The sequence below is a fragment of the Pituophis catenifer genome, unplaced genomic scaffold (genome assembly GCF_029215685.1).
Source record: "Pituophis catenifer annectens isolate HBS135680 unplaced genomic scaffold, rPitCat1.0.hap2 SCAF_5, whole genome shotgun sequence".
NCBI lineage: Eukaryota > Metazoa > Chordata > Lepidosauria > Squamata > Colubridae > Pituophis > Pituophis catenifer.
In genome coordinates this window covers 86,388,015-86,532,193 of record NW_027256885.1, presented here as the reverse complement: position 1 = coordinate 86,532,193, position 144,179 = coordinate 86,388,015, and the positions used below count along the sequence as shown (strand labels likewise).

Here is a 144,179-nt window from a genome sequence, read left to right as displayed (position 1 = left end):
GTCGGCGGTGGGGGTAGGCAGGCATGGCGGCTGCCACAAAGCCACGGCAGACCGGGACACAAGATCGTGCAGGAGAGAAGAAGAAGAAAGAGCAAGTATCTCGAAGCCGGGTGAGTGACACCAACCCAGGCAAATCAACATGATTATTTGGATTTTTGAAAAAAATAAGACCCCAAACTTTAAATAGCGGCTACAGATCTGTGGGGCTTGAAGATCAAAAAGGAAAAAAAAATGGAAATAAAGACCCAAGACAGACTTTGTTTTAGTAAATTTGGCTTGGAAGAATTGGCTTTTAACAACTTAGAAAAGTGACTCTTCTTTTATTTGGAGCGGATTGGAGAAATGTATCTCTGGGAGTTTACACCTTTGAAAGTTAACGAAGCTAATGAAGAAAGACAGACGGATGGCTATATAATTGCCATGGAGTCTGCGGTGACTAAGCAGGAGAGTGGATTGAAGAGATTTCCCTTTCTGTTTGGAAAAGAAACTTTTTAAATGGCTTTTTACCCTGGATTACTTTGAAATTAACATTAGATCTATGGAATTTGGAGATCCCTATTCTGTCCTGGATGATTTCAAGAAGAAAGAAGGAATATTTTGGACATTTGACAATGGAAATTAACAAGCTTAGCAAAAAAAAATTAGGTGTGGCGTAGGAATAAAAGGCAGGAAGTTGATGTATCACACATGGAACAGACATTATAAAGCATTAAAGGGACATACAGAATTTTTTAATTTGAACAGATGAACTTTGAAATGGAACATTTATGGACAGATAGAGAAAGGAAGAAAAGGAAGAAATAAAGTAGATAAATTTAAATGTAACTAAACTGAAATGTAAAGTTTAAAAGCCTAAAGGTATATATGATCAGGAGGGTTTTTGGAGTAACAAAAATGGAAAATAAGAGATGGCAACTAAAATAGAGGATGATATATAGGTGGTTAAAAACAATAAAGAAGAGTACATATTAATGTGAGACAACTTTAAGAAAATTTATTGCTTGATGTAATATGTTTTAATTTTAATTTGCAAACAAATGCTAGATTGGTGATTACGTTTGACTAAGGTTTTATTGTACAAACTATAAGATACACAGATTTTAGCAACAAATTGTGATTTAATTTAAAATATGCTGGAAATGATGATTATTATGAAATATATTGAGAATTAATTTGAAAGAGCATGCTGGGAAACTGACATAAAATAGATAATCATATTGTAAGGGAAAGTTAAGAGGGATGGATACCAACTAGATAAGAGTTTGAGACTCAGAGGAAATACGTTGGAAACTAGTTAAAATGCTGGAAATCAGCCAAACAATTACAGGAGAGTTGCCCTGGAGGGGACTATGCTGGAAATCAGCAAATAAAATGATGGAAATCAGCCAAGCAAATAGGAGGAGAGTTTAGGAGATTATGCTGGAAACCAGCCAAATATAATATGCTGGAAATCAGCCAATAATGGTGGTAGGCTTGGAGGAGACTATACTGGAAATTAGCCAAAAATAGTTGGTGCTCTGGAGGAGACTATGCTGGGAATCAGCCAAACATAATATGCTGGAAAACAGCCAAACAATAGAGGGAGGTATGGAAGAAAATATGCTGGAAATTAGTTTAAATAAAACATGTTTTTGTGATAAACCTGTGTAACATGAAAAGTGTAAAAGATGATAAGTGGGATAAAATCAAAGATAAATTGATAAAGTTTAAGATATTAAGATTCGAGGAAAAGGGTCAAGAGATTAAGAATTAGATAGAACTTTGTTTTATAAAGTGTAATAAAAATGGAGTTGTATTGAATTTGAAATTAAGATTTGTGGTGATAAAATTGTAAGGTAAATAATTAGAATAAGAGGTTAGAATATTGTTAAAAATTATTTTGACACTGATGGTAAAAGATACAAGGTGAAGAAGAACAAGATATAATCAGGATTGATATATAGATATAAAAATGAGCAAAAGTTAATTTGAAATTAAAATTGTATTGATATAATGGATTTGTTTAGATGAAGATGCTAGACTTTATGTTAAAATTTGTTCTTTTATGTTTTGAATTTCTATCCATAAAAGATGTAATGGGAATAGTACCAGAAAGGTATGATAAAGGGAATATATATTTAATATTACATGTTTTGACAGCAGCAAGAACTGTATTTGCACAGCACTGGAAAAATGAAGAAACACCTACAGAAGATGTAATTAAAAAAATACTTGACTGTGCAGAAATGGACAGTTTGACATTAAAGAGAAAAGAAAAAGAAGATACATAATATTTTCAAACATGGGACTTGTTTTATCAATGGTTGGATAATAGAGGTAGAAATTAGGAACTGGAAAAGTACTATTATGTAAGCAAATTGATCCAGACAATACACTGTTCACAAAGCACTTATGTATGTAAAGAGAAAATGTATAAATAAACTGTTAAAAAAAACAGTTCATCAAAGTAAGCCAAAGGTTTCAGGGTGTAATCATCCTCCAGGTTTTATTAGTTATCTGTCTGCAGGATGATTTATACACAAAAGAGCTTTTGGAGAGAGAATGGATATTGCCTTTTCTCAATCCAGGATGTTTCAGATTTCAATTCCTGGGAATCTCAACTTCTCTAGGAATCGTGGGAGTTGAAGGCAACTGGCATATGCCAGGTTTGGGGGCGGCAGGGTGTGTGTGTGTAGGGAGACAGATTATGAAGTGCTGCAGCCCAATCCTATCATCTCCAATCTCTACAACATTTTCCTGCAGAGCATTTATAATCATGGTTTGCCTGTCTCTGGGAATGTATCTCGGGTGCATATAGTAACATTGTGTCCTTTCCACTGAGTCATAGGGAACCTGAGGGGTAGTTGAAGCCAAAGGATATTCAGGTCAACCAGAGCAAATTTCATTGGCACACTAGTAGACTTGTATCACTGGGTACATGTGGCTGTGTGCATGGTTGCTCAATTATGTTGTTTGAGGAGGTAGTCCTACAGGTAGTCCTTGATTTACGACCACAACTGAGCCCAAAATTTCTGTTGTTAAGTGAATCACTGCAGTTGGTAAATTAGTAATCCAGTTGTTAAGTGAATCTGGCTTCCCCATTGACTTTGCTTGTCAGAAGGTTGCAAAAGATGATCACATGACCCCGGGACTGTCATAAATATGAGTCAGTTGCCAAGCATCTGAATTTTGATCACATGATCATGGATATATTACAAAGATTGTAACTGTGAAAAATGGTCATAAGTCTCTAATTGTTAAAGTGGTGTTGTAACTTTGATTAGTCACTAAATGAACTGTTGTAAATCAAGGACTACCTGTAGTAATCTTGGAAAATGAAATCTAGATAGCTGGAGTTTCAGTTTCGGAAGGATGGAACCACATTCTGAAATGTTACAGTCTTGTCCTATCATCCCCAACTCCCACCTCACATTTCTGCAGAGAGTTATAAGGTGAAGAGTAAAGGCAGCGCTATACAGGTAGTCCTCGACTTACAACAGTTCATTTAGTGACTGTTCGAAGTTACAACAAAGTTACAATGAAAAAAAGTGACTTAAGGAACATTTTTCACACTTACAATCATTGCAGCATCTCCATGGACATGTGTTCAAAATTTACACACTTGGCAACTGACTCATATTTATGACATTTTTTTTATCCTGTGGTCATGTGATCACCTTTTGTGACCTTCTGATAAGCAAAGGGGGAAGCCAGATTCAGTTAATCACTGTGTTACTAACTTAACAACTGCAGTGATTCACTTAACAACTGTGTCAAGAAAAGTCGTAAAATGGGGCAAAACTCACTTAACAAATGTCTCACTTAACAACAGAAAATCCAGGTTCAATTGTGGTCGTAAATCGAGGACCACCTTTACTGGGTAAGGAAGGGTAATGTGTGCTAATAAAAAAACTGAAAAAAAAATACTTCCACAACCTGCTTGAAATCTAATTATTGGAAGGCGCTCCCATGTGACACCTCTCCTGCGCGAGCTGCACTGGCTCCCGGTGGTCTTCCGGGTGCGCTTCAAGGTGTTGGTGACCACCTTTAAAGCGCTCCATGGCTTAGGGCCGGGGTACTTACGAGACCGCCTACTGCCACCAATAGCCTCCCACCGGCCAGTACGCTCGCACAGAGTGGGCCTCCTCAGGGTGCCGTCCGCCAGACAATGTCGGCTGGCGACCCCCAGGGGGAGAGCCTTCTCTGTGACGGCGCCCACCCTCTGGAATAACCTTCCCCCGGAGTTACGTATAATAACAGACCTCCGGATTTTTCGTCGGGCCCTGAAAACTTATTTATTTCAACTAGCTGGGCTGGCTTGAGCTAAATTTTAAATTGGTTTTAAATTGGGTTGTTTTAATTTACGGCCAGAATATTTAATTATTTTAATACTGTTTTTTAAATTTTGTATGCTTTGTTTTTACTTAGGCTGTGCACCGCCCTGAGTCCTATTTGGAGAAGGGCGGTATAGAAATTTAAACAAATAAATAAATAAATAAATAAATAAATATCCATTCTGCACTGTCTTAGAATAAACAAGAACAGAGACATATTAACGTACATTCAAATTGAGGTTTTATGTAGATTATCGAATTACTTTACAAAACGTTTCTGGGAGTGCCAAATAATGATGTTACCTACATGGAGCATAAAGTTATATTAATGCATTGTTTAAAAATATTTTAATTTGTATTCAGCTCTGATTATTGCTTAATAAATTGGTAGGCAAATTCATTTACCATCACTAGCTTTTGGTGGGCTGTCAAGAATTTGTGATCATCTATTCATGATCAGGCTGGCATAGGAATGACTTGCTTGTAATATTCTCTGGCTCCTAATAGTCTGTGGTCTCTGAGCTTGGTTGTTTTCTCGCACACATTTCAGTACCCAACTAGGTAACATCATCAGTGCTGTGCATCTGGAAAATGTCAGCTAGAGAGAAATTGCAAGGCAGATTTGAGCATAATCCTGGAACTCTGTTGCTGTGCATCTGGAAAATGTCAGGTAGAGAGAAACCACACAGTTCAACCCTGAGCTGCAAATACTGTATCTATCTATCTATCTATCTATCTATCTATCTATCTATCTATCTATCCATCCATCCTGTATCTATCATACATCATATATCGTCTATCTCTATCTCTCTCTCTATCTCTCTCTCTATCTATCTATCTATTCATCCATCCTCTATCTATCTATCTATTCATCCATCCATCCTGTATCTATCTATATATCCATCCAGTATCTATCTATGATCTATCTATCTATCTATCTATCTATCTATCTATCTATCCATCTATCCATCTATCCTGTATCTATCTATCTATCTATCTATCTATCTATCTATCTATCTATCAATTCATCCATCCATCCTGCATCTATCTATCAATCCATCCAGTATCTATCTATGATCCATCCATCAATCAATCAATCAAATCAATCTATCTATCTATCTATCCATCCTGTATCTATCTATCATACATCATACATCGTCTATCTCTATCTATCTATCTATCGTCCTATCTATCTATCTATCCATCCATCCATCCTCTATCTATCTATCTATTCATCCATCCTGTATCTATCTATATATCCATCCAGTATCTATCTATGATCTATGATCTATGATCCATCCATCAATCAATCAATCTATCTATCCTTCCATCCTCTATCATCTATCTATCTACCTATCTATCTATCTATCATCTATCGTCCTATCTATCTATCGTCCTATCTATCTATCTATCCTGTATCTATCTATCATCTACCATCTATCATCTATCTCTATCTATCTATCTATCTATCTATCTATCTATCTATCTATCTATCATCTTTCTGTCCATCCAATATCTATCTATGATCTATGATCCATCCATCAATGAATCAATCTATCTATACTTCCATCCTCTATCTATCTATCTATTCATCCATCCATCCTGTATCTATCTATCTATCCATCCAGTATCTATCTATGATCTATCTATCTATCTATCTATCTATCTATCTATCTATCTATCTATCTATCCATCCTGTATCTATCTTTCATACTTCATATATCGTCTATCTCTATCTATCTATCTATCTATCTATCTATCTATCTATCCATCCATCTATCTATTCATCCATCCATCTGTATCTATCTATCTATCCATCCAGTATCTATCTATGATCTATGATCCATCCATCCATCCATCAATCTATCTGTCCATCCTCTATCTATCATCTATCTATCTATCTATCTATCTATCTATCTATCTATCTATCTATCTATCTATCTATCTTTCTGTCCATCCAATATCTATCTATGATCTATGATCCATCCATCCATCCATCCTCTATCTATCATCTATCTATCGTCCTATCTATCTATCTATCTATCTATCTATCTATCTATCTATCTATTCATCCATCCATCCTGTATCTATCTATCTATCCATCCAGTATCTATCTATGATCTATCTATCTATCTATCTATCTATCTATCTATCTATCTATCTATCTATCCATCCTGTATCTATCTTTCATACTTCATATATCGTCTATCTCTATCTATCTATCTATCTATCTATCTATCTATCTATCTATCCATCCATCTATCTATTCATCCATCCATCTGTATCTATCTATCTATCCATCCAGTATCTATCTATGATCTATGATCCATCCATCCATCCATCAATCTATCTGTCCATCCTCTATCTATCATCTATCTATCTATCTATCTATCTATCTATCTATCTATCTTTCTGTCCATCCAATATCTATCTATGATCTATGATCCATCCATCCATCCATCCTCTATCTATCATCTATCTATCGTCCTATCTATCTATCTATCTATCTATCTATCTATCTATCTATCTATTCATCCATCCATCCTGTATCTATCTATCTATCCATCCAGTATCTATCTATGATCCATCCATCCATCTATCTATCTATCTATCTATCTATCCATCTATCCATCCTGTATCTATCTATCATATATCATATATCGTCTATCTATCTATCTATCTATCTATCTATCGATCGATCGATCGATCGATCTATTCATCCATCCATCCTGTATCTATCTATCTATCTATCTATCTATCTATCCATCCAGTATCTATCTATGATTTTTTTTTATTTATTTTACTTTACTTCAGATTTATATACCGCCCTTCTCCCTAGGGACTCAGGGCGGTGTACAGCCAAGTAAAAACACATAAACACATAATACATAATACATAGATTAAGAACAGATTAAAAGTAAATATCTCAATTTGGCCCAAAATTTAAAAAGACAAACGAATTTAAAATCATTTAAAAGGATTTGTTAGGCCAGCCCGGCTTGTTGAAAAAGGAAAGTTTTAAGGGAATGGCGGAAGGCACGAAGGTCTTGGATTCTCCTTATCTCTGGGGGCAGTTGATTCCAGAGGGTGGGAGCCCCCACAGAGAAGGCCCTCCCCCTGGGGGTCACCAGCCTGCATTGCTTGGCTGATGGCACCCCGAGGAGGCCCTCTCTGTGGGAGCGCACGGGTCGATGGGAGGTTGTCGGTGGCAGAAGGCGGTCTCGAAGATAACTAGGTCCTATGCCATGGAGCGCTTTAAAGGTGGTAACCAACACCTTGAAGCGCACCCGGAAGACCACTGGGAGCCAGTGCAGCTCACACAGGAGCGGTGTTATGCGGGAGCGCCATGCAGCTCCTGTAATTACCCGCGTGGCCGCATTCTGGACCAGTTGGAGCCTCCAGGTGCTCCTCAAGGGGAGCCCCATGTAGAGAGCGTTGCAGTAGTCCAGGCGAGAGGTGACGAGGGCATGAGTGACTGTGCACACGGAATCCCGATCAAGAAAGGGGCGCAACTGGCGAATCAGGCGAACCTGACAAAAGGTCCCCCTGGCAACAGCCGTCAGATGTTCCTCCAAGGACAGCTGTGTATCCAGGAGGACACCCAGATTGTGCGCCCTCTCCACGGGGGCCAAAGACTCGCCCCCGACTTCCGGCGGTGATGTCAGCGTGTTAGGGACAAAAGGAACGGACCTCCGTTCTCCAAGTCCCTAATATCTCCGATTTAGGAGCCGATTTAGGCACTATTGACCTCGGAGAGGTCAATAGAAAAAAGGGGAAACTCCGAGGACCTCGGGGAGGACAGCAATCCCCCCGAAGGTTCAGGAAATCCCCCTTAATCCTGATCGGGGAAAAACCAGCCACCCCGGCTGGCCAGAAACGTTGACAGCTGACTAAGAGGGAAGCGAAAATCAAATAAAGAAGACTTCGGTGGAAAGATCGGGAAGAAAAAGAGCTCAAAAGGTATATTTACAATCCATAACGTGAGAATCGAAGGCGGAAGAAGATAAAACTCCAACTAAGAAGCGAACCTTCGCTAGACAAGCGGCGACTGAGAAATAAGTGGAGACGGGTTCCATCTTGACAGTGACAGCACACAAATTAACAACCGGCGAAAGCAGAGGAAATCCAGGGGAAACCCAGGAGGAGAAAGTGATCCCAGAGAAACTTGGATTTTGAATATTTTGCTACAGAGGAGAGACTGAAGGAGAGAAGGGATAAATTTGATAGACTTTGCCCTTTGTGGAGGTGATAACGAGGCAATTAACAAGCAGCCGATACCAGAAGAGAGAGCGGCAGAAAAACTTCGTTTAAAGTGGAACCTAGTGACTTTTGGAGCTAAATCAAACCAACCTAAGTGGAATATTTTTCTTTGGACTTTTGGACTTTGGATATTTGGAGATTTGGACGAAATTTGGACGAAATTTGGACAGCACTTAGACATTGGGACTTGGATTATTTTATTTTTTATTTTTTTTTCTCTTTGTTGAAAGGTGGACACTCTGGAGTCTTGGAGTTTTGGTGGACACTGGACACTCAATCTAAAAGTATTGGGACATTAGACTCTGGACAATAAATAAGAAGGATACAATTTTGAAGGAAAAAAAAAAGAAGAGAGTGATCTAGAAGAAGAAGAATCAATTGTAAAGTATAATTAATTGTATTAAAAGCTGATAACAAATTAGTGATTAAGAAGCATAAAAAGCATTAATATTAAATGTACTGTTTTTGAAATCTCATATATAACCTTATATACTACATATATAACTGTTAACTTAATTTCATATTTACTTTAAATATATATTTATACTTATCTTAGTGCTATATTTTATCTTGGTAGTTAAATATCATATTGTTTTGTATGTTTAGTTTTGAAAAATTATATTAGACAGATTAATTGAATCTAGGATTGAAATTAAGGGTAATTGATTTGATAAATAGTAATTAATAATAAATTTAAATAAGATAGTAAGTAATTAATTATAAGGATAGCTAACTGATGAATTGCTGAAGTACTAGACTTTTCCCTCACTCCCTCCCTTTATATTTCACCCCCATGTTTAGAGAGTAATATAGGCCAAATAGCCATCATGAATTGAAGAACTCTGTAAAATATTGAAAAGTGAAAAATAGAACTTATAGATAAATTTATATATAGATAGTGATAGTGTGACAAGGAAACTCATCTTAGTTGTTTATCTTCCTGGGATTACCGGGATTACTGAAAGTCACCAACCAAACATAAATACCAAAAGAAATATAACAGCCCAAATAGTAATCAGTATATGAAATTCTGGGAGAAGATAATAAAAGAAATACAAATGGCAACTACAAGTTCAACAAGAGCCTTGGTACTACAGTGGTTTAAAGCACCCTGTTATTAACACAGCTGCCTGCAATTTACTGCTGGTTCGAATCTCTCCAAGGCTCAAGGTTGACTCAGCCTTCCATCCTTTCTAAGGTAGGTTAAATGAGGACCCAGTTTGTGGGGGCAATAAGCTGACTTTGTATAAATATACAAAAGTATGAAGGCTATTGCTTAACGCACTGTAAGCCGCCCTGAGTCTCCGGAGAAGGGCGGCATATAAATCAAAAATTAAAAAAAACAAACAAAAAAAAAAAACAATTACTAAGTTAAGTAAGAAAATACCATCAAACCAGATGATACTCATGGCCTCCCCAGCACAACAAAAAACAGTTGAAACTACGGAAAAAGATAAAGCAACTCCCACCCTTAGTATGCAAAACATTCATTCCGTATTAACGATGATCCAGGAAGGAATGAATAAAATGCAAGAGACCATGGCCCACAACCATGAGGAGACAAGGAAAAATCACGAGGAACTTAGGACGGATGTGGGAGAGATAAAGGATAATATTAGGAACATGGATGAGAAGATAGAAAAGATACAACACAAAATAGAGGAAAACGAACAGAGGATTTCTAAGGTGGAGGAGAGAATAGAACATACGAATAAGAGAATGGAGAAGATGGAATATAACCAAGCAGCCACAAATAAGGACCTAGAGGACACGTTATCATATCTTGAGATGGAGAAGGCATCCTTCTACTTAAGGTTTCAGAACGTAGAAGAGCAAAAGGAGGAGGACCTAGGAGAAATCATGACTGAGATACTTTCAGAAGTGACCCAGAGGGACAAGGAAGAGATACGAAGTGGAATAGATGAAATCTATAGAGTTCACACGAACTACGCCCGGAGAAATAAGTTACCAAAAGAAATACACATTAGATTTACAAAAAAATCCTTAAAAGAAGAGATATACAGGAAGATGAGAGAGGATACAGCTATGTATAAGGGAAAAGAAATTTTAACCCTCAAACAGATACCAAAAAGGACAAGGGACCAAAGAAGGAACTACAACTTTCTAACAGCACAGTTGAATAAATTTAAAATAAAGTTCCGCTGGCTAATACCGGAGGGTCTACTAATCTCCTGGGAAGACAAAAAATACAGAATTGATAACGTAGGAAAAGCACAGGATTTCTTCGACCAACACTTCGTGCTGGAGGAGGAGCAGGAGAGCAGAAAAGAAGAGGAATTTAAGAGGCAAGAGGAACAGCGGACAGAGAAAGAAGAAAGAGACCAAGAAGAGGGGAGAAGATTGGAAAGAGAAAGAATGGAGAGAGAGGGAGCGAGGGAAAAGACGCAAATGATTTCTAGAAACACAAAAAGACTGCAAACAACGGATAGATAAATAAAGAGAGATGGAAAGAGAGCTAAAATTTATTTCAATCAATATAAACGGACTTAATTCACCAGCTAAAAGAAAACAGACATTTACAAAACTTCAAAAGCTAGAAATAGATATCATAACACTCCAAGAGGTACATATCAAAAGACAGCATCAAAAACTATTGGACAACCAAAGATTAGGAAGACTATATGCAGCTCTAGGAGACCAAAAAAAGAGAGGAGTCGTAATATATGTAAAGAAATACCTAAAAACAAAACAAATATATGCAGACACAGAAGGACGTTTCTTAATAATAGAAATACAAACAGGATCCAAAACAATATTATTAATATCCATATATGCACCCAACGGAAACCAAAATGACTTTTTTAAAAAGCTACATAATATAATTAAAGACCTGGAATACGAAACTATCTGCATGGTAGGAGATTTCAATGCAATCATGGACATAGAAAAAGACTATCGGAGTAATAAACAAAGTAAAACCAGAAAGAAAACTCTACCGGAACCTTTCAAAGACATGATCAACGAACTACACCTACATGACGTATGGAGAGAGGCAAACATGCAAACAAAACAGTATACATATTATTCAAACCCACACCAGTCATGGTCTAGGATCGACATGGCCTGGATGACTTTAGACCTCAGAGAGGAGGTAAAAAATATCGAAATAGCAGTGAACACCTGGGCAGACCATAACCCCATTAAAATAGTATGGAAAGGACATCGAAAGCAAAGGAGGTAGATGATGGATACGGGAATAATAAAAGATAAGGAATATATACAGATGATTGAGAAAGAGGTTAAAATGTTCCTACAAATAAACACTAAAGAACAGACATCGCTTCAAAACCTTTGGGACACAATTAAAGCATACATAAGAGGTCTTACAATTGCGTATATGGCAAAAAAAAATAAAGAGAAACAACAGTCAAGGAATAAGTTGTTAGAACAACTTAGAATATACGAATTAGAATTGCAGAAGGAGCCCCATAACAAAACAATAAAAGAAAAATTAAACCTTACTAAACATAAAATCAATCTGATTACCCAGACAGAAATTGCACAGAAAATCAAATTAGCAAAACAGAAACATTTTGAGCATGCAAACAAAACGGGGCGCTGGTTAGCGTATAAATTGAAAAAAGAAAAAGAAAGGAGAACAATATTTCAATTGCAGGACGAAACAGGACAAATATACCATACCAACCTAGACAAAAAACGTATAGTCAAAGATTTTTTTCAAAGTCTCTACAAGAAAGAAGAGATTCGGGATGAAGACATTAAGGAATACCTATGTAGAACAAACATCACAAAATTAGAGGAGTCCCATAGAGAAGCATTAAATAGACCAATTACGATGTCTGAGCTGGTGGAAGCAAGGAAAAAGCAAAAAAACAACAAGGTCCCAGGCCCGGATGGAATACCAACGGAGTTTTATAAAAACTGTCAAAATGCAATCGATGAACTGTTACTCCAAGTCCTCAATGATGCATTATTAGAAGCAGAAATTCCCAAATCCTGGACTGAAACCATTATTACACTTATCCCTAAAGAAGACACAGACCCCACACAAGTTAAAAATTATAGGCCGATCTCATTGCTTAATGTAGATTATAAACTCTTCATGTTGGTTATAACGCAAAGACTGAAAATAATTATTTATAAATACATACATACAGATCAGAACGGTTTTGTTCCAAGAAGACAGATCAAAAACAACATAAGAACAATTATCAACGTCCTGGAATATTACGAGAAAAGAGTTGATAAACAAGTAGCCTTAATCTTCTTAGACGCACAAAAGGCTTTTGACAATCTAAATTGGAATTTCCTCATATTGCAACTAGAAACTATGGACTTTGGTGCTAAATTTTTACATATGATTAGAAAAGTATACTCCCTCCAAACGGCCAAAATTATGATTAATGGAGATATGACTGAAAATCTGGATATACAAAAGGGTGTGAGACAGGGCTGCCCTTTATCCCCACTACTGTTTATAATTTCATTGGAAATATTACTAAATGAAGTCAGGAAAGATGCGGAAATAAAAGGTTTGAGAACACGGAAAGAAGAGTACAAATTGCAAGCCTTCGCTGACGACGTGGTATTTATAATGGAGCAACCGGAAATAACAGGAACCAAACTTCTAGCGAAGATAGAGGAATATGGAAGAGTCGCAGGGCTTAAAATTAACAAACAAAAAACTAAAGTATTAACAAAGAATTTGACAAAGGTACAGGAGACAAAACTAGAAGACAAATTAGGAATACAAATTGTAAAGAGAATAAAGTATCTAGGAATCTGGCTTACTGCTAAAGCAATAACAATTAGAGAAGACAATTATAACAAATTAATGAAACAAATTAGAAAAGACCTGGAAACGTGGAACAAATTACAACTGTCATTTCTAGGGAAAATTGCATCCATAAAAATGAATATACTGCCTAGATTACTCTACCTTTTTCAAGTAACCCCAATCTGGCCAGGAAAGAACTTTTTTAAGGACCTTAATAAAATAATAACAAAATTTATCTGGAATGGGAAAAGGGCCAGAATCAAAATAAAGTGTATGCAAGATATTCGGGAAAAAGGAGGTTTAGGCCTACTGGACTGGGAGTTATATTATAAAGCAGCGTCGCTAAACTGGATAAGGGACTGGATAGACCTTAAGAATAAAAGAATGCTATCACTAGAGGGCTTTGAATTACAACGCGGATGGCACGCCTTTTTGTGGGAGGGAAAGGACAAGCACCACGGATATTTCCAGCAACATATTATCAGAGAATCATTGTACAAATCATGGCAAGAGATTAGAAAACATTATACCAAGATTCCACGATGGCTATCGACAATGGAAGCACTAATATATCCCAATGCCATGGATATAGAGAAAATGAGGACTTATAAAGAACTACTGAACAGTGAAGGAGAATTACAAACAAGACAAGAATTACAAAATCAGGGTATAGACATTGATTGGTGGCCATACATGCAAATAGAATCAAGATACAAAACTGATCGGGCACAATTCGGATTCCAAAATGAACCAAATGAATTGGATAAAATATTACGAAGTACAGATGAGAAAATGATTACCAAAATTTATAAGTACCTACTAAAATACAAATTAGAAGAGGAGGTTGTCAAAGAGAATATGATAATATGGGCCAAAAATATAGGATATACTATTGAATTGGATAAGTGGGAGAATTTGTGGAAGATAAATTATAAGATGACATTGTCTATACCCTACAAGGAAAACCTTTACAAAATGTTCTACCGATGGCACCTCCCACCGGCGCGCCTAGCCAAGATGTTCCCAAATACATCTCCGATGTGCTGGAAATGTAAATCACAGAAAGGGACATATTATCATCTCTGGTGGCTATGCCGAAGGGCAAAACAATACTGGCAACAAACTAAAACAATGATTGAAGAAATCACGAAACAAAAACTGGAAATGAGGCCGGAAACCTTTTTATTGGGAATAATCACAGCACAATATACCAAAGAAATAAAATATCTGATCATCCATATCCTCACAGCAGCACGTATACTCTTTGCCCAACATTGGAAATCTGAACAGTTACCCACAGAAGACAAAATAATAGCTAAAATTACAGAATGTGCAGAATTGGATAAGCTCACAAAAGAAATACAAGAGAAAGATGATACTGATTACTATTTAGTATGGCAAAGATGGTACAGCTGGCTGGAGGCAAAAATAGGAATATAAAGATGATTTTCGACTATTCAATAGAAATGCATAGAAGTAAATAAGGAGTCAACTATATATGTACATATATAACCAAGTAAATAGGTGACTGTAGATATTGATACAAATAGAAATATGAAAAATAACCCACCGCTGTAGTATCTTCTAAGAGTCAGTCATTGGACTGAATTGATGTGTGTTCGTTTTGTATGTTGTTTCAATGTATTTATGTTGGTTTTGTTTTTTCTTTTTATTATTAATAAAAATTATAAAAAAAAAAAAAAAAGACTCGCCCCCGATAGTCAGCAATGGAGTCAGCTGACTATATCGGGATGCCGGGAACCACAGCCACTCGGTCTTGGAAGGGTTGAGCTTGAGCCTGTTCCCCCCCATCCAGATCCGTACAGCCTCCAGGCACTGGGCCATCACTTCAAGGGCATCACTGGGGTGGCCTGGGGTGGAAATGTACAGCTGGGTGTCATCAGCGTACTGGTGGTATCTCACCCCAAAGCCACGGATGATCTCGCCCAGCGGCTTCACATAAATGTTGAACAGAAGGGGCGAGAGGACCGACCCTTGCGGCGCTCCACAGATGAGAGGCCTCGAGGTCGACCTCTGCCCCCCTGTCAACACAAACTGCGACCGGTCGGAGAGAAAGGAGGAGAACCACCATAACACGGTGCCCCCCATCCCCAACTCTTCCAGCCGGTGCAGCATGATACCATGGTCGATGGTATCAAAAGCCGCTGAGAGATCTAATAGGACCAGAACAGAGGAGCAACCCCTGTCCCGAGCCCTCCAGAGATCATCAACCAACGCGACCAATGCCGTTTCCATGCTGTGCCCAGGCCTGAAACCCGACTGGAACGGATCTAGATAGGACGTTTCCTCCAGGAATTGTGGAAACTGTCGTGCGACCACACTCTCAACAACCTTCACCACGAAGCGAAGGTTGGAGACAGGACGGTAGTTAGCCAATACTGCCGGGTCCAGGGAGGGCTTCTTGAGGAGACGCCTCACCACCGCCTCTTTCAAGGCAGCGGGGAGGTGACCCTCACTCAACGAAGCGTTGATAATTCCCTGGAGCCAGCCTCGTGTGACCTCCCAGGAAGCCAGTACTAACCAGGAGGGACACGGGTCCAGTAAACATGTGGTCACATTAAGTCTCCCCAAAATCCTGTCCACGTCATCCAGAGTCACAGAGTCAAACTCTTCCCAGATAACATTCTCAAGACTATTCCTCGCCATCCTGCCCGGATCTACCCAGTCAGAGTCCAAATCCCGCCGGATCTGAGCGATTTTGTCATACAGATATCATCCGAAATCCTCAGCCCTGCCCTCCAAGGGGTCCTCCCGCACTCCCGGTTGAAGCAGGGAGCGGGTCACTCTGAACAGGGCCGCCGGATGATTCTCTGATGATGCAATAAGAGCAGAAAAGTAATTAGACTTCGCCGCTTTTATCGCCACTAGGTAGGTCTTAATATGCGACCTTACCAGTGTTCGATCAGATTCGGTGAGACTGGCCCTCCAACCGCTTTTCAGGCGTCTTTTCCGGCGCTTCATCTCCCTCAGCTCCTCAGTGAACCAAGGAGCCGCGAGGGATCGACACCGGGTCAGAGGCCGCAAAGGCACGACTCGATCTAAGGCTCCGCTAGCGCCCGATCCCAGGCCGCCACCAGGTCCCCAACCGAGTCATGTGCTACAACCTCAGGAAATGGCCTGTCAGGAATAAATGCCTTGCCTCTGATCCAGAGCTAGAGGCAGGGGGGCTGGACAAGCCAGCTCCCAAGGTCCACCCTAACCCAATAACCCCTCCTTACCTTAGCCACGCCCAAGGGGTACTTAAGGGTCAGCCATGCGGTCCTGCTTCAGTTCCAGACTTGTACCTGTAATGATAAGATGCTTAATTAATAAACAGTATCTGATTTAATGAATACCTGCTTATGGAGTTATTGGGCATGATCCTTGAACACATTTAACAATATGGTAGCAGAGGATGGTTTGACAGCCCAATCCTAATACTCCACAACATGCAAAGGACCACGACAGACAGGGTGAATACCAGGGCATTCACCAAGAAGATGGCAGGACGGCCTGCCCAACCCGAAACCACGCAAGGAGAGGCACCCGAGGCGAGCGGCCTACTCCACCACCCATGCACCCCAGCCAGAAGAGACGAGGGGTGGAAGAAACACGAGACCTCAAAAGGAGAAAAACACGACCTAAAAGTAAAACTTCTGGAGCTGATAGATTCGTCACAAAGCAACACCGACCTCATCGCGGAACTCCGAAGCCTGGTCAAAGGCTGCAAACCAGCGAGTGAGGAAGATGAAGACGAATCCGACTACAGAGACGAAGATGCGGTAAGGGGGGACTTCCCCCACCAGAAACCCACCGAAAAGGCCGAAGGAGACTTCGCGCCCTTTTTACGGCGGCCATCTTGGGAGGCGACGTCATCAAAAATGGCCGACCACCCACCAATAGATTCCCGAGATTTAAATCTCATGGCGGGAATCGGGGCCTACCCAAAAGTATCCGACCAAAACTACTACAAAAAACAAGAAAGCCCAAAGCCAAAACCTACAGGCCCGCCTACCGAGCCCGAGGTCAACCAAGCCATCAAACTAATCACCGCGGCCCTAGGGGAGAAGATGAAATTACCGAACACGCACCCCGGTGCTAGGCCAAAACGCAAAGGGGACCCTAGCGCGAAGAGGGCCGACACCGGCACCCACCCTGGGGAACTGACCGCTACCGCATGGGCCCAGGGCCACCCAGAGCTCCCAAGGAGCCTCCCCATAAAAACGGGACACTGAAGGCGATGGGACTACTCACCGGACAGACGACCGGGACCAAATCCATGGCCCACGGGGCCATCCGCAGGCAGGGGATGTCCATCGGCGGGCAGGGGACTCGGCCCGACACCCGGAGGCGACACCCACACAAGGCCGGGCCATCCGGGACCATTCGCGGCCCCAACGGGACTTCCGACCTCCACCGACGATCCTCACCGCTTCCCGAGGCTCCAGACGACGATCCGCGACGATCCCGAGCAAGCGAGGCCGACCAAGAAGGAACCGAAGGCCCATCCGGAAGGTTGGGGCCTTCACCCGAGAGCTGCGGGGACGAGCTCCTCACTCCACGGCGGCTGGGCAGAAATGAACCTCACGCATGCGCAATACATCCCTGTAAGAGAAACGGAACAAGACATAGAGCTACACCGATGCAAGCACATAGAGACAAGTCAGTTCAGACTTGACACAGTCGTTCCTCTGCCTTATTGTGAGTACCCTTACGTGAGGAACCATGGACAGCGACATAATGTAAGTAATTTAACTTACAATTCAGGGACCCAAGTGACTTTCCCAAACTAAGACTAGATGGGGAGAATTTCCTGGACTGGAACCAGCAACTCCAGGTCACCCTGCTAAAGGAAGATCTATTATCCCTAGTCATAGACCCCCCAGAAAAACCCTGGACTTTTGAATTAGACTGCATCCACCATAAAGCATACTGTATTGTCATTGCCAGCATTACCCCCAGTATTTACCCCAGCATTAACCACCACTTGACTGCTCTGGAGGTAATACAGAGGATGCACAAACTATTTTACTGCCAAAGCGTAGCAAGCACCACCAGGTTATCCAGGGAATTCTACGCCACCAAACTTAAAGCAGGGACCCCAATGAGCGAACATTTATTGTCTCTAAATACCACCAGAGCTCAGCTGACACAAAGGAGGGAGGTCATAAGTGAGAGGACTATGATAAGCATCATTGTAAATTCCTTAGACCCCAGTTGGGACACATTTATCACGCAGATAGACAACCTAGGGTCAGGGAAACTCTCACTGGAATTACTAACAAGTAAACTAATAGCTGAAGACAGCATCAGGAAAGACCGCTTACTAAGCCGCAGGGAGCAAAGACCCAGCAGAAAGGCTGAGCCACAGAGTAGGAGCTACAGTAATGCAGAGTGCTACATATGCGGGTCAAGAAATCATTACAAAAGGGACTGTCCTAGAAACACAGGGGACAGGGATAGGTCACATAGAAGGGACAGACCAGAACAAAGGGCAAGGCACACTAGCGGACGCTCACCAGAGGACAGACACAGGCGTAGGGATTCCCCTAGCCCCAGGGACAGGAGAAACCACAGGGACAGCTCCAGGGAGAGCCAGACTGGATCACTGTATGGCATAGGAGATCAAGAGCGACACGTAGGCCAGGACAGGGAGGAAGGCACATGGCTGCTGGACTCAGGGGCCACAAACCATACCACTTATGACCGTAACTCGCTAACCTCATTTACAGAAGAGAGTTTTATAATAAAAGTGGCTAACCAGAACAATGTGCAAGTAACAGGTAAAGGTAATGCATACGGGCCAGGGGTAGGAGTAGTACAAGGAGTACTATTAGTGCCAAATACACCCTATAACATCCTTGCCACTCTAAAACTAAGCAAGGACAACAATGTCGAGGTGACATTCAAGGAAGGAAAGGCGCAGGTAACTAGAGGGGGCAAAAGAATAGGGAAAGTAGTAATCAGTGGGGAACTGCCATTCTTCCAACCAGTCAGGGACAAGCAGCCAGAGGTAAACAATCACCAGAAGGTCAAACCCGACAACCCAGACTACACAAGTGGGGAAGTAGAGGGGGTTAGTCACGCACACACCACTGATGATACAAGTGAGCAGGGGACTCCCAGGGAAGGAAAGCCAGCGATAGGGAAGCCAATGCATGACAACTGTGCCCACCTGCTACACAGAAGACTAGGACACATTAGCTTCCCTGTGGTGCAGAAAATGATGGAATGCTCTGAAGGTGTAAAAATAAAGGATTGTGAGAACTATCTCGAGTGTTCTATTTGTAAGAGCTCAAAATTAAAAACAAAACCAAGGCCCCAAAAGTCAGTGCGCACAACTAATTCAATCTTCCAACTCATACATATGGACCTAGTGGGACCACTAAGACCCTCCATCAAATATAGGAAGAGGTACTTCCTGACCATAGTGGATGATTTCAGCCGCTATGGCTTCGTATACACGCTAAAACACAAGAGCGAAGTATTCCAAAAATTTAAGGAATTCTATGCAAGGGTGGAGACACAACATGATACCAAGATCAGGCAAATAATGACAGACCGGGGGTCTGAATTTTTGTCAAGTGACTTCTCGCAATGGCTAAAGACACGCGGGATAGTCCACTACACGACTTCTCCATTTTCCGCCTTTCAAAATGGCGTTGCAGAACGAAAAAATGGAACACTGCAGACCATGATGAGGTGCGCACTAGAGGATGCCGGCCTAGGGCAGCATTTCTGGTCAGAAGCACTCATTTATTCGAACTACACTTTGAACAGGTTATGGACCAGCGTACTAAACAAAACTCCATACGAGTTAATGTACCAAAGGAAACCACAGGTGTCACACTTACACATATTCGGGGTCACAGCAGATGTGCACATCCCCAAACAATTGAGACATAAGGGAGACAGGGTATCCAGAAGACTGAGGTTCATGGGGTATGAACCAGGAACGAAGGGATATAGATTCATAGACAGTAATAACAATTTTGTGATATCACGAACAGCTGTTTTTCACGAAAACGCCAACTGGTCCAAGATACACCTCAACGAGGTGTCCCTTAGCAAGGATGGACCAGGGGATGACCAAAGGGGGATAAAGCACCAAACAGGAAAGGGTACAGAGCAGGAAAAGAGCAAACCCAAGAGACAGGAAATACCAGTGAAGGGGTGGAAGGAAAACCACCCATGCATCAAAGTGGACTCACTCACCGAGAGAGAAGCTAGGTACATGCATGACACAGAGACACCCCCCGACAGGCCAATCAGGGCAAACAGGGGCAAAAAACCGGAAAGGTTAGGGGACTACGTGTTATCCCTCCACACTAACCAACTAACCCCCAACACATATGAGGACGTACTGAAGTTACCAGATGAGGAAAGAGAAAAATGGGAACAAGCCATGGAGAGGGAAATGGACAGCCTGAGGGAACTAAACGTATACACTCCCTCTAAAGTCCCAATAGGAAAGACGACCATAGGCACCAGGTGGGTCTACAAAATTAAAACACTAGAGGGAAACAAAGCACTCTACAAGGCTAGGCTGGTGGCACAGGGGTTCGCCCAAAAATACCCTGATGATTACACGGAAACGTACTCCCCCACAGTCAGGGCTGAAAGCGTAAAATGTCCGTTGGTTATTGCATCACTACTTGGGTTAGAAGTACATCAATTTGACGTGCAAACCGCTTATCTGCACACCGAGCTCGATAAAGAGATATACGTGAGAGCGCCACCTAGCCAAAACACCAGGAAGGGAGAAACCTGGATCCTAAACCGGAGCTTGTATGGACTCAAACAGTCAGGGAAACATTGGTACGAATGCCTATCCAAGACATTGAAGTCCATGGGATTCTCAGCCACCTCGGCCGACAACTGCTTCTTCACCAAGAAGTCAGACAGTTCCCTCGAGTATGTTTTGATATACGTGGACGATATATTGTATATCGGTGGCCAGTCTAGCAAATGTAATGACTTCGCCAGTGAACTAGGAAAACATTTTACACTGAAAATATTGGGTAAGGTAGATAAATACTTGGGAGTGCAAATTACAAAAACTGGCAGAGGTTTCCAACTGTCACAGAAGGACAAAATTTTGGAACTAATACATAAGTGCAACATGACAAACGCCAAGGGGTGTGAAACACCAATGCAACCAGACTTTTTGAAGGACATGTATAATGAGGCTGAAGCGTTCAAGGACAACACATTATACAGATCCACCATAGGCTCCCTATTATACATTGCGAACTGGACTAGGCCAGACATCGCCCTGCCAGTTAACTTGCTATCACGACATGTAGGTAAACCCACTGTGTACCACTGGGAAGCCATCAAAAGGGTACTGAGGTACCTAAAGCAGAGCTCCGATGCTTGCCTATCACTAGAACCCGAGAACACCACAACACCCACACTCACATGCTATGCAGACGCTGACTGGGCTGGGGATGTGAAATGCAGAAAGAGTACCTCAGGTTACGTATTCTTTCTAAACAACAGCCCAGTACATTGGTACACAGGCAAACAGGATCTGGTAGCCACATCCACAACAGAGGCCAAATATATTTGTTTGTCCAAGGCCGCCAACAACCTGGTCTGGTTTGATGACCTGCTCGCAGACATATGGGCCGAACCGAACTATCCTATCATCATGCACGAGGACAATAAAGCCGCTATGGAAATATCTAAGGCTGAAGCTGTGGGTCAAAGGTCGAGGCATATCGACATAAAATACAAACACGTTAGACAGTTCGCAAGCATAGGATTTATAAGAGTTATACATTGTGACACAGAAGAACAAACAGCGGACATTCTAACCAAACCATTGCAAAATAAACAGCACACGTATTTAACATCAAAATTAGATGTCCTCCTGAAAAGGGCACCTCAGGTATGCACCACACAAGAACACCTCGGCCAGGCATTTAGAGGGGGTTTTGTCAGGAATAAATGCCTTGCCTCTGATTCAGAGCTAGAGGCAGGGGGGCTGGACAAGCCAGCTCCCAAGGTCCACCCTAACCCAATAACCCCTCCTTACCTTAGCCACGCCCAAGGGGTACTTAAGGGTCAGCCATGCGGTCCTGCTTCAGTTCCAGACTTGTACCTGTAATGATAAGATGCTTAATTAATAAACAGTATCTGATTTAATGAATACCTGCTTATGGAGTTATTGGGCACGATCCTTGAACACATTTAACATGGCCCAAGCTCCATCTGGAATCTATCAGAATCCATCAGGCGCCTGGGGCGGACCCATCTTGTAGGCTCCGCCTCCCTGCGGCGGGGTGTAGCTGTTCAAAGATCTAGGCCAGCGGTTCTCAACCTGGGGGTCGCGACCCCTTTGGGGGTCGAACGGCCATTTCCCAGGGGTCGCCAAAGCCCTCTCTCGCCCCCCCCCCCCGCCTTCACTCACCCTCTGCCTCTGCTGGATCGCCCGGTCGCCGTTCGCTTACCCCGCCCACTCCCAATCTATTGCTGCTCCGGAGTCCCAGCTGATGGCTAGAGGGAAAAAAACTTTAAATTCTTGCCGCGGGGCTTCAAAGAGCTAGCTGCAAAGAGGTAAATTCCTGGAGCAAGTTTTTTTCCCCCTAGCTATACTGGAAAGAGAAAGAGAAAGCAGGGTCTTAGCTGCAACGTGACAAAATGAGGCAGAGAGGTTTCTTTTTCTTTTTCCTCACCAAAAAAGGTAGGTACAAAACTGCAAACAATGGGAAATTTAGGGCAAGAGGAGGTTCAAGATTTTAAAACACAAAAGAAAAAAAGCTCTATTTAACTAGGGAATTGTAATAATTGAGATACTATTAATTGTATATTGTGTTGAAAGCAGAAATGGTTAAGTTGTGGTTTGGAGGAATATATGGGGGAAATTATTTGGTTTATTATTATTGGTAAATATAATTAATTGATTTGTAAGAAATTGGATTGCATGGAAATAACTGGAATATTCATGTTCATATTGATAAATATACAAAAAAGATAGTTATATAACTAATTGATTTATATTAAAATGTTGAATTTGTATTAAACAACTGTATTACATAATTAACCAATGTGAGGATGGATATAAAAATAGATGACAATGCAAAGGGGTATAATATAGAATAGAAGGGAAAAATTGAATTTGATTAAGATTAGAGATGAGGATGAAGGGTAATATTGGTTTTTTTAAAAAATAGTTGAGGAATAAATATGGTAAAAAGGAAATATAGAAATTGTAAATTTAATTGAAATGACTAAATACTGTGTTGGAAGAAATATCCTTCTGGGTTCTGCTCCAAGTGGGGAAAAAGACACTGGAAACATGGAGACTGTTTGGAAAGATGTTTTAATAGTGGACAGGATCACATGGCTTGATGGGGCCCATTGTGTTAGTTTCTGTCGCTATTGTGTTGCAAATGTCCTTTGACAAAGGATTGACTTTCTGCCTCTGGCCCATTAACAAAGGGTGGGGGGCAGGAAGGTGGGAGCTGCTTTGTCTGTAAAATATGCTTCTCCATTTCTCATCCAGGGAAATATAATATTCTGCCTTTTTAATATTTCCCAAAATATTTCATTCTTCTAGGAAAGGGGTGGCTGCTAACCTCCTACAACTGTTTAAATTTGTGGACCGGCCAAATACTCTGTTCAAAGAAAATATGTTGTATGTTTGTATGTGTGTTTCTAATTATTGCTATTTATTGCTATTTGTTCTCTTTTATTCTTTAAAGTTTAACAATTCATTCTTTATCTTAATATCTTTATATTTGTTTGGGGTTGGCTTTCTTCCCTTTCATCTTTTTTATTGTACAGCAATCTTTCTCCTCAAACCTACCACCTTTGTCTTTTCTTTCTTACTTACTTTCTCTTCCCCCCCTCTTCTTCTTCTCCCTACTTCCTCTTTCTCCTTCTCCTCCTCTCTTCCTCCCTCTCTTACCTTCACTCCTATTCTAATTTCCCTTCCCTTCCTTCATCCCTCTCTATTGCTGTATCCTTTTATACATATGGACTACTCAGAGGGCTGAAAAAGTTATTTTTGACTGGTCCTCGCACTTTTGACCAGTCCTCAAACTTACGACTGTCCTCACATTTTACGTTTTTGCCCTATCTTGTCACCATGGTGAAGAGAAGCAGTTGTGAAATGAGTGACATGGTTGTTAAGAATGCTACAATGGGCATAAATGATGACCAGTCATAACTGCGAAGACCGGTCAAAAGTGCGAGGACCTATCAGAAATCACATTTTTCAGCCCTCTGGGTAGTCCTTTTGTGCACAGGGACTACTCAGAGGGCTGAAAAAGTTATTTTTGACTGGTCCTCGCACTTTTGACCAGTCCTCGAATTTACGACTGTCCTCACATTTTACGTTTTTTGCCCTATCTTATACCATGTTGAAGAGAAGCAGTTGTGAAATGAGTGACATGGTTGTTAAGAATGCTGCACAGGCATAAATGTGAGGATGGTCATAAGTGTGAGGACCAGTCAAAAGTGCGAGGACCTGTCAGAAATGACTTTTTTTCAGCCCTCTGAGTAGTCCCTATACACATAGCCATGGCCACCCGGTCACATGACCAGCTAGCCACGCCCACTCGGTCACATGACCTCCAAGCCACCCCTGGTTGGGGGTCACCACAACATGAGGAACTGTATTAAAGGGTCGCGGCATTAGGAAGGTTGAGAACCACTGATCTAGGCGAAGGAGTGAGTGGTCAGACCATGACAAGGGTTCCATGTCTATATCCCCTATAACAAGGCCACTCAACCACTGGCCAGAGACAAAAATCAAGTCCAGAGTGTGACCCCCCCTGTGGGTGGGGCCATGAACTAACTGGGTCAGGTCCATGGCCATCATGGAAGCCATGAACTCCCGAGCCAACTCAGACGTTTCACCAACGGACGGCAAGTTGAAATCACCCATGACCATAAGCCTGGGTGTATCAACTGCCACCGTGGCTATCACGTCGAGGAGCTCAGGCAGGGCCGTTGCCATGCGGCAGGGAGCCAGGTACGTGAGCAACAGGCCCATCTGAGCCCCATGACCCCATCTCACAAAGAGGGTTTCACATCCGGCAATCTGTGGCACAGTGGTCTCCCTCGGACCAAGACCTTCTTTAATAATAACCGCCACCCCCCCCGCCCCTCCCCTGGGCCCTCGGCTGATGAAGCGCTCTGAAGCCCAGTGGGCACATCTCAACCAGGGGGACCCCTCCCTCCGGGCCCAACCAAGTCTCATTAATAGCTGCCAGGTCCGCTCCCCCCTCCTGTATAAGATCATGGATGAGGGGGGCCTTATTAACCACGGACCTGGCATTGCATAACATCAGCCGGAGGCCCAGGTCCTGAGTATCTAAGCCACCTAGTATCTGAGTGGAGTCTTGGGGACCGGGGCGCGCAATTGCTCTCAAACAGCGAGTGCGCGCCCCCAGCACATGATGTGGCCCCCTACTCCCGCCATATCTGCCCCTCCCATTCACCATGCTGATGGTAAATTCCTCCTTCGGATAGCCCACCAACCCTTCCCCAATCCCTCGACCTGCACCCTCCAAACCATTCCACTGTGCCGGGCTCAGCTCCGACCTTGGTGGGTTACCCCCCTCAACCCCATTGGTCTTCCTCCCGGTTCCCCTTAAAAAATCATTAAAAACCCTAATTAAAAAACCCCTCAATCCCCGCTTTAAAACATGCCACCTCTCGGGACTCCAAAGCCCGTCCTTAAGGTAGGCCTTCGATAGGGTGGAAGGCCATCGCCGCGAGATCCATCTATCTATCTATCTATCTATCTATCTATCTATCTATCTATCTATCTATCCATCCTGTATCTATCATCTATCATCTATCTCTATCTATCTATCTATCTATCTATCTATCTATCTATCTATCCATCCATCCAGTATCTATCTATGATCTATGATCCATCAATCAATCTATCTATCTATCTATCTATCCTGTATCTATCATCTACCATCTATCATATCTATCTATCTATCTATCTATCTATCTATCTATCTTTCTGTCCATCCAATATCTATCTATGATCTATGATCCATCCATCAATGAATCAATCTATCTATACTTCCATCCTCTATCTATCTATCTATTCATCCATCCATCCTGTATCTATCTATCTATCCATCCAGTATCTATCTATGATCCGTCTATCTATCTATCTATCTATCTATCTATCTATCTATCTATCTATCCATCCTGTTCACATACTTTTTCTTGCAACTTGCTTAACGCATTGTAAGCCGCCCTGAGTCTCCGGAGAAGGGCGGCATATAAATCAAAATTAAAAAATAAATAAATAAATTAAAAAAAAACTGTATTCTATCAGTCCCAAAAGTCTGTCAATTGGATAAATGTGCTCATAAAAACCACTACATTGCTCAAACATGTTTCCTTCTTTATCTTGCACTGTATGGACAGTGAAAGCATGTTCTCCATCTTCCCTACAGCCGGATTTCTACTGTGCATGGTTAAGATGGCAGACCACAAGGCGGAAAGCATCATGGCACAATGAATGTTACTGGCATTCTTCCTTATGTTGCAAATATAGGTAGTCCTTGGCTTACCACCACAACTGGGACCTGAAATTCTGTTGCTAAGCAAAGCAGTTGATAAGTGAGTTGCGCCCGATTAAAGAGCCTTGGTGCTGCAGCGGACTAAAGTGCTGTTAAGTAGCACTTAGCTGCCAGCTGCCTGCAATTACTGTGAGTTCAATTCTCACCAGGCTCAAGGTTGACTCAGCCTTCCATCCTTCCAAGGTAGGTAAAATGAGGACCTGGATTGTGGGGGCAATAAGATGACTTTGTATAAAAAAGAACACCGCTTGGGGGGGGGGGGGCGAAAGCCTACTAAGCAGGTATATACAAAAGTAAGAAGGCTATTGCTTAACGCATTGTAAGCCACCCTGAGTCTCCGGAGAAGGGCGGCATATTAATCAAACCAATAAATAAATAAATAGATTGTATAACTTTTTTTTTTTTTTTGCCATACTTGTTAAGCAAAATACTACATTTCAGTGAATCATGCTGTTGTTAAGCAAAGCCTGCTTTCCTCACTGATTTTGCTTGTCAGAAACCACCTGGGAAGGTCTTAAGTGGCTATCATAGGACCCCCGGATGCTGCAACCATCGTAAACACATGCTGGTTGCCAAACATCCAAATTTTGATCACATGATGTGGGGATGCTGCAATGGTCATAAGTGCGAAGACTGGTCGTAAGTCACTTTTTTCAGTGCCATTTTAACTCTGAACATCACCAAATGAATGGTTGTAATTCAAGGACTACCTGTAGTAAATTCAGCCAGTTTAAAAGCTTATTTTAGGACTGAGGATCTTTTACCAGCTTTGGAAGGACATGAAACTCTTGTATTAAAGAGGTCATTTTCCTTTTGGATAAGAGATTGGATGTTGAGGGCATTTTGACCCCATCATAGCAGTAGTACAAAATTCAAAGCCTTTATTGTCATTGTACATCATGTATACAATGAAATTGGTTACAAAATAGGAGACAGGATACAGAACTAAAATAACTGCACAACACAATGGTAAAAAATATGATTTGTTTGGTGGGGAAATATTCAAATGTCTTTGGTGGGAAAAAACCTTGGCATGTTTCCAGACTTCTGGCACAAATTCACTAACTTAGCACAGATCCCATTATGGTGACCTTTTTTTTTCTGCATATAGGAAAGTGAATTCTTAGCCAAAAATGATCCAACACATAAGAGCAAATTTTCAAGCTGGGAGGACAAGCAGGTATAACCACCTTGAGACACCTTTGCAAGCAAATGCACAGAAGTTCTTAGGCCAGGACATTCAGAGGCCCATCCTCTATATGTGTTTCACTTGGAGAGTGGAATATTACATTAATTTCCAGTCTAACTGGTACAGCCCTGGAATTTCTGAATGGTCTCCTGTCCAGATTTGACACTGCTTAACAAAAGAAAAATTAGTCCAGAATAACAGAATAATAGAGTTGGAAGGGACCTTGGAGGTCTTCTAGTCCAACCCTCTACTGTGATTTGAGAGCTGTTTAAATATATATCCAAATTTTCTAGCAAGAGGCTTAGCTTAACCTATATACAGTATATGAGGGCTATAATGAGGGTCAGGTAGGTGGCCTTTGTAGGGATACCAGCTATCCAGAAGACTTCCAGCCTTGCAAAGTTGGAGATGTACTACTCCAATATGTAGATGATGTATTAGTAACTGGGCAAATGAAGGAAACGTGTTGGGACAATATCAACCAACTGCTTCATCTGTTAATGGACAAGGGATATCGTGCCTCAAGGCAGAGAGCCCAGTTGGTGAAGCCCCAGGTTAAATACCTAGGTTACACTATAAGCCAAGGACAGAGAGTGATAGGGAAGCTGTCTGTCTGATTGGAGAACCAACAAATAGGAGAGAATTGCGGGGATTTTTGGGAGCAGCAGGCTATTGTAGAATATGGATCCCAAATTTTGCTCTGTTAGCCAAACCACTCTATGAATCTACAAAGCGGGGAGAAAAGGAACCCTTTGTTTGGGACCTGGAACAACGACGGGAGTTTGAAACCTTAAAGTCAAAATTATCTCAGGCTCCTATCATGGGACTTCCCAACCTAGAGAAGCCTTTTAATTTATATGTTGACTCAAAGAATAATACAGCACTTGGGGTACTGACTCAAGAAAAGGGAAGTTGGCAACAGCCTGTGGCTTACCTGTCAAAGCAACTTGATGGAGTAGCGAAAGGCTGGCCACATTGCCTAAAAGCCCTGGCCGCAACTGCTCTTTTGATGGAGGAAGCTAATAAATTAACTTTTGGGCAGCCAACTACCATTTACACTAGCCATGCAATTCAAGGAGCCTTAGAGACAAAGGGACATTTATGGCTGACAAACCCCAGAATTTACAAATATCAAGCTCTCCTCACTCAGAACCCACAAGTGACCCTGAAACAAACAAATGCCCTCAATCCAGCCACTCTCTTGCCAGCACCGGGTCCTGAAATTGAACACAACTGTATGCAGGTCATTGAGAGCCAGTTCTCATGTAGGCCTGACCTAACTGACATTCCGCTGAAAGCAGCAGACCATAATTTGTTTACTGATGGGTCAAGTTTCATCTCAGTAGGGGAACGCTATGCGGGTTATGCAGTAGTCTCACTTGACCAAGTCATAGAAAGTGGACCACTCACAAAGGGCACTAGTGCCCAAGTAGCAGAATTATGGGCTTTGATCTGGGCACTTGAAAGGACAAAGAATGAAAGTGTAAACATTTGGACTGATTCTAAATATGCTTTCCTCACTTTACATGCCCATGCTGCCGTTTATAAGGAGAGAGGGCTCTTAACAGCCTCAGGAAAAGAAATTAAACATCCCTTTCTAATCAAGAGACTCATAGCCGCTGTCAAAATGCCAAAGACAGTAGCGGTGATGCATTACCACTAGCACTTTGGTCTGTGCGATGTACTCCATGTAAAGGAATTCAATTATCTCCTTTTGAAATGATGTTTGGGAGGCCACCAGTTATAAGTACTAACTTGAAAAATCACATAGGGGACCTATGTCAATTAGGGGCCTCATGGGTGAATCAGATGGTGGGAGAATTAAATAAGCAAATACAAGAAATCCAACAATACTGTGTGTCCCTTAGCCCACCGTTTTTGACCACCTCTAGTCATAATATTCAGGTGGGAGACAGAGTATGGGTAAAACACTGGAAAGGAGAAAATTTAAAGCCTAGATGGAAGGGCCCGTATACCGTGGTCATGTGTTCTCCACTTGCAGTAAAAGTGTTGGAATCCAAGTCTTGGATTCACTGGACACGAGTTAAGCCAGCTGCTGAGGAGTATTGAGAGGCAGACCAGGACCAGGCCCGACCTCTAGTGGTACATTTGAGGAAGCGCCCCCTATAACTGTCCTACCGGCAACGGACAGGCTACATACGGGGCAGAAGAGGCCTTACTGGTGTCACACCGGAAGCTGACTCTCCACGTACGGCCGAAGATTTGGAGGAGGAAGACAATGTTCCATTGTTAGATGTAAAATATATAAGGAAACCTGACCACCTGTCAGGAAATGAGAAGTCAAATATATATAGCTATAACTACACTATCTCTTGTTTTAGTGAGCATGCTTGCCCTTATTGTGATTTGCTGTATTGGATATTCATTCTGCTGGAATCGCTTTCTCCCCAGAAAGACAGGTGCTGAGCCTAAAATCATTGACTGTGACAGAGAGCAGTACGAAACTCCTGTAGATACTTATGTTTGAGGAAGCCTGGGAGTGGGCTCTCTGTGGTGCTGCACTAGCTCTAGGACTGTGGATATTGTATTTAACAAATAAGGGGTGGTTCTGTGGGATACCTAAGACTGATATTGCCTTTTCCCAAGTCACATATAACCCTAACCTTCTTCCTGACGTGGTGATTTTGTAGATTAAAGGAATTGTGATTGGATAGGTTCTGTGTAGGGGACAATTATGAGTTTTTTGTGGCTTTGGCTATTATTGGCAAAGGGCCTAATGAGTGATAACATCCTGAACAGTAGTTCCCAATGTTGTGAGAATGCCCGAGTGACCCCCCCCCCTTGCCCTTGAGGAAGGATCCGGGGAAGTTGAGAACCCCAAAGAACAGGGCAGGATCAGGTCACAAGGTGTGGACACTTTGGGACAGGTCCACTCTCGCCAATGACGTATCATCAATAGGTGGGGTCGGTACCCTGGACCTAAGCCAACCCCAAGACCTAAGGACAAGCATCTGACAATCCCGGTAAAGAGTGGGGTAGAACAAAGGGAGAACAGGCCCCTGCAACAATTGAGAAAAGGGAACTACATGTTAAGAATACTGGAATTGGGTCAAAGCCTAGTTAATCAGTCTGACCCTGCCCTAGGTCAAAAATGCTGGTTGTGTTTGTCAGCTGGTCCTTCATCTTACAATGCTGTTCCAGTTGAGCCAGATCTTTGGGTCAGGACCAGGGCCACAATAGTCCTTGAGAAAGATATTAGATGGAGAACCAAAGCGGCAGTAGCCAAGTTGCAAGGAGACTTTTATAACGCATTCAAAAGGCTGGGGATGAGCCGCCTCCCCATTATTGGCCCTATAACCGTTGGTGTGGAAATCCTAGGGTCACCCACCTTGTGTGTAAAGCGACATCAGGAACCAGGTATTCCTGTAGGATCCTTAATGGGAGAACAATGTCCATCAGAAATACACCCTGACCCTAGAGTGATGCTTATGGATGTAAAACTAACTAGTGGTATTTCTCCTTCTGCCCACCATTTATTTCAACAGAAGGTCACTTTCACATTACCACCACGTCTCCAGTAAAAAATGGGGAGGATGGAATATGTCCCAGGAAAAGTGCCCGAGGCCATTTCAGCCACCCCGATTTCCAATCTGGCTCTCCCTTAGGTCCAGCACAGGCTTATGTGTCCTATTTCCCCCTGGAAATGCAAGCTCCCGTTATCTTTTTGAAGGTCCAATCCTCAGAGATAAGCAAAAGGACCCTACACTAGAAGTCCCATTGCAGCCGCTGACTGGCATGCTAGTGGCAGGGACTTTGGGGGTCTGGACTAATGAGAAGAACCAACGAGCCCATGCCTTTTCCATGAACATAGGTGTGTGTGTAGGGAAAACTGGAGTTTTCTTCTTATGTGGGAAAAATGCGTATTTGTGTTTACCTACAAACTGGACTGGAACATGCACTCTGGTACATCTTTTCCCCAAAATAGGTATTGTCAGTGGAGAGCACACTATCCCTGTCCCCCTCATGGGACATGTTCAAAAAGGGTGCCACTCTTAGTCCCACTATTAGTAATCCTGGGGATAGGGACAGCAGTCGGAACAGGTGTAGGAGGAATGACACACTCCATAATACAATTTAGGCAATTGTCAGAGGAGTTCCAAGAAAGCCTGAACCAAATTGCAGGGACCTTGGTTAAGGTCCAAGACCAAATAGATTCTTTGGCTGCAGTGGTCTTACAAAATCGGCGTGCCATAGACCTTTTAACAGCTGAGAAAGGTGGTCTGTGTGTATTCCTGGGAGAAGATAAATCAGGTGTGGTCAGAGAGATTGCCAAGGATTTGCAAGACCGGGCTGTCCAACTTGCATTGCGTGTCTGAGTCAGAGTGGGAAGAAGAACGCTGCAAACAGATTCCAATTGCTGTAATCTTTTATTCCACCCGAACAGCTCCGCTAACAACAAGTGACATTGATGCAGAAATACACAAAGTCGGCATTGGGAGCAGCTGCCTCCCAACGCCTCTTTTAAAGATCGCGCCCGCTCTTGTTAACACGCCCTTCCGGGTATGACATTCACAACACATGCGTGAGCCGCATCCTCCTCCTTCTCAGCGGCGGGCGGAGGGCCTCAGGAACACAAAGCCTGTCCCGACCTCAGCGTGACCGACCGCCTGCAATTACACTACTCACCCCCACCACCAGTGTAAACGTGAGATCCCACCCAATAACCCAACGAACCCCCACAAGCCGCTTGCTGCTGAAGGTTTCCTAGCACCAGGATCCACTGTAAGTCAGGGTGTCGAGGGGATCTCGACAGGCAGCTTCCCCTACCAGGGATTCTCCTGGAAAACAGAAACGAACATGTTAACATCAGTTTAGGGTGTTAAACACATCCCCCAGGGTCCAGGTTTATGTGGATAGTGTTTATGGAACCGCTTAAGCAGTCGGCTAGCTCTTACGTTCATAGCGTTAACCCAGGAAGCATTCTCGAATGGATAACCTTTCCACCTGATTAAGTAGTGTAGTTTACCCCTACTGATTTTTGAATCTAATATTTCATCTATCTCATAGTGGTTTCCATCTACTGGCCCCGGTCTATCCAATTGCTCTCGGACTTTGTCTACTGGTTTTAACAAGCTACTATGAAACACAGGGTGCACTTTACCCAGTAATGGTGGTAGTTATAATTCCACTGTAACTGGATTAATCACTTTTATAACAGGGAAAGGTCCGAGGTATTTGGGTCCTAATTTGCGACTAGGCGTTCATAGCTTTAGGTATTTTGTAGATAGATATACCTGATCTCCGATTACAAAGGGTTTGTGATCTGACCTTTTTTTATCTGCCTGGAACTTATATGTTTCAGTTGCTTTATCCAAAGCCTCCTTTATGTGCGTCCATTGTCTCCCAATGCATGTAGCCCATGTGTCAGGTGAATCATGTTCCTGGTTCTGTAATTCTAGTTCAGGGATTGCAGCGAATTCCTTACCCGACACGACCTGAAAGGGCGTGACCCCTGTACTGCCATGGACAGCGTTGTTATACGCTATTTCAGCAAACGGGAGTAGTTCCGACCAGTCGGATTGTTAATAGGACACATAACAACGCAGGTATTGCTCAACCATAGCATTCGCCCTTTCGGCGGCCCCATTGGTACTTGGATGAAAGCCTGAGCTTAATCCCTGTGATGATCCTATCATCTTTATAAAATCGCGCCAAAACTTTGCGGTAAACTGAACACCCCTGTCTGAAATAATACGCTGAGGTGCTCCATGCAAGCGATATACATGCCAAATGAACAATTTCGATAGTTTTCGGGCTGATGGTAACCCATGGCACGGGATGAAATGGGCTTGCTTGGAAAAGAGATCAATCACAGTCCATATCACAGCATTACCGTTACTTTCTGGAAGATCCACGATAAAATCCATGGCGATCTCATCCCAAGGCCTGGTGGGTTCCGCTACGGTTTGCAAGAGCCCGAGTGGTTTTCCCGGTCGAGATTTAGCCATGGCACACACTTTACAGCTCTTCACATACTGCTCAATTTCCTTTCTCATTCGTGGCCACCAAAATTGGCGTCTTACAAGGTGTAAGGTTTTGAGGAAACCAAAATGGCCAGCCGTTTTATTATCGTGACATCTATGTAGCACTAACTGTCATAGTGTTTGGGGAATATACAACTTGTCTCCCAACCAAGCAAAGCCGTCTCAATGAGTCAACGTTGTTCCGTGTTCCAACAACCAAGCGTCTATAGCCAATTCTCGCCGCAGATCCTCCTTCCACGTGGTAGATGGCTCGGTATGCGACTTCCGGGCCACCTGTTGGTTTCCGGGCATCATTGCTTGCACTACTTCCTCTCTTTTACTGTCAAACTGAGGCAACTGCGATAGAGCATCTGCCAAAAAGTTCTTCCCCCCGGGACATATTTCAACTCAAAGTTGAAACGTTGGAAATATTGTGCCCAACGTACCTGTTTCGGCGACAACCGTCTGGGTCTTTGGAGTGCTTCCAGGTTTTTGTGGTCAGTCCATACCTCAAACTTAATACCACTGCCCTCCAACAAGTGTCGCCACGTGAGTAGTGCCCACCTCACCGCGAATGCTTCCTTTTCCCAGATAGCCCAACGTCTTTCTGTGATTGTAAATTTGCGTGAAGTGTATGCGCATGGATATAGTTCCCCCTCCACAGTTCTTTGCAGTAATACAGCTCCTACAGCAACATCGCTAGCATCAGCTTGCACAATAAATGGTAAAGCTGGTTCAGGATGTTGCAGGATCGGAGCGTGTGAAAACATGGTCTTCAACCCCTCAAATGCTCTTTGGCAGTCTGGAGTCCATACTAACAATTGTCCTGGTTTTGCTTTTAGGCCTGACAATTTCATGTGGAGCAGATCAGTCAACAGGAGAGCTATTTGAGCAAATGTGGGAATAAACTGCCGATAAAAATTTGTGAACCCGAGAAAACTTTGTAACTGCCTCCGTGTTGTGGGTGCTTGCCATTCCAGCACCGTGCTCACTTTTTTCGGGTCCATTTCCACCCCATCCCCAGAGATGCGATATCCTAAATAATCCAACTTTGTGCAGTGGAATTCGCATTTCGATAGTTTAACGAAAAGCTTCGCATGCAGTAATTTATATAACACCTGCCGCACTAACTTTGTATGTTCTTCCATCGTTCTGGTGTAGATCAAAATACCGTCTAGATAAACGAGGACACCCCGATATAGGTGTTCATGCAACACCTCGTTTATTACTTGCATAAATACAGCCTGTAGACCAAAAGGCATCACCCGGAACTTATAACTTCCTAGTGGACAGTTAAACGTGGTCTTCCACTCATCGCCTGGTTTTATGCATACCCTGTAATAGGCCTCCCGTAAGTCCAGTTTTGTGAACACTCTCCCGGTTGACAATGTGGCCAGTAGATCCATCATCAAAGGAAGGGGGTATAGGTGTTCGACGCATACAGCATTTAATCTATGGAAGTCCACACATAACCGTAAACCCCCATCCTTCTTTTCCCGGAACAGTACAGGAGCAGCCATGTGTGACCGGCTAGGTTGGATAAAACCCCTAGCTAAGTTCTTAGCGATGTATCGTCTGAGCTCCTCCAACTCTGGTTTTGTCATGGCATACATGCATGGTTTGGGCAGTTTGAGACCCGGTTTTAGTTCTATGGCACAATTGGTGACTCTGTGGGGAGGCAATACCTCACACTCCTCCTCATTAAACACAGCTGCTAGATCTTTATACATGTCAGGGTACCCTGTCTGTGGTGGTTCACCCAAACCCGCACACTGGCCAGACCTGTCCTCTGGTTCCGGTTCTGGCCCAACACTTAATCGAAGTCTCCGGAAACCCCCCTCCCACCAGATGTTGGGCCTCCACTTATCTAGCCACGCCAGGCCTAGTATTACGGGTTCAACCATAGTGTCAACAACTACAAAGCGGATTTCCTCCCAATGCTCCCCCATTTCTAAACGGACTAACTCAGTTACCCGTGTTGCTGGCTTACCACCCAATAGGGAACCGTCCATCTGTTCAAATCTAATAGAGGCTTGTAACTTCAATGTGCGTAACCCCAAATACATGGCCACTGACTTCCGGATAAGACACCGGGTACAACCTGAATCTATCAGAGCATTCTGCTGGACCGCTTTTGAGGTTTGAAGGTGTCTTAAGACAACTGGGATAATGAACGGGTGTACCAGGTCACTCACCATAGGGTCTATTGGGGCATCATCGTCACTGCTATCCGAAGCCACCGGAACACTTCCTGGGACAGGAGGGTTCTCCAACTCCGCTCGAGAACTACGAGACGCCGTTGGTGTAGTTGCTCTGGACCACTCCGACGAGGAATGGGCCCTCTCACGTCCTCTGCCGGCCGACGGTGGAGCCCGGGAGGTGGTAGGAGGTACAGGCGGCATGGGGCAGTCGGCTGCTCAGTGGCCCAACTGACTGCACCGGAAACAGCGGATCATCCCCCTCCCAACAGGTACAATGGAGCGAGGCGGGGACGAGCTCACCACCCGAGAACCGGGTCTTGCTTCTGGATTACGCCGAGGAGGGAGAGGAGGACCGGCTACTCCCCGTGTGCGGAATTCCCGCAGGCCAACGTCTAGGTCCACCGCTGCTAGGTTAACTCTCTATCAAGCCCCAACCGGAACTGGTGCACTAGAAGACGTTCAGGCCAGGCCCGTAGGCGACTGGCCACAGTACGGAATTCCTTAACGTACTGTCTAGCAGGCCGTCCCCCCTGTTCTAAGGCCACCAGTTCACCTTCCAGCAGTTGAGTTCTCGACTGGTCCTCGAACCGACAGCGTAATGCTTCCAAAAACAATCCTATGTTTGCCAATTCCTTCACGTGGTCGCTATGTAGGTCAGCGACCCAATTGGCTGCCTCCCCCGTCAGGACAGTGGTGATAGCGACTACCATGGCCCATTGCGATGGGTAGAGGTGACCGTAGAGATCCATGTAGCTCAATATCTGGCTCAAGAATAATGACACCCTATCTGCACTGCCATCAAAAGTGGCTTGTATGGGGGGGGCAGAGCTGTTGTTGTGGCTGGCCCATACCAGGCACCCACATAGGGGCCGGCCCCGGCATCCTGAACTGCTCCAACCCCCCCTCTCTGCTGACCAGTATGTCCACGCTGTCCCATCTGGCCCATCGGCTGGGGGCTCTGCCGGCGTGGGGCTGCCCGATCCACCCCACGCAAGCCCCCTCCTGATACTGACGTTGTAGGGCCAGAGGGTGGAGGGTCTCTCCTTCCAGTCCTATACACCCCCTTCTCAATACGTAGCTTTGGGCTCTCCAAAAGAAAATGGGTTTCAGTACTGCTTTGGGTTTCCCCTTGTCCTTGCCAAGCATCCTGTCCCGGTACCCATGGCTGCCAGGAAGGAGCGTCCCTGAAACTGGCCTCTCCAAACTTTTCACGTAAAATGTCCAACGTGGAGGTCCCCAGCCCCATGGAATAACTCCAGTCTCTTTGTCTCCAATCCACCATCGCTCTCTCCACCCCTGGAAGGACAGCTCCGCCCCCTGGGGTGTAAGTTGTTTGGGCCCGGTTAGAGTGGGACTCTGCCACCACTCGCCCGTCGCGGGTTTTGTTCCAAGGGAACCAGCCGCCATTGGAACCATCCAAAATGGGTCAGAAGTTACAAGCAACAGAAATGTGGTTTTCTTGGTTGCCTGGGTCCAGCTAGATTAAACAGATGTTATTCCTGTTGATATGTGCCGTGGCAGGCCTGGGCTTTATTCCTTGTGCAATACCTCTGCTGGGACAGCTAGCTATGAGAGCAGTGAAGGAGATAAGGGTTGACAAAGAGTTGATTTTGATGGAAAGCCTTATTGACCGTAAGATTGATTCCGATCTCTTTGATGAAAATGAAGTTTCTGATGCAGGACCATATGTACAACTCTCAACCGGGTGACTAGAGAAAGTGCCTTCAGAGAATGAGATTTGAAAGTCATTCCATATGTATTACTTGTCTTTTTCCTTCTCACTACTACATATCTTTATCCTGAATTGATTATGTTATGCCAAATATTATATGCTTGCATTGCTGATTTAAGCTCTGTAATAGGTAAGACTCAATTGTAACCAAATAAAATAGAGTCTTAAAGGGGGGAGTAAAGTAGGACGTAAAGTGAAATTTGGATATAAGAGTGAAATAATACGGGGTTGGTTTGGATGATCTCTAAAGGTCCCTTGACTTGTTATTGTAAGAGACAGTTTCTGAGTTCTGTAGGAGGGGAACACCACTAAGACAGTGCCAAGCCAAATGAACCAAAGTAAAACCCATAGCACAGGATCAACCCAGGAAAGAAAAGCCCTAGGCATAGGAAGATGACCTTCCCAAAATAGAACACATAAACAGCAGAGCAAATAAAAGAAATAGCAGAGGGGAAGATTTAATCAATAGCCCAGACAATCTGATAAGGGCCAAGCCGGGGGTAAGGGCTTACCTGATAATAACATGATCAAGCTTAAGGCAAAGGGCAAATAATAGAGCAGAAGAAAACAAAAGAACACGAAATCAAATAACTAAGACATCATCAGGGTTCAAGTAGGAAGTAACTAGAATAAGAAAACACAGGACGATCCATGAACACACACAGAAAGGAAGTCACACAAAAGCAACAAAAGAAACAAAGAATTTCCTTTGTACAGGAAGGTATAAAAATGTATGCTTACCTTGTAACAATGTCAGCTCACCCAGGAACGCTGGTTTGTGCTTCTGCTGGATCCGTCTTCCTGAAACCAATAAAAAGAATCCTGTTTTCACGCAGCTCGCTTCACTCGTTAATCGGCTCATCGTGTCTGCAGGAATTTCCCTGCTGGGAAATTTGAACCCTTTTGGGGAAAACCACTCGGAAGATCCAACAGTTCAAAAAGTCAAACCGCAGAGTTAGCTAATTTTCTCTTTCCATGTCAAAATGCAAAACTAAAAACCACATGGATCAGCATGAATCAGCTTTTCTGCCCAGCAACAAGGGGCCTAGACATTAGGACTGATTTCACATATTTCCTGTTTTTGCTACTTTTGAAGATTATAAGAACACGTGTCTTAAACAGAACTTTGTTCATAATGTGGATAAAAGAAAGGAATCATACAGAGTCAGATACATGAGCTCTAAAGGATCCTCTCTATTCACATTATTATAAGAGAGAAAAGTGCTTGCTTGGAGATTACATTAAAAGCAGCTAAACCCCATTAAGTGGTAATATATCTTCTGATGAGACCTAGATGTCACGGAAGGACAGCCATATGGAAAACATCTGAGTGACCTCACTGTGAATGACACAAGGATATATATGTTACAAAGAGTTACTTAATCCAATAAATTTACCTAAGGACAGCAGTAAATTTCCCATTAACAACCACAGCACTTAAGAAAGGTTGTCTAGCTAAAGATAATCTTATAAACTAAAAATAATGGTTTACTAATGGTTTAGTAATTAGGAAATGGGTCAATTATCATATGACAGGTGTGTGTTAGCCATATATGGAGAATGTATGATCTCATGTTGACCATATATGGAAAATGCATGATCTCACCGAATCCTTTGTTTTAGAAATGTATAAAAACAGTTGTATCAGAGTTCTTTCCTTGTTCAAAGCTTCAGGTACAAATCTGGCTCTGAACCTTGTGCAATAAAACTGTCTCTGGGTGACCCAGGAATGTTGTTTGGTCCCTTCATTCTACAACATTCAGATGTTAGATGGTTATATTGCTGTCTGAACCAATTGGCCAAAATAAAGCTTCTCTTGATTTCGAAGTCTGACTCCTTTGATTTTCTGCAACTGTTGTAGAGATGTTTTGTGGAGATGAGGAATTAAGAAACATCCCAATTAGGGCAGACAGAATCAGTTTAATTATTTATTGCAATAAAGGATCAGATAGGTATTGATACCTCAAATCTGAACCCAGTTATGATGATGAGACTCCAGTTTTATACAGTTTTAAACAAAGGATTCTTTGAAGTCAGCAGTTCATATGGTCCTATACATTTATCAATTTTAGTTGACATTACAGAGTTTCTTTGCAAAACAATCATAATTCTTTTTGTAGATTACTGAAGCATATCCTTTATCTTTTGTTGAAACAACAAAGTGGATATCTCTGTCACTTTAACCTCAAGGTGTAAATCACGTAGACTGTTCTTATCTGTGACAACTGAGAGGCCTTGAAGTAAGCATCCTTGCAAAGAAATATCCCTGCCTGTGTTCTGAATATAATTGCAAGCAATTTCTCTCTTACAATATTAAGAACAAAGAGGGGCCCTTCAGTGACTATCTAACTGGATTCGTGTTTTTATTTATTTTATTTTATTTTATTTGTTACCTGTCCCACCATACTCCCCCCTCTGAGAGTTTGTCTTAAGCATAAACTCTCACAACTTACTTATAAGTATAACTACTGAGTATAAAAAGTTCCAATAAACAATTCTATGATATAAAAATGCTAACAAAATATAAGAATTAAAGGCATATAAAAGATTATATATGATTGTTTCCATTCTTCTAAGTCTTAGGAAAATTCTCTCCATCTTTCCATTTGTCCCATTTCCACATATGGATCTACAGCAGGATCTGTAGGTCCTTCCATAGGGTAGGAACCAAGTTGATTAAGAAATTGCTCTGTCAGAGCTAGTTCCCTCTCAACTTTAAGTTCCTTTACTGCTTTTATGGATAATTGTCTGAGGAGTGGTATTACACATGGAATAAATGCTAAGCCAGCAATGGCACATATGAACAAAAATATCATTTGCTTAATCCAGCCGGACCCAGGCACCCAAGAAAACCACGTCAGAAGCTTGTAACCTCTGACTTATCTTGGAAGCCCTATCCTGTAATTCCCGAGCACCTTCTCTGACCACACCTGATTTGTTCATGTAGAAACAACAATCTTCACCTAAAAATATACATGTTCCTCCTTTTTCTGCTGTCAGGAGGTCTAAGGCATGTCGGTTTTGTAACACCACTGCTGCCAAGGAGTCTATTTGATTTTGGACCTCTATCAAAGTACCAGCGATCCGATTCAAACTTCCTTGTAGCTCTTCTGAGATTTGTCTAAATTGAATTACTGAGTGTGTAATTCCGGCTATACCTGTCCCAACAGCTGTACCCATGCCTATAAGCACTAACAGTGGGATAAGTATAGGGACCCTCTTCTGGACATGTCCCAAAAGGGGAACAGGAATAGCATGCTCTGCACTGACCACACCTATTTTAGGAAAAAGGTGGGCCAATGTACAAGTTCCAGTCCAGTTTGTTGGTATGCACAAATATGCATTAGTTCCACACAGAAAAAACACTCCTTTTTCTTCCACGCATATTCCGATGTTCATGGAAAAGGCATGGATTCTTCGGTTGTTTTCATTAGTCCAAACACCTAGAGTACCTGCTACAAACATCCCTGCTAAAGGTTGTAATGGGATTTCTAGTGAAGGGTCCTTCTGCTTATCTCTGAGAATTGGACCTTCAAAAACATATCGAGAGGTAGTATTTCCAGGTGGAAAAAGGATACATAAACCTGATTTGGATTGTAAGTTGAACCAAAGGGGAAATCTTGGAGGTCGAAATGGTCTTGGACAGCTTTCAAAAGACAGATTCCCTCCACCCCACTTTTCTTTCCTAAAGTGCAGTTCAGGTGGAGCTGTGAAAGTAACCCTTTGTTGAAATTTGCGGTAAGCAGAGGGAAAAATTCCCTTTGTTAATTTTATGTCCACCAAGTTTATTTTAGGGCCAAAATATATTATTGACTGACATTGTTAGTCTGTCAGGGATCCTACAGGCCTTCCACGTTTCTGATGTCTCTTTACACACAAAGAAGGTGTTCCTATAAGGTCTACACCTGTAGCAATTGGGCCTGTGATAGGAAGACGACTTTTTCCCAATCGTTTGAATGCCTCATAAAAATCTCCTTGTATTGATGAGACAGGTACTTTATCTTTACTATCCCTTTCAAGGAGAATTGTAGTCTTTGTTTTGACCCAAAGTTGTGATTTTACAGGAATAGCATGATAAGATGTAGGGTCAGCAGATAGACATAACCAGCATTTCTGACCTAGGGTAGGGTTATACTGATTAACAAGATCTTGACTTAATTCCAGAATTCGTGATATATAATCTCCTCTATGTAACTGTTGCAAAGGCCCATTTTCCTTATCTACTCCCCCCTCAGCTGGGTATGTCAAGATAGGAACCTTAGGTGGTGGAGTTGTCTTAGGTCTAAGGTAACGACCTCGTGCATATACAATGCGTTTTTGGCGTGAGTGAACTTGACCTAAAGTGTAGTCATCTAGGGAATCAATGTTCCCTACATGGTTACTTGAGAATGCAAGAGCAAATAATGTACAAAGCCATAAGCAAAACATAATCACTGTGGTGTGTAGCTCACAACGTCAGGGTCAGGGAGAGAGTGAGTGGTGCGTGTGGTTTGGGATATAGCAGTAGCAAGAAAAATCCTAGGTCTACCACAAAAACGTTCCTTATATATGTAAAACAAAATTACTAGTAAGATTAGAAAAACAAATACCCATAAGGCGTACTCCCAAACTGCTAATGACATGAACATGTGTATGAAAGAGTTATATGAAAGCTAAGAAAATGTATATGTGCACTGTGAAGGTCGTTGTCCTCCTGATGAATCTTCCGCCGTGCGTAGAGAATCAGCTTCCGGAGTGATTCAGCAGGGCTGGCGATCACCACCGTGCGTAGAGAGCCTGTTGCCGGTAGGGTTCAGCAGGGCGTGTTCTTCCTCTTAAATCTCAGCACTAGGGGTTTCTCCGTCTGTATCACCTCGTACGTCACTGGATCAGCCTGGTTTGCCGGTTTCAGCCTCGTCCAATGGATCCAGGATTTGCCTTCTAGCGTTTTAACTGCAAGAGGTGAACACATCACAACAGTATACGGTCCTTTCCATCTAGGCTTTAAAGGTTCATCTTTCCAATGTTTCACCCACACTCTATCACCTGGCTTGTAATTATGACCTGCTGTTGTAATAGGGGGTGGTCTGCACTCCTGCATATAATGCCTTAATTGGTTAACATGATTGTTATGTTGTTGTAGCTGCAAAAGTAATTTCTTGGCTTCCACTCCCCCTTTCTGAGCTAAGTCAGGCCAACCTTGAAAATGGTGTTTGAACAAAGCCGGGGGTCTTCCATATAAAAGTTCAAAAGGAGACAACTGGTATTTGGTTCGTGGGGTAGTTCTAAAAATGTACAAAGCCATAGGAAAGACTTGAAGCCATGGCAAATGTGTTTCTAGGCACAACTTGGTAATGATCGCTTTCAATGAGCGATGAGCTCTCTCAATTTTCGCAGCTGATTGAGGACGAAAAGAACAATGATATCTCCACTTTACACCTGCTGCTTCAGCTAAGTGGCGATTTATACGTTGTACAAATTCAGGGCCATTATCAGAACTGATGTGGGATGGGCAGCCAAATCTTGGAATCATTGCCTTTAAAAGAAAGCGTGCAACTTGTATAGCTAACTTGTTTCGAGTAGGGAAGGCTTCCAGCCAACCAGAATACGTGTCAATAAAAGTGAGCAAAGCTTTATAAAAATTGCATCTGGGCATATCAGTGAAATCCACTACTAAATAGTCCATTGGCAAGTAAGAGATGGGCTGTTGTCCTTCAGGTAAACGTGGTCCTTGCCTGGCATTTACTTGAGCACAAGTGGAACACTGAGAAGTGACCTTGGCCACCAGGCTCTGCAAATTAGGAATGTAAAAAGCAGCCTGTAATTGCTGAGCCAAAGCTGTTTTGCCGATGTGTGATGTTTGATGTGCTTCCATTACTAGGGGCCACGCAAGGGAAACTGGTATCACTGGGCGATTGTCTGGAAGTGTGTACCATCCTCTCACAAGAGTGGCTTTGAGATCCCCAACAGCTTTTTCCTTTTCCACAGGTGTATAGGTTGGATGGGATTTCTCAATGTATGATTCAAGTTCATGTGCCAAATAGAGATGAGAATTTGTTTTGTCTATAGGCTGATGTGCTGCGAGTTTAGCTTCCTTATCAGCAAATCGATTGCCTTGGGCAATGAGGGTGTCTGTTTTCTGATGACCTGGGCAATGGATAACAGCTAAAGACTTGGGAAACTTTGCAGCTTTGATCAACCTTTCGATTAAAGAGGCATGTTGTATTAATTTGCCTGAAGAATCAGTGAAGCCCCTTTCTTTATAAATAGCAGCATGTGCTTGAATAGTCAAAAAGGCATATTTACTGTCAGTGTAGACGTTAAGAGTTTTGCCTGAGGCTAATTCCAATGCACGGATAAGAGCCCATAATTCTGCTGCTTGTGCGCTGGTGCCCACAGGAAGGGACGAACTTTCAATGACCCCTTGTATACTAACAATTGCATAGCCTGCATATCTAGTCCCGTGTTCTACAAAACTGGATCCATCCGTAAACCAAGTGAGCTGAGCATGTAAAAGAGGGGTGTCAGTTAAATCTGGTCTGCAGGAATATTGATGATCTAAAACATATAAACAGTCATGCAGTGGGAGAGATGCATCTGGTATTGGCATGAGGGTAGCCGGGTTAATAGTTGCACATTGATGAAGTGTAATTTGAGGATTGTCTAGCAAGAGTGCTTGATATGTATGCAGCCATTGGTTACTCAACCACAAATGTCCTTTATGTTCTAAAATAGTTTGCAGAGCATGTGATGTATAAACTGCTACGTCTGAAGTAAAAGTCAGTTTGTTTGTATCTTTCACAAGTTCTGAGACAGCAGCCAGCATTTTAAGACAGTGCGGCCATCCCTGGGCCGGGGCGTCAAGTTGTTTAGATAAGTAAGCTACAGGCCGTTGCCATGACCCGTGCTGTTGTGTCAACACCCCTAAAGCCACATTATGACGGACGTCTACATAGAGACGAAAGGGCTTAGTGAGATCTGGCAAGCCGAGAGCAGGGCAGGATGTGAGAAGTGTCTTTAATTGCTCAAAGGAATTTATTTGCTCTTTGCCCCATTCAAAAGGATCGTTTTCAGCGCCTCGAGTCGATGAATACAAAGGCTTGGCCAGGAGAGCAAAATTAGGGACCCATAAACAGCAAAAGCCCATGACTCCCAAAATGCCTCTCAATTCCTTTCGGGTTTTAGGTGGGGGCAGCTGTAAAATTGCCTGTTTTCTAGGTAAGCCCAAGTTTCTTTGGCCTTGAGACAAATTATATCCCAAATATGTAACTTCCTTTTTAACTAATTGTGCTTTCTTTCTGGAAGCCCTGTAACCACAGTCTCTCAGTAATTCCAGAAGCATTTGGGTATTTTTAAAACAATTCTCCTGTGTGGTTCCTGTCACTAAGACATCATCTACATATTGAAGGAGACAATCACCTTCCTGAATTGGCTGAAAGTGTTGTAAGTCCATAAAAAGGGCTTGACCAAAAAGAGTTGGAGAATTTTTAAAACCTTGAGGTAACCTAGTCCATGTATATTGAGAATGGCGACGTGAGTTAGGGTCTTTCCACTCAAAGGCAAATAAATCCTGGCTATCAGGATGTAAGGGAATTGTGAAAAAAGCATCCTTCAAGTCTATGACTGAAAACCATGTTGCTGAAGGAGGGATAGTTCCAAGCAAAATATATGGATTAGACATAATTGTATGAAGCGTTACAGTCCGATAATTGATGGGTCTTAGATCCTGTGCAGGCCTAAACCCGCCATCTGGTTTTTTTATGGGTAATATTGCAGTGTTCCATGGGGATTTAGTTTCCCTTAATATGCCTGCAGCTAAGAATTTGTCAATTAAGACTTGGATGGCTGTAGCTGCATCCTGTGGAATGTGATACTGGGGTATTCTAATGGGCTGGCATCCTGGTTTCAGCTTGACTTCAACTGGGGATGCAAATATAGCAAGCCCAGGGGGATTGTCTTCTGCCCATAAGGTAGGAACATTGAATTTCTCCCAATTGCTTTCAATGAGTGTGTCTTGCATTAGCATTAATCGCCACGTTTCTTCCACTGGGTGTGTTACTGTTAAGTACTGTCCATTATCATTGAAAGAGATAGTGGCTTGTAGTTTAGAAAGCAAATCTCTGCCTATCAGTGGAACTGGGCAATTAGGCATGTACAAAAATTGATGCTCTACTAAGCCGTTTCCAACTTTGCATTTAACTGGTTTCAGGAGACTGTGTGTAACTGCATTGCCAGAAACGCCTTGGACTCTAATCTTCTTAGCTGACAAAGGAGCCACTTGTGTGTTAATTACTGATCGACTGGCTCCGGTATCAACCAGCATGCGTACGTGATGTTTTCCCACCCATAAATCCATCAATGGCTCCGGGGGGTGGGGTGAAGCCGCGGAGCAGAGGCAGCTTCAATCGTCCCAGTCCATATCAGCTAAGCCGATAACTTCTGGATTCTGGGTTGACTGTCTGGGTGAAATAAATTGCCTCTCATTTCCTCTTCTTCCTCTGAAAACTCCTCTCATATTCCCTCTCACAGACCTTCCGTTAAATCCTCCTCTATGACTTCCTCTCACCATCTGAAATCCACGCCCGTAGGATACTTCTCTGGGTTCCATTCTTCTACGGGGACATTCTTTCTTCCAATGACCATCTTCTCCACAAAATGCGCACTGAGTTGGTCCTAAAACGACCCCACCCAGCGCCAAAGCTAACATCTCCGTCTGCTTTCTGTCCTTAGCAACTTGCCTTTTCTCTTCCTCTTTTTCTCTGTTCAGATAAACCTTCTTAGCAACTTCTAGCAATTCAGAAGTATTCTTGCCAAGAGCGCCCTCTAGCTTTTGAAGTTTGCGTCTGATATCAGGAGCGCTCTGGCTAATAAACCTTTCATTCAACATAAATCTGTTTGCAGGATCTTCAACATTTATGCCTGTATGAGTTTTATAAGATTCAATCAAACGAGTTAAAAATGCTTCCGGGGAGTCATCTTTTTCCTGCAAAACAGTGGCGGTCTTTGCATAATTAACAGGACCTTTTGCAGCCTCTCTCAAACTTTCTACACATAAGAGGCGGTAGTTATTTAGCAGCGTTTGATGTGGGGGATGGTTATTATCCCAGTTGGGGTCTATTTCTGCGGCAGCGGCTATCCTCGCGGCTGCTTGATTTGCATCAGGAAACATGCGGTTTAATACTTTTCCTTTAGCAAGTTTGAATTTCTCTCTGTCTTCCATAGAAAGCAATGTATTTAACAGCAATTGGATATCTCCCCACGTGGGTCGGTGAGTTTGCATAAGAGTGTTGAAAAGGTCAACAAGATCAAAGGGTCTTTTGCTAAATGGACCGTATTGATGTTTCCAATTTAAAAGATCCGTTGTTGTGAAAGGCTGATATTGTAACAAGGACCTAATTATAGGCTGACCTTGTGGGTCCTGTCCATGATCCAGCATCTCTCTTAAAGGAGCTATAATCGCTACCTTTTTAAGACTTGTATGAGATCTGGTCCGGGAACTAACAGGGCTTTCTGTCTCCTCTTGTTCTCCTTCACTCTTAACTTCTCTTTTGACTTGTAAATTAGGTCTCCGAGGTGGAATGTTGGCCGGCTGCGCTGAATGAATGTTTTGTTTTGGTGCTGCAGGAAGGGGGGCATAGGGAGGGGGGCGGTTTGTCTCTTCCTCCTCTTCCTGGCTGAAAATCTTAGTTTTAGCTCCCTGTTTGGTTTTCCTATTCTGTTCTGCCATCACACACACACGCACACATTCCAACTGATACTTTTTAAGCCATTCGGGGTTTGCCATTTGAGTAAGCTGCCATTGATCAATGTACGGAAACTGTTCCCAAAATCCTTCCCGTGTTATAATTTTATACACCTTTGAAATTATTATGGGATCGAGTGACCCCCCTGCTGGCCATTTCACACCTAAAGTTGTCCAAACGTTGATGCAGAAGTGTTGTAACTTGTCAGGATTGCATGGAGGACCTCCGTAAGTTTCAGAAAAAGCGGTTTGAAAGTGGGCTAGCATGCCTTGTAACGGTGTCCGCTGGACACTGTTTTTCCCCCCCATTCTAATACACTACCAACGATCTGAGGCCCTGGACACTCACAGTCACCTGCAGAAACTGCGTTGGTTTATCCTCCCTTCACAGCCTAATCTAGAGGGTTGGAAAACGCCGTTTCCCCCTCTCAGGAGATCGATCAGATCCCCTTTTCTGTCTCAAAAATAGACAGACCTATCTTTCCCCGTTTAAATGATTTACTTGCCTGGCAGATGCTGTCTTCCTTTGGCCGTCTGCGGAGTTACTGGGTCTTGTCTGCCCTCTTGTGGGTCCTTGGCTGAAGCTGCTTCGCCAGCGAGCATACGGCCGTCTCTCAACGAAGAATTCTAGAGACTTTCAAAGGAGTCTTGTGCCGGCTGTTGATTCTTCGATGCAAAAAAGCCAGTCCCGCTGGGGCAGATCGCCTAGGAAGGAAAAAATCTCTGCTTCTCAAAGTCCCCTCTGCCGGGTGCCAATTTTGTTGTAGAGATGTTTTGTGGAGATGAGGAATTAAGAAACATCCCAATTAGGGCAGACAGAATCAGTTTAATTATTTATTGCAATAAAGGATCAGATAGGTATTGATACCTCAAATCTGAACCCAGTTATGATGATGAGACTCCAGTTTTATACAGTTTTAAACAAAGGATTCTTTGAAGTCAGCAGTTCATATGGTCCTATACATTTATCAATTTTAGTTGACATTACAGAGTTTCTTTGCAAAACAATCATAATTCTTTTTGTAGATTACTGAAGCATATCCTTTATCTTTTGTTGAAACAACAAAGTGGATATCTCTGTCACTTTAACCTCAAGGTGTAAATCACGTAGACTGTTCTTATCTGTGACAACTGAGAGGCCTTGAAGTAAGCATCTTTGCAAAGAAATATCCCTGCCTGTGTTCTGAATATAATTGCAAGCAATTTCTCTCTTACAATATTAAGAACAAAGAGGGGCCCTTCAGTGACTATCTAACTGGATTCGTGTTTTTATTTATTTTATTTTATTTTATTTGTTACCTGTCCCACCATACAACAACATGACACCTGGGAAGATTACAGCAGCCAGCAAGGCTAGCTAAGACCCCCACCCCCTGGGAATCTGACAACCAATCAGGATACTCTTTCTGGGCCCCAGGAAGTTCAAAGCCAGAGAGGGCATAAAACCCGGGGACTCGCAGCATCTCAGCCCCTTTTTCTGCTCAGGAACTCAAACCATGTGATCCTGTCCACCATTAAACCATCTTTCCAAGCAATCTCCGTGTTTCCAGTGTCTTTTTCCCCACTTGGAGCTGAACCCAGAAGGATATTTCTTCCTACACAACAATTGGCTGACATCTTGGGAAAAAAAATCAGCCCCTAAATCGTTTTTCATCTTGGTACCTGCAGGTTGAATTTCTGCTCATCTCTAGAAAAAGTCAAAAGGAAGCGTGGGAGAAAGGCGGCTATTTGCTTTTTGTGAGAAAAGAGAGCTTAGTGTTGCTTTTTGACTGGTGGCAAGACAATACTTTCTCTTTAAAATTGTGTAGAGACGGGCAGTGCGGTTACTTAATGATTGTGGGCAAGAAAATATATTTGAGTAGTTCATCTTTTAGATTGTTGGAAGAAACATCCTTCTAGGTTCTGCTCCAAGTGGGGAAACAGACACTGGAAACATGGAGACTGCTTAGAAAGATGGTTTAATGGTGGACAGGATCACATGGCTTGAGTTCCTGAACAGAAAAGGGGCAGATACAGTAAATCCTTGGGTTTTTATGCTCTCTCTGGCTCTGCATTTCTTGGGGCCCCGAAAGAGTATCCTGATTGGTTGTCAGACTCCCAGGGGGTGGGGGCCTTGCTGGCTGATGGTCACATGTGCTCCCCAGGTCACATGTGGTGAGTTTCTGCTGCTATTGTGTAGAGGGCTAATCCTATCTTTGTTGGATCTTTGGCAATTGCTACTATGGCTCTGCCTGAAGGAGGTAGATCTTTGTTATGTAGAATAGACTGGCCCAGGCCTTAATGGCCCATTGACAAAGGGTGGGGGGCAGGAAGATGGGAGCTGCTTCAAAACATGCTTATCCCAGGGAAATATAATATTCTGCCTTTTTCATATTTCCTAAACTATTTCACTCTTCCAGGAAAGGGGTGGGTGCTAACTTCCTACAAGATAAACCGGCGTTATTTGAGGTATAAACCTGGAATATTAGGAAAATATCGATGGGAAGAGACACTCTACAAGTTTAGGTAGCTCTATGACGCTTTTTAGATTGAAGATTTCCTGTTGCGGAACATGGACTTCCGGCGACGGCCATATTAAATCCGCGAAGTAACGTTTCAGTCCGGCAGTGTGAAATTTCCTGTTTTTTGAACACTTGAACCAACTTCCGGTCGAGAGAGAAAAAGGGGCGGCGGTGTCTAGTTTGCTATCGTCGCACATTCATCATTGGGGTTTGATATATTTCCGGTTTGGTTGTTTCGGTTTCTCTATTGGCTGTGGGGTGGGGAAGAGACTGAGGAAACGCGGACCCTCGAAAGGTGGGAGGATGCGGGTGCGCATGCGCAGAGCGGGACGGCGTGTGCTATTTCAGTTATTCTCCGACCGAGGGGAATTCCTGACATTAAGCTATCGAGCTGCCAAGGAAGGAGGAGCCGGCTAAGAGCCTGCGAACTTTCCGTGCGCCTGCGCTGTGGGTCCCCCTCCGTTCTCTTCCCTCCCCCCCACGCCCTTTCGCCGGTTCATCTCCGAGGTGCGAAAAAAAATAGAAACAAAGCTATGAGAGACCGAACGCAGGAGCTGAGAGAGGTGAGAACGTCGGCCGCGCGCCCCTTCACGACGCACGGCTTAGCCCCGCCCACAACGGTCGTGCTTCCACCTCCCTTGGCGCAACCGGCCGCTCTGGCTTCGCGTTGCCCTCCGCCGCTTCCTCCAGGCTGTTCTCTCCCCCCCCTCCCCCGCCGCCGCCGCAAATTGGTGGCTTTTCTCACCACCACCCTCGAGTCAAACCAAAGGCTCATTTCTTTTTCCCTCATGACTCGCAACTTCCTCTCACCACTGGACCCCATTCAGACATCCTCTTCCCCCCCCCTTTGACTCTGGGTGGCTCCCTCAGTGCCTCTCTTCCTGCCCGAGGAGATAGAAGGTCCTCCCAGGCTGGCATGGAGAAAAGCCTCGCTTGGCCCAGCACGGGAGTGGGAAGAGTTAATAATCATATTTAAAATGGCGGCCGCCCCCTTTTCTTTCCACCTGGCTTCGCTCCCCATCACCTCTAGTCCCCTCCGCTGCAATTTTCTTCTCCCTCCATAAATGGAGGCTGCTTAAGAAAGATTTTTTTTTATTGAAAAAGTTTTTCAAATACAGATTTTCCCCCCTTTTTCCCCCCCTCCTCCCTAACCCCCCCTCCCCCTCCCCTCCCCCTTGGCTTCTCCAAAATAAAATCCAAATTGATATCACATTGTATAATACTTTGCCATCCTTTTACACCACCCCCCATATGCTAACCATTTCTTTCTAACATTATTATTATATCCCCCCTATACTATACATTTCAAAGCAACATTCAGCTATAAAATTATATAATTCCTAATTTGGCATTTATTCAACTCATAATCTACCCATTTCCTCCACCCCCATAACATCCCTTTTCCTAAACTAAACAATCAGTAGCCTAACCTATCTCCACCCACTTTCCTACAGGTCTACCATACATAATGGTAGACCTGCGCGAGCTGCACTGGCTCCCAGTGGTCTTCCGGGTGCGCTTCAAGGTGCTGGTTATCACCTTTAAAGCGCTCCATGGCATCGGGCCTAGCTATCTTCGAGACCGCCTGCTGCTACCGACGACTTCCCATCGTCCCGTGCGCTCCCACAGAGAGGGCCTCCTCAGGGTGCCATCAGCCAATCAATGTAGGCTGGTGACCCCCAGGGGGAGGGCCTTCTCTGTGGGGGCACCTACCCTCTGGAATCAGTTGCCCCCAGAGATAAGGAGAATCCAAGACCTTAGTGCCTTCCGCCGTGCCCTTAAAACCCACTTTTTCCAGGCTGGCTTAAGAAGAAATTTTAAATGTTTTAATTGGTTTGTATTTTTAATTTTGGGCCAAATTTATATATATTTTAATTGTTTTTTAATATTTGTATTTTATGTTTTTTAATTCTGGCTGTACACCGCCCTGAGTCCTCAGGGAGAAGGGCGGTATATAAATTTAAAATAAATAAATAAAATAAAATAAATAATATTTTTAATATCTTTGTTCTTCTGCCCACACCACTAAAAGATATTTCCATATATAAATAAAATCCTCAAATGACTTTAAGTTTGTAATCCATATAGTATCTTCTGTAATGTCTTTCAACTGGATTGTTAATTCCATCACCCATGTTAGGGTAACCTCAAGTTCTGCTTCCAACAATATATTCAGTATCTTCAATTACCATCTGCCCCCATCAATAATAAGTGTTTTCATATATAAAAAACCACCCGAGTGACTTTATATTTATATTCCATATAGTATCTTCTGTAATGTCTTTTGTCTAGATTATTAATTCCAACCACCACGTTAGGGTAACAACCAGATCTTCTGCATGCCCCAATTCCATAGTTCTCTTGCCTTATAGCTCAACATATACGTAATCCATTTTTCAAAGAGTCCAAAATAGAAAGTTCCAGTCCACTCAATTAAAGGCCATCTTCCACATCCCAAGAACACCAGCACTGCAGAGATCTGTTATTTTTCTCAAAATAGTATAAGTCTGTAATTTACCTCAGTTATATTTCATGTATCAGCCTTCTATAAATCCCGCTTATTATATTTAATCGTCTCTTATGTAACTGGCATTAGTCTGTTGGCTAAAAAAGAAAAAAGAAAAAAAAAGTTTTTATTTAGTTTAAAAATTTTTAGTTTTGTAGAACCTGCTTCTTCTTTTCTTAACTTGTTGTGGTTTAGATCTCCATCCTGGTTGCCTTTCTAGGACTTGTATATCAGCTAATTGAATTACATGCTGGTCTGTAACTTGATAAGACATCAAATCAAAATCCAAAGCCGCCTCTCTTATATTTATAGGTAATCCAGCTATAGCCTCTGAAGGAGAATCCAAAAGCGGCTCATCCAAAAAGGTCTCTGTAACTTGTTGTTTTTCCATTACGTCCATCTCCATCTGCTTAGCCTGGGTTTCAATCTCTTGTTCATTTTGCTTTTCTTTATCCCACTCCTGTGTTCCTAACACTGATGACATACATGGAGATGTTGGATCCATTTTAAAAACCTTGTGGTAAAATTCTTCCGCTTTTTCAACAGTATTTAGTTGATATCTTTCTCCTTGATATCTCAATATTATACCAACTGGAGCATCCCACCTAAATGGGATGTTTTGTTTCTTTAACTCAGTCACCAAAAATCCAAAGTCCTTTCTATCTTTTAACATCTTGGACGGCAGCTCTTTGTATATCCAAATCTTCCTTCCATTCATTTCTAGAGTGGAGTTAAAAGACTTTTGCACAATATCATTTCTTATTCTTTTATCAGTAAAGTAAATCACCACATCTCTAGGCAACTGCCTTTGCTTTGCCACCCAAGAATTTACTCTGTAGGCCTTATCAATCTTACAGGATACCTCTTCAGGACTAACCTTTAAAATCACAGCCAGAACTTCAGCAGACATCTTTCTCAAGTCATCTCTGTTATTTTCCTGTAATCCCCTTATTCTGACCGCAAATTGCATGGATCTAAATTGCATCATTGTGACTTCATTTTCAATCCTTTGTTTTATATTATCTGCATTATAAGTCTTGTGATCAGCTTCCTTTATTTTAGACTCTACTTCTGAGCTATTTTCTTGAATATTTATCAAATCATTTTCAATTCTTTGTATCTTATTATCCAGATTATGAATCTTATAATCAGCTTCCTTCATTTTAGACTCTATTTCTGAGTTGATATCTTTATCCATCTTTATAATTATTTCTGAAAAGCTTTTCAAAGCTGTTACAATATATCGTTTCAGGTTATCATACTTTTGTTGTACCAACTCTTTAACTTCGTGTCTAAATTTTTCAAGATTCTGGTTCACAATCTCATCATGTCTTGCCATCTCCTCCAAAACAAATTCCTTTAGGTCTTTAAAGCCATTCTGCTGCATCTGCAAGCTCAAAATTTGTTCATGTGATTTGTAAATGGGGGAGGCCCCCCCCCCCCGCAGCTTGGTTGTCTGGCTTTATCAGTTTTAACGCCATCCTGCCACACAAACAGACTCTTTTTAAAGAAAAAGACTTCTCTCCAAACAATATCAATATCAAGTCTCTAAGAAGGAAGAAGCATGAAATAGGAATTTTTCTCTTCACTTCTAGCCAGCGCTATTGCTTCAGATACTTTGTAACGTATTAAACTATTCAAACGGAAGGACTTTCGCTTTCAGCTTTCTTCTCAAGCCTCAGCCAGTCGCCATTTTAAACTTTCTTTCTTCCCCCTTTCACTCTTTCTTCACTTTTAAAATCACTCATAGGGTTGTTAGAAATACTTGCAATTTAGAGTCCCAGATCCAGATTTCATCCTGCTTGTTCAGACAATCTGTTAATTTTTGTTGATTGGATTGGTCCCATCGCCTGGCTCTGCAAGGCACAGAGTTCCCCCGATGCCCGGAGCAGCGGCAAGCTGGATAGGGAGCCACATTCTGCTTCCTCCCCAAGAGTAAAAAAAAAAAAAACTCTGGGGAGTTCGCAGAGGGCTCTACCTGCTCTTGCCGGCTCTCTCTCACGTCTCCTCAATGAGACGGAGTTTTCTGAGCCGTCTCTCAGCTGTAGAGACAGCTTTTATGGGCGATGAGGCTGGCGGTCCCGAAAGACCATCTGGCGGCGACGGAGACCAAACCGGAAGCCAAGAAAGATTTATTGATGAGTAGAACCAACAACAGCATGCAGTTCTGGGACAGCTTGACACTGTTACAGAAAAGAGACCACGCCAGCTCTTTGTCGAAGGGAAAGATTTATTGCGCAAGGTTCAGCAGCGATAGCTCGAGCAAAGTCTGAACCCCGTAGGGCTATTACACACAAGTTTATATACTTTTTCCAACTCAAATATACAATCGGGATATTCATTAACTATGCATGATTACCACATAAGAATACATCATACCAGTTTCCTTGTTACTGCCTGGGAAGCGGATGAGGTGATCAATCTTATGCCACATCGTCAACCCAGGTAGTTACGGTCACCTCGGTTTTTGATCTCATTGTGCCTTTTAATTAATGATACAAGTAATAACATGAAGCTATTCAGGGGTGAAATTCCTTATTTTTCTATTTTATCCCCCCCTTTGAAACTCTTCTGACTGTTCAAGAGGAGTTCCATAATTGTCCGTGTCCGCAATTCTCTCATATTCCCACATAGCCATTACTTGAGCTACCGCCTCCATCTTTGCCAGCAAGGACAAACTGTTTGAGATAGCTCGTGTCAGGTATGCTTCCTTCAATATCCAGGAAAGAAAAACCCAAACTCCATAATTTTAAACAGATTAGTACTTTTACTGAATATGAAATGATCGCAACCCAGGTAAAGCTGGAAGTGAGCAAAACGCGCAAAATAGCATCTAGTAAACTTCTCCCCCCCCCGGTGTCCATTGACCATCATCCAATCCAAAGGTCTCCCAAAGGTCAGGTGGTATCACGTATGGCAATGTCATTCATCAGGAATGTAGGGCAGTTGGTCAGCCGGCCCCTTTGGAGATTCACTTTCGTTTCTTGGAAAGACACCTCCTGCAATGGAAAAACACCTGCAATCTTCCCCCCCTTCGCCCCCTTAACTGGTCCCTCCCCCCCCCCCCATTTCTTATGGCAGCTGAAGCAGGCAAAGCTGAGGCTGACATTCGGCCCCTCTTGCAGAAGAGACGTTATTCCTAGATAAGAGGAAGGAAAAGAGAGAGAAACAGAATATATACAATAATTATGGTTTATCTGGGTATTTGGTATAGAATTGCTGTACTTTCTTGGGAGCTCGGACATCCCGTTTATTCACCCATTCAGCCTGAGACAAAGGGAAATGTTTCCAGGCTATCAGATATTGGACTTTACCATGGTGTTTCCTAGAGTCCAAGATTTCCTTAACTTCAAAATGTTGCTCCCCCTCTATGAGAATGGGAACTGGAGGGGTGCTTTGGTCAGCCCTTAGGGGAGACGAGTGTTCAGGTTTTAATAAACTAACATGAAATACAGGATGTATACGTCTCAACCTTTTTGGCAATTCCAATTCAACTGTTACTGGATTAATCAGTCTAATCACACGAAATGGTCCCACATACTTAGGGCCCAGCTTTTTTGACTTCTGGGTAGTCTGTAAGTATTTAGTAGACAAATAGACTTTATCACCCACTTTATAAATGTGAGCTGGGGACCTTTTCTTATCAGCTTGCGCCTTATGGGCCCGGTGTGCCTCATCTAATGCCTTCCGAGTTACTGCCCATGTGCTCTTTAGTTGTTCAATCCAATCCATCAAAGAGGGATTCTGGGGATCATCTTGTGGTAGCTCGGGAATGGGTACGAAATCCTGGCCCGATGCGACCTTAAAAGGAGTGAAACCGGTGCTACTGTGTATGGAATTATTATATGCCACTTCTGCAAATGGCAACAAGTCTACCCAATTGTCTTGCTGGTAATTTATGTAACACCTCAGGTATTGTTCGAGAACCCCATTGGTTCTTTCACAGGCCCCATTTGTCTGAGGGTGGTGACTGGAACTCAGCCCCTGGGCGGAGCCTATCAACTTCAAAAACTCTTTCCAGAAACTGGAAGTAAATTGCACACCCCTGTCAGAAATTATTATTTTTGGAGATCCATGTAGTCGGTAGATCTGCCGAATAAATAGTTTTGCAAGGGTTTTTGCTGAAGGGATCTTTGAGCAAGGGATGAAATGTACTTGTTTGGAAAACAAATCAGTTACTACCCAAATGACAGTGCAGCCTTCACTCTCTGGTAAGTCCACAATAAAATCCATAGATATTTCCTTCCATGGGGCATTCGGTCTGGCCACACCTTGCAGTAATCCAGGGGGTTTTCCTGGAGGTCTTTTAGCCGAGGCACATACTGGACAGCTAGCCACATATGCCTCTATGTCCTTTTTGAGTGCAGGCCACCAAAATTGCCTCTTAACAAGATGTAGAATCTTGACAAACGCAAAGTGTCCTGCGGCCTTGGCATCATGGGCATATTTCAATACGGTTGTTCTTAATGTGGTCGGAACATACAATTTCGATCCAACCCAAGCTAGTCTGTCATGAAGTGTGCACTCATTCGAGTGGTTCTTAAACCACTCGTCAGTTTCTAGCGCTTTTCGCAATTTTTCGAGTAAATCCCCCGAGAGTTCTGGTTCGGTTTTTTCCTGTGCTCTGGTAGTAGCAGGTGTTGCCAATTGTGTCGAGGGGATCATAGGTTGAACCACCTCCTTCTTGATGCTGTTGTACTGAGGCAATCTGGAAAGTGCATCCGCCATGAAGTTCTTTCCACCAGGAAGGTAACGTAGGGTGAAATTGAAACGATTGAAATGTTGGGCCCAACGAGCCTGTTTTGGTGATAGTTTGCGTGGTGTTTTTAACGCCTCTAAATTCTTGTGATCAGTCCAAACTTTGAAAGGGTGCTTCGCTCCTTCTAAAAATTGTCTCCATGTTAATAGCGCCCATCTAACTGCAAAAGCCTCCTTCTCCCATATGGCCCATCTCCTTTCCCTTTCTGATAGTTTACGGGACGTGTAGGCACAGGGTTGTAATATCCCGTTTTCATTCTTTTGCAAGAGTATTGCTCCTACAGCTACGTCACTGGCGTCAGCTTGTACTACAAAAGGTTGTTCCATGTCTGGGTGTTTGAGCACTGGTTCAGCCGCAAACAGCCGTTTCAATTTTTCGAAAGCGGCTTGACAGTCCATAGTCCATTCTAGTGGTTTTGAGGGTTTGGGCTTTACTTCCCCTTTCGTTTTTAGCAAGTCTGTAATTGGTAGTGCGATTTTCGCGAAAGGGGATAAATTGTCTATAAAAGTTCGCAAACCCCAAGAAGCTCTGTAACTGTTTACGGGTGCGTGGTGCGGCCCATTCCAACACTGCCCGGACCTTTTCAGGGTCCATCTCTATTCCCTCATGCGATATACGATATCCAAGATAGTCGATTTTGTCTTGGTGGAATTCACATTTAGAAAGTTTGGCATAGAGTTCAGCCGCTCTGAGTTTCTTCAAGACCGTCCGCACCAATTTTACATGGTCGGCCATGTTGTCAGAATAGATCAGAATGTCATCCAAGTAGACCAACACCCCCTTATACAGGTGCTCATGCAACATTTCGTTGATCAATTGCATGAATACAGCAGGGGCTCCCTGTAGTCCAAAAGGGAGCACTCTGAACTGGAAACATCCCAGTGGGCAATTAAATGCTGTTTTCCATTCATCCCCCTCTTTTATTCTCACTTGGTAGTATGCCTCTCTTAAGTCGAGTTTGGTGAAAATTTTTCCCTTCCCTAAATGGGCTAACATGTCCTTCATAAGTGGGAGGGGGTAGACATTTTCTACGCAAATAGCGTTGATATTTCTATAATCGACCACCAAATGAAAGGATCCATCTTTCTTTTCGCGGAACATTACTGGCGCCGCCACCTTGGGTTTGGCTCGTTCGATGAATCCCCGTTCTAGGTTCTTGTCAATAAAATTTCGCAATTCCCCTAATTCTTGAGGTGTCATGGGGTAAATTTTTGGTTTGGGAAGCTTCACCCCAGGGAGTATTTCAATGGTGCAGTCAGTAGCCCTGTGGGGAGGCAGAGCATCCGATGCCTTTTCGCTTAAGACTTCCTTGAGATCCCAATATTCCTTTGGAATCTTCTCTTCTCCCTCAATATAGTCAATGGCTACTGCCGCCCTTTCTGGTTTTATGTCGTCCCTCAGGGGGGGGCCTTCCTTCCCCGGAGTCGGTTCTGCCGTGCGGATGCGCAGGACCCCCGTCTTCCAATTTACCCGTGGGTTCCATTTTCGAAGCCAGGGCAGTCCGAGAATGAGGGGTCTCTCCATACCAGGGGCCACAATAAATCTGAGATTCTCTACATGATTCCCCAACTGCAGTTCAAGGGGTTCGGTCATAAAACTAGCTGGGCCCCCTCCTGCAATCAACCCGTCTAATTGACAGAATGCAATGGGTCTTTTTAAAGTTTTTAGTCTCAGTCCCATTTCCTCCACCACCTTGGGGCTAATTATGCACCTAGTGCACCCCGAGTCCAATAGGGCTAACATTTGCGCATGGGCCCCTGTGGATGGCACCCTTACTTCTACGGGGATGAGCAAGGGTTCTTCCGTGTGACTCACCCGATCGTCGGTGTCAGAGTCGGAGTCCGTCTTGCTGTCGTCATCGTTGGTCGGAGTTCCCAACTCACCCTGGTTTCGGGGAGCGAACTCAATGACTTCTCCTTTCAGGGCGGTGCCGTGGGTTTTGGTGGGTATTTTGTCGCCTTTCTTCGGCCCGGCCCCGGCAGCTTTTGGCAGTGGCTTGGAGAAACATTCGGTAGCCCGGTGTCCTTCTTTCCCACATTTGAAACAGGTGAAGGGCTTTGACTTGGGTTTGAATTCGGTCTTCCCCCCAGCCATCTTTGGTGCCCCCTTACGGTGGAAAGAAGATGACTGGTCCCCCATACGCCCTCCTCGGAGTTCGCTCCGTCTCAGTTCGATCTCCACATCCTCAGCTACTATGTACCATCTCTGCAAATCTTCGGGGACCCCCATGCTTCTACAGTCTCGATATAACTCTTCATTCAACCCATCTTTGAAACTCTCCAAAAGAGCCATTTCTGACCAGCCTGTCATATAGGGTGCCAGTTCACGAAACTCTTGGATATACTCTGCCACCGGTCTCCGGCCCTGCTGGATGCTCTTCATCCTGAGTCTCGCCTTTCGTTCAGCTAAATGGTCTTCAAAACACCTCCTAAGGGCCCCCATGAACTGGTTGTAATTTCTCAGCAAGAGGGAGTTGTTATTGTGGAGAACCACCATCCACTCAGCGGCTACTCCCTCTAAGGCGTTCGTGACACTTCTCACTCTGGCAGCATCTGATACGTAGTCCTCCCCCCAATCCTGCATGTGGTTCCACACTTGGGTCAGGAAAAATCCCAAGGTTTTAGGATTTCCATCATACTTCCCAGGAAGGGGAGGGATTTTTGGCTTTTTACGTCTGCGAGGGGGGGCCTGCAAGGCTGGGGTTCTCTGGCCGGCTGCATCTCTCCCTTGAGCTGCCGAAGCCTGGGATGTTTCTTCCTCAAAATCTTCCTCTCCCCCACAGGCTGTCTCTTCTTGCTCCCCCCTGGGGCCTTCTCCCCCCTTCTCCACAGGAATTCCAAAAGACGGTTTTTTCTGCTTTCTTCCACATCACGGATAAGCTGCAAGGCTTGTTCCATCATGAGACGTTCCTTTTGCTCCTGCATCCACACTGCCTCTTTTTTACGGGGTCTGGAAGTCGTCACTCCCCAGGGGTTCTCCCCCCAGTCTGGTAGCCTCCCCACTCCTTTCGACCATCTGGCTTCCTCCGGCTCTAATTGGAGTTTTTCCAACCATTCCGCATTCTCTTTCTCCGCTTGGAGGGCGGCTGCAGTTGAACTCGCTGCCCCCATTTGCTCTCCTCCATCACTCTCTCGATCTGACATAATTTGGATTTACAGTCCCCTCGGTTTTTGTCCGGGATGACTGGATGGTACTTCCAGCTTAATGTCAGGTATGCTTCCTTCAATATCCAGGAAAGAAAAACCCAAACTCCATAATTTTAAAGAGATTAGTACTTTTACTGAATATGAAATGATCGCAACCCAGGTAAAGCTGGAAGTGAGCAAAACGCGTGAAATAGCATCTAGTAAGCTTCTCCCCCCCCCCCCGTGTCCATTGACCATCATCCAATCCAAAGTTCTCCCAAAGGTCAGGTGGCATCACGTATTGCAACGTCATTCATCAGGAATGTAGGGCAGTTGGTCAGCCGGCCCCTTTGGAGATTCACTTTCGTTTCTTGGAAAGACACCTCCTGCAATGGAAAAACACCTCCTGCAATCTTCCCCCCCTTCGCCCCCTTAACTGGTCCCTCCCCCCCGTTTCTTATGGCAGCTGAAGCAGGCAAAGCTGAGGCTGACATCTCGTACAAGAATTGGTAATACACAGGGCAAGATTATACATCCAGCAGCAATTAGACCTATGAGTGCTACTATTGCTTGCAACCCTGGGAGGTTTGGGAACCAGCCTGAGAAAGCATCTGCTAAATTAAACCCTTTCCAAGTTTGGACTGGGACATGGGCTATTTTTACCATTTTATCGGTTATTTCCTTAATAACCTTTCCACTGTCATCTATTTCAATACAGCAATTAGACAAATTGAACTTACCACACACCCCTCCTTCTTTAGCTAGGAGGTAATCTAAGGCTAAGCAATTTTGCATAATGTAGGCTCGGGACTTCACGCTTTCAGCAGCCAACTTGGTTAGGCCTTTCACAGTTTCATTTGTTGTTATTTCTACTACAGCCTGTAACCTTATTAAGCGGTTTAACAGATAGATGGGGGTATGATACCCATAGGTGCCATCCTCTGCCCAAGTGGCTGGTCCATACACTTCTATGATTCTCTCTGGTGGCCATTCATCCTTCCAATGGCCTATTTTTACCTTTTCTATTAATGAAGTGTCAACGGCCGCCCTCTTGGCTCGGATATTTCCTACTTCATCATACACTGGCACTCCCAACACCTGCCGCTGACGGAGGGGCAACAGAAAAAATCCAGGTCTTATGATTCCCAAAACACATGCACCACACCAATTAGCTGGGAGTTGACTATAAGCATATTTTCCACATATCCAGTACATACCATCGGGGGCTAACCAAATAAGGGAGGTATTCTGAGGCTGGGAGATGTAGGGGTGAAGGAGCATAACATTCTGGAGAGCTTCCGCCTCTATTGGGGGCTGCTTTCCCTTTCCCGACCACCTTTTACCATTATTCCAAGTGGATAGACACATTAACGATCCCACCTGGTGACAACCTTTGGTATGGTTCCGGGCATAACAAACTGACCCCACAAGGTTCGAGGTTAGAGCCCAATTACCATCCTTCCCTGGGGTCTCTGTTAGGTTTCCCCTTTGCTCCATCTCCAACACCACAGTATAGTTCAGTTCTTGTGCCTCCCATGGCCATTTTTCTCCCATATTGGTTCCACCACACACAAAACAGTTACTAACATTCAAGGTGGCTGCCACATCCTCGGCTAGCTGTACAAAAGTGTTAGTAACCTTGGAGGGTAGTTCCTGGATGTTAAGGATATTGTTGTGTGAACAACCAGCAGAGCGTAGAGCACATGGAAACGGTGCTGAGAGCAATAATGAATAAAATACATATAAACTGGTTTATGAAAGTTTTTACTTTGTAGTGAAAAACAATCTCATAGTCTTTAATCAATCCAAGTCTTAGCCAGTCATAATCAGTCCAAAGATACAAAATTATTCTTACCAGATTTTGTAAAGATCAAACAGGAACAGTTCAGAATAAATAAACCATGATCACATTAGACCATGTAGCAAAATACAGAAACAGCAGTAGGTAAGAAATAGCAGCAAGATCACACGGGTAACAGGTCACAATGGTAGCATATCCACACACGATAGTAGCATATCATCAATGACTACATTTCAGCTCCCTTCTTAAATACAGTTACAACAGAGCTTATCCAATTAGGATACAATGACTCAGCATTACAATGACTCAGCAGTACTTCTTAAAGTCATAGAATACATATTCATGTTAATGTCATAGAACATATATTGTCCATATATTGCCTGGACAACCTGTTAGGCTTATACCATATCCTAACATTGGATATTCAATTTCTCTATCTCTTGGTAATACGACCAAAATAGGGATTTCTGCTGGGATTGTTTTGTTTTGCTTATAATCTGTATTTCTACTTCTGATAACGGATCATGTCCCTTCCCATTGATTCCTATTCCAAACATCCATTGTTTGATTCTCCACTTAGTCTGTTGTAAATACCAACTACCATTAGTTATGGTCAGATTGACTAATTTACAGGTATTTGTCCCACAATTAGTTACATCTTTTTTTTTTAATTTTTTTTATTAATCAAATTTCTATACCGCCGTACTCCCGAAGGACTCAGGGCGGTGAACAGCCAAGATAAAATACAGATAATACAAATATTAAAAGTCCCTTAAAATTATTAAATATTTTGGCCGAAACACAGATTAAAACACCCAATTTATAAAATCAAACGAATTAAAAATTTAAAAGAGGAGAGTTAGGCCAGGCCAGCCTGCTGAAATAAAAAAGTTTTGAGAGCACGACGAAACGTGCACAGGTCCGGGATCCTCCGTATCTCCAGGGGGAGCTCGTTCCAGATGGTAGGTGCCCCCCAGAGAAGGCTCTCCCCCTGGGGGCTGCCAGTCGACACTGTTTGGCCGACGGCACCCTGAGAAGCCCCTCTCTATGGGAGCATACTGGTCGGTGAGAGGCTATTGGTAGCAGAAGGCGGTCTCGTAAATACCCCGGTCCGATGCCATGGAACGCTCTAAAGGTGGTAACCAAAACCTTGAAGCGCACCCGGAAGACCACCGGGAGCCAGTGCAGCTCGCGCAGGAGGGGGGTCACATGGGAGTGCCACGTCGCTCCCATAACCACCCGCGCGGCTGCGTTCTGGACCAGCTGGAGCCTCCGGGTGCTCCTCAAGGGGAGCCCCATGTAGAGAGCATTGCAGTAGTCCAGGCAGGAAGTAACGAGAGCATGAGTGACCGTATTTAACGAGTCCCGATCCAGAAAGGGACGCAACTGGCGAATCAGGTGGATCTGATAAAAAGTCCCCCTGGCCACGGCCGTCATGTGCTCTTCCAAAGACAGCCGTGAGTCCAGGAGGACACCCAAGTTGCGAACCCTCTCCATGGGGGCCAATGACTCGCCCCCAATAGTCAGTGATGGCACCAACTGACTATATCGGGATGTCGGAAACCACAGCCACTCGGTCTTGGATGGGTTGAGCCTGAGTCTGTTCCTCCCCATCCAGATCCGCACGGCCTCCAGGCACCGGGACATCACTTCAAGGGCATCGTTGGGGTGGTCCGGGGTGGAGATGTACAGTTGAGTGTCGTCAGCGTACTGATGGTACTTCACCCCGAAACCACGGATGATCTCACCCAGCGGCTTCACATAAATGTTGAACAGAAGGGGCGAGAGGACCGACCTTTGTGGCACCCCACATACAAGGGGTCTCGGGGTCATCCTCTGCCCCCCTGTCAACATGGACTGCGACCGGTCAGAGAGAAAGGAGGAGAACCACCATAGGACGGTGCCCCCCACCCCTAACTCCTCTAGCCGGTGCAGCATGATACCATGGTCGATGGTATCAAAAGCCGCTGAGAGGTCTAATAGGACTAGGACAGAGGAACAACCCCTGTCCCGAGCCCTCCAGAGATCATCAACCAACGCGACCAATGCCATTTCCGTGTTGTACCCAGGCCTGAAGCCCGACTGGAATGGATCCAGATACGACGATTCATCCAGGTACTGAGGGAGCTGTCACGCTACCACACTCTCAACAACCTTCGTAACGAAGCGAAGGTTGGAGACTGGATGATAATTTGCCAACATTGCCGGGTCCAGGGAGGGCTTCTTGAGGAGAGGCCTCACCACTGCCTCTTTCAAGGTGGCGGGGAAGACACCCTCACTCAGAGAAGCATTTATAATCCCCTGGAGCCAGCCTCGTGTAACCTCCCGAGAGGCCAGCACCAACCAGGAGGGACACGGGTCCAGTAAACATGTGGCTGCGCTCAGTCTGCCCAGTATCCTGTCCACGTCTTCGGGCGTCACAGAATCAAACTCTTCCCAGATAATACTCACAAGACCTGCCTCTGTCCTCCCCCCTGAATCTACCCAGTCAGAGTCCAGGTGTTCCCGAATCTGAGCGATTTTGTCATACAGATACTGTACAAAATCCTCGGCTCTACCCTCCAAGGGGTCCTCTCGCGCTTCCTGGTGGAGCAGGGAGCGGGTCACCCTAAACAGGGTGGCCGGGCGATTATCTGATGACGCAATAAGAGCAGCAAAATAGTTATACTTCGCTGCTTTTATCGCCACCAGGTAGGTCTTAATATGAGACCTTACCAGTGTTCGGTCAGATTCAGAATGGCTGGCCCTCCAACCGCTCTCCAGGCATCTTTTCCGGCGCTTCATCTCCCTCGGCTCCTCGGTAAACCAAGGAGCCAGGCAAGATCGGCGCCGGGTCAGAGGCAGCAAAGGCACGACCCGATCCAGAGCTCCAGCGGCTGCCCTATCCCAGGCGGCCACCAGCTCCTCAGTCGAGCCGTGTGCCAGAGCCTCAGGAAATGGCCCAAGTTCCGTCTGGAACCTATCAGGAGCCATCAGGCGCCTGGGGCGGTACCACCTCAATGGTTCCGCCTCCCTGCGGCGGGGTGCGGCGGTTCGAAGGTCAAAGCGAAGGAGGGAGTGACCCGACCATGACAAGGGCTCGATCACTATATCCCCTATCTCAAGATCACTCAACCACTGACCAGAGACAAAAACCAGGTCTAGCGTGTTTCCCCCCGTGTGAGTAGGGCCATGAACTAACTGGGTCAGGTCCATGGCTGTCATGGAAGCCATGAACTCCCGAGCCACCTCAGACGCCTCACCAACAGATGGCAGGTTAAAATCCCCCATGACCATAAGCCTGGGGGTGTCAACCGCCACCGCGGCTATAACGTTGAGCAGCTCGGGCAGGGCTGCCGTCACGTGGCAGGGAGCCAGGTACATAACCAGCACGCCCATCTGCACCCCATGACCCCACTTCACAAGGAGGGACTCACATCCAGCCGTCTGAGGAACAGTGGTCTCCCTCGGACCAAGACCTTCTCTAATGACAACCGCCACCCCCCCCGCCCCTCTCCTGTGTCCTTGGCTGATGGAATGCGCGGAAACCGGGTGGGCACATCTCAACGAGGGGAACCCCCCCTCCTGGCCCAACCAGGTCTCCGTAATACCCGCCAGGTCCGCTTCCCCCTCCTGAACAAGATCACAAATGAGGGGGGCTTTATTTACCACGGACCGGGCGTTGCACAGCATCAGCCGAAGGCCCAGGGCCTGAGGGTCTGTGCAACCTGGGGAACGAGAGGAGCATTGGAGGCTGGAGTGCGCCACCGCTTGGAGCCAGCGGGCGCGCGCTCCCACAACCTGATGTGGCCCCCTGCTCCCACCATATCTGCCCCTCCCACCCACAGTACTGATGTAATGTCCATCCACAACACAAGCTCTAACCTCCTCCTTGACCCTGGTTCCCGCACCTCTTGTGCCGCACTCTTCAGCCGGCTCTGGCCTCCTCCCCGACAGGTTCTCCCCCAAACCCACAGAGCCCACCCCCCTCCCAGAAACCTTTAAAACCTTATCTAAAATTTTCCCCCAAAACCCCCCCAACCCCCTCCTCGCCGCATGCCACCTCTCGGGATTCCAAAATCCGTCATCAAGGTAGGCCCTCGATAGTGAGGAGGGCCAAACCTGCGAGAGGGGGGAGTCTCGCAGTGCAAGCAGGTCTGTGGGTATCTTCTCAATCTTTATTTTTGAGTATATATTTGGGGCTTCAGTGTTCCATTTTACACAAGACCACCATTTGTAGCGTACCGTTGATATGGCACATTCATCTGGGGGACATAAATATTTATGATCAGATGCATAAGTCTGAATCCAACCAATTCCCCCACAACTACCTATCGCGGCCCAATGGTTGGCAGCCTGACACACATCAAATCTTACACTAAAACCTGTGTTTAGTGTCGGCTTCCAAGCGGACGTTCCTAATAGTATTTGGTCCCGCCCAATTCCGTCAGATTTATGGGATTTAATCTGTAAAGCCCAGCTCGTTGGATTTAATGTTGGATCATAACATAGTACCCCCTTAGTTCCATTACATCTCTTATAGGAGGTTCCATTTGCCTTACATGATGTTAAATCAAATTGGTTACAGGAGGGAGGCTTATGTGTGTGATATACAAGAGTTTTACCAACTGTTGCTCCTGTTATAGTGGTATGGATACATTGGTGGCACTGCTCTTCTCCCAAAGCCGTTTTTTTCTGAGGTGGAGCCTGCACTGTATTAGCATCGGCCTTATAACAGTAAGTTTCTCCATCTTCCACACAAGTCTTATATACTCGAGAGTTATGGAGGCACTTACTCTCTTCCTGACACCCCGTGGGTGATACTGGATTGTATATGAATGCTGGCCCATGCATACACTCTCCACAACCCGAAACAGCTCGCCTTCCCCTAAACTTATTAGCTTTCAACATGCTTTGTCTGAGAGAGACCCTACAGGTCCCTGCCCTGCCCAATCGCAAGGTGCTTAAATCATTGGCTCTCCATTCCTTTAGGATGGGCAAGCCACAATCCAACTGGATATTCTGACTCAAGATTGTATCTAGGAGGCTTGAGGAATTCCCTGGCAAACCTTCACATATCCCTCGTCTCAGAACCACTCCTAGATATTCACACACAGGAATTTCGTCCCTTATTCCCAATTTTCTAAGACACTTCTGAGTTATGGCCCTGTCAAACATTTGGGGGGTTTCACAGGGATGCGGCCCTGGAGGTTCTGACATCCATGTCCCTGGGTGAATAACTATTTCCCTTTCCCCACAATCGGGAGGGATACCTACATTATACCTATATTCTATGGCATGCTCTCTATTCTCCGCGTTACCCCACTGGCCATAGCTAGTGATACACATATCTATTTCCCTGGTACTTTCCTCTGGTTCAGCCATTTCACGTTGCCGCTGGGTCCTCTGAATGTTTCCATACAAGGCGAGGGCTACCAAGGACGGATGTTTCTGGACCTTACACAACCGTGCCCAACCCCTCTTCAACTGCCAGGGGCTGATCGTTCGCCCGATTACAAAGAAGGGGGGTTCCCCGCAATCCATGGCCAACGGGCAATCCAGTAAGTGTTAAAATATGGCCACATATCCCAACTCTTAACAATCTCCCTATGTGTCGGCATACTTCTGAGTTTCCGGGCCCATTTTCCATACACATTATTGAAATGTGTAGATCGAATCCTGTGGGGTCATCACAGGGTTGGGTCCACCTATCTTCCCAATAGGCTGGATCTAATCTAAGTACACGGTTGCCCTCACAATCTGTCCTTCCTATTGGATCGCTGAAAGCAATGGTTCGTCTAGGGCCCCACTCGCCTAAATTCTCAATACACACCACCCTACTCTCCACTTGTATACAATACCCAAGAACCAGAGTCATTAATATAAGTCCCAGCTCCATTCTTCTGCTGTGCGTAGAGGGCCAGCTTCTGGAGTGACCCAGCAGAGCTCTTCAACACCGTGTGCAGGGAACCTATTGCCGGTAAGGTTCAGCAGAGTGTCCTTTTGATAATAAATGAGAAGCAAATGAGCAAAGCTACTACTAATATTATTATTGTGATTGAAAGATATATGTGGTTCAGACTCATTTGCGTTTGAGCCGAAGCACCAAGGGTTTGTCTGTGGATTGTGTTTCCCACTGGACTGGATCACTCTGGGCAGCTTCTTTTAGTCTGGTCCAATGGATCCACGATTTAGATTCCAAGGTTTTTACTGCAAGGGGAGAACACATAACTACAGTATACGGCCCTTTCCATTGAGCCTTAAGAGGTTCATTCTTCCAATGCTTTACCCATACTCTATCCCCTGGTTTAAAGGGATGGCACTTAGTACTTAACAAAGGTGGCGTTTGTTCCCCTGCATATGTCCTTATGGCCTCTATACATGTATTTAGCCCTTGTAACTGCTTAATCAATTCCCTATTTCCTATTCCCCCCTTATGAGACAAGTCTGGCCAGCCCACCACATCCCTACGCAAAACTGTGGATGGCCTGCCATACATCATCTCAAATGGGGAAAGGTAATATTTTGCTCTAGGGCAGCGGTTCTCAACCTGGGGGTCGAACGGCCATTTCACAGGGGTTGCCAAAGCCCTCTCTCGCCCCCCCCACGCCTTCCCTCACCCTCTGCCTCTGTTGGATCGCCCGGTCGCCGTTCGCTTACCCTGCCCACTCCCAATCGATTGCTGCCTCCGGAGTCCCAGCTGATGGCTAGAGGGAAAAAAACTTTAAATTCTTGCTGCGGGGCTTCAAAGAGCTAGCTGCAAAGAGGTAACTTCCTGGAGCAAATTTTTTCCCCCCTAGCTATGCTGAAAAAGCGAAATTGAAAGGAAGCAGGGTCTTTGCTGCAACGTGACAAAATGAGGCAGAGAGATTTCTTTTTCTTTTTCCTCACCAAAAAAGGTAGGTGCAAAACTGCAAACAATGGGAAATTTAGGGCAAAAGAGGAGGTTCAAGATTTTAAAACACAATAGAAAAAAAGCTCTACACTGGAAACATGGAGACTGCTTGGAAAGATGGTTTAATGGTGGACAGGATCACATGGCTTGAGTTCCTGAACAGAAAAGGGGCAGATACAGTAAATCCTTGGGTTTTTATGCTCTCTCTGTCTTTGCATTTCTTGGGGCCCCTAAAGAGTATCCTGATTGGTTGTCAGACTCCCAGGGGGTGGGGGGTCTTAGCTAGCCTTGCTGGCTGATGGTCACATGTGCTTCCCAGGTCACATGCTTCCCAGGTCACGTGTGGTGAGTTTCGGTTGCTAGATGGGGCCCATTGTGTTAGTTTCTGTCGCTATTGTGTTGCAAATGTCCTTTGACAAAGGATTGACTTTCTGCCTCTGGCCCATTAACAAAGGGTGGGGGGCAGGAAGGTGGGAGCTGCTTTGTCTGTAAAATATGCTTCTCCATTTCTCATCCAGGGAAATATAATATTCTGCCTTTTTAATATTTCCCAAAATATTTCATTCTTCTAGGAAAGGGGTGGCTGCTAACCTCCTACAACTGTTTAAATTTGTGAACCGGCCAAATACTCTGTTCAAAGAAAATACGTTGTATGTTTGTATGTGTGTTTCTAATTATTGCTATTTATTGCTATTTGTTCTCTTTTATTCTTTAAAGTTTAACAATTCATTCTTTATCCTAATATCTTTATATTTGTTTGGGGTTGGCTTTCTTCCCTTTCATCTTTTTTATTGTACAGCAATCTTTCTCCTCAAACCTACCACCTCTGTCTTTTCTTTCCTTCTTACTTTCTCTTCCCCCCCTCTTCTTCTCCCTACTTCCTCTTTCTTTCTCCTTCTCCTCTCTTCCTCCCTTTCTTACCTTCACTCCTACTCTAATTTCCCTTCCCTTCCTTCATCCCTCTCTATTGCTGTATCCTTTTATGCATATGGACTACTCAGAGGGCTGAAAAAGTTATTTTTGACTGGTCCTCGCACTTTTGACCAGTCCTCGAATTTACGACTGTCCTCACATTTTACGTTTTTTGCCCTATCTTATCACCATGTTGAAGAGAAGCAGTTGTGAAATGAGTGACAGGGTTGTTAAGAATGCTGCACAGGCATAAATGTGAGGATGGTCATAAGTGTGAGGACCAGTCAAAAGTGCGAGGACCTGTCAGAAATGACTTTTTTCAGCCCTCTGAGTAGTCCCTATACACATAGCCATGGCCACCCGGTCACATGACCAGCTAGCCATGCCCACCCAGTCACATGACCTCCAAGCCATGCCCACAAAATAAGCCACGCCTACAGAACCGGTAGTAAAAAAATTTAGAACCGACCCCTGGTTGGGGGTCACCACAACATGAGGAACTGTATTAAAGGGTCGCGGCATTAGGAAGGTTGAGAAGCACTGCTCTAGGGGCTGTACAGACATGTAGAGAGCCAAAGGCAAGGCCTCAGGCCATTTAAGATGGGTTTCAGTACAAATTTTAGTCAGTTTATCCTTCAAAGTGCGGTTCATCCATTCCACCTTCGTTTTTGACTGGGGGTGAAAAGAACAGTGAAACCGCCAAGTTGACCCTATGGTTTGGGCTAACGTCCGATTTATATTATGTACGAATTCAGGGCCATTGTCAGATGTGATTATAGATGGACATCCAAACCTGGGTATAATAGCTTTCAAAAAGGTCCTAGCAACTTCTCTGGCTTGTTTAGTTCGCGTTGGGAAAGCTTCAGGCCAACCCGAAAAGGTGTCTACTATTACAAGCATAGCCCAATGTTGGCTACTATGAGGCATGTCAGTAAAATCAACGGTTACAATATCCATAGGGGAGTATCCAATCGGCTGTGTCCCTGGGGGCAAATTTGGGCCTTGTCTTGGGTTTGTCTGGGCACAGGTGACACACTGAAGTGAAGCCTTGGCCGACGGCATGTACCCCATCCAGATAGTATTCCTTTAAAATGGCTTCTGCCAGCGCGGTTTTTTCTAGGTGGAGAGCACGATGAGCGTGGTCCACCAAGGTCCAAGCCAAACGTTGAGGAACGTATGGCCTCCCATCTGGAAGGAGGTACCAGCCTTCTTGCTTTGAGGCTTTCAGGTCATGAATGGCTCTCGTTGTCTCCTTTTCTGAGTATGATGGGGTAAGTTCTGGTGGGGCCATCCCTATGTCAAGTGCTACACAAATGCTCAGGTCTGGGGTGGGTCCTTCTCTTAACGCTGCCTGGCAAGCCTCTACATCAGCCTTTCGGTTCCCTACAGGCACAGGATCAAGTCCCTTCTGATGTCCTCTGCAATGAATAACAGCTATTTTGGAGGGCCTCATCACAGCCTGGATGAGTCTTTGAATGATGTGACCGTGTTGTATAAATTTTCCACTTGAATCTCTATACCCCCGCTCCTTGTACAGAGCGGCATGGGCATGTAAAGTACGGAAAGCATATTTGCTATCTGTCCACACATTCAAGCTCTGTCCTTCCACCAATTCCAAAGCTCAGAGCAACGCCCATAATTCTGCCAGCTGGGCACTGTGGCCAGCTCCCAACGGTCCACTCTCTATAACCCTATCCTGATCTACAGTGGCATATCCTGAAACTCTTGTACCATCTTGAATATAACTGGAGCCATCCGTAAACCAATTGAGAGTTGCGTCAGGGATCGGTTGATCCTTGAGATCAGCTCGACACGAATATTGGGATTCCAGCACATGCAAACAGTTGTGGACAATAGGCTCTTTGTCTGTTGGCAGTAGCGTTGCCGGGTTTAAGCGGGTTGATATAACCAGGTGGACTTGAGGGTTCTCAATCAACATAGCCTGATATTTAAAGAGTCTTTGATTGCTAATCCACAAGTGTCCTTTATTCTCTAGTATGGATTGAAGTGCATGAGGGGTATGCACATTCACCAGACAAGAAAAGGTCAGTTTATTAGATTCTTGCAATAAGAGGGCTACTCCAGCAAGGACCTTAAGACATTGGGGCCACCCCTGAGCTGGCCCATCAAGCTGTTTAGATAAGTACGCCACCGGGCGTTGCCACGACCCAACTGTTTGAGTTAGGACTCCTGCTATGTTGATTCTTACATCTACATACAAGTTAAAGGGTTTAGTAAGATCTGGAAGTCCTAAGGCTGGGGCCTCTGTAAGCGCCATCTTGAGGTCTTTAAATGCTTTTTCCTTTTCTCCTTCCCAAATGAATGGCTCTTTTTCTCCTCCCCGTGTTGACTTGTAGAGGGGGGCGGCCAAAATAGCAAAGTTAGGGATCCACAGGCAACAAAATTCTGTGACTCCCAGAAAACCCCTAAGGGTCTTACGGTTGACTGGTGGAGCCATACGTTCCTCCCCTAATGCCCTCTGGCCCTGGGAGATGTAAAATCCCAGATATTTAACTCCCGTACCAGTTGGGCTTTTGTCTTCGAAACCCTGTACTCTGACTCCAACAACAAGTCTAATAAGGGTTTTGAATTGTCCCAACAATCATCTTCATTAGTTCCGGAAATCAGGACATCATCCACATATTGTAGTAGGGCATCTCCCTTCCTACGGGGGGTGAAATACTAAAGATCTTGGCTCAAGGCCATGCCAAAAAGTGTTGGGGAGTTCTTGAATCCCTGGGGCAGTCTTGTCCACGTATATTGAGTTCGTCTGCCCGTCTTTGGATCCTCCCACTCAAAAGCAAACAGCAGCTGACTACTGGAGTGAATGGGTATCGTAAAGAATGCATCTTTCAAGTCCAGAACAGAGAACCATTTTGCGTCTGCTGGTATCATACTAAGCAAAATGTATGGATTTGGCATGACTGGGTGTAAGGTTACCGTAGCCTGGTTTATGAGGCGTAAATCCTGCACCGGGCGGTACGTGCCATCTGGTTTCTTTACAGGCAAAACGGGTGTTCCAAGGTGACTGTATCGGACGTAAAATATGGGCCTTCAGGTATTTTGTGGTGAGCTTCTGTATGGATTTGGTAGCTGCCGGGGTATAATACCTTTGTTTAACCCGAACAGGGCAGGCACCTGGCTTCACATCAACTACCACAGGGGGCTGGAACCTCGCATATCCAGGAGGGTTATCTTCCACCCATACCCCAGGGACATCAAATTCTTGCCATCTATCAAGTTCTTGTGGTCCTCTTATGACCATCAGACGCCACGTACTGTCGGGGTGGTAATTTAGGGTCAATCTACTGCCATTGGGCGTGAATGTGACCGTTGCCCTCAATTTAGTCAATATATCTCTTCCCAACAGCGGTATCGGGCATTCGGGCATATATAAAAATCGATGGCTAAGGATAGTATTCCCCAATTGACACAGGGTGGGTTGCAGAATAGGCCTCCCTATTACTGTCCCTGATACCCCTTGGACTCGTACTTGGTGTCCCGAGGGAGGAGCTACTAGTTTATTAATTACTGAACGACTCGCCCCCGTGTCCAACAAAAAGGTCATGTTTGCCCTTCCCACCTTTATTAAAACCAGGGGCTCGGGGGGTGGGTCCTCTAAGCCCGGTCCCCGTCAATCTGACCAGTCCATCTCCACCAGTCCAATCAGTTCCCCTGTACCAGGGGGACGCCTTCCCTGTCCTCTTAACCCATAACTTCCTCTTCCTCTAAATCCTCCTCCTCTCGGGACTGGAGGGGGTAACGCCCTACCCCGTCCTCTCCCTCGACCCCAGGACCCCAATCGCCGTGGGCATTCCCGCTGCCAGTGTCCCTCTTCCTTACATAGGGCACACTGGTTGGGTCCAAGTGACACTCCTCCCAATGCGGCAGCTAACAACTCCACCTTTCTCTGCATCCTTCCCTCTCTCTCTTTCCTCTCTCTTCCCTATTTGCAAACACTTTCCTAGCAATTTCTACCAGCTGACTGGTATTCATTCCCAATGCCCCTTCCTGTTTTTGCAACTTCCGCCTAATATCCTCTGCACTCTGAGCAATAAACTTTTCATTTAACATAGCCAGATTCTGAGGGTCCCTTATGTCAATTTGGGCATACTGTTCGTATGCCTCAATCAATCGTTCCAAAAAGCTTTCTGTGCTCTCATCGGGTTTCTGAAGTACAGTTGCGGGCTTTGAAAAATTAACGGGGGGCTTTCCCGCTCGGCGTAGTGCTTCAATGGCCAATGCGCGAAACTCCTCTAACGGGGTCCTGTGGTAGGCATTGTTAGGGTCCCATTGTGGGTCTTCCTCCGCTGCCCTATTTCTCCTTTCATTTGCGTGGGCTTGGGTGTTGTCAGGAAACCTCTCCTTTAAAATTTTGTCTCTGGCCACCCTCCATTTCTCTCTATCTTCTTGGCTTAGGAGGGTCCCTAACAATTGGTGGATGTCATTCCATGTGGGGAGGTGGGTTTGCATAATCGTCTGGACCAAATCCACAACCTCCCTTGGCTTCTGATTAAAAGGTCCATAATGCTGTTTCCAATTCAACTGTTCTGTCCCTGTTGCACGCACACACACAAACAGACAACCAGGAGTTAATTAATCAAACAGTCAGGAATTCCTTTAAGATAACAGTCTTGGCAGCGAACCATGGACTGCCTGCCAAGAGATTTTACTCACTAAGGGAGGTTTTTTGTCCTCAGTCTGATATACCAAATTAATTCCTCAAAGCAAAGAATTGTCAAAGTCCAGTCCGAAGAAATCCAAAAAGAGATTCTAACAGGGTTCTAGAAACACGATATGACTTCCGAGCTTTTCCATTTGTCCGTCACAAGGCCTGAATAGCCGACACACCCCCTTTTATCCCTTGTGGGGTGTGGTCCAGTGACTCAGCTCAATCTCTGGCCCGCCCACGCCTCTTTCTCTGCTGCGTGCGCTTATCCTTCCGACGCTGTCTGGGATCCAGCCAAAACTCATCCCCCTCGCTCTCTATCTGCGGCTGCTCCGAAGTGCCTTGCTCCTGGCATATCTCTTGACCTTCGGAGGAAACCTGAGGCATTGCCAGAGAGGAGGGTCCTGGAGAGGGAGACCTTGCCAAATCCTCTCCTTCACCTTCTGAGTCCTCTCCCTCTGTTAGGACAGGCTCGGGGGTCGGAGTCACAACATTAACAAATCAGTGGTGGTAAAAGGAGTGTATTGAAACATAGAGACAATTTGTGGCTGGCCTTGCCCATCAAGGGTTTGTTGGCTAATCTGTCTCAAAGGAGCTACCAGAGTGGACCTTTTCTCACTACTTCTGGTTCTTCGAGCCACAGGGGTTTCAGTATTTGGGTCTGAATCCGCATCAAATTTTTCCTTGTCTAGTTTAGGTTTATCTTGCCATTTAAAACGTGCTGACCGACTTTCTGGCTGAATTGCCACTGACTCTACTTGGACTGGAGGAGGTAGAGGGGGGTATCGTGGCACATATGGAGGGGGCCGGGTATCCTCCTCCATCCCCTCAGCCAGTACAAGCTTTGTTTCCTCCGGCATTTGACATGGGGATTTCTTCTTTCGGGTCCCTTCCAACGTACGGCTCACACAGATTCGCATCCATTCTGCCTTACACTTCAACCATTCTGGGCTCTCCTGCACAGCTATCTGCCACTGGTCTATATATGGGTATTGATCTGGGTGTCCACTATCTGGATTGGTAACTATCTGGTGTACTAGGCTTATTATCCGGAGATCCAAGGTTCCCGTAGGGGGCCACCCTACACCGAAGGTGGGCCATTCACTTTTGCAGAACTTCCGCAAGGAGTTCTTATCAGCCCTCGGGTCCCCATAATCTCCGCTAAAAGCCTTCTGAAAATTGTCTAACATACATTGAAGTGGCGTCCTGGGGACGCTACTTTTTCCTCCCATTCCTAACACACTACCAGTGACCTGGGGTGCCGGAACTCAACGGTCACCTTCAGGAACTGCACTGGTTTAACCACCCACACAACCTAACACGGACTTCTTTAGGAGCGACGTCCCGAGTCCAGGGCGGTGATCAGGCATCCTCTTCTACTCTCAAACGGAGTAGGTAACCAACACTATTATATACTCGCCTGCCGGCAGGTCTTCTCCCTCCTTGTCCTGGCCAGGATTTGTTCAGACTTCCTTTCCCTTTTCTCACAAAGGGTCCTTGGACTGACTGGGTGTGCCCTCGTCAGCAGGTGGCTCCCCGTCCCGTTCCTCCGAAATAAATGACTTCGTGGCACCTGAGGTACCTGGGGAGGAAATCCCTCCACCGCCACGGGGTCCTGGTCGTCCTGAGCGAAAAATCGCCTGGCAGTCCCGGTGGAGTTCGCCAGAAAATGTTACAGAAAAGAGACCACACCAGCTCTTTGTCGAAGGGAAAGATTTATTGCGCAAGGTTCAGCAGCGATAGCTCGAGCAAAGTCTGAACCCCGTAGGGCTATTACATACAAGTTTATATACTTTTTCCAACTCAAATATACAATCAGGATATTCATTAACTATGCATGATTACCACATAAGAATACATCATACTAGTTTCCTTGTTACTGCCTGGGAAGCGGATGAGGTGATCAATCTTATGCCACATCGTCAACCCAGGTAGTTACGGTCACCTCGGTTTTTGATCTCATTGTGCCTTTTAATTAATGATACAAGTAATAACATGGAGCTATTCAGGGGTGAAATTCCTTATTTTCCTATTTTAACACCCTTGGGTTTAAGCATGGGTGGATTTTTATAGGGTTCTTGAGATGCTGCCTGGTGCCTTTTTTATTCTAATGGTGGTGGATTAGAATTAGCCCCCACAGAGAAGGCTCTCCCCCTGGGGGCCGCCAGTCGACATTGTTTGACCGATGGCACTCTGAGAAGACCCTCTCTATGGGAGCGTACTGGTCGGTGAGAGGCTATTGGTGGCAGAAGGCGGTCTCGTAGGTACCCCGGTCCTAAGCCATGGAGCGCTCTAAAGATGGTACCCAAAACCTTGAAGCGCACCTGGAAGACCACCGGGAGCCAGTGCAGCTCGCGCAGGAGGGGAGTCACATGGGAGCGCCACGTCACTCCCGTAACCACCCACGTGGCCACATTCTGGACCAGTTGAAATCTCCGGGTGCTCCTCAAGGGGAGCCCCATGTAGAGAGCAGAATAAAAGTAACCTCCCCTTTGCATAGGAAATCAGTTACATGTAGTCAAACATGTTACATATTTGTATCCCATAATATCACACATGTTCATTAAAATGAGGTCTGACGTCAGAAGGGGTGTAATTGTAAGGAAAAAGGTTGTTTAGAGTTCACGAAAGAGATAAGACAGACCCCAAGTTGTACTAACAAACAATCTGGAGCTAGTCTCCAGCTTGTTTATCAGTTTAGGAATGTTAAAAGTTATTAAAACTGAACATTTTAAAAGAGAGAAAATAAATCAAATTAAAATACAAGGTACCGTATTTTTCGGTGTATAAGATGCACTCCCCCCCCCCCCAAAGTGGGTGGAAATGTCTGTGCATTTTATAGAGTGAATGTTGCCAAAGCCCCGCCCCCACCCGACGGCCTCTGCCTCCCAGCAATTTGCCTCCTTGCAACAAACAGCCTGGTCAGCTTCAGCACAGCCTGATTTAGCATGAGCTAAAATACATATTGCCACCACCGTGCCCCCCACCGCCTGGAACGGGCCAAAAATGGGACACGGGGAGGCCAAAAATGGGGCGCACAGAGGCGGTGATAGCCAGCAGCGGCAATGGGTGGTGGTGATCTCTTCAGCCTGGAACAGCTGATAGGTGGTATTCCGGGAGGCAGATCCAACTGCCAATCAGCTGCTCGTGCTAAATCAGGCTGTGCTGAAGCTGACCAGGCTGTTTGCAGCAAGGAGGCAAATTGCTGGGAGGCAGAGGAAGATTTTTTTTTTCTTGTTTTCCTCCCCAAAAGCTAGGTGCGTCTTGTAGTCCAGAGCGTCTTATAGTCCGAAAAATATGGTAACTTAGTTAACAAATAACAAAACCCATGTTATTTGCCCCTCACATTCCACAGAAAGTTTAACGCAGTGTTTCTCTACCTTAGCAACTTCAAAATGTGTGGATTTCAATTCCCAGAATTGGCCTGGGAATTCTGGGAATTGAAATCCAGGCTTCTTTAAAGTTGCCAGGTTTGAGAAACTCTAGGACGGGTGTCAGCAACCCGCAGCTCCGGAGCCGCATGTGGCTCTTTGGGCCCTCTGCTGTGGCTCCCTGTCCCATCACTGGTTGGCCCCGCCCCTCGCCCCTTTTATTTTTTTGGATATTTTTGGAAATCTGGGCTGGCTGAGGAACGATCGACAGCTGCGGCGGCGACTTCCCTTCAGGTGACCCTCCTCCCCCTCCTCCTTTTGTGACCCCCTGGCCAGCTGTGGCTGAGCCAGGAGCATGCACACGCGCGGGGAGACCCTCCTTAAGCAAGCGGCCACCCGCCCCGTGCACACCTTTCCTGCGCTTGCGTGGGGAGGCCCTCCAAGCAAGCGCCAAAGATCAGGAAAGGGGCGGGCAGCCGCTTGCTTAAGGAGGGTCTCCCCACACGTGCGCATGCTCCCGGCTCAGCCACAGCTGGCCAGGGGGTCACGGAGGAGGAGGGTTGCTGGAGAATGCAGGAGCGAAGCAGCCTTGTACCTGCCTTCACGCCACATTTGCGCGTAAGGCAGCCTTTGCTTCCTGCCGCTTCAGGCTGGAGTTCACGCCCTCCGCACTCTGCCAAAGAGCTGCCGGGGGAGGGGGACGACATAGCAAGGCGATGGCCGGAGCCTCAGTGCAGGAGAGAAGCCGCGTCCTGTTGAGACCCTCATTAAGCGTGCACGACTTTGGTGCTCGGTTGCGGAGGGTCTCCCCACGCATGTGCACGCTCCCGACTCAGCCACAGCCGGCCAGGGGGTCGTGAGAGGAGAAGGAGGGGGGGAGGAGGACGGTCGCCCGAAGGGAAGCCTCCGCCGCTGCTGGAAATCTTTCCTCGGCCAGCCCGGATTTCCAAAAAGAAGAAATAAAAGGAGTAGCGAAGCACCCCAAGAAGAGCTTGCTGGCTTGGCCCAGCCGCAGTTTTCCGACAGACAGACATGTGAGAGAGAGAGACACGCACACAGTGACACACCAAGAGGGGAAGATAGGGAGAGGGGGAGCGAGAGACACGGGGGAGAGGGGAGAGATGGGAAGATAGGGAGAGGGACATAGAGAATGGTTTTGTGGCTGGGTAGGTGTGTCTAGGGGGATCATGTGACTGGGTGGGAGTGAGTGACAGTGAGTTGGCTATGCCCACCCAGGTTTTGTGGCTCCCGGTGTGTTGTTTTTTCTGTGGGAAATGGGTCGAAATGGCTCTTTGAGTGTTTAAGGTTGCAGACCCCTGCTCTAGGTTAAGGCAATGGCTGTCAGCTTGAAGTGACAGAAGCTGAAACAAAAAACAATTTGGGAGCCATCCTCAACCTGGGGCACTACAACTCCCAGTAGCTGATGCTGGCTGGGCCCTGATGGGAATAGTAAAAGCACCAGGTGGGACAGGGATTGGCCACTTCCCAATCTAATCTAGAGGCAAGATGATTGATTAACATCAGTAGGGAGCGCTGACCTGGATTCCAGAATAATGTGAGCCTGATTGGGTCTTTTGACATGGAATTGCAGTGGAAGGGCAGGTTTTAATTTTGTCTTGGAGGGGGTTTGCAAATGTGTTGGTATAAAATTATTTACACAATATTTATGCATGCTTTTTATCATCTCAGCAGTTGCCACTAAATCTATATTCGTCATGCCTGTATTGTGGACTTTCCTTTTTTTTTGTCCCTTTGACTCAGTCTTGTCTCCTGGCAACTGTCTGGAGAAGTCATTGCAGTTTTCTTGGCAACACTTTGGAAGTGGTTTGCAAATGCTTCCTTTGTAGGCTGAGAGAAAATAACTGGCTCAAAGTCACCCAAGTAAATGTGTGCCGAAGATGGGACTAGAAATCAGTCTCTCATTTTCTAGGTGATGCCTTAAACACTACCACAAACTTGGCTCTCTGGACTTTCCTTAATCTTCCAAAATTCTTCAATCCCTGTGTAGCTGAATAAGTATTTTACTAAATACTGATTCAGCATGGCTGCTCTAGCTATTATTATTTTGAAACATCCATTTTTAAAATATGATTTTTAAAAAATATTTAAAAATATTTTGACAAGTTGAATAAAATAATGTTAAAATTCATTTGGCAAGGAAAAAAACCAAGAATTGGAGGGTCATGACCTTCAACTAGGGTGGCACTGGCATGCGTTTCTCTGGTACGGGAGAAACACGGCACATCAATATTTCCAAAGACATTATGTAAGAAATGCACTGCTATCAGTGTGGGACAAAATTAAACAACAAAACTATAGGGAAATACCAGTCTGGCTCTCCAATTTAGAAGCATTTATACATCCAAATCTTATAAATATGGAAAAAACTGTTTCTTATAAAGATATATTAAATGAGAATGGTGAATTGAAAACCAGATTAGAACTAAAAGACCAAGGGGTGGAATTAGAGTGGTGGTCGTAACTGCAGATACAATCGTGTTATGTGAAAGATGTGAAAACATGGGTTTTTTATAGATAACTAACAACATTGGACAAGATATTAGAGGGGACTGATGACAAATTGTTAAGGATATTATACAATTATTTATTAAATTATAAAATGGAAGAACAAGTTAAAGAGACGATGATAGTATGGGCCAAAGTCTTTGGATATAATATGGTGTAAGGTCCCAGAAATTTCCCCGAGTCACTGAGATGCCAAATAGAGTGAGACTCGAGACGAGGCTTGCAAAAAATATCAGCTTTTTATTCTTTGGCCAAAGCAAAAGCTGGGTGACAAAACTATATCCAAAACATACAGGCAAAATGCATGTAAGGAATAGCCACACCTTGGGGAAGGTATGGCGTCCTTTTATACCTTCAGACATCAGCTTAGTACCCAATTCTGGCCCCCTGGCCCATGTCTTCCTTGTGGTCCTGCATTGGCCGTGCAGCAAGGAACAGAGGGGCTGGATGCTTAGCAACACAGGTATTTGCCCGATGTAACTCTGCCAAGCCGTGACATAACCTGCACCAGGCACTGAGTTGTACACAAAAACAAGATAACAGGAGTTAGATCACTGGTAGAAGCAAATGGCAGAGGCAATTCTAATTCTTACAGGAATAAAGCAATTTTTACAGAAGCAAAATAGCAAGTTGTTATTATGTCCCAGTAATTCTACCTATTCTACTACTATTATGTCCCTTCAATAGATTTGGATATATGGCAAAAGCTTTGGGATAGAAACCAGAAACTGACAATGGCCACATCATATAAGGAAAATCTCTATAAAATGTTCTATAGGTGGCATCTGCCCCCGGCAAGATTGGCTAAAATGTTTAACAATATGTTGCCAAACTGTTGGAAATGTAAACAAATACCTGGCACATATTACCACATGTGGTGGACTTGCATAAAGGCAAGGAAATTTTGGACACAAATCCATATGTGGTTAGAAAAAATGATTAGACAACATATAGATTTTAAGCCAGAATTGTTTTTATTAGGTATTATATCAGATGGCTATGACAAAGGGACAATATATCTAATATTACATATCTTGACCGCAGCAAGAATTGTATACGCAGCAGTGGAAGAACGAAAACACCCCTTTAGAGGGTGAGACGATAAGGAAGATAGTAGATTGTGCGGAAATGGACAGACTAACGTTAAGAATAAAAGATAAAGGAGATACAGAATACTATTCAACATGGAATAGATTCTATCAATGGTTAGAAACACGAGGTAGAAGTTGGAATGCGAAGGAATCAGGTTAGGTGGACATGGAAAGAGATATTGTTAATATCGATATAGGAATGTAAGTATTAGAATGATAGATAAGTTGACATACTAGAATATGATGGTCAGAAACTATTGTACAACACTAGCACTGTTTAAAATAGTATATATGTTATTCTGTTTTCTACTTTTGTTTTATGGTAAGTGGCATGCCAGGACAATTACACAGTATTCAATATATTCATATGTAAACAATAAAAATATATCTTAAAAAAAGAAAAAAATACATTTATTTCCAATTACCATGTTTTCCCGAAAATAAGACCCTGTCTTATATTTTTTTGAACCCTGAAATAAGTGCTTGGCCTTATTGCCATGAGCTCAAAAGCCCTATTGGGCTTATTATCAGGGGATGTCTTATTTTGGGGGAAACGGTAATAGCTAGCCTTCTAAAAATTTATAAAGGAAGGAAGCGAGTTGGTTCAACTATTCTCAGAACATAATTGTGGTTCTTAGAGCAAAACCCTACTAATTAAACAGGGCTGGATAATTGTAATACATGGTTAAAGTTTTAATTGGCCAAAGCATTTATCTCTAATTAAATAGCAATTGTTCTACTACTTTCTCTTACAGTTTGAGGAAGGAGACTTGTTTGCTTTTGGAAACTCATGATTCCCTAAGACCTTTGAAAGTACTGTGCCAATTCTTTCTTTTTTTTATAAAAAGTTTATTTTATAGACAAACATACAATACATAATCATTCAGTGTATCATCTGAGTACATCTTTTGTGTCTTCTTACTCCTCCAATCTTTATCGTATCTTGATATTATCATTTCATTTATTGTAACATTTCTCCCCCATTTAATACATATTACCTATCCTATATATATCTGTTCTCTAACAAATGGTAAAATTGCCCCCATATCTTAAAATATTCTGATTCCTCTCTTTAATTGTCAACATCAATCTATTCATTTCTGCACAATCCAATATTTTCTTAATTACTTCTCCCTCTGTAGGGATTATCTCTGCTTTCCATCTTTGCGCAAATACTATCCTCGCTGCGGTTATAACATGTATAATCACATATATATATTCTGTACTAAATTTCTCTGGTAAAATACCCAATAGGAACAGTTCAGGTTTTAAATCTATATGTTGTTGTATCATTTCTTCTAACCATGTTTTAATTTTAATCCAATAATTTCTCGCTTCTGGACACGTCCAACACATGATAATACGATCCTGGTATCTGATGGCATTTCCAACATTTAGCTGATTTATCTTTAAACATTTTTGCCAGTTTTTCGGGTGGCATGTGCCATCTGTAAAACATTTTATATTGATTCTCCTTATATGCTGTGGACATTGTTAATTTATAATTCCTTTTCCATAGCTGCTGCCATTTATCTAACTCAATTGAGTATCCAAAATTTTTTGCCCAGGCTATCATTGTTTCTTTTACTTGTTCTTCTTCTAATTCAATACTAAGTAAATGATTATATATCTTTTTAATTATGTGTTCATCTGTTCCTGTGAGTATCTTATCCAGTTCTGTCATTTCTAAATAGAAACCATATAGTTCAGCATCTTTTTCATACCTTGTTTGAATTTGCATATGAGTATACTAGTCCATCTCAATCCCTTGTTCTTCTATTTCTTGTTTCCCTTTCAATTCCCCTTTATCTGTTAAAATATCCTTATATCTAAGAATATTTCTAATATTAATAATATTTGGATGTATTAATACTTCCATTGTTGATAACCATGCTGGTATTTTCAAATAATATTTATCTCTAATCTTCTCCCACACTAATAACAATGCATTTCTTACATAGTGTCTTTGAAAATAAGTATGTATCTTGCTTCTGCCATACCATAAAAAGGCATGTCATCCCAATTGTAAATCATGACCTTCCAAAGTTAATAGTCTTATATTTCTTAGTCCAATCCATTCTCTCATCCAAGTCAACGTTGCAGCCTGATAATATAATTCCCAATTCGGTACTCCAAATCCTCCATGTAGTCTCGCATCTTGTAAGAGTTTTATGTTGATTCTCGCTTTTTCCCTTGCCATATAACTGTACCAATTCTTGGTGTCTTCTGAAAAACATCTATTTGATGTGACCACAATTTGAGGACCACTGAGTTATAGCAATGACACAGAGAATTTCCAAGGGAGGAAATTCTATTGTCTAGCTGAGGGGTTTCCAAACGTGGCAACTTTATGACTTGTGGACTTCACTTCCTGAGCCAGCCATGCCAAGTTGCCAAGGTCAGCCTTTTTCTCTCCAAATTCTATAAAACGATATACATTAAAAGTCCTGGTTAGCAAGGTTAAGCAGTAGCATTAAACTCTGAATCCACACACAAAGGCCTGCACAAACCTTTCAAATTATAGCCACATTTTATACAACCAGGGAGAGGAATACAGTAAGCCCAGTTTCAGTCATCACAAGTGAATTCTAGATTAAAGATTAAGCAAGTAGTGCCTGGGGCTGGGCTACACTATTTGGACTGCAGAAATCTGGATGGGCATTACATGATTGGTAAAACTTTACATTTTCTGCATCCATTGACAGTCCAGATAATGTAGCATTCAATTACAGGTAATCCTCAACTTAGAGCCATTTGTTTAGTGACCGGTCAACGTTTCAACAGCACTGAAAAAGGTGACTTATTAACCGGCCCTTGCACTTGAGTTGCAGCATCCCTGTGGTCACATGTACCTGCCATGCATGAGGTATATATGCTTTCTCAGACATACTGTACCTGATTTTATTTTATTTTTTTTCCACAGAAAGATGATGAGTCAGACAATGAAGATGTTGAATGTGTGGCTCTTGTCACACAGCATGGATCAGCAAAACACAGTAACTTCCCTGACCCTACTGATGGATTCTTCCAAATGGTATCATGATCTTCTTTCTGAGCACTTGGGGGTTGATCATCCACTTGTTTTGTTCTCTCTCTGTGCATGTATATATAAATAATAGTGAAGGACTTTTTTCTGTCCTCTGTAAAAACTTACCATCTCTGATTTCTCTTCCTGTAGTGATTAAAAGTACCCACTTAAACATGTCAATTGCATTCCCTACTAACGGTATAAGATACCTCCCCCCTCCTACATGTGAACTGCTTAAAGTCCCCTTGCAATGAAACATTCACAGCAAGCTGAATTGATCCTGGATGGCAACGGGGAGAATCGGACAGGAACCAGTGGCCCAAATAACTCAGATTATTTATATTCACTGGCTGTATCTCAAACCCATCCAAGACCGATCTCAACCCATCCAAGACCGAGTGGCTGTGGTTTCCGACGTCCCGATATAGTCAGCTGGTGCCATCGCTGACTATTGGGGGCGAATCATTGGCCCCCACGGAAAGGGCTCGCAACTTGGGTGTCCTCCTGGATTCACGGCTGTCTTTAGAAGAGCACTTGACGGCTGTGGCCGGGAGGATTTTTCATCAGGTTCGCCTGATCCGCCAGTTGCGTCCCTTTCTAGATCAGGACTCCTTACACATGGTCACTCACGCCCTCGTCACCTCCCGTCTGGACTATTGTAACGCTCTCTACATGGGGCTCCCCTTGAGGAGCACTCGGAGGCTCCAACTGGCGCAGAGTGCGGCCGCACGGGTGGTGATGGAAGTGACGTGGCGCTCCCATGTAACACCTCTCCTGCGCGAGCTGCACTGGCTCCCGGTGGTCTTCCGAGTGCGCTTCAAGGTTTTGGTTATCACCTTTAGAGTGCTCCATGGCTTAGGACCTGGCTATTTATGGGACCGCCTGCTACCACCAATAGCCTCCCACTGACCAGTACGCTCCCATAGAGAGGGACTCCTCTGGGTGCCGTCGGCCAAACAATGTCGACTGGCGGCCCCCAGGGGGAGAGCCTTCTCTGTGGGGGCACCTACTATCTGGAACGAGCTCCCCCCGGAGATACAGAGGATCCCGGATCTGCGTACCTTCCGTCGCGCGCTCAAGACTTTCTTGTTAGATCAGGCTGGCCTGATCTAAGTCTTTCCCCTTTTTAAATGGAAATTTTAAATTTGGTTTTAAAGTATTGGGGTTTTAAATTTGTTCAGCCAAATTATTTAATTCGTTTTATTCTATTTTAAATTTTGTATTTATATTGTTTTATTTTATGGCTGTTCACTGCCCTGAGTCCTTCGGGAGTAGGACGGTATACAAATTCAATAAAACTAAACTAAAACTAAAGATAGTACAGCTAGCATGCTGACCTAGTAGGATCAGTAATGAGAAGAGCATCAAGATGGGTTTATCCAAAAACATTCCAATCTCATACTGTAATTAACTCTGTGTTTTCCTCTTTATCTGGACTTTGAAATGTAATAGACCAAAGGTGTATCCGCTGTAGTTCTGCTTTTGTGCAGAGCTGCTCAGCAAGCAACCAGTACTTTGCTGGGAGTCTGATGTACACTGTGGTTATTTGTATGCTTAATCTGTTTATGTTATATCTTCAAAGCAGTTTGGTTGCTTTGGTGAGCCAGGTTTTGGCCACAACACCATATTGTTTGATTGCTTGATATCTCCAGACTGGCAGAAAATATTGTTTTGCTGCTCTAATACATTGGGAGGACAGGAAAGAAAATGATACTTTCAAAGCCCTACATGATTTAGGTCTTGTAACTGTTGATGATTAGATATATTTTTTTTTGAAAAAAAGTTTTTTATTATTTTTTTAAAACATAAACATAAAACATATCTTTTGCAAAACGAAGCATTGATCCGGTCACAGATTAATACAAATCACTAACAAATCTTAATTTTCAATTAACACAACTTAATATTTTATTCAGTTATTTCCCTCAATTCTATCTATTTAACTATGCCATTATCCCCAAAAACTTAAATCTTAAGTCCTAACCAAATATCATTCCATTTTTCTCTTTCTTTTGCTTAGTTGGATACATTTTCAAAATATGAATCATTACAGTTGTTATAAGCATTCAAAAAATATTTAATTCCAACATAACCATTTTCTTTTTACTATTAAACTCTACATTATCATCTTTGTTTCTGTTGTTAAACCCAGTTTATTCATTTCATTTTTACTGTTAATCTCAACATACTCCTCCTTATTCTGGCAATCCTACCTCATTTTTCTTTGTTATTAAACCAATCATTTTTATTTCTTGGCTGTTAAACACAGCATAACCATTTTTGTTTTTGGCTGTTGAACACACCATAATCATTTTTGGTTTTTTGGGTTTTTTTGGCTGTTACACAGCATAACCATTTTTATTTTTTGGCTGTTAAACACAGCATAGTCATTTTTGTTTTTTGGCTGTTACACAGCATATCCATTTTTTGGGGGGGGGCTATTAAACACAGCATAATCATAGTTTAACTATTAATCCCTACATAATCCTTTCTTTGTTGTTTCCATCCATCTATACATTGCTTATTTCCAGTTAATCATATTTATCCTTATCCTTTATCATAACACTTTAACATTGAGACATGGTTCTTACTTAAAACGTATCTTTAAATATATTTATAAATCTCTTTTAACTTGCTTAATTTCTCTTGTATTTCTATAAAAGCCTCCTTTTTAATATTATTATCCACCTATACATTATTTTATTTTTAATCACATTGTTTTAATCTTTTTTCTTTTTCCAGTCGTGTATATCTTATTTCTTCATTTCCTCGCCTGCTAACGTATATTTCCTTCCATTTTCAAAGTCATCAAATTTGTCCTCCATATGTCATATTAAATATTTTTCTTATTTTTATTCTGGATAAAATGCATCAAATTCCCTTCTCTTAATCCTGCGCTAAATCCTTCTTTTATTCCTGCGCCAGTTGTTATTGTTGTTTCAATTATAGGAGTTCCATTATAATTCCCTTTTCTTTTCACCAAAGTCAAGCTGCCTGCAGACAAGAAGAAAGACCTCCTCCACAAAACCCATGACTGGTTATCTGTAAAGTTCAAAATTTTCCATGACAAAGATGAGTTGCAATGTTCCTTTTTAAACCAGAAGGTGTCCCTCTACAATCCACATTTTCCATTAGTCATGCGAATATCCATTTTATTACAATTATGTAACAGTCCAATTTGTTTACTCGTCTTTTTTTTTAAAAAAAGTATCAAGTCTTCTTTTTTAAAATCCAATTCAAATTTTAAAGTATCCAGTCTTTTCACCATATCTCGATATTTAATTCCATTAGTTCTTTTCAAGAGTTTGTTGTTTATCGGGTCTTTGTCTCTTTAAAGTTGCATTTTAAACTTTCCAAAGCCCCTTTGTTATTCAGCCGCTGTTTTATCGCTTGGGGTCTTATAATAATAATAATAATAATAATAATAATAATAATAATAATAATAATAATTAATTATTATTATTATTATTATTATTTATTATTATTATTATTATTATTATTATTATTATTATTATTTTATTTCTATACCGCCCTTCTCCCGAAGGACTCAGGGCGGTGTACAGCCAATTTAAAAACACAAGACACAACAATAATTAAAAATTAAAATAATTAAATAGATTTGGCCGATTTAAAACCCCAAAAATTAAAATACCCCAATTTAAAATTATTATATTGACAGCCCTGCCTGGCGGAACAACAGGGTCTTCAGTGCGCAGCGGAACACCCGGAGGTCGGAGATCTTAGTAAAGATAAATAGTAATATTGCTCTAGGCGTTGTTACAAGCCTGGGTTGGTTGTCACTCACTTGGCTTCAAAGAGCTCTGTTTCAATCCACTTTCCTCCAGCACATCTCTTAGCCCGGTTGTCACAGCTTCATGGCTGCCGCACCCCACCGCCGACTCATAGAGGATTCCCTCTGACCTCCGAGGAACTTGCCTGTTCCTCTTGGTCTTCCGAGGTGTCCCTCCTTTTTCCCCGTCCCTGCAGGACGGTTCCAGTCCGAAGACCCATCAGCGGCGGTTCGGCAACCAGAGCCCACTATTTCCCCGACTGTCTCGCTGTGACGCCAAACCGGAAGTCTGATAATTAATTTTTATAGTATCGTAAAGATATGACCAGTCAGTCCTAGAGGAGATCAACCCTGACTGCTTTTTAGAAGGCCAGATCCTGAAGATGAAACTCAAATACTTTGGCCACTTAATGAGAAGGAAGGAGTCACTGGAGAAGAGCCTAATGCTGGGAACAATTGAGGGCAAAAGAAGAAGAGGACGGCAGAGAATGAGGTGGCTGGATGGAGTCACTGAAGCGTGAGGTTAAATGGTCTCGGGGGGATGGTAGAGGACAGGAAGGCCTGGAGGAAAGTTGTCCATGGGGTTGCGATGGGTTGGACACAACTTTGCAACTGACAACAAAAATATATGAGTTATAATAATAGCTGCATTTTCTTTTCATACTTCCTTTTGAATACCAACTACTTGAAAAATTTCTAAAACTCTTTTGACCAGTGTCCACTAGTGTCTTGGATCTATTGGTACACTGCATCACTCTATCTATATAGAATAGTGACTTTAGTTGCCACTGATAGCATATCTGTCCAGATATTCCAAAACTAAAAAAATAAGTAGCTATGCTGTTCATGAAATCAAGAGAAGGGGAAATAATTCAGTAGAGCTGAATGAATCTTGGGTGTGATCTTAAAGCGCCATGGTGATGAATATATGCATGAAAGTGAAGGTGTGAGTTTTAATTCTGAATGACAGTTAAAATGTATGTTAGCAATTATGTATTGCTATTGCTGTCTGGGAGGCAGGCCGCTGGCCTGCACTGTTTCCCGCTTGCCCACGCTGTCCGGGAGGCAGGCCGCTAGCCTCTGAATGCTCTCCTCCCAGGACTCTTGCCAATGGCTTCCCGGCACTACTTCTTGTAGCAGAGCTCCTTGGCTTTTGAAATCCAACGCCGCTTCTCCAGCTGCCGAGCCCGAGCAGAAGGAGAAAGAGGTGCCAGGAAGCCATCGGCAAGTATCACAGGGCATTGCTGGAGCTGAAGTCGCTATTGCTGGCCCAGGAAGACTCCGAGGACGCCGCTTCGACTGCTTCCTCCGCGGGGGCTACCGGCCTGGCAAACTCTTACAACAGCCTGGCAGGTAGGGTGGTCACTTTTGGGGGTTTTGGCCCCGGGGTGGGTGGGAAAGGGGGGGAGAATGGTGAGGGGGAAGGGAAGATTTTTTTTTTTTTTAAATAGATTAGAAAATAATATGAGGGACTTCTGAGGAGAAAACCCTGCACATTTGTGGTGTTGGAATGGATTATATGGCAACTTCTAGTGACCCTATAGATTTTAAGTGTTGAAATTAAGCTCTTGGAAACTTTTGGAAGTATTCACTTTTGGTGACTGAGAGCAAAAGGTATTTAATGGGCTTTATGAAAATAAAATTCTTGGACCCTGTTTCCACACAATTACTTTGTACTGTATTTTCCAATTATTTAAATAAGCTCATGTGATAACTTTTCCTACAAACTGTTCATGTTGACTATTTTGATACTCTCTCTGAATTTGCAGAAAGGGTCCTCTGATTAGGGTGGATTTGCAGTATTAAAAAGAAGACAGAAAATGGTGATTTAATGACTACTGGATCTCTATATGCTCTACCAATTATCTGAGGCCTGGGGTCCCCATTTGTACTGCCCAGAGGGCCAATGTATACCTGCACATACCTCGCTAGTTGCTTGTCAATTTATCTACTCCACCTGTATTTACTGTATTTTTCGGAGTATAAGACGCACCGGAGTATAAGACGCACCGGAGTATAAGACGCACCTTAGTTTTTGGGGAGGAAAATAGGGGGAAAAAATTCTGCCTACCAGGTGTTAAGGATATTGTTGAGTTACACCCGAAGTTGTGGTTTATAAAGCAGAGTACCGTTAGAGTTTTACGCATGGAAACATTTTGAGAGTAATTGTGAATAACATACAGACAAACTGGGTTTTATAGTATTTTACTTTTAGGGAAAAGCAAAATCATAGTCCTTTAACAATCCAAGTCTTAGCCATATAAAGTGCAATATAAGATTAATCCAGGGATATAAAATCTTCTTACCAGTTTGTAGAAAAATACAAGGAACAATCAGGAACAATATAAAAACAGTTCAATAAATATCAGAAAGCAGTAAATAAATAAACATGATCAAACAATTGACTATATAGAGAGATCAAAAAGAGTTACAGCGTAGCAGCAGGTAAAAATGGTGTAGTGTCCACACTAACCATAATTTAGCTCTCCTTAAATACATTGGCTACAGAGCTCAGCCAATCAGGATGCAAAATGACTCAGCACAGTTCTTAAAGCTACATAATACATTCACATAATACAAACATACAGTGTTGGCTTATATATTTCCTGGCCAACCAATTAGGCAATAACCATTTCCTAACACCAGGTATTCATCTGGCTAGTCCCAGCACATTAGTTCGCTCACTGTTTTTTTGTTTTTGTTTTTTGCAAAAAGTTTTTTTATTTTTTCCAAACATACAAATTACATCCTTTCGGAACAGAGCTTTGATCCGGTCATCACTTTGTTCAATTTTTAACAAAATCTTTAACAAAATTTTATCTATTCTATTTTGCCATAGCACTTATTTCTAAATCTTAGATCATATATACAACTAATACCATCTTTAAAAAAAATTAACACATATTTACTTAATCAAAACAATAACCCTTCTATTAACCCACCTTAATTCTTAATTCAATTAATAACTCATAATACAACAATTCTTACCCTAAATCCTCACTATTAACAATACAATTCAAACATATTTATGTTTCATTATGCTCATTAAATCTTTATTCCATTATTTATCAAATTTAAATCTTATCTTAATTTTAGAAATATAGCAATTTAACATTTAAACATAGTTCTTAGTTCAAATAATGCTCTTTAACACAATTTCCCAATTATCCTAAATTCTATCTATCAAACCATACCATTTATATAACACCAATTAAGTAATTTTGTTTATAAATTATAATCATATATTGTTTCAGTTTTCTTTTTCACTTAGGTAATAAATGTTCAAATCATCACAATTGTTATACATATTTAAACAATATCCCAATTATTATAGCTATCAATTTTCTAATTTAACCTTTTCTTTTATCCTTCCACTGTTAATCCCAATGTACAAAATACATCTTTATTCCACTGTTAATCCCAGTGTAATCATCTTTATTTTTCTCACTGTTAATCCCAGTGTAATCATCTTTATTTTTCTCACTGTTAATCCCAGTGTAAACATTTTAGTTACTGTTAATCCCAGTATAATTATCTTTATTTTTCTCACTGTTACTCCCAACATAATCATCTTTTACTTTTGTAGTTATATTATTAAAAATATTCAAATTATAACAATTGTTATAGGTATTTAAACAATATCCCAGTTATTATAACCATCAATTTCCTCAAGTAGTATCTTTTAACATCTTAATAAAAAATTGGTTCATTATATCCATTGCTATATTTCTTTTAATGTAATCTATTTTCCATATATTTTAGCTTCAATCCCTATTTCATTTCTAAATATCTATAACATAATTCTTCTCATATTTGTTTATCTCAATATGGTCATTTTATAAATCCAGGTCCTGGACTTCTTTAAATTTCTTAATATTTTCCAACCTTTTATTCTTTTATCATTCAGTATTAATCTCCATATCAACATCATTATATCATTATTAATCTCAGTATAATCATTGTGTTATTGTTAATCTCAATATAATCTCTAGAGACCTCCTTTTTATTATTAGTATTCACATGTTCAATTATTTGTTCATATTTAATCACAATATCTTTATCTTCTTTATTTTCCAGTTCTATGTCTTATTTCTCCATCTTCATTTTCTTGTCCACACATGTATATCCATTTAGATTTTTATATCCTCAAATTTTGTCCTCTGTGCAACATTATAGTTATTTCTTTTATTTCCATTCTCCAAATCAAATAATTGCTCCAATTATAAAAGTTCCATTATATTCCCTTCTATTTCTTTTTTTATTCCTCCAAAAGTCAAGCCTCTTGTAGACAAGAAAATCCTCCTCCACAAGTTCCCATGGTTATTATCTGTGAAGTTCACAATTTTCCAAAACAAATAATAATAATAATAATAATAATAATAATAATAATAATAATAATAATAATAATAATAATAATAATAATAATTTTATTTCTATACCGCCCTTCTCCCGAAGGACTCAGGGCGGTGTACAGCCTATTTAAAAACACAGAAACAAAACAACAATTAAAATTTAAAATCATTAAATAATTAGGCTCCAATTAAAATCCCAGAAATTTAAAATACCCCAATTTAAAACGTTATGTTAATAGCCCGGCCTGGCGGAACAACAGGGTCTTCAGAGCGCAGCGAAACACCCGGAGGTCGGAGATCTTACGTATTTCCGGGGGCAGTTCATTCCACAGGGCTGGGGCTCCCACAGAGAAGGCCCTCCCCCTGGGTGTCGCCAGCCGACATAACTTGGCCGATGGCACCCTGAGGAGACCCTCTCTGTGGGAGCGGACTGGTCGGTGGGAGGCTATTGGTGGCAGAAGTCGGTCTTGAAGGTACCCGGGTCCTATGCCATGGAGCGCTTTAAAGGTGGTAACCAACACCTTGAATCGCACCCGGAAGACCACTGGGAGCCAGTGCAGCTCGCGCAGGAGGGGTGTCACGTGGGCGCAACGAGTTGCACCCATAACCACCCGCGCGGCCGCATTCTGGACCAGTTGGAGCCTCCGAGTGCTCTTCAAGGGGAGCCCCATGTAGAGAGCATTACAATAGTCCAACCGGGAGGTGTCAAGGGCGTGAGTGACCGTGCGCAAGGCGTCCCGATCCAGAAAGGGCTGCAACTGGCGAATCAGGCGAACCTGATAAAAGGCCCCCCTGGCCACGGCCGTCATGTGCTCTTCTAAAGACAGCCGTGGGTCCAGGAGGACACCCAGATTGCGAGCCCTCTCTGTGGGGGGCAAGGATTCACCCCCAATAGTCAGCGATGGCACCTGCTGACTAAATCGGGGCGCCGGAAGCCACAGCCACTCGGTCTTGGAGGGGTTGAGTCTGAGCCTGTTCCTCCCCATCCAGGCCCGCATGGCCTCCAGGCAGCGGGACATCACATCAAGGGCATCGTTGGGGTGGTCTGGGGTGGAGATGTACAGCTGAGTATCGTCAGCGTACAGATGACACTTCACCCCAAAACCACGGATGATCTCACCCAGCGGCTTCACATAAATGTTGAACAGGAGAGGCGAGAGGACCGACCCTTGCGGCACTCCCCATGCGAGATGCCTCGAGGTCGACCTCTGTCCCCTTGCCAACACAAACTGCGAGCGGTCGGAGAGGAAGGAGGAGAACCACCGCAGAACGGTGCCCCCTATTCCTAACCCCCTCAACCGCTGCAGCATGATACCATGGTCGATGGTATCAAAAGCCACTGAGAGGTCTAATAGGACTAGGACAGAGGAGCAACCCCTGTCCCGAGCCCTCCAGAGATCATCCACCAACGCGACCAATGCCGTTTCTGTGCTGTACCCCTGCCTGAAGCCCGACTGGTACGGGTCCAGATAGATAGCTTCATCCAGGTGCCGGGGAAGTTGTCGTGCCACCACGCTCTCAACAACCTTCGCCACAAAACGAAGGTTGGAGACTGGACGATAGTTGGCTAATTCAGCCGGGTCCAGGGAAGGCTTCTTTTTTTTTTTTTTTTTTTTTTTATTGCAAAAGTTTTACAATTACATTTTCACCCCTTTTTTTTCACCCCCCCACCTCCCTCCCCAAACTTCCCATCCTCCCTAACCCTCCCTAACCCTCCCCCCCCCAGACTTCCCTATTATGTACTCATAACTAATAACACTAATATATAAACTTGAACCCATCCCTCCCCTTATATAATTTTTCCTCTTTGTCTCTTTACATTAAGATATTTCTAATACATTATTTTCAAATAAAAGCTATTTGATACTTTCTAGTTTGATATTTGTTCTGAACATATTCTATCCACCTTTTCCATTCCCATTCATAAGTCTCTTGTGAACAATCCTTTAAATATGCTGAAATCTTCGCCATCTCTGCAAAACTAGCCATCTTCAAAGTCCATTCCTCGATAGTAGGCAAAGCTTCATTCTTCCAATATTTACCTATCAACAATCTTGCTGCTGTTATCATATGCAATATTAGTTTTATTTCACCCCGTGTAAAACCCTTAACTATACCCAATAAAAACAGTTGTGGAGAGAATTGAATTTTTTTCTTCAAAACATTCTGCATGACCCACCATATTTTTATCCAAAAAGCCTTAACTTTCCTACAGGTCCACCAAACATGATAATACGTAGCATCCAAACATTCGCATCTCCAACATTTTGGCTGAACATTAGGGTACATACATGACAACTTTTTAGGATCTAAATGCCATCTATAAAACATTTTATAAAAATTTTCCCTCAGGTTCTGCGACTGTGTAAATTTAACATTCTGAACCCAAATTTTTTCCCATGTTTCCAACATCACTGGTTCTTCAAAATTTTGTGCCCACTTAATCATACAATCTTTAACTAATTCAGTTTCTGAATCCCTTTCTAGCAAAACATTATAAAGCCTTTTAATATGCATTGGACCTTTCTCTCTTATATGTCTAACCAATTCTTCCTCATGCAACATAATACCAGTTTTTTGGTCCTCTTTCCATCTCCATTGTAGTTGATTATATTGTAGCCAAGTTAAATTAATTCCTTCATCCAACAGTATCTGTAGTGTCTTCAACTGCCATCTGCCCGCATCTGTGAAAAGAACCTCTTTATATAAAAACCCCCCGAGTGACATTATATTTGTATTCCACATAGTATGACCAAGATCCAGCCATAACGGTATTTTGTAATCCCATTTGAGTCGGTGCTTCTTCCAAACTCTCATCAAAGAGTCTCTAAGTATATGACTTTTAAATACTTTATCTACTTTGTCGTCATAAAATAAATAAGCATGCCATCCAAATTCAAGATCAAAACTTTCTGCATTCAGTATTCCAGTCTTTTTACTTCCAAACCAATCACTTGTTAAAGTTAAAGCTGCTGCATCATAATATAACTGTAGGTTTGGGAGTTTAAGGCCTCCTCTTTCTGGAACATCTTGCATAATTTTCAATTTCACTCTCGGCTTCTTCTCGTTCCAGACAAACTTATTCACACCCGACTGCCAAACTTTCAGTTGTTTATCACTTTTAAGCACCGGAATCATTTGAAACAAAAACAGAAATCTTGGCAAAATGTTCATCTTAACTGCTGCTATTCTTCCAAGTAAAGACAGTTGCAGCTTTTTCCAAGTCTCCATGTCTTTCTGGACCTCTCGCCACAACACCTCATAATTATTTTGAAACAATTTCATGTTTGATTCTGCAACCTGAACTCCAAGATATTTTACCTTAGGTACAATTTCAAAACCTGCCCTCCTTTCAAGCTCATATTTACGATCTTGTGTCATATTTTTAACTATCATTTTAGTCTTTTTTGAATTCAGTCTAAAACCTGAAACTCTACCATAGTCTTGTATAATGTCGTTCATCAGGATTGTTGATTCCATTGGTTGTGATAGGGTAACAACCAGATCATCTGCAAATGCCTTTATTCTATAATCCTCTTGCCTTATCATTATGCCTTTCAAAATTTTAGAGTCCCGTATTGTATTTAGCAAGACTTCCAATGTTAAAATAAATAAAAGTGGGGACAACGGACATCCCTGTCTTGTTCCTTTTTCAATTTTAAACTCTGTCGTCAAACTTCCATTAATAATAATCTGTGCTTTTTGCTCTTGATAAATTGCTGAGATCACCTGTATAAATTGGTCCCCAAAGCCCATCTTTTTTAAAGTCTTTAGTAGAAAATTCCAATCCACTCTATCAAAGGCCTTCTCTGCATCCAAAAAAACCAGCACTGCAGGAATCTGTTTATTCTTATCAAGATATTCCAATAAGTCTATTACTTGCCTTACATTGTCCTTCATATATCTGCCCTCAATAAATCCCGCTTGGTCCTCATGAATCACCTTTTGGATTACTGGCATCAACCTGTTGGCTAATACCTTCGCATAAATTTTATAGTCTGTGTTCAAAAGAGATATTGGTCTATAATTCTCTGGTTTTTTAGGACCAACTTGTTCTTTTGGTATCAAAGATATATAAGCAGTTGTCCAAGATGGGGGTATTTTACCCCCTTGTTGAATATTGCAAAATAAATCTCTAAGTTGTCCCACCATTTCAGCTTGTAAAGTTTTGTAATACACTGCAGTCAAACCATCCGTGCCAGGAGCTTTGACTGTTTTTAGCTGTTTAATTGCTGCTGTTATCTCCTCCTCTGTTATAGGATAATTCATTCTTTCCTTTTGTTGATCAGTAATTTTTGTAACTCTCTTATCATTTAAATATTTTTCTATAAGTCCATTCTGCACCTCTTCTTTGGCATATAGTTTAGTATAATAGTCCACAAAAGCTTCTTTAATTAATTTTTGTTGAAAGATTTCTTTCCCTCCAATATCAATACTATCAATAATCCGTGCACTTTGTTTTTTCCTCAATGTGTAAGCCAACCATCTGCCCGGTTTATTAGCGTTGCAAAATGTGTTATGCTTCGCGTATTGTAGGCTTGTTGCAACTTGTTCCGCCATAAGCATTTGAAATTGGTCTTTCAAAAGTTTTATAGCACTTCGTATTCTTTCATCTGTTGGGTTTTTAATAAGTAACTGTTCTTTATTCTTTATTTCCATTTCCAACTCAGATCTTTTCTTTTGTCGGAGCAGTCTATGTTTAGAATTCATATAGATAAGTACCCCTCTCATATAAGCTTTACTTGCGTCCCAAACAATTTCAATTGGGGTACCTTTATTCAAATTTATTTCAAAAAATTCTTTCAAATGCTTTTTAAGTTCTATTGTATTTTTTTCATATCTAAACAAGTTCTCATTTAATCTCCAAGAACGTCTCTCAACCTTATCCATCTCAATTTCTATCCATACAGGGCTATGGTCAGTCAAAGTTCTTGGAAAAATCTTTGTTCTTTTTGTCTTAACAAATAGATCATTTGACAACAGGATAAAATCAATCCTAGAAAAGGATCTATGTCTATCAGAAAAGAAAGTGTAATCCAATTCATTTGGATTATGTATTCTCCAAACATCTTTTAGTTCCATATCTTCTTTCATATCAAAAAAAGTCTGTGGTAGTCTAATTCTAGACTTTGCCAAGCTCTTTTTATCTAGTTTAGAATCAATTACTCCATTCCAGTCTCCCATAATTAAAATAGATCTATAGTCCCATTGCAATATTTTAGTATGTAACATCTTATAAAAATAGTCCTGTTGTTGGTTGGGAGCATAAATTCCAATCAAAAGAATTTGGCCATTTGCTGTGAGCAATTCAATTGCTACAAACCTACCATCTTGATCTGCTTCTATAACTTTCGCTGTTAATTTTTTATTTACATAAATAACCACACCATTCTTTTTCTGCGAAGTTGAAGATATATAATGTGCTCCTAGTTTTGGGTTTATCAAATATTTTTGATCTTGAGTTGTGATATGCGTTTCTTGTAAACATATTATATCATTATTAAATTGTTTCAAATATGTAAATAATTTCTTCCTTTTCTGTGCTGAATTCAACCCATTAACATTCCAAGATAGACACTTAAAGGTCATCAGCCTCTTTCTGGAGCGCAGAGCAAAATATTTGAAGTTCATCCGAGAGCTTCGATCTCGCTCCTCCCATAGCGCCACTCTCTTGTACGGTACTCTTAACTGCCTTCTTGTCTTGTCTTTCCTGTTGTTGTTGTTGCTTTTGTTTAAGTAGCTTGGATTGAGCTCTAGTTATACGTTGATCTTTAACTTCAGTCAACTGAATCAAATCCAAAATTGGAGAAGAATCCAACAAGGGCTCACTCAGAAAACCTCCTTCTGCACCTTGCACTATTTCTAATTCCTGCTTAGACTGTTCTTTCAATTGCCTCTCTTCACTCTCCTTAATCTCCAAAACTGTAGATGTACGTGGAGATGGTGTTCTTTCCTTAAGAATAGTACTGTAAAAGTGTTGTGCCTTCTCCACGGTATTCAACCGATATCCTTCTCCCTTATATCTAAAAATTATCCCAGCTGGTGCGTCCCACCGGAAGGGTATCTGTAAATTTTTCAATTCCTTAACAAGAAAACCAAATTCTTTTCTAGCTTTCAACATTTTAGGAGGTAATTCTTTAAAAATTTCAAGTCGTGAACCCCCCACTTGTACAGAAGTATGAAAAGATTTTTGCAGGATATCATTTCTAATTTCTCTGTCAGTAAAGTATATGACCACATCTCTGGGCAGTTGTCTTTGTCTGGCCACCCAAGAGTTCACTCTGTAAATTTTATCTATTTTATGAAATACCAAATCAGGATTAGCTTGTAAAATCTTAGCCAAGGCTTCAGAGCAAACTTGTCTCAAATCCTGTCTCTCCTCCTCTCGAATTCCCCGAAGCCGTATGGCGAATTCCATCGCCCGGAATTGTATCATAACAATCTCATCTTCAATTCTCTGCATTTTATTGTCAACTTCATCAGTTTTATAATCATTGTCTTTCATCTTAACATTAACTTCTGATTTAAATTCTTCAACTTTAAAATCAACTTTCCCAATAAATTCTGCCAGGCCAGACGCCACTTCTGATATTTTTTTGGTCACCTTATTTTGATTCTGTTTCACCATGTCTTTAACTTCATTAATTTCCTGCATAAATTCCTGATGTGATTTTTGAAGTTTATCATCTATCTCCTGTTGAGATTTTTGAAATTTATCATCCAAAGTTTTAGAAATAAATTCTTTTAAATCTCCCACATCAAATTCTTTTTTCTGAGTTTGTAGCTGTTGAGCAGGGGGAAGTTGCGTTTCATGTTTGTGTGTGGGGGATCCCCCCCCTAATGCCTTCCCTTCCTGCTTCTTTGAAGCCATCCTGGCTCGTGATCTAGTTTTTCTAAAGAGGGAAGTTCCTTTTCCTTTCCCTCCTGCACAAAGACTTCTAAAAAAGTCCCCCAGATTTGATCAAATAAGGGTTAAAATAAAGCAAAGTCCAATATTGAAAAGGGAAAAATTTCCCAGTTGTTTCTCTTATAACAAGCAAGGCAACTTTATAGCAACTTGGAAACTTTGTAACAAAGCAAAGTAACTTCACCAATCCACACTCGCTGGCTCGTTAACTCTGAGGCTAGGCGCCATGTTTTTTCAAAGCACTTTCACTCACTCGCATTTTCTCAGATTGAAAAGTCAACAAAGTGCTAATACTTGCGTTTCAAAATTTCAGGATTCAGTAGTTTCGCTGTTTATTAAAGCTGGTTCTTTCGCTTTAAGTTTCCTGCAGCCGGCTTGTTCTGCAAAAGCAGAATCGTCCCACGTCGCCCGGAGTTTCAGCAGGTTGGGAGGGAGCCACGCCTGTTCTCTCCCCAGAAACTTCCCTGGGGGGTTACAGGGGCTCAACCTGTGCCCTGCGATCTCTCCTTCTTCAATCCTGTGGATTTAGAAGTTTTCGAGCCGCTTCTTCGTCTCGAAGCGGCTCTACAGGCGGCGGGGCTGGCGGAGCTTCAAAGAGCGCCGCCGTCGCCGAAGACAAGAAAACCGGAAGTGAGGGGAAGGCTTCTTGAGGAGGGGCCTCACTACCGCCTCTTTCAAGGTGGCAGGAAAGGCACCCTCACTCAAAGAAGCACTTATAATCCCCTGGAGCCAGCCTCGTGTAACCTCCCGGGTAGCCAGCACCAACCAGGAGGGACACGGGTCCAATAAACACGTGGCGGCACTAATCTTACCCAGAACCCTGTCCACATCCTCGGGAGTCACAGGATCAAACTCCTCCCAGATAACATTCTCAAGACCTGCCCTCGTCTCCTCCCGTGGACTCATCCAGTCGGAGTCCAAGCCATCCCGAATCCGAGCGACTTTATCATGCAGGAATTGCACAAAATCCTCAGCACGACCCTGCAAGGGATCTTCCTGCACTCCCCCCCGGAGAAGGGAGTGGGTCACCCTAAACAAGGCGGCTGGGCGGTTCTCTGCAGATGCGATAAGAGCGGAAAAGTGGTTAGACCACTTAGAACCAAGTTACAATGTTCCTTTTTACTCCAGATGGTGTCTCTCTGCAATCCACAATTTCCAATTGTTTAATAAGTATCCATTTTGTTTCCATTACATCACGATCTTACTTGACTTCTCTTTTTTCTTTTTCAATTTAAAAACATCAAATCATATTTAAAGTCCAGTCCAAATTTAAATAGCTCTTCTCACTTCTTTTTTTTTCTTTTTTCCCCTTTTATTTATACATCCCTTTTTTTCTTCTTCTTAAAGCTTATTATCCATTCTTTTTATTTTTCTTGGCATTTAAAAAAGAAAGGGAAAAAGGTCTGGCGCTGCGGCGCTACAGTCGGGGAAATAGCGGGCTCTAATGAGCCCACGAAAGCCCCGACTGACAAACCACCGATCGATGGGTCTTCGGACCACTCCCATCCGGAAGGGACGGGGGGAAGGAGAGGAGCACCTCAGAAGGCCAAGAGGAACAGGCAAGTTCATCGGAGGCCAGAGGGAATCCTCAGAGTCGGCGGTGGGGGTAGGCAGCCATGGCGGCTGCCACAAAGCTGTGGCAGACCGTGAAAAGATCGTGCAGGAGGGAAGAAGAAAGGATGAGTTTTTTTCGAAGCCAGGTGAGTGACACCAACCCAGGCAAGAAACAACATAATAGCATGGATTTTTATAAATAAGACCCCAAACTTTAAACAGCGGCTGCAGATCTTTGGGGCTTGAAGATTTGGTAAAAAACAATAATTGAAACTATAGACCCATGATAGATTTTGCTTTGGTAAAATTGATTTGGAAGAATTGGCTTTTAATGAATTAGAAAATTGGGTTTCTCTTTCAATTGGAATGGATTGGAGAAATGTTTCTTTGGGAGTTAACACCTTTGGAAAGTTAATGAAGAAAGACAAACGGATGGTTACATAATAGCTATGGAGATCGTGGTGACTAAGCGGGAATGTGGATTGTAGAGATTTCCCTCCGGTTTGGAAAAGAAATATTTTGAATGGCTTTTTACTTTGGATTACTTCAAAATTAACTTTAGACTTATGGATTTTGGAGTCCTATTCTGTCTTTGGGTGATTTTATGAAGAAAGAAGAAATACTCTGGATTTATTACAATTGAAACTAACTGGCTTAGCAATAAAAGGTGTGGCGCATGAACAAAAGAGAGGAAGTTGATGCATTATACATGGAACAGATGTTACAAAAGCATTAAAGTGACATACAGAGTTTTCAATTTGGACATATGGATTTTGAAGTGGAGCATTCATGGACAGATAGGGAAAGGAAGAAACAAAGCAGATAAAATTAAAATGTAATGTTTAAAAGCTTAAATGTATAAATGATTTTTAGATAAAAACAGGAGGGCTCTTGGAGTAACAAAGATGGAAAATAAGATGGTAACTAAAATAGAGGATTGATGTCTAGGTGGTTAAAAATAAAATAATAAAAATAAGAGTATACACTCATATGAGATAACTTTAAGAAAATTTATTGCTTGATGTAATTTTTAATTTTAATTTGCAAATAAACTTCAGATTGGTGAATATGATTAATTAATGTATTATTGGATGAAACTATAAGATACACAGACTTTAGTAACAAATTGTGATTTAATTCAATGTATGCTGGAAATGATTAATACTATGAAACTTGTTGAGAATTAATTTGGAAGAGTATGTCGGGAAATTGATATATAATGGATAAATACATTGCAAGGGAAAGTTAAAATAAAAGATGATGGGCACCAACTAAATAGGAGTTTGAGATTTGGAGGAGAATATGCTGGAAACCAGTTAAAATGGAAAATGCTGGAAATCAGCCAAATAATAGCGGGAGTTTTGGAGGAGATTATGCTGGAAATCAGCCAAACAATAGTGGGAGTTTTGGAGGAGATTATGCTGGAAATCAGCCAAATATAATATGCTGGAAATCAGCCAAATAACAGTGGGAGGTTCGGAGGAGATTATGCTGGAAATCAGCCAAATATAATATGCTGGAAATCAGCCAAATAGTAGTTGGAGGTATGGAGGAGATTATGCTGGAAATCAGCTAAAATACAATATGCTGGAAATCAGCCAAACAACAGATGGAGGTATGGAGGAGAATATGCTGGAAATCAGCCTAAATAAAATATGCTGGATATCAGCTAAATAATAATAGGTGATATTTATTTATTTATTTATTTATTTATTTATTTATTTATTTATTTATTTATTTATTAAATATACTTTATTGATTTTAAAAATTTATTTATTTTATTTTATTTCTATACCGCCCTTCTCCTGCGGGACTCAGGGCGGTGTACAGCCAAGATAAAACATAGCATATAAAATTTAAAAAACATTTTAAAAAACAATTAAATAATTTTGGCCCAAGTTTAAAACAAACCAATTAAAACCGAATTCAAATTAAAAACTGAGAGGATGGGATCAAGCCAGCCCAGCTAGATGGAATAAGTGTGTTTTCAGGGCCCGACGAAAAGTCCGGAGGTCTGATATCATGCGTATCTCAGGGGGCAGGTCATTCCAGAGGGCAGGTGCTGCCACAGAGAAGGCTCTCCCCACTGGGGGTCGCCAGCCGGCACGGTCTGGCCGACGGCACCCTGAAGAGGCCCTCTCTGTGCGAGCGAACCGGTCGGTGGGAGGCTATATCCTATATGGAGGAGGATATGGATCTTGAGATAAATCTGTGTAACATGAAATGTGTAATAGATGATAAGCGTGAAAAAATCAAAGATAAATTGATAAAGTTTAAGATTTTAAGATTTGATGAAATGGGCTTAGAGATTAAGAAATATTTATTATTTATTTATTATTTATTAATTCAATTTGTATGCCGCCCCTCTCCGAAGACTCAGGGCGGCTCACAATGCATTTAAAATCATTATAAAAAACATTTAAAAATTAAAAACATTAAAAACATTAAAACTCATTCATACCATTCATGGCCGGATTTCGCCGGATCGCAAGAGTGAGATCAACGGCCCCAGGCCTGCCGGAAAAGCCAGGTCTTCACCGCTTTTCGGAAGACCAATAGGGTGGGGATGGTCCGGATCTCAGGAGGTAACTGGTTCCAGAGAGCTGGGGCCGCCACAGAGAAGGCCCTCCCCTGCGGGCCCGCCAGCCGGCATTGTTTAGCTGACGGGACCCGGAGGAGACCAACTCTGTGGGATCTTACCGGTCATTGGGAGTTATGCGGTAGAAGGTGGTCTCGAAGATACCCTGGCCCTGAGCCATGTAGGGCTTTAAAGGTAATAACCAACACCTTGAATTGTGACCGGAGACCAATAGGGAGCCAGTGCAGCTCGCAGAGAATTGGTGTAATGTGGGTGTACCTAGCTGCATCCACGACAGCTCGCGCGGCTGCGTTCTGGACCAACTGTAGTCTCTGAACACGTGTTGCAATAATCTAACCGTGAGGTGACAAGGGCATGAGTGACCGTGAGGAGAGCCTCCTGATCCAAGTAGGGTCACAATTGGTGCACCAGGCGAACCTGTGCAAAGGTCCCCCTAGCCACAGCTGTCAGATGTTGCTCTAATCTTAGTTGTGAGTCTAGGAGGATACCCAAATTGCGAACCCGTTCTGAGGGGGACAATTTCTCCCCCCCCCAGAACCAAGGATGGACAATCGACATAGTCTTTAGGAGGCAATACCCACAGCCACTCGGTCTTGTCTGGGTTAAGTCTGAGCCTGTTGACTCCTATCCAGACCCTCACAGCCTCCAGGCACCGGCACATTACACCCACCGCATCACTGAAATGACGTGGGGTAGAGATATACAGCTGGGTATCATCAGCGTATTGCTGATACCTCACCCCGTATCGTCGGATGATCTCACCCAGCGGCTTCATGTAGATGTTAAATAGGGGAGAGAGGACTGAGCCCTGAGGCACCCCGCAAATGAGGGGCCTAGGGGTCGACCTCTGTCGTCCTACCAACACCTACTGTGATCGACCAGAGAGATAGGAGGAGAACCACTGTAACATGGTGCCTCCCACTCCCAGCTCCCTTAGTCGTCCCAGAAGGATACCATGGTCAATGGTATCGAAAGCCGCTGAGAGGTCAAGTAGCACCAAGATGGAGGAATGACCCCCATCTCGGGCTCGTCAGAGATCATCCATCAGCGTGACCAAAGCAGTTTCCGTGCTGTAGCCAGGCCTGAAGCCAGACTGAAAAGGGTCTAGATAATCTGTTTCCTCCAATGACCGCAGGAGCTGAAGTGCCACCACTTTCTCTACAACCTTTCCCACAAAGGGTAGGTTGGAGACTGGACGAAAGTTCTTTAATTCTGCTGGATCCAGGGAAGGCCTCTTGAGGAGGGGCCTTACAACCGCCTCCTTTAATGGTTGCGGGAAGGCCCCTTCCCTCAAGGACGCATTAACTAAAGCCTGGAGCCAGCCTCGTGTCACCTCCCTGCTGGCCAAAACCAGCCAGGAGGGGCACGGGTCCAACAAACAAGTGGAGGAACTCATCGCTCCTACAGCCTTGTCCACTTCCTTAGTATGGATAGAATTCTGTTTTATAAACTGAAATAAAAATAGAGTTGTATTGAATCTGAAATTAAGATTCGTGGTGATAAAATTGTAAAGTAAATAATTAGATTAAGAGGTTAGAATATTGTTAAAATTTATATTTTGATATTGATGTTAAAAGATGTAATGAAGGCAATTTGGAGAAGAACCAGATATAATTTGGATTGCTACATGGATATAAAAATAAGTTAAGCTTATCTGGAAACTAAATCTGTGGAGATATAATAGAATTGTTTAGATGAAGATGCTAGAATTTATGTTAAAAAATTTTTTTATGTTTTGATTTCTACCTTTAAAAGATGTAATGGGAAATTGTGAATGGAGCTTGTTAAAGAAATGTAAGCGTTGTACCTATCTATGACCGGATCGAGACTTCGTTCTTGAAAGATATATTTTATGTTTATGTCTGAAAAAATAAAAAAAAATATTTTGAAAAAAAAAGGGAAAAAAAAGGATTTCTTTATTTCTTTCCAATCCTTTGACCATGTCTAATTGTTTAAAGTTTCCAATTAGTTTGTTCAGAAATCAATTTTCAATTCGGTTTTTGTCTTTTCCAAATTACATTTCAAAATCCTCTTTGCCCCCATGCTCCTTAGCCGCTATTACACATTAGGGGTCTTATAGTTGTAAGATGTTTCTCTTGTTGTTATTCAAGCCTGAGTTGGCTGTCACTCACCCGGCTTCAAAAAAACCTCTGTTCCGTTTCTTTCTTCTCTCCAGCTCTATACTTAGCCCGGTTGTCCCAGCTTCGTGGCAGCCGCCATGGCTGCCGCCCCCCACCACCGACTCACAGAGAGTTCCCTCTGACCTCCAAGGAACTTGCCTGTTCCTCTTGGTCGTCCAAGGCGCCTCTCTTTCTTCCCCGTCCCTGCAGGACAGTTCCGGTCCAAAGATCCATCAGCAGCGGTTCGGCAGCCGGGGTTTTTGCGGCGCTCATCAGAGCCCGCTATTTCCCTGGCTGTCTCACTGCGACGCCAAACCGGACAGTTCGCTCGCTGGTTTTGAGGTTGGGGTTGGTTGGGGCTGTGCTTCTAAAGCACAGCTGATTGTCAGCGAGCAGCAATTAGAAAAGCAGGCAAAGCATGGAAAATCGCTTCGCTTGCGTTGGGGCTGAAAAACAGCTTCAAAAGCACAACTGATCCTCGGAGGGAGCTCCAGTGACTAAAGCAGCCAAAGCACGGAAGGGGTAAGAGAAGGCAGTAGCTGTTCGGGGTAGCCATTTTGGGCACCGCACGGGGTTACATTCAGAGTGTAAGACGCACCCAAATTTTCAGCCTCTTTTAGGAGGGAAAAAAGTGCGTCTTATACTCCGAAAAATACGATATCTGTGACCTTGGGATAATTAGGCAAACTGCCAAAGGCTTTTCTTGGCAACAGTTCAGGAACAGAAGAAATAACTACAGCCAAACAAGAAGCAATTCTCTCAACAGTTGTTTTCCGGCAAAGAGGCCAGGAGCTGTTGCTGGTCTTTTAAGCCTTATGGGAGGGGCCAATCATCTCTTGGGCCTATTTCCGAGTTGTCCTCTCTGTTTTAGCTGCTCCTGCCTTCTGGCAGCTCTTCTCATACGTGCACTAGGAACAGGCTCCTCCTGTTCCTCTGCCTCTCTACTGTCAGCCTCTGGAGGCTCCGAAGTCCGCACATCACTCCCCGATGGCCCTGGCCCCATCTCTGCCTCCGACGCAGAGCCCTCATCCGGGCCTTCCCCAGCCTCCAGGACTGGCCCATGTTCTTCCTCAGCCTCATCGCTGTCCGACTCCGCTGCCAGCTCCGCAGGCTGCTGGCAGAGCACAACAAAAAGCAACAGTGTATAAAACATGCTTCTGCCCACTTTGTTACCTGGTAGACTTCACTTAACTATCACAAATGGGACCGGCAATTCTGTCACTAAGTGATACAGTCATTAAACAAGATATCACGTGTTTGCGACTTGAAATCTCCCTTCCAGTTTCTCCATTGACTCTACTTGGCTATGAAGTGGGCAAATGATTGCAGGGAGGCTGCAGTGGCTATAAGAGGGACAACAGGTTGTAAAGTTAATTTTTCAGTACTTACAGTAACTTTGAATTAAAAAGTGCAGTTATTAAGTGAGGACTACCTATAATTATTTTATTCTGAAATGATTTTTAGAAAAAAACCTATAGAACCTAGAACAGTGGTTGTCAACCTTTATTTCACCATGGGCTCCTTTTAAGTACCTTTTGTGGCCGCGGACCCCCAAAACTTAAGATTTAAATCATATAATTTCTTCAAGCCTTTGTGGACCCCCTGTGATGACATCACAACCCCCCCCCGTGTCCATGGACCACAGGTTAAGAACCACTGACCTAGAACAATTATCAGTGTTTCTGAGCTCTCTGAGATGAGATCAGGATTCAGTAATTAGTACTGACCTCATTATATCATTTATCTCCTTTATAGACACGTCATATCCGTGAAGCCTTGAAGATACTGGAAAGCAAAGTGAAGGACCTAGAGAAAAACCAAACTACAGTCCTGGCTTCACCAATCCCTGATGACAGTAGGTTTCCAACGATCAAGCTTCAATCTGTGTTCTGTCCCCGTCCCACACACGCACCCCTACAGACGGCCCAGAGTTAATAAGCCACATGACAAAGTCTTTGAAGATAAAGCTGGCAGCAACCCAGTGGCTAGCTGCCAATTCAGATGTCGAGCCTCGGTTGGGTCTCGCCATCACTGGGGAGGATTACTCACACAAAACAAAGATTAGACTGCAAGCATTCCGATAAAGTAGGCAAAGTTTCAGCAATACAAGGATTAGTCCAAATGCAGTCTGACAAGGCAGGCAAAAGTCCAGTAACGCAGAGATCATGGATTATTTCTAGTTTTTGCTCGTCACAAACTGAACCGGCCACCACACCCACATTTATACCCTGTGGGGTGTGGTCCAGTGACTCAGCTAATCTCTGACACGCCTTCCCCTCTGCTGCGCATGCTTCTCCCTGCGCCGCTGTCGAGGATCCAGCCAGCACTTATCTCCTTCGTCGCTGTCCACCTGTGGCTGCGGGGACGTGCTTGGCTCTGGGCCTATCTCTTGGCCTTCGGTGTCCTCCGGAGGCATTGCCAGAGAGGAGGGTCCTGGAGAGGGAGGCCTTGCCAACTCCTCTCCCTCACTCTCAGAGTCTGCATCTGTCGATAGCCCAGGCTCAGGCAACAGAGCCACAACAATCTGCCAATATATACCCTGTGGCTTAAATGTATACGGCATCTTGCAGGCTGTTGCTTACAAGGTTACGTGTTCCAAAATTACAAACGGAAAACTAACAGAAAATGCTACAATCCCTCTTTAAATCTTAGTTAAATTAGGACTGACGCTTAAGATGACATGGCAAAGATGACAGAAAATACCATCTTTCAGAAGAAATTAGTGGAAAAAGGAAACATACTTCAAAGAGGAGACTTACACAAATGAGGCAGCAAGGAAGATTAGTCAATATTGATCAAGAAAGCAAAAGACCTTTGGTCAGTTGAGAGTAGGAATCAAGAATAGAAACCAGCCTGTTTAAATGTAACAAGAACTGAAAGAAAATGACTTTCACTTAGATACCTTCAAAAATAAGGGCAAGGAATTTGTGCTGTGAGTAGAGTCAGAACAATTATTTTGGCAATAGAATTCGTAGTAGAGATATAAGAACTGAGAGAGACTAAAGAGAAATAACTATAAAGTACAGGTAGTCCTCACTTACTGACTGCCTTGCTTTATGACCATTTAAAGTCATGACAGCATAAAAAGGTTTTGCAATCCTTGCATTTTATGGCCATCATAATCAGGTGATCACCATTCGGGCATTTCAGAAATGGCTTGCAACAAGCTGCGTTAATAGAGAAGGCAGAAATAAAATTGTAAACTCTGATCACGTGATATTTTGCTTAGGCAATTGTGGCACTTGGCAACAGAGCTGCCAGTACCAATTGTGGTTACTAAGCAAGGGCTACCTGTACAGAAGAAAATGAGCAGTTACGAATCAGACTTTCAGCAAAGGCATAAAGGAGACAGTTTTGCAGAATTGTTCAGGAAGTAGTGATGTGACTTACAATGGATTGCAGGTAGCAATAGCACTTAGACTTATATACCATTTCACAGTGTTTTACAGCCCTCTCTAAGCGGTTTACAGTGTCAGCCTCTTGCCCCCACCAGTCTGGCTCCTCATTTTACCCACCTCGGAAAGATGGAAGGCCAAGTCAACCTTGAACCAGTGAGGCTCGAACTGCTGGCAGTTGGCAGAATTAGCCTGCAATACTGCATTCTAACCACTGCGCCACCATGGCAGTCCTTGCTGAGCAACAGCCTCAGACAACAACCGTTCCTAGTTACAATGAAAAGTAACTGTGTAGTCACATTTGTGCCCGCATTTTGCTTTGCTTTTTAATTTATATGCCGCCCTTCTCTGGAGACTCAGGGCGGCTTACAATGCGTTAAGCAATAGCCTTCATACTTTTGTATATTTATACAAAGTCAGCTTATTGCCCCCACAAACTGGGTCCTCATTTTACCTACCTTTGAAAGGATGGAAGGCTGAGTCAACCTTGAGCCTGGTGAGATTTGAACTTGCAGTAATTGCAAGCAGCAGATGTTAATAACAGTGCTTTAGTCCACTGTACTACAGGCTCTTTTGCAGCCTTTGCACCTCTCTCTGCCACAGGTTTGCCATTATAGTCAGTTGATAGGGATGTCCTGTGTAAAATCATAAACAGTCACAATCACATGATTTTTCGCTTTGTGACTGCTTTGCTTAACTGGGTTGATGGTCCCTAATGCTGTCACTAAATGAGGACTAAATTTGTTCCCATCATTTACAGGTAGTCCTCATTAGTTTCCCAGAGGAAAGGTGGGAGGTGGGCCAGTGTAGCTCAGTCACAATGCTTGCAAGAATTGGATATGATGAAAATTAATACTGTTTTTGCATTTTCAATGTGTTTTCTAGATACGAAGCAAGGCCTACAAAAGCTGTGTGAGGAGATCAAGGAGTTGGCAAAAGACACCAGAGCCCATCTGAAGAGTGAGTGTGTGCACAACTTATGAGGAAAACAGAGAGGGTTGTATCTTGACTCTTCAGCTTGGGAATTAGTATCTAGTGCTCTGAAAAATATATTTTAGTCCCCAGAGCTCTCTCTTGAAATAAGCATTAAAATCTAACTATAGCCACTTCTTAATTATGTAGGAATTGAGCCCACGAAGGAGGAACAAGATGAGAGCAGAAATTCATTCAACAACCGAATGAAGAGAAATCAGGTGAGAAGCAAAGCAATTGGTTGCCTTGATAGGGAAGCAAGGTGAGGCAAAAAGGGTCTGCATTACTCATATATATTTCTGCTTCAGCATGGAATCCTTTCCCAACAATTCTTGGATCTCATCAATAAATGCAACTCTGTACAGTCTGACTACCGAAACCGAAATCTGGAGCGCATCAAACGACATCTACAGATTAGTGAGTATTTGTGGTTGCCTTTGTTAGGCACAGAAAATGCTGCATTTTAATGTCAAATCATCTTGTAGAATTGCCCCAAATCATGTGCCTGCTGTAGAAAGATTGCGACAGCCAAAGTTATTTGGATATTTTATGGCTAAGGAAAGTCCCAGGTGGTGGCCAGTTAGCTACTGGGCCAAATTCAAAATTTTAGTTATTAGGGACAAAGATACCTGTTAGAGAATCTCAGTTATAGATCTGTTCAGTCACTGAGATTATCATGCATTTATTGAGAAGTCTGGCAACTGCTCACAGATGGGCCTTTTTAATGATGGTGCCTCCACTCTAGAATGTTCTCCCTCTGGACATTTGAGAGACACCTTGTCAGGGAATGTAGATTTAATAGCTGTAAACTGATGTAAGGTTGTAAGCTGATGCAGTGGGAATGATTCAGCATTGGAATCGCCAGTTTAAGAGTCTGGTGGGGTCCACACAAGACTGCTACCCTTTTAAGAAGTGTCTATATATAGGTGACCATTAGACGGCGTATCTCTCTCTCGTCATGTATCTCATTGCTCTCTCTTGTTTCCGTAGCTGTATGATAAGGTATCTACCACGTCTTTGTCTGTATATATTTAGTTGTATATAATCCACTGTTAATTATCTAAAGCAGTGGTTCTCAACCTTCCTAATGCCACGACCCTTTAATACAGTTCCTCATGTTGTGGTGACCCCCCAACCAGGGGTGGGTTCAAAATTTTTTTACTACCGGTTCTGTGGGCGTGGCTTATTTTGTGGGCATGGCTTGGAGGTCATGTGACTGGGTGGGCGTGGCTAGCTGGTCATGTGACCGTGTGGCCATGGTTATGTGTATAGGGACTACTCAGAGGGCTGAAAAAAGTCATTTCTGACAGGTCCTCGCACTTTTGACTGATCCTCACACTTATGACCATCCTCACATTTATGCCCGTGCAACATTCTTAACAACCATGTCACTCATTTCACAACTGCTTCTTTTCACCATGGTGATAAGATAGGGCAAAAAACGTAAAATGTGAGGACAGTCGTAAGTTCGAGGACTGGTCAAAAGTGCGAGGACCAGTCAAAAATAACTTTTTCAGCCCTCTGAGTAGTCCATATGCATAAAAGGATACAGCAATAGAGAGGGATGAAGGAAGGGAAGGGAAATTAGAGTAGGAGGGAGGGTAAGAGAGGGAGGAAGAGAGGAGGAGAAGGAGAAAGGAAGAGGAAGTAGGGAGGAGAAGAAGAGGGGGAGGAAGAGAAAGTAAGAAGGAAAGAAAAGAGAGAGGTGGTAGGTTTGAGGAGAAAGATTGCTGTACAATAAAAAAGATGAAAGGGAAGAAAGCCAACCCCAAACAAATATAAAGATATTAAGATAAAGAATTAATTGTTAAACTTTAAAGAATAAAAGAGAACAAATAGAAATAAATAGCAATAATTAGAAACACACATACAAACATACAACGTATTTTCTTTGAACAGAGTATTTGGCCGGTTCACAAATTTAAACAATGTTTAGTCATTTCAATTAAATTTACAATTTCTATATTTCCTTTTTGCCATATTTATTCCTCATCTATTTTTTTAAAAAACCAATATTACCCTTCATCCTCATCTCTAATCTTAATCAAATTCAATTTTTCCCTTCTATTCTATATTATACCCCTTCCCATTGTCATCTATTTTTATATCCATCCTCACATTGGTTAATTATGTAATATTACAGTTGTTCAATATAAATTTGACATTTTAATATAAATCAATTAGTTATATAACTACCTTTTTTGTACATTAATCAATATGAACATGAATATTCCAATTATTTCCATGCAATCCAATTTCTTACAAATCAATTAATTATATTTACCAATAATAATAAACCAAATAATTTCCCCCATATATTCCTCCAAACCACAACTTAACCATTTCTGCTTTCAACACAATATCCAATTAATAGTATCTCAATTATTACAATTCCCTAGTTAAATAGAGCTTTTTTTCTTTTGTGTTTTAAAATCTTGAACTCTCCTCTTTTTCCCTAAATTTCCCATTGTTTGTACCTACCTTTTTTGGTGAGGAAAAAGAAATCTGCCTGCCTAATTTTTCAACGTTGCAGCAACAGCAAAGCCAACAGCCTGCTTTACTTTCAGTTTCGTTTTTCAACATAGCTAGGGGAAAAAAATCTGCTCCAGCAAGCAACAGAGCCCTGAGCAAAACAGCTGAGAGCAAATCAGCTGAGAGTCGGGAGCCGATCTAATCAAGGGCTAATTAGCCTATGCTGAAGCTCCGCGGGCCAATAAAATTACAAAAAAACACCGAACCGCTTGTTAAATTGCTGGCTCGCCCGCCCCTCGCCCACCACTATTTATTGGCAATAAATAGTGATGCGGAGGGGCGGGGCAAGCCAGCAATTTAACACCGGCAGAATCCCACCACTGGCTATAGGGCGGCCCTTTGAAGCCCCGCGGCAAGAATTTAAACAGTTTTTTTTCCTCTAGCCATCAGCTGGGACTCAGGAGGCAGCAATAGATTGGGAGTGGGCGGGGTAAGCGAACGGCTGGCGATCCAACAGAGCAGAGAGTGAGGGTGAGTGAAGGCGTGGGGGGAGCGAGAGAGGGCTTTGGCGACCCCTGTGAAATGGCCGTTTGACCCCCAAAGGGGTCGCGACCCCCAGGTTGAGAACCGCTGATCTAAAGGCTCTGTGTGCTGTGTTTTGATCCTGGGTTTGTCTCATAATACTAGTCACTCTGCAAAACTCTGACACACCTCCTATAGCAACTTTTAAGGTTTTATAAAGAATACATTACATTCCTTTAATATATTATTTATCATTATATACATTTTATTGCTGCTTTTGTTGTACTTTTTAAAGTAATTTTATTAAAGATTATAATTGCAACAATAAAAACTAATACAAACTGGAAGAAAGCAAAAAAATAGAGAGTAAAAGTGCCAAGGAAAGGAAGAAATGTAAAAGAAAAAAATAAAAAGAAGTTACTTCCAACCTTCATCACAACAAATATAAAACAATTTTAGTAATTTTTCACCTCTTACTTTATAACCAATTATCTCTTTGTCCTGTGTTCAATTTCTTATCTATAAATAAATAAATAAATTATAAATAAATTTATTTCATTATCATTTCAGTCCTGGTGTCATCAAAAGTCCATTAAAAGTTGCCAGAAATAACATATCTGTTTTAACCTTGATCAAATAAACCAACCTCATGTTCCTTTTTTTAAACTTCTAACAGTCTTAATTTTAATCCACTCAAGTACTCTTGTAGAATTTATTTCTTTACCTCTTCCCACAAGATTCATCCAAGCTTTAACGTCTTTTGTAAATCTAATATGACACAATTATTCAGATCACTTTCTTGATTTATTATTTGTAATTATTTTTTGACTTCTAAAACATCAACAGATTACATTTTTATATCTAATGAAACCTCTTTTTCCATGTCATTTTTGTAGCCTGTCATTTGTAGATCCACTTTCAGTGTCTCTGTCTTGTCAGATAAAACTTGTTTCTCTTCTGTCATTTCTTCCAAAACCTTTTTTTGATCATAGCCTATCTATAGAAGCAAACATCACTATTAAAATTCTTGATATTAATTTCTGATTTCTTTTTTCAAAAGCATCCCACAGTATTTCCAGTGTTAAAATGTTTTGCATCATTCTGTAGTTGTTAAATCAGGTTTATGTATTTTCTCCTTTAATTAAATCTTTAGCTCTCTTTATAGTCCAATTTTTAAAATCTTTTATCTCTTTATGTTCAAAACAAGTTGACTTTCTTATGGGAAAAATTCTTATTAATTACAAAATATCATTTCCAATTTATCTGGATCCTTTCTAAAATCAGCTTTTTGCTGTTTATTTCAAATTTCTTAAGCTTGTAGTTAATTTTTTCTTTCATTAACAATTGAAGGCAGACTCACCCAGTATTTTCAGATGTGTCAATCCAAAGGTTCTAATAGTAGCTAATACACAATTCTTAGAAAAATTAGAAAAAGAAGTATGTGAACTTAGTATCTTTTTAAAACATACAGTTTGAGCAAAATGTCTACCTCATCTCCCAGTACTCAAAACCCACCTGAGAGTGTTATTTTGAGGTCTCCTCAAAAGGAGCAACTGTCTGGAGCACTTGTGGAAATCGTCTGTCCTTTCTTTGGAGAGATTTAAAAAGCCAATGCTTCATTGTTTGTCACAATTGTCAGTTCTATTTTTCAAAAAGCCATCTTCAATCCACCATTTTGTCCTCCAGAAGTCACTACTTTAATTGTAAACTGCTTCCAGATGCTTCAGCGTAGGAAGCAGTATAAAAAATACATTAAATAAATAAGGGAGAATGTCCAAACGTGATATCCTATTTTCTACACTGTTTCTCTTTAAAGAGATAGCAGAAAAAAGCAGGAATCTTGTGTTCTATTCCATGAATAGAATGTCCATTAATTTAACTGAAAAAAGGTTTTTTTTTAACTCTTAGCTTTGTCAGTGAATATTGAAATAGAAAATGATACAGAACAAACTAGTATGAAAATGGAGGTCATCTAATCCAACCCCCTCTGCCCAAGGCAAAAATCCTTAAAGCATCCCAGACAAAATCTTTTCTAGAAAACCTCCAGCCCCAAGTTGTATGTGTCATTAGTCTCCTATTTGTTGCCCTTGGAAGCCCATTTGATCATGATTTCTTGAAAACCAAAAGCACTGATTCTCTTTCAAGGAGAAAAGTAGAAATTTATCCAATGTAAGCAGTAAAAGAGAGAGATCACAGTTAAATCACAGTCCCTTCTCAAAAAGTTTGATACATTCTTCCTGGAAGAAGTTTATTAGAGTTTCTAGGGTTATCTTTTTTTTTTTTTTTTGAGTAAAATTTTCTTTATTTTTTAAAACAAACAAACATTTAATACATCAATCCTCCTTTCCCTGTGACATCTCGGTGTTATCTTCTGGGCTTCTTCTCCATCTTCCATAAGTTTCTTCTATCTTCATCTTTGTCCAAACCATTCTAACATTTCATTGCTAAAGCAATGTTATAATCATTTATACATAGTTATAATATCGGTCATTTATATCTCTTTTCCAACCAACTATAAAAATAATTCCATGTCTTAAAATATTCTGATTCTTCCTTATCCTTAATCATCAAGGTTAATCTATTCATTTCTGCACAATCTAATTTTTTTTTTTTATTACTTCTTCTTCCAAAGGTATTTTCTCTGATTTCCAATTTTGAGCATACACAATTCTTGCAGCTGTTATTACATGTATGATCAAATATACATTTTCCTTGCTAATTTTTTCTGGAAAGATACCCAGTAGGAACAACTCTGGTTTAAATTCAATGCGTTGCTGTATCATTTCTTCCAACCAGATTTTAATTTTGTACCAGTAACTTTTTGCTTCAGAACAGGTCCACCACATACGATAATAAGATCCTGGTGTTTGATGACATTTCCAGCAGGTAGCCGATTTATCTTTAAACATTTTTGCTAACTTCTCCGGTGGCATATGCCATCTATAAAACATTTTATATTGGTTTTCCTTATATGCAGTGGACATTGTTAATTTATAGTTCCTTTCCCATAGTTGTTGCCATTTTTCAAACTCAATTGGATAATCAAAATTTCTACCCCAGGCTATCATTGTTTCTTTTACTTGCTCCTTCTCCAATTCAATGTACAGCAAAAAGTTATAATTTTTTTTATTAAGTTTTCCTCTGTTCCCATGAGTATCTTATCCAGTTCAGTCTTTTCCGTATAAAAACCATATAATTTAGCATCTTTTTCATATCTTGATCTTATCTGCATATACATATACCAATCTATCTCAATTCCCTGTTGTTCCAATTCTCGTTTCTCTTTCAATTCCCCCTTATCCATTAGTAACTCATTATATCTAACAATATTTCCAAAATTAAAGACATTTGGGTGTGTTAAAGCTTCTGTTATTGATAACCATGTTGGTATTTTCACATAAAATTTATCTCTAACCTTCTCTAACCAGTAACAATGCATTTCTTATATAATGTCTATGAAAGTATGTGTGTATCTTACTTCTACCATGCCATAAAAAGACATGCCATCCCAGTTGTAAATCATGCCCTTCCAGTGTTAGCAACCTTGTATTTCTTAGTTCAATCCATTCCTTCAACCATGTCAATACTGCTGCTTGATAATATAATTCCCAATTTGGTAAACCAAATCCCCCTCGTAGTCTCGTGTCTTGCAACATTCTTAAATTTATTCTTGCTTTTTTCCTTTGCCATATAAATTTCCTCATGATCTTATTAAGATATTGAAAGTAAGTCTTTTCAATTTTTATTGGCACAGTTTGGAATAAAAATAATAATCTTGGTAATATGTTCATCTTTATCAATGCAATCCGACCCATAAGTGATAGTTGAAGGTTCTTCCATTTTTCCAAGTCTTTTTCAATTTGTTGCTTTAACTTGTAGTAGTTTTCTTCTTTTATTGTTGCACATTTTGAAGTTAAGTATACTCCCAAATATTTAACTTTTTTCACCACTTGTATATCTAAATTTTCTTTTATCTCTCTATTTTGTTTTTCTGTTGTATTCTTCACCAAAATTTTTGTTTTGTCTTTGTTTATTTTCAAACCGGATACTTTTCCATATCCTTCTATCTGTTCTAGTAATTTAGGGCCTGTTATGTACGGTTCCTCTATAATGAAAACCAAATCATCGGCAAACGCTTGTAGTTTGTACTCCTCTTTTTTGACTTTCATCCCTTTTATCTCATCACTCCATCTAATGTTCCTGTTTAAAACTTCTAGAGTCAAAATAAACAGCAATAGTGATAGAGGGCATCCTTGTCTGGTACCTTTCATTATATTAATCTTTCCTGTCATTTCTCCATTCATCATTATCTTGGCAAATTGTCTGTCGTAGATTGTTTTTATGGTATTTATAAATCTCTCCCCAAAATCCATTATCTGTAATTGCTTTATCATAAACTGCCAGTTCACATTATCAAAGGCTTTCTGTGTATCCAGGAACATCAACACCATTTGTTTTTCTGGGTGAGTCGCATAATATTCCAAGGTATTCAAAATCATCCTCATATTATCTCTAATTTGTCTTTTTGGTAAGAAACCATTTTGATCACTGTGGATATATTCATTTAACGGTTTTTTCAACCTATTTGCCATTATTGAAACAAAAATCTTATAATCTACATTTAATAATAAAATAGGTCTATAATTTTTAATCAAGTGTAAATCTGTATCTTCTTTAGGTATGAGTGTCACATATGCCTCTTTCCATGAATCTGGCATTTTAGCCTCTAATAATAATTCATTAAATAAATCCAACATTACATTACTAATCACTTCTTCCAATGTTTTATACAACTCAGCTGGTAAACCATCTGGTCCAGGTGCTTTTCCACTCTTTTGTCTTTTTATTGCTTCTGTTAATTCCATCATTGTTATTCTTTCATCTAACATTCCTTTAAATTGTTCTGATATTTTAATTAAATCTGATTTTTCCAGGTAGTTTTGTATCTCCTCCTCAGGGATCTTCTCTTGAGAATAAAGTTTTTCATAATATTCTTGGATTACTTTCTTTTTTTCTTCAGTTCTATGTTGTAATTTCCCTTCATCTTGTAAATATTTTATAACTTTTTTCTCCTCTATTCTTAGTTTATACGCTAGCCATCTTCCTGGTTTGTTCTCCGTATTGGTGGAGACAGCAGCCAGGCATGGGTAGTTCTCGTCTATCAGATTGAAGGACTGAGTCTGTTGAAGTTGTTAAGTCCCGCCTTCCTTGTTAGGGGCTTCCAGCTTTTTTCTCAGTCCTCAGACTGGACAGACGTGTGTGGGAGTATTTCTCTGCAGAATTTGTACTTTACTTGGATTTCTTCTGCCTTTCCTTGGATTCGTGAGTGTATATCTGTTTGCCTGCTGGCAAGCAGCTTATATTTATATGGGATTTGTTTTTTCGTTGTTAATTTGTCCCAGACCCTTTCTTAAAGTTTTTGAGTTGCATGTTATGTTGTTGCACATGATTGGAATCACAGAAAAAGATCTTATTTTATTGTGAATTTGGGGGTCTGGGACTGGCGGTTGGGGTGTTGAGCCCTGTTTGTTTGTGCTGGATTGCATTCTAAAGCGCTTAGAAGAGCTGTGCTCTGAATGGGGCTGACCGGGTGGCCATTTTGGTTTACTTATTGAGCTGCTCCACATATTATTTCAGGAGTTTTTGCGCTCCACGTGGCCTCACTATGGAGGAATTTCTCAGCCCAGCGCTTGCCTGTGTCTGTGACCACGATCGGGCTCTTTAGAAACTGAAAAATTTCAGTAAATGACTCAGGAGTTTTTTGTTTAGCGCTCCATTTAACCGCCTCTTAATTCAGCTGCAGCAATATTAAGGGCCTTGAGCTCCACGTGGGCGGTCGCCATTTTGGATTCAAAAATAAAAGCCTCAATTTTTTTTTCTGCATCTTTTTAAACCTTTGAGGCTTGGATGTTAATGCTGCCTAGCTGTTTTTTTCTTGTAGTCTTATTCCATTAAATTGGACACTTGGATTAGCAGTCTTATGTGCCATATCTGCATGTATTGGCAGTGGCATTATTCCAGGAGATTCGTGCTCCTTTTTATTATGTATTGATGGCTGAAGTGGACAGAGTCCTCAAGCCTTGTATGGTGCTAATGCCTACCTGTGACTTTTGATAAGACTGATTCAGTTTCTGTCTATGAATTGTTATAGTTCATACAAATGTTATGTATGGTATTCTTGAGAATCAGATTAAATTCATAATTCTACCAATAAATTTATATATCTATATTTTATTATATACATGAAATAAATAAATTAATACAACACAGGTAGAGGCATTTAAATACATATATTTATGACTATATGTTTCTATTACACTAAAGGGAGTGGGTTTTTGTTCCCTAATTTATACTGTTTATTCTCTTATTAGGGATTACGCTGATTGTGCTCAGCATTATGCCTAAGGCACAGAGTAAGTCTAAGCATGGGTGTAAAGCAACTGCAGCAGCAGCAGCAGCTAAGCAAGCTGATAAGAACCCTGTTCATGCTGGTCCAGGGTCATCCCTGCCTCCTCTGCCTCGTGAAGAGGCCTTAGCTGGTAAGGAATCTCGTTCCCAGCACAAATCTAGTCATCCAATTTCAGCTTCTAGCCGGGATGAACAAAGAAGGCACCAGATATTACAGAAGATCTGTGATAAGGCTGGTAATTTTCCTTCTTCTGCTTTGCATGACAAAGACAAATTTGATACTCCTGTCAGGCCTTCTACTGAGGAGGTTCTTCCCGAGGTGACTCTGGATCAGGTCTCGCTGTGAGATTGTCCTTTATCTATCTCTACAGCTGCTTTGTGGGGACCATCTGCTTCTTCTCCTATTCCATCTGAACAGGTGGAGGCTTCTGTTCAGGTCCGGGGGTCAGATCAGAGCAGCGTCCTTTTTCAACCGATCTACACTTGTATGGCTTCGCCAACTTCAGGAAAAACTTTCTCCCGATGATACCAGACTTCGCCAAGATCTGAACAAGATTATAGCAGCGGTTCAGTTTTCTGTAGACGCTACCTTGCATTCTGTTCGCTTTGCTTCCAGATCACTGGCTTCGGCAGTGGCAGCGCGACGCATGGTTTGGTTTCATCATTGGCAAGCGGACACTCGTCACAAGTGGCGTCTGGCATCAGCTCCCTTTGCGGGATCATCCTTATTTGGACCTTCCTTGGAACCCCTGTTAGTGGAAACCAAGGACAAACGAAAGATTCTACCTTCTCCTCAACGCAGAGTTGAACAGCGTTTTTCTCCTTTCCCTCACAGACCTTCCTTTCGGGGATCCAAGTGGGGTGCGGGTCCTTCCCGTTCTCAAGGCTCTTTTGGGACTAGGCAGAAGAGGGTTCCAAGACAGGTCATCCCGAGGTAGGGCCTTTTCAGGGAAGCGGCCCTTTCGAGGGAGAGGAAGTCGTTCTTTCCGCCGCCAACGTTAATGTCACATCCGATCTTCCCATCGGCAGGTTAGCGTATTTCGCCAACCGTTGGGACTTTATTACGTCGGATTCTTGGGTCAGGGATACGATTAGATCTGGTTTATCCCTTGAATTTGTCTCCACACCTCCGCGGTTCCTTATTAGCTGTCCTATTTCTAAAGATGCTCAAAAGAAGTTTTGCATGGATTCAGCAGTGCAACACCTGTTGAATATTAGGGCTATCCAGAAGGTTCTGGAGGCCCAGGCAGGGACAGGCTTCTATTCCTTATTATTTTTGGTTCCAAAGTCCTCGGGGTGGAGACCTATTCTGTACCTGAAAAGGTTGGACCGTTACATAGTGTATAAACGGTTTAAGATGCAATCTTTGCAATCTATTTTGGCTGGCATCAGGAAGGGTGACTTCCTCACCTCCATTGATCTTACAGTGCCATATTTGCATATTCCCATTTTTCCTCCTCATCGTAGGTTCCTTAGATTTTGTTATGGAGGTATTCATATATCAGTACTGCGCGCTGCCTTTCGGTCTTTCCTCAGCGCCCCGCACCTTTACCAAGGTGCTAGCCGCTTTGGCGGCTCATCTCAGGGTGGTTCCAGTCCAAGTACAGTGCTATTCAGATGATATTTTAATTCAATCATCTTCAGAATTGTTAGCCATTATGGACCTTCAGGTTACAGTTACTTGTTTGACAAAGCATGGTTTTTCCATTACCATGGATAAAAGCCAATTCACTCCCTCTACCCGTTTGGTTCACCTTGGGGCCGTCATAGATTCGGTGGTGTTCTGTCCCCGTCTCCACACACACACAAACACAGTCAGCCGAGGGTTAAGAAAGCACTTGGCACGCAAACAGGTTGTTATCTAAAACTTGGCAGCTATACGAGCATCGACTGCCAAGGGCTTTACTTCATCAGATAAACAGAAAAATACATACAAATTGCAAATAGTCCAGTTCCAAACAAGAAACCTTTCGGCAGCTTTAAGCGTTGTTCAAGTGACTAGCCAGAGTTAGTTTTTGTCCATCACAGAGTCTTAAATGGCCACCACACTCTCTTATATAGTCTCTGGGGTGTGGTCCAGTGACTCAGTTATAATCCCTGGCACGCCTCCTTAACTGCTGCAACCGTTTATCACGCCTTCATTGACGTGGATCCAGGAATGACAGATCACCTCCCTCGCTCTCATCGGAGACACCTGGCTCCTGACTAATCTCCTCTTCCTCGGCCGGCACTTGCAGTGCCAGAGGGGAGGGGCCTGGAGAGGGAGGCCTGGCCGACTCCTCTTCTTCATGTTCGGAGCCTTCTTCCTCCGATGAGATAGGCTCGGAGGGCGGGGCCACAACAGGTGGAGGGTAAAGTTTTTCTGTCTCAGGAGCGTCAGGACAACCTTCGAGATGTAGTAAATAAGGTTCTTGTGAGTCCCAAGGTGCCTTTGGCTTTGTTGTCTTCTCTCTTAGGCAAGATGGTCTCGGCGATTCATGTCGCTTCTTGGGCCAGATTACATGCCAGGGACCTTCAATGGCTTCTTTTACCCTTTCAGAAGGCAGGCAGGGGCAATTCTCCAGCCACGGTCCAGTTGACGCCCTGCATGAAAAGGTCTCTCGCCTGGTGGAGGTTCCCGGCAATTGCCAGAGGAAGGCTGTTTCTCGAGCCTCATCGTCTGGTGCTGATGACAGACGCCAATCTCCTCGGCTGGGGAGCCCATGTTCAGTCTCAGATGTCTCAAGGCAGATGGTCGGTTCGAGAACGGAAGCGGAACATCCATTGGCTAGAGTTATGAGCAGTTCATTTGGCTCTTCAACATTTTCGACATCTGGTTTCAAACACCCATGTGTTAGTACTTACAGACAATGTAGCCACGAAGACCCACATCAACCGTCAAGGGGGCACCAGATCAGCGAGTCTGATGTTGGAGGCCAAGAGTCTGGGCCTATGGGTGGAACGTCATCTGCATTCTTTGACAGCGGAGCCCATCTCCGGGGCATCCAATGTGTAAGCAGATTGGTTGAGCAGGAAGGCTGTCGATCACGTGGAGTGGCGGCTCTACCCCTCCTTCTTCAGGGATCTGGTGATCCATTTCAGTTCCCCAGTGGTGGATTTGTTTGCAGCGTATCAGAATGCTCAGTTTCCTCGGTTTTACACCCGTTTTCCGGATCCTCGGGCGGAGGGGGTGGACGTTCTGCGATGTCCATGGCCATCAGGGCTCCTGTATGCCTTTCCGCCTCTCCCACTCATTCCACGTCCCCAGGACGTAGCCTTGCTCAGCCAGGGGGCATTACTACACCCAGACCTTCAGTGGCTCCAATTGACCACCTGGCGCTTGAGCGGCGCGCTCCAAAGAGCAATAACTTCTTCTAGGGTCATCAAGACCATGCAGGTGGCTCGACAACCTTCAACAGAGTGCATTTATTTGGCCACTTGGGGGCTTTTTGTTCTTGGTGTTGTCGTAAAAGTGTTTCTCTGTTACAAGTTTCCATTGCTCAGGTTCTTGGATTTCTTCAGGACGGCCTGGATAAAGGCCTAATACTATTAGATGACACGTGGCTGCTCTTTCGACGGTTTTGACATGCGCGCTGTTTGCTTCCTTGTCTCAACATCCTGACTTTCAGAAGTTTTTGACAGGTGCCAAGAATTTGTGTCCTCCAGTCCTCCACAGATATCCCACCTGGGATCTGTCCATTGTGCTGAATTCTCTCACTGAGGCTCCGTATGAACCGTTGCGGACCCCCAGTCTTCACCTTTTGACATGTAAGGTCGCCTTTCTCGTGGCGATTACCTCGGCCAGACGCATCTCAGGAATTGCTGCTCTCTCCATGCGGAGTGATCTCTGCGTTTTTCATGCTGATCGGGTGGTCCTTAGACTCAGTCCCTCGTTTATTCCCAAGATTAATACTCCGTTTCATCGGATGCAAGAATTGATCCTGCCGGATTTCTGTCCTAATCCGTCCCATTCACTGGATAGACGCTAGCATTCCCCGGAGGGCTCTCCGTATCTACCTTAAGAGGACGGCTGTCGTACAGCGTACGGAGTCGTTATTTGTCTCCTTCCTCCCTGTTTCACTAGGTGCCAGAGTGACTCCTTCTACCATAGGCAGATGGATTCGTCAAACAATTGCTAAAGCCTATGAACTACGAGCTTTCCATCAACCGTCGGGTTTGTTGGCACATTCTACTCGTAGGGCCGCCACTTCGGCAGCATGGGCCACTCAGGCATCCTTGCTGGAGATCTGTAGGGCGGCAACATGGACTTCCCCTTCCCTGTTTATTAAACACTAAAAAATTGACAAATTTGCCTCGGCTGAGGCAGCCTTTGGACGGCGGGTGTTACATAGAGTTCTTGATGGTGGGGAGTCCTCCGGCCAGACTGGGCCCACCCGCTCTTAGGGACAATAAGCTTTGGTATGTCCCATGCCTGACTGCTGTCTCCACCAATACGGAGAAGGGGCGTTGGCTTACCTGAGACGCTCCTTCTTGTTCAGTGGAGACAGCAGTCAGCCCCATCCTTAGGCAGTCTGGCCTCATGTGTTTTTGTTAATCCTTTGTTTTTTGTCTCCCATCACGTCGAGTCTGTATCTTCGTCTTCGCTGGAAGCTGGAAGCCCCTAGCAAGGAAGGCGGGACTTAACAACTTCAACAGACTCAGTCCTTCAATCTGATAGGCGAGAACTACCCATGCCTGGCTGCTGTCTCCACTGAATGAGAAGGAGCGTCTCAGGTAAACCAACGCCCCTTTGCATTTTCAAAAAAATTCTGTTTCGATGCTCTCAATTGATTTGCTAGTGATTCTTGTTCATTTAAGGTTATTTCATGCTTCTTCAATTCCATCAATTTCTTAATTTTTTTTATTTTGAACGTCTTTCTGGAACTCTTTTTCCAGGTTTTTATACTCTTCTTCCAATCTTACTTGTTTCTGCCATTTCTTTTTATTCTTTTTCCCCAAGTACGTTATTGCCAGTCCTCTAATGTATGCTTTCATTGTATCCCATACATTTTGAAGTGATGTATCCTCCTTTTTATTTAATTTTTTTAAAAAAATTCCAATTCCTTTTCCACAAATTCCTGGAATCCTTTTTCATTTAATATTGTTGTATTCAAAGTCCATCTTGGCTTTTTCTTTTGCCCTTTCCATACTATTGTCATCGGACTATGGTCTGCCCAAATATTTGAACCAATATTCACTTCTTGCACCTCTTCTATAAGTCCAGTTGACATCCATACCATGATAGGTGTCTATTTGAATAAAAAGTATATTGACTCTCCTTCACATGTTTTTGTCTCCAAATATCTTGGATACTTAATTCTTCTATCATTGTAAAAAAGGATTTTGGTAATGTCCTTCTAGATTTTTTATTTATCTTCAAAGTTTTATAATCCAAATCTGGGTCTGTAATGGCATTAAAATCACCCATTATACATACATTTTCATAGTTCAATGCTATAATTTTCCTGCACAATCGACGATAAAATTCTTCCTGTTTTTCATTTGGTGCATACAATGCTATCAAGAGTATTTGTTTAAAGTTCATTTTTATTTCCACCATCAAAATCCTGCCTTCCTCATCTTCAAAAATTGATTTAGGTTCTAATTTTTCTTTAATATATAATGCCACACCTCTTTTACTTTGTTGTATCAGTGATGTAAATAAAACTCCTAGTTTTGGGTATTGTAGTAGTTTTATGTGTTGTTTTCTAATATGAACTTCTTGTAAACATATAATGTCCATCTTCAGAGTATTTAATTTAGTCAATAATCTGTTTCTTTTTATCGCCGCATTTAGTCCATTTACATTTAAAGATATTGCTTTTATTTGATTGATCTTTGGCTCTGGCCCCTTCTCTCCGAGCCCTTTCCTCTTGAGCTTTTTCCTCTTTATCCTTTTCTTCATCTTTCTCTTTTGCAATGCCTACAGCTCCCAAATCTTCTTCCATTGGTCCACAAAATTGTTGATAAAATAATTTCGCTTTCTCAATTGAATCAAGTCTGTGTCTTTGTTCTTGCCATGTCACCACGATCCCTTCAGGTATTAACCATCTAAAACTCACTTCTTTAGATATTAAAAATCTTGTTGAGAATTGATATTCTCTCCTCAAATCTCTAACTCTTCTGGGTATGTGTCGTAGAACCACAAGTTCTTTATCTTTGTGTTTCAATGCTGTAATCCTTGCTGCTTGAAGTACCGTATTTTTTGGAGTATAAGATGCACCGGAGTATAAGACGCACCTACTTTTTTTGTTTTGTTTTTATAAAAAGTTTTTTTTATTTTTTAGACAAACACACATACAAACAAACATACAATGTATTTTCTTTGAACAGAGTATTTGGCCGGTTCACAAATTTAAACAGTGTTTAGTCATTTCAATTAAATTTACAATTTCTATATTTCCTTTTTGCCACATTTATTCCTCATGTATTTTTTAAAAAACCAATATTACCCTTCATCCTCATCTCTAATCTTAATCAAATTCAATTTTTCCCTTCTATTCTATATTATACCCCTTCCCATTGTCATCTGTTTTTATATCCATCCTCACATTGGTTAATTATGTAATATTACAGTTGTTTAATACAAATTCAACATTTTAATATAAATCAATTAGTTATATAACCATCTTTTTTTGTATATTAATCAATATGAACATGAATATTCCAATTATTTCCATGCAATCCAATTTCTTACAAATCAATTAATTATATTTACCAATAATAATAAACCAAATAATTTTCCCCATATATTCCTCCAAACCACAACTTAACCATTTCTGCTTTCAACACAATATACAATTAATAGTATCTCAATTATTACAATTCCCTAGTTAAATAGAGCTTTCCCCTTATGTTACTCATTTTCACATCTTAAACTCTCCCAATAACCCAAATAGTTTTGCCCATATAATCCTCCAAATCACAACTTAATCATTTCTACTTTCATCACAATATATAATTAAAAATATTTCAATCGTTACAATTTCCCTAATTAAATTTAAAAATGTTCTAGCTGTTATCCAACCTACAACTTAATCCTTTTTACTTTCACCACCATATACCATTAAAGGTATTTCAATTGTTACAGTTTATACTTATTCATATCTCTAAAAAAAAAAAAAGAAAAATTTATCATTGTCTAGATTTCAAAAATACAAAGACAAATATTCCAATTATTATTCATTTCATTTTTACAATCATGATTTCCCATTTATTTCTTACTACTATTCATATTTCAATTCTAACATCTTTCTCTTTCATTTCTTTTTCTCCCTTCCCATTTTTATTTTTGCCTTTTTCTTTCTCCTTTTTTTCTTTTGTGTTTTAAAATCTTGAACTCTCCTCTTTTGCCCTAAATTTCCCATTGTTTGCACCTACCTTTTTTAGTGAGGAAAAAGAAGAAAAAGAAATCTCCCTCTGCCTCTGCCTAATTTTGAGACCTTGCAGCAAACAGCAAACAGCCTGCTTTACTTTCATTTTCGTTTTCAGCATAGCTTGATTAGCACAAGGGGAAAAAAAATCTGCTCCAGCAATTTACGTCTTTGCAGCAAGCAGCAGAGCCCTGCGCAAAACAGCTGAGAACAAATCAGCTGAGAGTCGGAAGGCTGATCCAATCAATTTGTGCTAATTAAGCTGTGCTGAAGCTGAAAGGAGCTGTTTTTTCTTGCTGTTTGCTTGCAAGGAGGTAACTGCTGCAAGGCAGAGGCCAAACGGTGGGGGCCAGTGGGTGGGCGGGGCTACATTCAGTGTATAAGACATACCTAAATTTTCACCCCCTTATACTCCGAAAAATATGGTATCTCTGTTTTCATCGCTCTCTTTGTGAAACTTACATGTACTTCCCTTGGTAATTTATTCCTTATTGCATATCTAGTGTATATTCTAAAGGCTTCCTCAATCTCATTTAAAATCTTTTCCTTGGGTTGTTCCAAGGCTTCAGCCAAAATCTCTGCAATTATTTCTGGTAGATTTTCTCCTTTTTCTTCTTCTATATTTTGGAATCTTAAGTAAAATTCAGAATGTTCCATTTCCAGCAGAATAATTATTCTTTCTTGAGATTTGTCTACGGAAACCAAATTTTCAACTTTTTTCTCTGTCATTTCCACTTTTTCTTCTACTTTCTGAATTCTCTCCTCATTCTTCCCCATTATTTCTTTCATTTCTTGTAGTTCCTGTTTGATATCATTGTGGAGTGATTGCATAAATTTACATAACTCTATCATCTCGGAAGTTTTCTGCATTTCTGCTGCTGAGGGACTTGGTGCTGGCTGCATAAATTTCTTCATTTCCACTTCTCCAAAAACTTAATGTAAATAATTGATAATCCACTTATGGTTTAATTATAATCCAAATATCTAATTCAATAATTGAATTAGTAGGCATAAAATTAGAAAATGAAAAGTTAAAAAATCTCAAATCATCCCTTTCCTTCAAAAATATAAAGAAAAAATAAAAAAAGAGAAAAAAACAAACTAGAAGAGGGGGAGAAAAAAAAAGATTGTAATCCAACTGTTTCAAAAGAAAAAAAATAAAAAATAGAATTTTAAAATCAAAATCAAAAACAAGAGTCCATAAAGGGATCAGTTTGATAAAGACTAAAAAGAAAATAAAAGTTTAAAAAGGCAAAAGTTTCTTCTGACTCTTCAAGTCTCAATCCACAGGAAAGTAATACTTTTTAAAAAAAACCAATTCTATTGAATTCCATTAAAAAATCTCCAACCAAAAAAGAGACAAAAGTAAAAAATAAAAAGACAAACCTAAAGACTTTTTTATAGTTTTCAAAGCAAAACTAAACAACCCAGAAAAGAAAAAGAAAGTAAAATAAAAAGTTACGTTCCACAAGGCCAATATGAAAAAAAAATTCCAAAACACGTTTAAAGCAGTGGTGAAATCTAAAATTTGTTACTACCGGTTCTGTGGGCGTGGCTTGGTGGGGGGGGGTAATGTGACTGGGTGGGCGTGGCCAATTTTTTTTAACTTTTAAAACCATTTTTTACATGTAAAACCATGTAAAAAAAATGCTTTCAAAAGGCTCTGACGATCCCAGCTGAGTTGCCTGATCGTCAGAGGGTTTTTTAAAAAACCCTCTGCCAATCAGGCAACTCAGCTGGGATCATCAGAGCTTGGATCGTCAGAGCCATTTAAAAGAAAAAAGCCTCTGATGATCGCACGACTCAGCTGGGCATGGGGGGCGGGGGCAGGGATTTTTGCTACCGGTTCTCCGAACTGCCCTCCGCCATCGCTACCTACTCGCCCGAGCCGGTCCGAACCGGGAGCATTTCACCCCTGGTTTAAAGTCTAATCTCTCAACTCTCCACAGCTGTTCTATTATCGTCTTAGTCAAAATGTCAAGGTCAGGGATTTGTTAGGCTTTCTTTAAAGTATATATATCTTTCTTTGCTTTTTCTTCTGCCACTAGATGGCACTGCAGGTTAACTTTCTTCCTTAACCCAACACTTCCAATACTTTCACTTCTTTAAACAAAGTATCTTTTAAGCAATCAGCATTGTAACAGGCCATTCATATATATATATATATATATATATATATGTAGGTCTTTGGTTATTCGGGTCTTCTCCCACGTAAAATTGGAAGTGTCTTGGCGACGTTTCGACGAAGTCTCATTCGTCATCTTCAGGCTGGTGTTCTCGGCTTCGTGCTTCCAGGAGCAATGTGAGATCGCAGCTGTCTCTTCCTTTTAACTGCTAGTGGAGGTGTGAGCTGATTGGGTGGGAACTTGGCTGTGTTCTGATTGGGTGGAGGTGTGTTCTGATTGGTTAGGGGCTTGGCTGTGCTCTGATTGGCTGGGGTTGTGTTCTGTTTGGGTGGGGGCTTGGTTGTGCTCAGCTTAGTCTGAGTTGCAGGGGGATTTGAGCTGGTGAGCTGCGTTGTTGTTGTTTGGCTTCGTGTTTGTGGCCGTGCGAGCTCTTCATGGTGGGTGTCAGTCTGCTTCATGTATGGATTGGAGGGGTTTAAAGTGGCTAATGATGCAGCTGCGGTCTGGCTTCTGGTCCTTGGTCGTGGCTCATTATCAGTGTGGGTTTGAGTCTGCTTTCTGCGTGGATGTGTGGTGGTGACATCAGGTGTGGCACTCGTGAGTGTGGGTCTGGTGTCATTCGTCGTGTTAGGGACTCGTTTGTCAATAAGGGCGGGTTTCCAAATGGCTGGTAGGCGGGAGGTATCGTCTCGTTTGTTCATGCTGTGTGGGCGTTTTTCTATCTCAATGGCTTCTCTGATTATTCTGTTGTTAAAGTGTTCAGTTTTGGCGATAGTTCTGGTCTTTTTAAAGTCAATATCATGTCCTGTGGCTTTAAGGTGTTGGACCAGGGAAGAAGTTGGTTCCTCTTTTCTGACTGAGTTCTTGTGTTCTTCTATGCGTGCACTTATTCGTCTGTTGGTTTGTCCGATGTATGTGGTGGGGCAGGCGGTGCATGGGATTTCATATACTCCTTGATTTTCTAACTCAATTTTGTCTTTGGGGTTCCTTAGGATGGTGGATATTTTTCGGTTTGTGCAGAATGCTGTCTTGATGTTATGTTTGTGGAGGATTTTGCTTATTCTGTCTGTGGTGCCTTTTATGTATGGGAGGAGGGCCTTGCCGTTTTCTTGTTCTCTGTCTTGGATTTTAGTGGGGGTTTCTTTTTGGATTAGGTTGGTGATCTTATTTCTTTGGAATCCATTGGATGTGAGTACGTTAGTGAGGGTGTGTAGTTCGGTTTTTAGGTGTTGTTCGTCAGCTAAGCGTTTTGTTCTGGAAATGAGTGTCTTGGCTACAGAGTTGATCTGGGCAGGGTGGTGGTGTGAGAGTGCGTGCAGATAGCGGTTTGTGTGTGTTTTCTTCTGGTATATAGTGTGTCCTAGGGAGCCATTGGATTTTCTGTAGACTAAGACATCCAGGAAGGGAAGTTGGTTGTTCACTTCTGTTTCCATGGTGAACTGTATTTTGGGGTGTAGGCTGTTGAGGTGTGTGAGGAAGTTGTCCAGTTTTTCTTTCCCATGTGGCCAGATTATGAAGGTGTCGTCCACATATCTGAGCCAGAGTTTGGGTTTGTGATCGGATTTTTCTAGAGCTTGGGTTTCAAAGTATTCCATATAGAGGTTGGCAATGACAGGTGAGAGGGGTGATCCCATGGGTGCTCCTTCTGTTTGTTTGTATTTGTATTTGTATCATCTATAATGGACAGAAATACAAACAAACAGAAGGAGCACCCATGGGATCACCCCTCTCACCTGTCATTGCCAACCTCTATATGGAATACTTTGAAACCCAAGCTCTAGAAAAATCCGATCACAAACCCAAACTCTGGCTCAGATATGTGGACGACACCTTCATAATCTGGCCACATGGGAAAGAAAAACTGGACAACTTCCTCACACACCTCAACAGCCTACACCCCAAAATACAGTTCACCATGGAAACAGAAGTGAACAACCAACTTCCCTTCCTGGATGTCTTAGTCTACAGAAAATCCAATGGCTCCCTAGGACACACTATATACCAGAAGAAAACACACACAAACCGCTATCTGCACGCACTCTCACACCACCACCCTGCCCAGATCAACTCTGTAGCCAAGACACTCATTTCCAGAACAAAACGCTTAGCTGACGAACAACACCTAAAAACCGAACTACACACCCTCACTAACGTACTCACATCCAATGGATTCCAAAGAAATAAGATCACCAACCTAATCCAAAAAGAAACCCCCACTAAAATCCAAGACAGAGAACAAGAAAACGGCAAGGCCCTCCTCCCATACATAAAAGGCACCACAGACAGAATAAGCAAAATCCTCCACAAACATAACATCAAGACAGCATTCTGCACAAACCGAAAAATATCCACCATCCTAAGGAACCCCAAAGACAAAATTGAGTTAGAAAATCAAGGAGTATATGAAATCCCATGCACCGCCTGCCCCACCACATACATCGGACAAACCAACAGACGAATAAGTGCACGCATAGAAGAACACAAGAACTCAGTCAGAAAAGAGGAACCAACTTCTTCCCTGGTCCAACACCTTAAAGCCACAGGACATGATATTGACTTTAAAAAGACCAGAACTATCGCCAAAACTGAACACTTTAACAACAGAATAATCAGAGAAGCCATTGAGATAGAAAAACGCCCACACAGCATGAACAAACGAGACGATACCTCCCGCCTACCAGCCATTTGGAAACCCGCCCTTATTGACAAACGAGTCCCTAACACGACGAATGACACCAGACCCACACTCACGAGTGCCACACCTGATGTCACCACCACACATCCACGCAGAAAGCAGACTCAAACCCACACTGATAATGAGCCACGACCAAGGACCAGAAGCCAGACCGCAGCTGCATCATTAGCCACTTTAAACCCCTCCAATCCATACATGAAGCAGACTGACACCCACCATGAAGAGCTCGCACGGCCACAAACACGAAGCCAAACAACAACAACGCAGCTCACCAGCTCAAATCCCCCTGCAACTCAGACTAAGCTGAGCACAACCAAGCCCCCACCCAAACAGAACACAACCCCAGCCAATCAGAGCACAGCCAAGCCCCTAACCAATCAGAACACACCTCCACCCAATCAGAACACAGCCAAGTTCCCACCCAATCAGCTCACACCTCCACTAGCAGTTAAAAGGAAGAGACAGCTGCGATCTCACATTGCTCCTGGAAGCACGAAGCCGAGAACACCAGCCTGAAGATGACGAATGAGACTTCGTCGAAACGTCGCCAAGACACTTCCAATTTTACGTGGGAGAAGACCCGAATAACCAAAGACCTACATACAAACACCCGCGAAAACCTGAGAAAACATATATATATATATATATATATATATGTAATCCATTCAGTCATTCAGAGCTTTAATGTCCAAATATCCAATTGTTTTTAAAGTGTCCAAGTCTCCTTTTTTTCTCAGTAAAAATTTAATAAAAGAAAGTTTAATGGGCTTTCAGTCACACGTTCCTTGCCGCCCCAATTTTCCAGATGTGGGTGCAAGTACACACCTGCACCCACTCCTCACTCTCAGCCACTCTTCTCCACCCTTTTGATCTTCCAGTTAGTTTTAAGTGAAACTTTCAAAATGATAAAGTCAAGTCAATCTCACCTCGATATCACAGGCTGGCTCTTTACTTTCTCTTCTGTTATGGCCGTCCCAGCTTTTTAGCGACTTCTTGGTCGCTTTCCCACCGTGTCCAATTTGAGGAGCTTCTTCTAGTCTTTTCGGGGAGTTTGCAGTCCCCCTGGATCGACCAGTACATGCTCCTCTTGTTGGTCGTGCCTACAGGACAACTTAGGTCACAAAGGACCCTCGGACAACGGGGATATCGACTACTCTTTAGGAGCCCCTAAAGAGTCCGTCGTATCGCTGCAACGTTGGCCACGCCCCTGTTCTAGGGTTATCTTTTATGTTCCACCTCTGAATGTTCAGATTTATAAAGCCCTTCAGCAATGTGTGCTATTTATATATTAACCAAGTCATTATCCCTCAGAAAGGTAGCATCTGAGGGATAATGCCATCCTTTAAAGCACTGTTGACCAACTCCCAGCATCAAAAGTTGAAACAACTACTAGTAAAATCACAATCGCAGTCATTTCAGCATCTCTGTAGCAAATGGAAAGAAAGCAAACAAGCAACAAAGCTGTCTGATGATATCACCCAGTTGTGAAATACAGAGGGTTTTACCCCTAACTTTATCAGGTTCTCTGCCTTTTAGCTAGCTATGCAGTTTGCCATGAGAGGGCATTGTGGTACCAGCACAGAGCAGATAATTTCAGAATTCCAGTGCACCCTTGACTTTTGGGTCTTATGCTTTAGATAGAGCCCCTAAATTTTTGGATTCTGTTCACTGGACAAAACAAGTGTCAGAGTGCTGGGAAAAAGATACTTTGAACTTCATTTCCATTTTCTGATGGAAGAGTGAAAACTCTTGCTTATTGATATTGACACTGTATTTTTATTCCTTCCAGCTGGTAGCACAGTGGTATCTGATGACGAACTGGATGAGATGCTGGAGAGCGGTCAGACAGAAGTATTTATTTCAAATGTGAGTATCAGAATATTGGGGCCTTTGAAAGGAGGAAAAGGCTCTAAACAAGGGGATTCATCTACCTCACCTTTTTCGTGCAGCTCATGAAGGACACACAAGTGACAAAGCAAGCTCTCAATGAGATCGAAACCAGGCACAGTGAAATTCTGAAATTGGAGCGCAGTATCCAGGAGCTACATGACCTGTTTATGTTCCTGGCTACAGAAGTGGAGCTGCAAGTATGAAGTGGAAAGAGAGAAAAGCAAGGGGGGGTTGTGCTTTGGTCAGACTTTGTTGAATCAGACCATCAGCCCAATTACCTTAGTAGGGTTTACACTGACCAGCTGTAGCTTTCCCAGCTTCTTTGGAAATGTTAACCACTGACCGTTGGATTTCTTGCATGAAAAGGATAGGCAATACTTCCCCGAAGAGAGAAAGGAATCTTTGTGCAGTCCTCTTATTCCCTGTTCTAACTCTCTACAAGCATCCAGTCTCCTTCCTATCAGTACTGTTGTCAAGTAGACTTCCTGTATGGCCTTTCTAGGAGGTTTTGCTCACCAAGAGCTGTGGTGGTGCAGTGGTCAGAATGCAGTACTGCAGGCTACTTCTGACTGCCGGCTGCCTGCAGTTTGATCCTTACCAGGCTTAAGGTTGACTCAACCTTCCATCCTTCCGAGGTCGGTAAAATGAGGACTCAGATTGCTGAGGGCAATAGGCTGACTCTGTAAACCGCTTACAGAGAGCTTTAAAGCACTGTGAAGCAGTATATAAGTCTAAGCGCTATCGCTATTAATGATGCAAAAGTTGAGCCGCTACATTTGAACAGTTTTGAACTGCCATTTGTTTGCTTTGTTTTCACTTTACCACTAGTTGTCCCATAATCCTGCAGAGGAACCTCTTAGTCTCGCTGCTTTTTCTGTTCTGCCCCACCCCCAGAGAACTGGTTATCTTCGCCCTAAAGCTCCTTATCCAAACGTCCCCTTTTGATTCCATTCAGGGAGACATGATTGACAGGATAGAGAAGAACATTCTAGACTCCGGGGACTACATCAAGAAAGGGCAACTGCACCTTCACGAAGCCCAGGAGAGTCAGAAGAAAGGTCTCAAGGTAAACCGACCCCATCTGCAGCCCTCAATTTACCACCACAGTAGAGCCCAAAATTTCGGTTGCTAAGTGAGACAATTGTTAAGTGAACCACTGCAGTTGGTTAAGTTAGTAACGTTATTAAGTGAATCTGGTTTTCCCCGTCAACTTTACTTGTCCGAAGCTGGCAAAAGGGGTTCACATGATCCCCCACGACACGGCGACCATCATAAATATGAGTCATTTGGCAAGCATTAGGCTGCAGCGGTTGTAAGTGTGAAAAGGGGTTGTAAGTCACTTTTCTCAGTGGAGTTGTAACTTCAAACAGTCAATAAAAGAACTATTGTAAGTCGAGGATTACCTGGATTCAGTACGCATGTTCTACCGTGTTTCCTCAAAACTAAGCCGTAGGGAAGGGTGTGGGCGTGGCCAGCACAGGTGGCCAGAGCATGCGGTCCAACAGTGTCCAGCAGCCCACACAGCACAGGTAAGTTGATTACCTTTCCAAAAAGCAGGTGGAGGCGGGAGGGGCACAATCTGAACTCACTGCGCAGGCCGTGGGAAAGCCAAGAGTCAGGCTGGAGCGGCGGCTGGCCACGGGAGACTTATCTTTGCATGGTGGCATTGGCAGGAGATGGCGGGGGAGGCATGGAGGGGTGGGGGGAAGGCAGGCGATCCGGATGTGCTATGGGGGTGACAGGAAAGCTAAGAGTCAGTGGGCTGGAGTGGACGGCAAGCCATGGGAGGCTCATCTTCGCATATCTCAGCTTGTCTGCAACCTGCGCGGTGCGTCCGGATCACCCCTCCCCCCCGGTGCCTCTGCCTCCATCTGCTGCTTGGACAGGGAATCAAGTCAACTGTGCTGCACGGGCTGCACAGCCCCAGGGTGTGCCAACCAAGGGACCGGCAGGCTACAGCTGCTGCAGGATACCGTCAGTTCCCCCACGCTTGCCGCCTCTTGTGCGCACACCAGGGGGTGGGGCTGGGGGTGATCACCCTGAAATTGAGTTTCCCCGAAAATAAGCCCTAGTGCTTACTTTAGAGCCCAAAAAATATAAGACTGGGTCTTATTTTTGGGGAAACACAGTATGAAATGAAATACCCTTCTGTTGTATCTTACAAGGGTTAACTCCTGGGAGTTTCTGCTTTCAATTCCGGGGGGGACGGGGATGGACGGATGATATTTTGAGTCCTTGCAGTCCAAAATAGCTAGTAGCACATGGTGAAATCTCAGGGAGATGAAAGGTGCATTGAGCAAGTACACTGTGGTTGAGGAACTTCCTTTGTTATTCCCTGAAGCTAGCAGAGAAAGAATCAGTATAGCAGGAGTGGAGCTGCTTCCCCATCTGTATCTCTTCACATCTTTCTGCCTTCTCTTTTGCCTTTGGGGCTCTGCAGAAGAAGTTCATGATTGGCATCTGCTTGACCATCACAGCACTCATCATTATTCTCATCATCATCCTGACCCTTACACTTTAGAAGGACTTCCCCCCTTGTGTCTCTCTTCATGCTGCATGATCAAAGCCTGATGGTACGTACAAGGAGATGAAAACCCAAGGTTAACCTTGGGCTGGGTTAAACTTGATTGGCCCACTAAGCAGGCTTGAACAGAGACATGGTGATGAGATGCATCCCTAAAAGTGCTTTATATTATAATTTATTAATCTTGTATTTAAATGATAAGTATATGAATATATGAGCAAGAAAAATGTCCGTAGCCATTTACCTAGACATATTGGTCCCATGTGCTCTTTCTCAGAGGATTCAACAATGCAGTTCTTGGAAAGAACTGAAACCCTTGGAAAGGCTAATTGTACAAGTTACGCAACTGGGATGGCTAGCATATTAGATTGGAGTGATCAACTATGGTTCCTTTACAACCTGTGGACTTCAACTCCCAGAATTCCATGCTGGCTCAGGAATTCTGGGAGTTGAAGTCCACAGGTCATGTATTAGAGCTTTTCAGTTGGGGTCAGAATTGAAATAGTGACTCTGGAATTGTTTTTCTCCTCTTTTTAGGATTTCCCTTGGGCTGCATCTCTATCCTGGAACTGTTCCCCTTTCACTGGGGAGGCCTTTGCACTACAGATGACTGGTGGGACTCCTCCAGCCCCTTCAGTCCTGGAAGCACATGCTGCCTATGCTTAGAAACCTTCCCTACGTTCAAAACCATGTCCAGGTGCCTATAACGGTTATAATCTAGAATATGGTCTCTACTACTTTGGTTTTGACCTTTCTGGATTATTTTTGTAAGGTTTTCCTCAATGGATACTGCAGTCAGAAACGGTAATCAGTCACTTCCATGAAAGAATCCTCAAAGAAAGAATTGTATTTTTGTTGTTGTTTATTCTTGTAAAGACACAACAAAGCAACACCACAAGCAACCCTAGTTTTCCTTTACTGATCATGGCACTTTCCCTCTAGTTCTCTCCCAAGTCTTGCTCCAGCACCTTCCTCAACCTATCACAGTTCATGCCATGTCACTTTAAAAATAGGCTCCTCCCCACCCAAAATATCGTATGTTCACCAGAGAGCAAAGAAAGATAAGAATATTCTGCAGAGGTTAGGACAGATCTTGATCCTTCACATCTTATGCTCAGCCATACAGGGGGAAAGTCTACTCTTCATCCTGAGCTGATCTGTTGGATTTTTCTCCTTGTCTTAGAGACACAACCTAGTTTGATAAAGGATAGCAGATGACCACATCCTGGTTCATTCTTGGCTGAAATATTGGGGTTGCCAAACTATTTTCCAATTGCCTTTAGAGCTGTTGCTGTGTTTTTTCTCTACCTACGTGCCTTAGGAATTGTGTGCCCAACTTTTGGTCATGACTACAGATTACTTCATTCTCTCACTTGGATCTTTTGATCCTGATTAATATCCCAGTGCCAACTTTAAAAGGATTGAGAGTGAACTATACAAACTTTGTCCCTGGTGGGATTTGCACAGAGACCGAACTATGGCCTAAATATCATGTTCAGAGGACCAGGTTAAATCAAGGTCCCAAACGGTCTAGCAAGTCAAGTCATCTGGTGTGTTGTTCCATGCAAGTCCAGCTAAATTATTTGGGGAAATCATGATACAAGTGGAAATTAGGATCTCCTGGTCCTGTTTCTAAAAATCCAGTACTTTTGTATTTTGAAAAAAATTAGAGAATTAAGCTTTCCCCCCAATTACTTTGAAGTCTCAATGTACTCAAAAGCAGGCTGGCTATATTTTGTAATATAAAATAAAAGCACTTTTCAAAACAGTTACAAAGTAGTTTCTCTTTTCTAAAGAGATGTGCTTCTTCTCAACCATATATCTTCAGAGGCCTTGGCTTTCAGCTACTGCTACTAAATGCTAGGTTGGTCTGTAGTAAAGTCTGTAGTAAGGTCTCCCTCATCTGTGATTTAGAAATGAGATGATTTAATCATAGATGAGATGACCAACCTGGCATGTATTACCAAGACCTGGCTGGGTCCAGAAGTGGGAATGGATGTTTCAGAAATGTGTCCGGTGGAGCATCAAGTGTGGTATCAGCCAAGACGTCTGGGCACGAGTAGCAATGTGGTGATGGTCACCCAGAAGTTTCTTAAGGCTCTCTGGAGCTTTGTTCCACAGATTGCTGGATATGAGACCCTGTTCATTTAAGTCAGGGTCTATGGATCATTTGGGATTTGCTGCTGTACCAGCCTTCCTGTTGCATAGCAACCCCCGTACCTGAGCTGCTGGACTCCATTGCTAGATAAAGCTTGCAAGAAGTCATAGCTGGGACTACAAATAGACATCTCGGCTTCTTTTTACAAGTTCAGCAAGAAACTAGAACGTATGATACAATTGCTGCATAAGAGAACCCTCAAATTTAACAAAATATTTATCACCTGAATCAGATACCAGCAGATTGATTTCAAGGATATGTCCTGGGATTTGAGAGTCACCAGATTTACAGCATCAATTGGGGATCAAAAGACACCGAAGATGAAGGATTACTTGAGTTTAGTGCAGAGGTCTGCAACCTTAAACACTCAAAGAGCCATTTGGACCCGTTTCCCACAGAAAAGAAAACACCGGGAGCCACAATACCCTTCCCATGCCTGGCTATTTCTTGAGCGGCCACAAAATTAGCATATGTAGTTGAATTAAACGTTCTGTTTTCTTCTCTTGGATTTGTCCATGGTTGGCCTACCGGGGGTTGAAAAGCTCAATAAGTTGCGTGTCGGCGTGTGTTGCACATTGGCGGTTGTGACACATATTTTGAGTGACAGGGAGCCGCAGCAGAGGGGTGAAAGAGCCACATGCAGCTTCAGAGCCGCAGGTTGCTGACCCCTGGTTTAGTGGGTGGGAATGCAGAACTTCCTGCCTTCAACCAGCAGCAAGTTTTAAGATTTGGCTACTTTAGAGAAAGGTTGAGGGGTACCTCATTATAGGACAAGGGTCTCCAAACTTGGCAACTTTAAGACTTGTGGACTTAAAAGTTGCCAAATTTGGAGATCCCCTGTTATAGAACAAAATACTTTGCTTCTATAGGCCAATAGGTGGGTGCAAGGATGCTGCTAGCATACTTCATCTGAATGCAATGTTTTACATTGGATGGGCAATCTTGAGGGCTGGGGCCTAAATTTATGTCAACACACCATGGCCATGATACAAATGTGGGTGAGATCAGAAATTGTTATGTTGAGTGAGTAGGTTATGGATTTTTTAAATAGATTATGTTAGACCTATTGAAGGATGTTTCCAGATCTCAAAATGCATGGATCCAATCCCTGACAACTGTAGCCAAAGATGCAAAAGTAGTTTTGGGATTGTGCGGCACCGCACCCATACATTATCTCTTTATTCTTTTATTCCTGCTTTTGTGGAATTCAGTGGAATTCAACCTTGTGAGAATCGGTGTGCATATTGTTTTTTATCCCAGCTTTCCCCTGCTGGTTAGTGACGAATAGAGTTCCATTCTTAAATATCCCCCAACCTGCAAAATGGCATTTCAGTGTAATCCTGTGGGGAAAAAACAAGTGCCTCTTAGAATTAATGTCTAGCTTTTTCCTGTGCAGGATCGGTAGCAGAAAAGTAGCAATTGGGTTAGGTTGGGGAAGAGAAACAAGCTTTTTGTTTAAAATACCTGTTTTCTTCAACACTTTTAGGTGAAAAAAGAATTCTGCCACCAGTAGGTCTGATGTGTCATATTTATATTTCTTTCCACTTCCTGACATGGCCTCATACAGGATACACAAGGCGGGAAATAAACAGTGATGTGGGCTTTTTGGTTTCCATTTGATAATTGTAAAAGAGGCTCTGATAACAGTAGTTTCAAATAAATTGTACTTCACCTCGCTCTTCATTTAATGCCCCCCTGCACTTAGTGTTCAGAAATGCCTAGATGTATGTAATCATCCTGCATCTGTGAGATGGTTCTGATTGTTGTCCTCCAAGCAGTTGTGTGACATGGTTAGTATGATTTATTAATGGAGGCTGACCTCAAAGAAAGATGCCAATCTTTGGAGAGTCACCATCTTGTCATTTGACTCCCACTACCCAAGCCAATTTTGCAGGAAACTTTGAGTAAGCGCTGCTAAATGTTTTCATTTTTCCTCAGTCTGGATGAATTAATTTTAAATGATCACACATGAAATGCAGGTTGCTACCACTTTCCCTTCCCCATTTGCAAAACTGAATGATTTGATATCCATCTTTTCATGTTCTTATGTTGCATAATCACATTATGTTGCATATCACATAATCACAAAGCATTGGCCAGCATAATACTGAATTTGGAGGACAGCCAGCTGATACACGTAAGGGGTCTCCAGTCTGCTAAAGAGTTCTGGGAGGCTTTGCGCAGTGTGTACGTTAGACTGCGAGCAGCAAGGTAATGCTGACAAAGAAACTGTATAAGGCTCAACTGAAACCAGGAGAAAGCATGTCTACGCATTTGCAGTCCATGAGAAAGACATTCCTAGAGTTAGAAGTAAGAGGAATGACATTTACTGAGGCGCACAAAGTGTATGTGGTGCTCAGTTCATTAGACGTTTCATGGGACATTCTAGTGACTACAGTCTAGAGCAAGAGAGGGACTTAACCATGCGGTATTTGACTGGCCAATTGCTGGAGGAGGAACAAAAGCAGCTGGAGAGGCAACAAGGAAGGGGAGGAGATAACGCTCAGCCCAGGCCTAAGATGGCAACTGTCACTGCGTTAAGTGTTTGCCAGCTGAGCTTCCATCCTAAGATTTACGGTAGTCTGCCAGAGAACTTTATCTGTAGCAAGTGAGATAAGACTGGTCTTGTGAGACATTGGGCTACTGCGCATGTCTACATTCTTTTTTTTCTAACCTCCTGATTTTCTTCCTTTGTCCGTCTGTGTGATAAGACTGCCGGTAAGATGTAGTTAGCTAGTTTTTTTTACTTTTATAATAAAATGTTTTTTAGAATATATTTCGGGTTTTCTTTCTTTGAAGTATACAGCATGGAAAACAAGATCCATTCACCTCTAATTAATTAGTTTCCCTGGGGGGGAACGGGGCTGATTCACGCTTCGACTAGGGTTGCCAGGTCTGCTTCCAAAAAATAGCGGACAAGCGGGGGGGGGGGGGGGGGGTTAAGTAGTAAAAAAATAAAAAAAAATACAATTAAATTATATATTTTCTTACAAACATTTTAACACGTATTAAAATAATCACTTCAATATGAGAAATATTAAAAAATATACAAAGTTCACTTCAAACTGATGGTACAAGCAGTCGGTTACGTTAGTCAGTCCACAAATTTCCCATGACGCTGAAAATTCGTTCAACGTTTGCATTTGATACCGGAATTGATGCACAATACTGGAACAGTTTCAGTAAACTCGGAGCTGGCTCTTTCTTGAAAAAGTACGTCCACTTATCAAGGGATGAATCGCCCTGCAGATGAATATAAACTTCTTCTAAGGCAGAAATTTCATTGAAGAGAGTGTTGGGTGGAAGTTCTTCTCGCCATGGTGATAATAACCAGATGTTCGTCATTTCTTCTAAAGTTGGAGGATTATTGCGATCAATTAGATTGAAACAACTTAGCGTCTCATATACTGAATCGGTGAAATTATACCACTTTTCTAGGTACGCAATGGCTCTTTGATACACGTTGATGGCTTCTTTCTTGAACTTTTGCACGGCATTCTCAGGCAAATGTTTTTTACGTAAGGCAAATAAAACTTTCATTCCAAAAAACTGCTCATCGTATTTTTTTTGCAAAGAATCACGCAGCTTACACATGATAATGTGAAGATCACATGCAAGAATTTTCTTGCTTTCCAGCTTCAGTAGGGTGTCTTGCATTATTGACATGAAGAAGTGCGTGAAATATAAATACAATTCTGAAATTGTTGGTTCATCGTCCTTTGCGAGTTCATTTTCCTGATCCGAAATAAGGTTCCAGATAACCTTATGGCACTCATCAGATCCAAGAGAAATAAAATACGATTTTAGAGGTATCCAGTTTAAAAGAAGTCTTTCGACCGCTTTAAACAAACTTAACCAACGTGTTGGAACATGGCGCAAAACTTCATTTGAATTCTGACTCGCAAAACTCAAAAAATGATTTCAACTCTTCTCGTTTCTTAGCAGAATTTGAAAATTCAGCAAAAACCTTCAGCACTACATTTTCGATATCAAAAGATAACTGCTTTAATGCATTTTTTGCGCTGTTGTGTAAAATGTGATTATTGTAATGAGCATTCGATCTTTGTCTCATTCTAATTTATGAAAAAAAAGACAAAATGTGATTCTCCTATCCTTATTCTCTTAGACTGTACAGCTTTAGATTACGTACCATTTCATCATAAAGCTTTTGAATAAAAAAAATGTCCACTATTTTGTGAAAAAAAATAGTGAACATAATGTGAAAAAAGTGGACTGTCCGCTCAAATAGTGGACACCTGGCAACCCTAGCTTCGACAGCAACATCCCAAGTGTCAGGGTTCTGACAGATGCCCTAATTAAATCATGAGCCTCAAGCCAAGCTTAAAAAGAAATCCAGTTATTTATTAGGAGCTTCATGCCGGCACGGACCAGGTGGAGCTAACTCTGACCTTAGTTAATTCGCGTTTTGCCCCTGACCCTGTTTCCCCCTCCCCCCAATATGTGTCATCAGTCACATTCTGCAACGAAGCAATTTCACGGGTTGTAAAAGTCACTCCCCTCCAGCCACTGTGGGTTTCCGTGGAGACGACCTCGGCATATCGGTTGGAATGTGCCTTGTTTTGACTGAGATGCCAGCTCCTTTTTTTTGTTTTTGTAAATATTTTTTAATTTTTTTCAAGCATAAACATAAAATATAACTTTCATGAACAGAGTCTCGATCCGGTCATAGATGGTTACCACGCTTACATTCCTTTAACAAGCTCCATTCACAATTTCCCATTACATCCTTTACGGATAAAAATTCAAAACATAAAAGAACAAATTTTAACATAAAGTCTAGCATCTTCATCTAAACAAATCCATTATATCAATACAATTTTAATTTCAAATTAACTTTTGCTCATTTTTATATCTATATATCAATCCTGATTATATCTTGTTCTTCTTCACCTTGTATCTTTTACCATCAGTGTCAAAATAATTTTTAACAATATTCTAACCTCTTATTCTAATTATTTACCTTACAATTTTATCACCACAAATCTTAATTTCAAATTCAATACAACTCCATTTTTATTACACTTTATAAAACAAAGTTCTATCTAATTCTTAATCTCTTGACCCTTTTCCTCGAATCTTAATATCTTAAACTTTATCAATTTATCTTTGATTTTATCCCACTTATCATCTTTTACACTTTTCATGTTACACAGGTTTATCACAAAAACATGTTTTATTTAAACTAATTTCCAGCATATTTTCTTCCATACCTCCCTCTATTGTTTGGCTGTTTTCCAGCATATTATGTTTGGCTGATTCCCAGCATAGTCTCCTCCAGAGCACCAACTATTTTTGGCTAATTTCCAGTATAGTCTCCTCCAAGCCTACCACCATTATTGGCTGATTTCCAGCATATTATATTTGGCTGGTTTCCAGCATAATCTCCTAAACTCTCCTCCTATTTGCTTGGCTGATTTCCATCATTTTATTTGCTGATTTCC

The 144,179-nt window shown here is 42.6% G+C and overlaps 1 protein-coding gene across 1 annotated transcript; it reads left to right on the top strand.

Moving 5' to 3' along the window:
- Positions 1-50,711: 50,711 nt before the first annotated feature.
- STX4 (syntaxin 4) lies at positions 50,712-137,178 on the top strand. The gene is made up of 11 exons (XM_070944464.1): positions 50,712-50,782; positions 84,777-84,887; positions 107,959-108,058; positions 110,484-110,558; positions 110,721-110,791; positions 110,879-110,987; positions 133,935-134,011; positions 134,095-134,232; positions 134,991-135,101; positions 136,476-136,608; positions 137,097-137,178. Exons 1-10 carry the CDS (start codon positions 50,753-50,755, stop codon positions 136,554-136,556), a joined length of 903 nt encoding a protein of 300 aa, XP_070800565.1. The 5' UTR covers positions 50,712-50,752; the 3' UTR covers positions 136,557-136,608; positions 137,097-137,178.
- The last annotated feature ends 7,001 nt before the right edge of the window (positions 137,179-144,179 follow it).

Coding starts and splice junctions, on each gene's coding strand:
- STX4 (XM_070944464.1), top strand. CDS start 50,753: ATGAGAGACCGAACGCAGGAGCTGAGAGAG. Junction 110,559..110,720: donor CACCAGAGCCCATCTGAAGA/GTGAGTGTGTGC, acceptor TTAATTATGTAG/GAATTGAGCCCACGAAGGAG. Junction 110,792..110,878: donor ACCGAATGAAGAGAAATCAG/GTGAGAAGCAAA, acceptor TTTCTGCTTCAG/CATGGAATCCTTTCCCAACA.